The sequence below is a fragment of the Mus caroli genome, unplaced genomic scaffold, assembly GCF_978045245.1.
Source record: "Mus caroli unplaced genomic scaffold, Mus_caroli_1 scaffold_11, whole genome shotgun sequence".
NCBI lineage: Eukaryota > Metazoa > Chordata > Mammalia > Rodentia > Muridae > Mus > Mus caroli.
The window spans coordinates 55,859,585-55,996,650 of NW_028227266.1; the positions used below are offsets into that span (position 1 = coordinate 55,859,585).

At 49.1% G+C, this 137,066-nt stretch overlaps 10 protein-coding genes across 15 annotated transcripts in view; 5 read left to right on the forward strand and 5 right to left on the reverse strand.

Moving 5' to 3' along the window:
* The first annotated feature begins 3,677 nt into the window (after nt 1–3,677).
* Rpp25 (ribonuclease P/MRP subunit p25) lies at nt 3,678–5,237 on the forward strand. The gene has a single exon (XM_021171682.3). It carries the CDS (start codon nt 4,046–4,048, stop codon nt 4,643–4,645), a length of 600 nt encoding a protein of 199 aa, XP_021027341.1. The 5' UTR covers nt 3,678–4,045; the 3' UTR covers nt 4,646–5,237.
* Nucleotides 5,238–5,257: 20 nt separating this feature from the next.
* LOC147002033 (uncharacterized) lies at nt 5,258–19,375 on the reverse strand. Its single transcript, XM_085844656.1, has 2 exons — nt 19,093–19,375; nt 5,258–5,923 (listed from the first exon to the last, which is right to left on the reverse strand). Exons 1-2 carry the CDS (start codon nt 19,373–19,375, stop codon nt 5,901–5,903), a joined length of 306 nt encoding a protein of 101 aa, XP_085700782.1. The 3' UTR covers nt 5,258–5,900.
* Nucleotides 19,298–29,779, forward strand: Cox5a (cytochrome c oxidase subunit 5A). Its single transcript, XM_021171687.3, has 5 exons — nt 19,298–19,461; nt 26,723–26,839; nt 28,010–28,131; nt 29,022–29,145; nt 29,634–29,779. Exons 1-4 carry the CDS (start codon nt 19,374–19,376, stop codon nt 29,133–29,135), a joined length of 441 nt encoding a protein of 146 aa, XP_021027346.1. The 5' UTR covers nt 19,298–19,373; the 3' UTR covers nt 29,136–29,145; nt 29,634–29,779.
* Nucleotides 29,780–35,407: 5,628 nt separating this feature from the next.
* Nucleotides 35,408–41,017, forward strand: Fam219b (family with sequence similarity 219 member B). Its single transcript, XM_021171683.2, has 5 exons — nt 35,408–35,664; nt 35,849–35,936; nt 36,638–36,715; nt 37,073–37,121; nt 38,471–41,017. The coding sequence occupies exons 1-5, from the start codon at nt 35,451–35,453 to the stop codon at nt 38,633–38,635; spliced, it is 594 nt and encodes a 197-aa protein (XP_021027342.1). The 5' UTR covers nt 35,408–35,450; the 3' UTR covers nt 38,636–41,017.
* A 1,053-nt stretch (nt 41,018–42,070) lies between these two features.
* Mpi (mannose phosphate isomerase) lies at nt 42,071–50,355 on the reverse strand. Its single transcript, XM_021171674.2, has 8 exons — nt 50,304–50,355; nt 49,747–49,874; nt 48,393–48,593; nt 46,825–46,966; nt 46,315–46,497; nt 44,179–44,352; nt 42,991–43,199; nt 42,071–42,735 (listed from the first exon to the last, which is right to left on the reverse strand). The coding sequence occupies exons 1-8, from the start codon at nt 50,317–50,319 to the stop codon at nt 42,517–42,519; spliced, it is 1,272 nt and encodes a 423-aa protein (XP_021027333.1). The 5' UTR covers nt 50,320–50,355; the 3' UTR covers nt 42,071–42,516.
* Nucleotides 50,356–58,033: 7,678 nt separating this feature from the next.
* Nucleotides 58,034–83,723, forward strand: Scamp2 (secretory carrier membrane protein 2). 2 transcript variants are annotated; one of them, XM_021171675.3, is made up of 10 exons: nt 58,034–58,203; nt 72,948–73,016; nt 73,394–73,492; nt 74,031–74,159; nt 75,201–75,318; nt 76,550–76,678; nt 77,257–77,416; nt 78,658–78,759; nt 83,097–83,217; nt 83,429–83,723. In XM_021171675.3, exons 1-10 carry the CDS (start codon nt 58,147–58,149, stop codon nt 83,561–83,563), a joined length of 1,119 nt encoding a protein of 372 aa, XP_021027334.1. In that variant the 5' UTR covers nt 58,034–58,146; the 3' UTR covers nt 83,564–83,723. The 2 variants fall into 2 exon arrangements, with proteins under 2 accessions (XP_021027334.1, XP_021027335.1); XM_021171676.3 differs by lacking the exon at nt 74,031–74,159.
* Nucleotides 83,724–85,342: 1,619 nt separating this feature from the next.
* Nucleotides 85,343–92,403, forward strand: Ulk3 (unc-51 like kinase 3). Of its 3 annotated transcripts, none has more exons than XM_085844657.1 (16): nt 85,343–85,712; nt 86,333–86,473; nt 86,670–86,785; nt 87,223–87,327; nt 87,971–88,114; nt 88,308–88,390; nt 88,805–88,960; nt 89,146–89,251; nt 89,441–89,481; nt 89,712–89,814; nt 89,944–90,008; nt 90,095–90,173; nt 90,245–90,285; nt 90,783–90,830; nt 90,959–91,025; nt 91,119–92,403. In XM_085844657.1, the coding sequence occupies exons 3-16, from the start codon at nt 86,677–86,679 to the stop codon at nt 91,133–91,135; spliced, it is 1,164 nt and encodes a 387-aa protein (XP_085700783.1). In that variant the 5' UTR covers nt 85,343–85,712; nt 86,333–86,473; nt 86,670–86,676; the 3' UTR covers nt 91,136–92,403. The 3 variants fall into 3 exon arrangements, 2 of the variants coding, with proteins under 2 accessions (XP_085700783.1, XP_021027328.1); XM_021171669.3 differs by having other exon boundaries at nt 85,346–85,712; nt 86,670–86,790; XR_015048960.1 differs by lacking the exons at nt 90,959–91,025; nt 91,119–92,403 and having other exon boundaries at nt 85,346–85,712; nt 86,670–86,790; nt 89,907–90,008.
* Nucleotides 92,404–97,906: 5,503 nt separating this feature from the next.
* Nucleotides 97,907–102,756, reverse strand: Cplx3 (complexin 3). Its single transcript, XM_021171685.2, has 3 exons — nt 102,518–102,756; nt 101,261–101,348; nt 97,907–98,983 (listed from the first exon to the last, which is right to left on the reverse strand). The coding sequence occupies exons 1-3, from the start codon at nt 102,679–102,681 to the stop codon at nt 98,759–98,761; spliced, it is 477 nt and encodes a 158-aa protein (XP_021027344.1). The 5' UTR covers nt 102,682–102,756; the 3' UTR covers nt 97,907–98,758.
* A 932-nt stretch (nt 102,757–103,688) lies between these two features.
* Nucleotides 103,689–117,226, reverse strand: Lman1l (lectin, mannose binding 1 like). 2 transcript variants are annotated; one of them, XM_085828265.1, is made up of 14 exons: nt 117,154–117,226; nt 116,885–117,121; nt 112,235–112,389; nt 112,029–112,136; nt 111,877–111,935; nt 110,390–110,489; nt 109,900–110,023; nt 108,880–108,935; nt 108,069–108,201; nt 107,376–107,527; nt 106,307–106,374; nt 105,481–105,604; nt 104,749–104,876; nt 103,689–103,821 (listed from the first exon to the last, which is right to left on the reverse strand). In XM_085828265.1, the coding sequence occupies exons 1-14, from the start codon at nt 117,224–117,226 to the stop codon at nt 103,689–103,691; spliced, it is 1,650 nt and encodes a 549-aa protein (XP_085684391.1). The 2 variants fall into 2 exon arrangements, with proteins under 2 accessions (XP_085684391.1, XP_085684392.1); XM_085828266.1 differs by lacking the exon at nt 117,154–117,226 and having other exon boundaries at nt 103,689–103,818; nt 116,885–117,062.
* A 5,907-nt stretch (nt 117,227–123,133) lies between these two features.
* The window catches only part of Csk (C-terminal Src kinase), a 20,574-nt gene continuing 6,641 nt past the window's right edge, over nt 123,134–137,066 (reverse strand). Inside the window, exons 2-14 of one of the 2 annotated variants that reach the window (XM_021171672.3) lie at nt 131,725–131,775; nt 128,903–128,979; nt 128,437–128,550; nt 128,212–128,324; nt 127,691–127,910; nt 126,785–126,878; nt 126,532–126,597; nt 126,353–126,452; nt 126,185–126,275; nt 124,662–124,735; nt 124,367–124,562; nt 124,206–124,292; nt 123,134–123,990 (exon numbers count right to left, since the gene is read on the reverse strand). In XM_021171672.3, the coding sequence (XP_021027331.1) occupies nt 123,808–123,990; nt 124,206–124,292; nt 124,367–124,562; nt 124,662–124,735; nt 126,185–126,275; nt 126,353–126,452; nt 126,532–126,597; nt 126,785–126,878; nt 127,691–127,910; nt 128,212–128,324; nt 128,437–128,550; nt 128,903–128,917 (1,353 nt within the window). In that variant the 5' untranslated portion in view covers nt 128,918–128,979; nt 131,725–131,775 and the 3' untranslated portion in view covers nt 123,134–123,807. The remainder of the gene's footprint in view (nt 123,991–124,205; nt 124,293–124,366; nt 124,563–124,661; nt 124,736–126,184; nt 126,276–126,352; nt 126,453–126,531; nt 126,598–126,784; nt 126,879–127,690; nt 127,911–128,211; nt 128,325–128,436; nt 128,551–128,902; nt 128,980–131,724; nt 131,776–137,066) is intronic. The other variant, XM_021171671.3, reaches the window with a different exon arrangement.

The following is a 137,066-nucleotide window of genomic DNA, read 5'->3' on the forward strand; positions in this document are numbered from 1 at the left end:
CAGGACAGCCAGAATTACATAAAAAGATCCTGTCTCAAAGAAATTATTTTATTTTTAATTACGTGTGTGTGTGTGTGTGTGTGTGTGTGTGTGTGTGTGTATGTGTGTGTGTGTGTGTGTGTGTGTGTGTGTGTGTGTGTGCGCGCACATGCAGGTAAGTGTTCACAGAGGCTTTAGATCCTCTGAAGCTAGCGTCACAGGTAGTATGAGCCCCTTGACACGGATGCTGGGATCCAAACTCAAATCTTCCGGAAGAGCATCAAGTGCTCTTAACCGAGCCATCTTTCCAGCACCCACTCTTGCTTGTTTTGAGACTGGGTCTGGTGTACCCCAGATTTCCAAGCCTGGCCTCCCCACTGCCGGTTCTCTGGCCTTCTCTCCAGAATTACAGGCATGGGTGGCTCAAGTCATGTAAGTCTTGGAGGGGGCAAGCAATGGCTCAGTGGGTAAAGGGCTTGCCAGCAAGCCTGTTGATCTGTAAGAGTTCGATCCACATAGCAGGAAGAGAGAGTCAAATCCTGCAGATGTATTTACCCATGGAAGAAGAGCTTCAGGAGGTATGGACAGCATATTCTGGTGATTGCAGCCATCGATCTGGAGGCTAAAAGGAGGGTTTTGAGTTTCAGGCCAGTGAGGACTTCAAAAATGAGACCTTTTTTAAAAATAAATATTCCTTTTCTTCTTTTTTTTTTTTTTCTGAAGATAGGTTTTTCACTGGTTAGACCTGGCTAGACCTGGCTGGCCAGCCAAGCTGGCCTTGAACTCACAGAGATCTACCTGCCTCTGCTTCACTAGTGTCTCCTTTCCTTCCTGCTCCAGGAGGCTGCTGGTAAGAGCCTTTGCAGAGCACAGGCAGGTTCTCTGTAAACTGATGCATCTAAGGCTCTCCCCACCTCTGTCTCTCTCCACCCATCATCATTGTCGCTTTGTTTCCTCTCATCAGCCTTTACTCTTTTTTTTTTTTTAATCTGATGTCTCACGTAGCCCAGGATAGCTGTGCTGCTAAGGAAGACCTTGAACTTCTGATCCTCCCACCTCTCACCCCTCCTTTTGCAATCTTACATTTTTATTTTAATCACAACTTAGGAAAAGAAATAACAGCTACTGTGTCCCAGGAACTCAGGGGCACAGTGAGCAGGTTACTATAATTACCCTCCTTTTACAGGTGACAAACTAGGGCACAAGGGTTAAGTCAATTGTCCAAGGTCACAAGAAGCAGAAAGAGGCTAATGAAGCCGGGACTGCCGGGTCAGTACCTCAATTACACAGGCTCCTCCAAGACTTTACGCTCACTTAATTCCCTATCCGTATTCTGTAATCCTTGCCTTAAAGAGAGCAACAAAATCTGGATGTGGCTACAGAGGTAACAGATGCCAGTGTGCAGTTTTCTTGTAAGTATTTAAAAATACATTTACATATGCAAACGTATCCGCAGGGTTTGGCGGGCAACCAGCTTTTTCAGCATACAGTCCTAGCTGCCTTTCTAACCGTGATGTTGTGTGCAGCAAAGATAGTAAGTACCTTTGCTTACCCACTTTCCCCACGTTGAACCTTCTTCCTCCTCCCGCTATCATCTGTCCCCTTTCGGAAGGTTCCTACCTATCTCGCACGATTTCTCCTCTGGCCTTCTTCCCATCCTGGTATCGCTTCTCATATACCCTTCCTCTTCATCCTCCTCACTTAATCTCCTTCCTTCCAGCCTCCTGCCTTTCTCCCCTCTCTGACACCACGGCTTCTTCACGGTCCAACCGGTTTCTTCGGCTCACCGCCTCTCTGCCAGTTCTGGGCTTTCAGGCTGCCAGCATCGTGCTGTCCCCACATCCTTTCCCCCATCACCTCCCCACTGCCACCCCTCCCGGGCCGGGAGGGAGCGCACAGCCGGCGGGCGATGGAGAGAGCTGACAGCGTAATGAATGGCTTCAGCTGTAATTAGCGACCCCGCGGCTAATCACGATGTGCATTTACATTTTAAGTGCTGCTGAGGGAGCGGGAAAGGAAGCGACGCGCGGGCGGGGAACCGGGCCTTTTCTGCGTTCTCCCTCCACAGGAAAATAAAATGAATGGGAGAGTCTCTGGCAGAGGGTAGTGGTACTGGGAGAGGGTGGCGGTGTCCTTGAGGGCCAGCTTGGGTAGAGGCACAACCATCCACTCCTTATGGAACAAACCTGCTGCCCCAGATCTTCCAAATTGTAGTGTACGGCCTACATGATTTCCAAGTTGTTTAGCCCAGGCTTGCATACTCCGGGGAACGCAGAGCTCCCTTCTTTTCCAACCAGCACATTCCTACATAGCTTCTAGTCTTTCTGGAACTTTTTCTCAGGTCAATCCAAAACTGCCGACTTTAAGTCCACCACTTGCCTGAGTACACTCAGTCGTGGTGTCTTCCCAAGGTTGGGCCTCCAGAGCCTGCTTCTCCCTGTGAAATCTACAAGAATTAGATCCAGGGCAGAGTCTCAGTTCGGGGCACACTCCTGGAGTGTGAGCAGGAGATTGGAGCCAGTCACTCACACTTGAGGTAAAAATAAAAAATAAAAAGTCCAGGTGCTGCAGTCACACTCCAAGAAGAGATGAGATATAAGCTCGGTGTTCTGAGCTGAGGGGCTGAGAATTGTCACCAATAGCAAAGAGGAAGAGGAGGGCCGGGCAGCTCTACCCTTAGATTGAAGCTATGCTCATCCAAACACCATCTTGCTGATACTTTGAGAACACTGTTCCTTACAGTCCTCAGTCTTCCTTCCCTGTGCTTCCCAGGTCTGTCTGGCTCCCTCCCTACCTTTCCACGGAAGCGGGATTGAATACTGAGGATGTGGCCCCAGGCCAGGGTCACTCCTTATTAAACAGTCTTGCTTTGATCAGACCTCATCTTTCTACTGCCCACCTCACCTCACATTAGAGCCCGAGTCTCTGCTCAGATTCAGTGGAGTTCCCAGAGTTTGCAAGTACCCCCACACACACATTCTGCCAAGACACTCCACCCTGCCTCCCACCTCTTAAAACCTGTCTTCTCTCAGTCTCCTTTTAACAAAAACAACCCTCTGAATTTCTAGAGGCCAAGGCTGACTGGCAAGGAATTCCACCTGGAATTGGAAGTCAGGAATCCGCGTTAGCTCGAGCTGAGCCACGCGCATAAAAATGTATGCAGCTCCAGTAAAGGACTTTCAGGCATGAATATAAGAATTTAACGCCTTGGAAGAAATGGTCTCCTGCTCCCCATTCACTTTAGGCTGGCCCAACGGATCACTTCCTGCATTTCAGAGGTGCATAGGTGCCGGGAGCCTGGAGGTATGGTCAGGAGGAGCAAAGCTTAAAGTCTCTCTAAGCAGCTACGCAAGGACCAGGCCACGATGTAGCGGTCCCAGCCCAGGGAAGGCGCTGCGTGCAGCCGCAGCCAACGCCTCCCACACTCTGCTGACCATGCACTAGTTGCCCTTGACGCAAAAATATAGGAAGAGGACGGGAGGGAGGTCCCTGGAGGGGTGGAGTAGCGAAGCCCCAAAAGGTGGCTTGGAGATCTCTTACCTAGGAGGGGTCTAGGGATGCCCTTGCGCTGGAACCCCGCAGGGCTCAGGGACCAGGCTTGAGTCGGCTTTGTACCTTAAGCATAGTATTTATTTAGGTTGTTCCTGCATAAGGTCTGGTTCATGGAGAACAGATGGTGACTTCGGAGAACTTCGCCTCTCAAATCACCCCTGGCTCTGTGACCCCAGCCGTTGAGCTCCAGCGCTGGATCCCAAAGGCTGGAGGGGCTGGGACAAGTCTCGCAGAGTTGGGGCGGGGCCTGGGCGAAGGGGCGGGTCCTATCTGGCTCCCAGGCGGAGCTTCTGCTAAAGGCGCGGAGCACAAGGTGCTGAGGGCGCAGAGTAGAACAGCTCTACCCTGTAGAAGTCTGGGCTGAAGACTGCACGTTCCCAGCCCACCCTCCAACCTTCACTTGGCGCCGGCACCCCTATCCCTGTCAGCTCTCGCCCAGCACGACCCGCGGCCATGCAGCCCCGGGCTTGAGGCGGCCCCATGGCAAAACCTGCGATCCCAGCGACGACGGCGCATGGAGAACTTCCGTAAGGTGCGCTCGGAGGAGGCGCCGGCGGGGGACGGTGATGAGGGTGGCAGCCCGAACTCTGGCCCTTTTGCAGATCTGGCACCCGGTGCTGTACACATGCGGGTCAAGGAGGGCAGCAAGATCCGCAACCTACTGGCCTTCGCCACCGCCAGCATGGCGCAGCCAGCCACGCGCGCCATCGTTTTCAGTGGCTGCGGCCGGGCCACCACCAAGACCGTCACGTGCGCCGAGATTCTCAAGCGCCGCCTGGCGGGCTTACACCAGGTCACGCGGCTGCGCTACCGGAGCGTGCGCGAGGTGTGGCAGAGCCTCCCGCCTGGGCCCACACCGGGTCAGACGCCCAGCGATCCGGCCGCCAGTCTCAGTGTACTTAAGAATGTACCCAGCCTCGCCATCCTACTTTCAAAGGACGCACTGGATCCACGACAACTTGGCTACCAGCCTCCGAACCTCAGTCCTGGTCCTTCGTCCCCTCCTACGGTGTCGACGTCCAAGAGGAGCCTGGGGGAATCTGCTGCTGAAGAAGGCACCGCTAAGCGGTCTCAGCTTGAGCCAGAGGCTGAGAATGAGGACAGGACTGCCTGAGAATTCTCGCCTCTGAGCCACCTAGACCGACTGAATCTTATATCTTCAACACTCCTGCATCCACACGCACCTTTCATACCTGTGTTTTAAGGGGCCCATGTTCCTGGACACCGGTCCTCAGAATGACAGCGCGGATCCCAAGGCAACAGGAGGGGGAGCTCAGGAATGAGAAGAGAGGATCCTTGAAGTCCAAGGAAACTTTGTGGGTCATGTTGCCAGAAGCCACAGAACACCACCCACACCTTTGCTAGGCCGTCTTTTTTAGGGAAGCATGGTGGGTAGTGGGACTCTTGAGCTTTCTTGGGGACCCAGACGTTAAAAGCACCCAGTATGCATGGATGCTGACAGTTGAGGCTTTAAAAATCATCTTTGCTGTTAACTGAGAGCGGAAGCTACGGAGCTGATTCCTTGAGGGTGGCCAAGTTGAAAATGTCCGGACCCTATTCTGCCCCCCACCCCAGCAATTCCCTTTTAGCATCCCTCCCCACCCCCCTTGCATGGTGGCTGAGAGGGGACTCAGGACAAAACCTGCCATGCTTCCTCCCCGAGTCCTGCTGGAGTCTTGCTTCCAATAAAACAAACGTGAAAATGGCTCTGTCCCCAGTTTTGTTCTTTTTTTCTTTTTCCTTACCCACTCGCCTGTGCAGAGACCACTTTGGCATGCTTGCCTTCAGCCCTTTTGGCCTTTGGAGTCTTCAAGGTCAGACACAGAGACTGGGGCAGTGTCAAAATGTTGAAAGAGGGACTTGTGGTGGAGGGGGCCGGGGGTCTATGTCACTGTTGTATCACCACAAGGGAAAGGAAGCAGTTTTGCTGCTTCTCTGGGAGGAGAAGGAGGGGGAGCATTGATGAGCTGGAGGCGGCAGCCTGCCAAGGCCGGCGGACCATGCTAAGGTTCTAACCTTGCCCGCTCCGCGCAGTAGACATTCTTACCCAGAGGCAGGCACAAAGCCCCAAGAGTAGGAGCTCCCCTTCACTGCCCTCTCTCTGCAAAAGGACAGCACACCCTTGGGAGAGGGGGAGGAGAGAGACAGCACAAATCCACTGCTGGAAATTACTATTCAGCAGAGAAGCTTGGGCTGTGAATCACTGCGGGCTCCCTGATAAGCCGCTGCCTCCAGCCCTGCACAGCTGTGTGTGGAGAGATAACAGCCTCAGATGCCTCTCAGCCCAAGTCCAAATCTGGAGGGGGCGGGGGTGTTGCTGTGTGCTGGGGAGCTGTGCAGCGTACAGCTCAGAATCTTCAGAGCAGATGCTACCCCATGGAACTCAGCACTTCTGGAAAGGAGATGGGAGAGAATAAATGTGTAAGTCACTTTGCCTGTAGAACCTTGAAATAAATCCTACTGGTGAGGATGTGGGTTTCTGCAGCTGATGGAGGGGCGCCTTGAGGGAAGCCTCTTCTCTCTTCCCAACATCTCTGCTTATGTTTTGGATCAGTGACTCTTGTCATCCCGACACCTTTCACCTCCCACCCCACCTTCCTGACTTAATTATTTATTTTTAGGGGAGGTCTTGCCATGTAGTGCAGGCTGGACAAGAACTGATCCTCCTGCCCCAGCCTCCCAAATGCTGGGATTACAGGTGTGTAATTTGTCCAGCTCTATTTCTTGTTCTTGAGGAATCCCTAGGGAGAGCCAGGGGATCTAGATGTGTTTGTTGGCCTGATGTGGAGTAAGTAAGATGCATGGAAGGACTGAAGACTCACCCAGGGATATAACTCAGCAGGGAGAACATTTGCCCAGCATGTATAAACTCTGGTTTTTGACTCCCAGCACCAAGTAAACTTGTCATGGTGGTGCATCCCTGTACTACCTAAATCTAGAGGCAGAAACAGGAATACAAGAAATTAAAGATCGGGCTGGAGAGATGGCGGTTAAGAGCACTGACTGCTCTTCCGAAGGTCCTGAGTTCAAATCCCAGCAACCATATGGTGGCTCACAACCATCTGCAATGGGCTCTGATGCCCTCTTCTGGTGTGTCTGAAGATAGCTACAGTGTACTTACATATAAATAAAATAAATCTAAAAAAAAAAAAAAAAAAAAAAAAAAGATCATCCTTGGCTACACATGGAGAAGTGTACAAAGTGTCACCACTGGCCAGCCTGGACAAAGTGTCTTAGGAAACAGTAAACTATCCAGACAACTGAGGTACCCTGGACTACTGGGCTTCTGAAACTAAAGGGAAAGATAAGATTTAGAAGTCATGCTGGGCAGTGGTGGCGCACACCTTTGATCCCAGCACTAGGGAGGCAGAGGCAGGTGGATTTCTGAGTTCGAGGCCAGCCTGGTCTACAGAGTGAGTTCCAGGACAGCCAGGGCTACACAGAAAAACCCTGTCTTGAAAAAAAAAATTTAGAAGTCATGAACGCTAGAGACTTGTCTAGATGACTGCCCTGATTCTAGGACTATGCAAGCAGAGCCTGCTTTGGTATCTCAGGAAGGCAAGGCTATGGAGGCTCCTTTGATGGGCCAGGCAAGTCTCCTTCCAGCCTAGAAATATGTCCTAGGGTGAGGAAAAAGGATATGCCTCCCGTAGCTTCAAAGCTAACCTTCTCCCTTGAGAGACAACAAGCCACACATGGCTTTCTTTACTGTATCCCCACCCAAGCCAGCAGGTTTGATGCCCAGGCTTTTCATGGGTGCGTTAACTTACAGTAGACTCACATCCATGAGGACGCCATCTCTGCCTTACTGATCCTCTGGCCCTGCTGTCCCTTGAGCAGTTTCTAACGGAAGGGCACATGTCCCTCCTGTATCTTCTCCCTCCCCATCTCAGAGACTGAAGTGGGAACTTGAGGAAGTCCTAACTGAAGGAGAGGGCGTGGATGGAACACCCTCAGAGGAGGGAGTCTCTTGTGAGTCTCCATCTTTTCGGTATTGGCCTGTTTTGTAAACTTGCCCTAGTGGGTGGGAAGAAGCACTACTCACCCCACACAGGGTACCAGCAACGACCAGAGATGACTGCGCCCAAGCCTACCGTGGAGAACCAACGAGTTTATTGGTTTAACTTACAGAGCATGATTGAGGGGTTACTTAGAGGAGTGTGGGTGACCCTAAGCCGACGACACACCACTAAAAAGTTTCACCCCGGCCGGGCGTGGTGGCGCACGCCTTTAATCCCAGCACTTGGGAGGCAGAGGCAGGCGGATTTCTGAGTTCGAGGCCAGCCTGGTCTACAAAGTGAGCTCCAGGACAGCCAGAGCTATAAAGAGAAACCCTGTCTCGAAAAACCAAAAAAAAAAAAAAGTTTCACCCCAGCATGGATGATAGCTTCCCCGTAGCTGCACACGTGGCACCGCCCCCCCCCCCCTGTTAACCTACAGTCTATATACTCTAGCACCTGCTGAGACCACGAGACCACACGCAGCAACTGCATACCTGGAAGGGAAGTGCAAGGTGTCTCAAGTGAGGGACTGTCAACAAACCTAATCTGACATCACTAATATGTAGCCGCTTCTGATGATGCTTGCAGTTATCCTTAGAGATGGTGTCCCCACAGCCTGGTGCTTGCCTCTATCCCTATGACACTCAGGTCACAAAACCAAAATCCACTGAGAACATAAACGTACGTGTGCATTGTCAGATGGGTTGTGGGTTCTGATCAGGCTTTTATCCACTCAACTCAGTTTCATTGTTGTGTTAATTTCCAGTCTAGGCACAGGGTGGGGGTAGAAGTTAGAATCACAGAATAACTCAATATTGCTTCAGAACCCACCCCCAGCCCCCTCCAGACAACAGTCTATTGTAGAGAAAGAGAAGTAACGTACATATGACCTGACTCGTGTACGCATGCCTCTAATGACAGCTCCCAGGAGACAGAAGCAGAAGTTTGGAGAGTTCAGGGATAGCCAAGCTACAAAGCATGAAGCCAGCCTGAGCTATGTGGTAGGACTCTGCCTCATGGCATCTGCTTCTGTCCCTCATTCCTAGAATTACCACTACCAAAGAGATTATTCTTGGGGCCTTCTGAGCTGATTATTAAGCAGAAAACCATCTGATTTAACCAAATTTGAAAACAGGATTAATGAGCCCCCATTTTATTTTATTTTATTCTATTTTTATTAAATACAGTGTTGGGTTTTTCTAAACTTGTATAACTGAATGCCAAAGGCAGTGTTAGAAATATCCCTTTCGGGGTCTAGAAAGATGGCTCAGCGGTTTAGAGCACTGACTGTTTTTCCAGAGGTCCTGAGTTCAATTCCCAGCAACCACATGGTGGCTCACAACTGTAATAGGATCTGGTGCCCTCTTCTGGTGTGTCTGGAGACAGCTACAGTACATTCATATACAAAAATAAATAAATAAATCTAAAAGAAAAAAGAACCAGGCGTGGTGGAAAACACCTGTAATCCCAGCACTTGGGAGGCAAAGGCAGGTGGATTTCTGAGTTCAAGGCCAGCCTGGTCTGCAGAGTGAGTTCCAGGACAGCCAGGGCTACACAGAGAAACCCTACCTTGAAAAACCAAAAAAACTAAAACTAAAACAAAACCAAGAAATATCAGGGCCAGGTAGTGGTGACTCACACCTGTAACCCAGCACTTGGGAGGCAGAAGCAGGCAGATCTCTGTGAGTTGGAGATCAGCCTAGTTCACAGAATGAGTTCTAGGACAGCCAGTGCTACACAGAAAAACCTTGGTTTAAAAAACAAAACAAACAAACAAACGAAAATGGGTTGAAAAGAGCAATTGGGGTGGCTGGCGAGATGGCTCAGTGGTTAAGAGCGCCGACTGCTCTTCCAAAGGTTGAGAGTTCAAATCCCAGCAACCACATGGTGGCTCACAACCATCCATAACGAAATCTGATGCCCTATTCTGGAGTGTCTGAAGACAGCTACAGTGTACTTACATATAATAAATAAATAAATTTAAAAAAAAAAAGAAAAGAAAAGAGCAATTGGAGCTTGAAAGCTACAGGGAGAGAAGAGCTGAGATGGTCGTGGGATGGAGATAAGGAAGATCTTAATGCTATTAGGGCTAAGCATCACTGCCATTCCAGGCAGCAAAAAAAAAAAAAAAAAGGCCTTCTGAGCATTCATCCTAGCTGGGCCAGTTCTGCCAGGTCCTGGTCTGCTTTTCTGATATTCCAAGAGTGACATCTTTTAAGGATCAAATGGGGGTTGGGGGGTAGGTTGCATAAGCCTCAGGAGCTGCCATACATTGGCCATGAATCTGCAAAAGTATATTCTTTATCTAGGGAAGATGATATGCCAGACACATACTTTCAACCTCTGCCCTCGGTTTTCCTAACCTCATTATTTGGCCCAGTTTTTGTCATTATTCTAATCAAAGAGGGACAATCTAATCCCCTTTATTTAACCTAGATATTAGAATACATACAGGTATCAGATGGTTAATTGAAGGAAGTGGGGGCAGAAGGCAGAGTAGGAAAGGTGGGTCATCATGATAAATAAGTTAGTAGAGGTGTGTGGTTAGGCTTGTATCCTTTAAAAGACATGGTTTTTGTTATTTATTTGTTTGTTTGTTTATTTAATGTGCATGTATGCAGGTCTGGTGTCCACAGAGGGCAGAAGAGGGTGTTGGATTCCCTGGAACTAGGATTCTAGATCACTGTGAACCACAATGTAGGTGCTGGCAATTGAACCCAGGTCCTCCAGCAAGAGCAGCAAATTCTCTTAAGCAGTGAGCCATCTCTCTAATGAAAGACATGTTAAATGGCTAACCCATGATATCTGTTACTATGAGCTAATCTGGAAATTCATTATTTTATGTTAAGGGTCTTTGGATGGCTCTTTGACATCCCTTGCTGTCAACCCTCACTACCTGAGTTTGATTCCTGATGTCTACATGGTGGGAGGAGAAACTGCCCTCCTTCAAATTAGTAAATGTAAGATATGTTCTTAAAGATGTAAAGTAAGGAAGTGTGCTAGAGCTGCAACTGGTGGTAGAGGTCTGGAGTCCCTGAAACTCCTGAGGCGGGGCATCACAAAGTTAAGGTTAGCCTGTGCCAGAATGAGTTCAAGGCCAGCCAAGACAACTTAGTGAGAACTGCTCAGAGGTAAGAGGTAGAACACTAACCTGTCTGGGCTTAGTGTCAAGTATAGAAAGACGGAAAGGAAAGAAAGAGAGAAAGAGAGAAAGAGAGAAAGAGAGAAAGAAAGGAAGAAAGGAAGAAAGGAAGAAAGGAAGAAAGGAAGAAAGAAAGAAAGAAAGAAAGAAAGAAAGAAAGAAAGAAAGAAAGAAGCCGGGTGTGGTGGCGCACGCCTTTAATCCCAGCACTCGGGAGGCAGAGGCAGGCGGATTTCTGAGTTCGAGGCCAGCCTGGTCTACAGAGTGAGTTCCAGGACAGCCAGGACTACACAGAGAAACCCTGTCTCGAAAAACCAAAAAAAGAAAAAAAAGATAGAGATAGAGATAGAGATAGAGATAGAGATAGAGAGAGAGAGAGAGAGAGGAAGGAAGGAAGGAAGGAAGGAAGGAAGGAAGGAAGGAAGGAAGAAAGAAAGAAAGAAAGAAAGAAAGAAAGAAAGAAAGAAAGAAAGAAAGAAGAAAGAAAGAAGAGAGAGAGAGAGAGAGAAAGAAGATAGAATTGACTTAGAGATAGTGCTCCATCGTAGAGGTCTTGCCCAGACTGTACAAGATGTTGTCAGGTCTTGTGGTGGTTTGGAAGAGAATGGCCTCTATAGGCTCATATATTTGAATGCTTTGTCTCCAGTTAGTGGAACTATTTGGTAGGATTAGGTGTGACCTTGTTGGAGGAGGTGTGTCACTGGGAATGGGCTTTGAGTTTTTAAAAGCCCATTTCTTTTCTGAGTTTCTCTCTCTGGCCTGAGATTGTGGATCAAATGAACGTTTTCAGCTAGTGCTGGAGTGCCATGCCTGCCTGCCATGCCTGCCTGCTTGCTTGCCTGCCTGCCTGCTTGCCTGCCTGCCTGCCATGCCATGCCTGCCTGTGGCCATGCTCTCAGCCACATAAACTCACACTGAAACTGTAAGAAAATCCCAATTAAATGCTTAGTTTTATAAGTTGCCTTAGCCACCCGGTCTCTTCACAGCAGTAGAAAAGTTATGGAGAGAGATCCTATCTACAGCACAACAGTAAGTTAATTAATTAATTTTTTTTTTAAAGTCATACTAAAGTAGGGCAAGCTCTTCATCTAAAATGGGATCCTGGGGCTGGAGAAATAGCTCAGCAGTTAAGAGTGTGCTCTGCTCTTGCCAAGGACCCAAGTTCAGCTCACAACTGCCTCTAACTCCAGCTCTAGAGGGATCCAATCCCTCTGACATCCAAGGGCACACTCATGTGCACAAACACTTACTCAGACGTGCACAAACACCTACTCAGACGTGCACAAACACCTACTCAGACGTGCACAAACACCTACTCAGACGTGCATAATTAAAAATAATAAAATCTTTAAGCTGCAGTCTTGAAAGAGGATATACAAACATACACAGAGGGAAGAAAAAAGATAATCTAGCCATGGGGGCAGAGATTACAGTGAGTTATATTTATCAACAAGTCAAGGAGTTCAGAAGACCACCAGCAAAGAACAGAAGCTGAGAAAGACCAGGGCAAGATTCTCCCCTAAAGGATCAGAGTACACAGCACATGCTGCTTTCAGCCTAACTGCAGACCAGGCTGGCCCCAAACTGGAAGAGATCCCCCTGCCTCTGCTTCCCTAGTGCTGGGATCAAAGGCATTTTCCATTATGCTCAGCTTCTTTGAGTTTGAACTGTAGGGGATTTTGTTGCTGAAGCTGTAGGCAATGGACACAGTAAGTTTTCTCACGACCTCTAGTGAAAGCTATGATGAAAGAACAAGGAGTATTTGTCAAGGTATCTGCTATCAAAATGCCCATCCCTACACGGAGGGTTTATTTTCTGGGTTGTGTTAGCAGGTATTTCTGGAGTGTCAATCAGAGAGGCTTTAGAAAAATTTAGCCTGTGATTTGAAGCAAGTTACTTCTTCTCTGGGCTTCAGCCTTCTTAGCTGCAAAATAAATCCCAGATCATTGAAGGAAGAAAGCAGGTGATAACACTAGGCTATCTTGGCTCTTTTAAAAGTTTGCCTGAGCCGGGCGTGGTGGCGCACGCCTTTAATCCCAGCACTCGGGAGGCAGAGGCAGGCGGATTTCTGAGTTCGAGGCCAGCCTGGTCTACAAAGTGAGTGCCAGGACAGCCAGGGCTATACAGAGAAACCCTGTCTCGAAAAACCTAAAAAAAAAAAAAAGTTTGCCTGAGGACTTGGCAAGATGGCTCATTGGGGGATGGTGTTAGCATCCAAGCCTAATGACCTCGCCCTGGACCCTGATGGTGGGAAGAGAACTGATTACCTCCTTCTGTGCTCTGACCTCCATTCACTCCACAGCACGCACATGCCCACCCCAATACAAAGCAAATGGAATTTTTAAAAATTGAGGGGGCTGGAGAGGTGGCTCAGAGGTTAAGAGCACTGACTGCTTTTCCAGAGGTCCTGAGCTCAATTCCCAGCAACCACATGGTGGCTCACAACCATCTGTAATGGGATCTGATGCCCTCTTCTGGTATGTCTGAAGACAGCTACAGTGTACTCATAAAAATAAAATAAAAAATAAATCTTTTTTTAAAAAATGAAACATGTCTTGCTATATAGCCATAGCTCTCCTGTAACTCAATATATAGAGCAGGCTGTCCTTGAATTCACAGATTTCCACCTGTCTCTGGCTCCCAAGTGCTGGGATTAAAGGCATAATCCACCATTCTTATCTTAATTTTAAAATAAGTATCAGGGGCTGGAGAAATGGCTCAGTGCTTAAGAGCACCAATTGCTTTTCCAAATCTCAGCAACCACATGGTGGCTCACAACCATCCATAACGAAATCTGATGCCCTCTTCTGGAGTGTCTGAAGACAGCTACGGTGTACTTACATATAATAAATAAATATTTAAAAAAAAAAAAGCCAGGCGTGGTGGCACACGCCTTTAATCCCAGCACTTGGGAGGCAGAGGCAGGCGGATTTCTGAGTTCGAGGCCAGCCTGGTCTACAAAGTGAGTTCCAGGACAGCCAGGGCTACACAGAGAAACCCTGTCTCGAAAAACCCAAAAATAAATAAATAAATAAATAAACAAATATAAAAATAAAATAATAAGTATCAGATAAGAAGTATCATATGAGGCGTTGTTTAAAAATACAAGTAGCCTTGGTTGAATCCAAACCACTGGGATTTAGTTCTCTCAGGAGTAGGGATAAGGTGTAGTTTAGTGGCAAAGTACTCACTTAGATGTGAGGTCCTGAAGTTTGGTTCCCACTATTGAAAAAACAACAACAACAAAACTAAGTCTACTCAGAAAGACCTGGGACTATGCATGTTAACAAAACCTCAGTTGATTATTCTCTGAATAATAGAGTTGTGTTTACATTGGCAAGAGAGATAGCATTAAATCACCTTTCAACCAAACTCAGCAGTTCACATTTGAAATATAAACATTTAAAACATTTATTGTGTGGGTAGGAGAATGTGAGTTCAGGTCCCCTAGGGGGCCAGGGGCATCAGATCCCCAGGAGCTGGAATTATATATAGTTTTGTGAGCTGCCTGGCCTGGGTGCTGGGAACTGAGCCCAGGTCTTCTATAAGAGTAGTGCATGCCCTTAAACATGTCTTCAGCCCTGAGTTTTTCTTTTAAACATTAAAAAAACATATATTTGAGTATGTATGTATGTGCACCTGTATTCAGGTGCCTACAGAGACCAGAAGATAGCATCTGAGGCCCTGAAGCTGAAGCTGCAGGTGGTTGTAAACCATGCGATGTGGGTGCACAGAGCCAAACTCAGCGTCTCTGCAAGAGCAGCCAGCTCTCTTCTCTGCAGAACTGTGTCTTTTCAAATCCTAATAACATTGTTCTCTAGCTTAAAACAAGTTTTCTTTTTTCTTTTCTTTTTCTTTCTTTCTTTTTTTTTTTTTTTTTTTCCCCAGACAGGGTTTCCTGGCTGTCCTGGAACTCACTCTGTAGACCAGGCTGGCCTTGAACTCAGAAATCCGCCTGCCTCTGCCTCCCAAGTGCTGGGATTAAAGGCCTGCGCCACCACCGCCCGGCTAAAACAAGTTTTCTTGTCAGGGATGGGACAGACCTGTCTGTATACCTCCAATTTCACCACTAAAGTGACTATAAAGCAGGAGGATTGGGAGTTCAAAGCCAGTCTAGGCAACAGAGCAATACCCTGTTTTTAAAAGCAAATGAAATGGGGCCAGCAAGATGGTTCATCGGGTAAAGGCACTTGCCACCATACTGACAACCAGAATTCAATCCTTGCAGTTCACATAGTGGATGGAGTGAGAAAGCCACCTCCTCCAAGTTGCCTCTCATCTCCCCACTCTTGCCATGGTACACACATGCCCAAATACACATGTTCACACACGTGCACGCACACGCGCGTGCGCACACACACACACACGTTTTTAAAACCCCACAATCTATAAGGATAATTTTTTTAAATCCCTTTTCTTCACTTCTAGCTCTTTTTGTTCGTTTTTTCAGTCTGGTGGTGGTGGTTGGTGGTAGGTTTGGTGGTTTTATTTTGTTTGCTGTTCTGGGATTGGACCTAGGGCCTCATATCTGCTAAGCAGCCTTTTCATGGAAGACACCACCTGCCCTCACAATTTGATACACATTTCCGGAGAAAAATTCATTGTTGCAGAACAGCTCTGAGCTGCCCTCTACAGGTCATTTTGGGAGAGACGGGCTCTGAGCTCAAGGAGAGGGAAGAAAAACCTTGTGCGTTTGCGGATGTGTGTGTGTGTGTGTGTGTGTGTGTGTGTGTGTGTGTGTGTCCGCGCGCGCGCGCGCGCGCGCACTAAAGAACCTCAAAGCTAAGTGCTCCAAGTCCTGTGTCTGAGTGGAAGCTGAGGGAGTAGAATTGGTTCAGACAGCACATCACTACAGAGACCCGGCTTTCATGTAAACGTGCCTCTATATACTTTATGGATAGTGCAACCTTCACACTAGAGCAGCTGTCTTGGTAAGCAGTCTCTCAGAAAGTTAAACGCTTGCTGCACGGCTCATACAATGTTTTAGATGTATGTTCAGAAGAACTGAAAACGTGTCCCCCCACACACAAAAAATGTGTACATGACTGCTTCCAAATGTGCTGGTGGACCATCCAGAATAATGTTAAGTGACAGCGGTAATATATTCTTGTCTTGCCTCTGGCTTTCAAGCTAAAAGCTCTCAGGATCTGTAACCATGAAAATTATGCTGACAGACAGAATTGAAATAGATCAGAGAATATTAAAGCGTAAGCGTGAATATTCAGAACACTCTATTCATAAGAGCTCCACAATGGAAATAGCCAGCTGACCATCAGAGGAGGGAAGTTTTGGGCCAGCAAGACAACTCAGTGGAAAAGGTAATTGCTTCCCGGTCTAATGATCTGGGTTTGATCCTACCCCCAGCCCCTCCACCTAGCCCCACCCTCACCCCCTCATCTACCCACTCTCCACGAATGGAAGAAGAGGGCTGACTGAAAGTTGTCCTATGGCCTCCATGCATGCTATGACACCCCTCCCCTTTATAAATAAATGTAATTAAATTTTTTTCAGCTGGTAAGGTGATATAATACCAAGGGGAGGAATTAGTACAGATTGATTTTATGTTATGGGCTAAATAGTGTTCCTCCAAAATTCCTATGTAGAAATCCTACTTAGTACCATAGTATGTGGCAGCATCTATAGATAGGACTTTAAAGAGGTAGAGGTAGTTAAGACTGGGTGTAGTGATACATGTCTTCAATCCCAGCCCTTAGAGAGACTGAGAAGAACTGAAGTTGGAGATCTCCCTGGGTGATACAGGGAGACCCCGGATCAAAGGGAGAGAAAAAATAAGACCAAAAAAAAAAAAAGCCAAAGACCACATTATATGAATTCCTTTATGTGAAATATCCACAGAAGGCAAGCCTTTTGCTATATGTGGTAGCACAGGCCTGGAATCCCACCTTACTTGGGAAGGTGAGAGGCAGGTGAAAAGTCTGACAGGGCTACAGAGTAAGTTCAAGGCCAGCTTGGACAACGTAGTGAGACCCTGTCTCAGTAAAAATAAGTGTACAGAGCTGGAGGTACAGCTTAGAGTCGACATGCTTGCCTAGTATATGAGAGACCCAGTTTCAATCCCCAAGACTCAGGGAGGGATAAAAGGAAACATAAGAGCAATCAAAGGGCCGGAGAGATGACTTAGCTGATCTTGAAATGGACCAGAGTTCTGTTCCCAGTGCCCACCTGGTGGCTCACAACCATCTGCTTGCCCAGTCCTGGGGATCTGATGCCTTCTTTTGACATGTTGGATGTGCGTGTGGTACATATGTATAAGACTGACAAAACACTCCTACACATCAAATCGTTTCTTGTTTTGTTTGGGTTTGGAATAGTTTTTCAAGACAGGTTTTCTCTGTGTAGCCACAGTGTCCGGGAACTCTCTCAGACTCAGAGATCTGCCTGCCTCTGCCTCCCAAGTGCTAGGATTAAAGGCCTGCACTGTCCACCCTCAAGCCCAGAAAAATAAAAAACTCTATAAAACTTAGTAGCAGAAAGGAAGTCAGAAGTTCCTTCAATGGGTGGGGGTGGGGATAACCATTCTTGGACTGATATTTCTGGGGTGATGAAAGTTCTAGAACTAGAAAGTTGTGATGATTACACCCATGGCTATAATAAACATCAACTGAGTCTGTATCTTTAAAAGGGCAAGTGTTGCAGTTTGTGAGTTAAATCATTCTAAACAAGCCCCTGAGCTACATCCCTGGCCTTTTAAAAAAATATTATTAGATATTTTCTTCATTTACATTTCAAATGCTATCCCCAAAGTCCCCTATACCCTCCCCCTACCCTGCTCCCCAACCCACCCACTCCCTCTTCCTGGCCCTGGCATTCCCCTGTACTGGGGCATATGATCTTTGCAAGACCAAGGGCCTCTCCTCCCATTGATGGCCGACAAGACCATCTTCTGCTACATATGCAACTAGAGACATAGCTCTGGGGGTATTGGTTAGTTCATATTGTTGTTCCACGTATAGGGTTGCAGACACCTTTAGCTCCTTGGGTACTTTCTCTAGCTCTTCCATTGGGGGCCCTGTGATCCATCCAATAGCTGACTGTGAGCATCCACTCCTGTGTTTGCCAGGCACTGACATAGCCTGGCCCTTTTGTAAAAAACAAACAAGCAACAACAAACCAACAAACTCACTTTCTTCCTTAAATTGATTCTGTCACATATTTTGTTGTATCAATTTAAAAAGTAACTAAGGGCTGGTGAGCCAGCTCCTTTAATCCCAGCATTCAGGAGGCAGAAGCAGACAGGCCTCTGTAAGTTCAAGGCCTGGCAGGGCTACCATGAAACCTTAGTGTTCTATTGCTGTGAAGAGACCACAGCAACTCTTATAAAAGTAAGCATTTAACTGGGGCTGGCTTACAGTTTTAGAGATCAGTGTCCATTATCATCCAGGCAGAAAGCACGGCAGGATGGTACTGGAGAAGTAACTGAGAGTTCTACATTTGAAGGTAGCAGGAAGAGAGAGACTCTGAACCTTGCATGGGCTTTTGAAACCCCAAAGCCCACCTCCAATGACATACTTCTTCCAACAAGGCCACACCTTCTAATCCCTCTCAAATAGCGCCACTCCCTGATGACCAAGCATTCAAATATAAGAGACCATGGGAGCCATCCTTATTCAATAACTACCACACCTTGTATCAAAAAATAAAATTAAGGTAACTAGCATATGTCCCATACTTGGCGCAGAGAAGTCAAGAATTAGGAAAGCCAATTCATGGATTCATACTCGTTCAATCAAGGTACATTTTTTCTTTTTTTTTTTTCTTTTCTCGTTTACTTATTCATCCATGCCTTCATTTCATTTGTAAAGTTTATTTATATGTATGTGTGTGAGTATATAGCACAACACAATGTGGGTACCTGTGGTGTCCAGAAGAGGGTATCAGATTCCCTTGGAGCTGGAGTTACAAGACAGTTGGGAGTCACCTGATGTGAAGTAAACTTGAGTCCTCTGATAGCGCAGAAAGTTAATAAACTATTAACTACTGAGCCACAGAAAGCACTTTATCCACTAAACCGTCTATCTTCCTAGACCCTAAACAACGTAATTTTTGAGTCGGTTTCCTAATGGGTAAAATTAAATAATTGGGCTTTAGGGGGTGGGGGGAGGATCATGTGACCCATGCTGTCCTTGAATCCCCTTTCCCTCTGCCTCCAAAGTGTTGATTATTGTCTTGAGTCACTACTCCCAGTATGATTTTTTTTTTTTTTTTGAGACTCGGGTTGCATAAGAGAGTCTAAAATTCCTAATACTTAGCCTGTAGAGGGCTGGAATTATAGCATATACCAACGCGCGGGGGCAAAGCGGTTATTCTTATTAAAGTTTGCCGTTATTATCGCCACAATTCCAAATTGTGATAGTCTCCTCTGTTGGCGATTCCAAATCCACACTGTCCATTGCTCACCCTGCCTTTTTTCCCACGTAAGAATGTTCACTACGGTTACCCGGGTTATCGGACCAGCTTTGGCGCGGCGCCGGCGTGGTTTGTCCTCGACGGCCGCCGTAGCCGCCGGCGACCGCATGGCGCCCCACCCGCTTCCGTAGGCGCGAGCTCCGCAGTGGGCCGGCCTTATGCTCCGCCCAGCGTGCGTCGCTGCGTGAGTCCGGCCCCCGCGAACTGCTGTACGGCCCGCGAGCTCACACCGGCTTCTCGTCAGCCTCAGCCAGTGCGCTGTGGTCGCCGTCATGCTCGCCGCTGCCCTCCGTCGCTGTACCGCAGCCGCGGCTGCCCGAGGCCTCCTGCACCCCGCCTCGGCTCCCAGCCCCGCCGCCGGTAAGGCCCGCGCCCGCCACAGCCCTCGCTCGCGTGTCCTTGCTGTGACCTGGGCTCCCGCCGCCACTCGAGGGCAGGCTCCCTGGCGGCCTAGCCTTTGCCCTGCGAGCCGGCAGTGGAGCCCGGTGACCGCAGTGCGTCCGCGGCCGTCTGGAGTCGTGTAGGAGACTCCTCCGGGCCTCCCTCCCGCCACTTCCTGATGCCGGACCCGCGGCCGGTCAGGTGTGTGGACCTGCCGGGGTCGCCGAGGACGAGCTCAGCACTTCCTTTCAGTCTCTGGGCCGTGACCGTTCCCTGCGCTGACCCCGCAGCCACCTGACCGGGAGTGGCCCCCGCCGGCCTGCGGCATCTTGGCGAAGGTGACATTGAGCCTCCGGGCGCGCCGCCCGCCTCTGCGTTTCCTAGAACACAATTTGATTCCCCAGTGGGACACAATACCCTTTTAGCCCTGATCAGGCAATTCTCTGCTGGCATTTTGTGTGTCACCTTCATAACTGGGTAACGGCCACGTTTGAGGACTGTTGAGCCACGTTTTAGCCCCGCGTTTCAAATAGATAATTTAAAGTGTGGTTTCTTGCGGCTTGTAAGAGAGCCTGAACATTGATAAATATTAATGGAAAGAATGTTAACGTTTACAAGATTGGGTACCAAATACTGAGGAATACTGGGTGTACAAACACGGGAAAGCTTCGTGGATTCCCCTCCACCCGTTTAAAATTAGAAGCTTCAGTGCTGAATTATGAAGTATTAAGTTTGGTTGCTTGTTTCCCCTTCTGTGTGATCTGGAGATTTTGTGTCCCAGTGCTGAGGGGGAACCAAGGGACCTGTATTGCTAGATAATTGCTCTTGCCACTTGGTGTGTTCTCAGACCCTCTCCACTTAGCACAGTACATCTATCTTACTTTTGGTTTTGTTTGGTTGTGGTATGTGTCAGCTGTGTAGCCTGGCTGTCCTGGAACTCTTTGTAAACCAGGCCAGCGTCGGCCTAAAATAAATAGGAGTATTTTATTTTAGAGACAGGGCCTCTATAGCCTAGACTAGACTAGAACTCAGAATGGTACTAAAAGGGCTATCGAGGAACTTACTGCATTCCTCCTAAGTGCAGGGATTAACCTTGGGAGCCACCACACCCGGCACAGGCGTTATACTTTATTCACAGTAGTTGTGCTTGGATCCTGGTCTGGGATACGTTAGTGTTTTATGAAATTTAGTTCATGTGTGTAGATATAAAAATAACTTAGCCAGGTATGTTGGGACCAACACTCACAGGGAGGTTGAAAAAGATAAAGAAAAAGGTGGATCTCTTTGTGTTCCAGTCTAGCCATGGCTACATAGTGAGACCCTGTCTCACACACAAAGAAGGGCCTCAGACACTCCAAAATTGTTTCCTTGATTACTTGAACCTAAAGAATATTTTTTGGCTTCATTTAGTCTTTTATAAGGCATTGTATTATATTAGCAACAAGAGAGTCGACTGTAGGGAGTTCAGGAGTTTTTGGTGGGAAGAGGTTAGATAGCGTCTTAGATAGTCAAGGGTGGACTCAAAAGTAGCTGTGTAGTCATGATCGTCCTCCTGCATCCACCTCTGGAATGACTAGGATCACGGGTGTGTGCCACCACACTCAGCTTTGGAATGCATTTAGGAAACCTAGGGAGTGCAAGGGCTCATAGGTTAAGAGTACTTGTCATTGCAAAGAACCCAGGTTCGATTCCCAGCACCCTCTTCTGACTTCCTTATGCACCCCATCAGATGTACATACACACATGCAGGCAAAACATACATAAAAAGTAAAATCAAAAAGAGAAACCAAGGAGATGATCATATTTTACAGAAGAAACTGATGCCTACCTTGGGAAACTGACCTTTTTGTTAGTGATGGAGCTATTTTCTCTTTCTCAGTTAAATTTGAGTTATCCTGATGCTTTTTTGTGTCTTATTTGCTAAGGCAACAAATGCTTTTTTTTTTTTTTCATATAGATAAATACCTTGAGATGTTTTTATTTCTGACTTTTGAGTTGGGGTACTGTCTGGAATTGACTGTGTGATTCATGCTAGCCTCAAATTTGTAGTAGCCCTTCTGCTTCTGCCTCCTGAGTCCTGGGATTATAGGTGTAGCACCATACACACTTAGCTGAGATTATACGTGTACACACACACATGGTTTCTCTGTGTACCCCTGGCTGTCCTGGAACTCACTCTGTAGACCAAGCTGGCTTCAAACTCATAGAGATCTGCCTGCCTCTGCCTCCCAAGAACTGGGATTAAAGGCATGGACCACCACCCAACTGAAATATTTTTAAAGGAAATTTTCTGCTTTTTCTTTTATTTCTCTTTTTTTGGGGAGAAGGAGCATTGAACTTTGGGAGTTTCTTATGAAACAGGGAAATTTTCTTCCTTTTTTTTTCTTTTAAGGAGGTTGAGAAAAGGACTATAGTTTATTGTTATTTAAGTTCTTGTCTAGGTTTCTCTCTGAGGCTTTCTATTCACCCCCTGGTGTGCAATTCAGAAACAAAGGCTTTTAGGTGATTCTCCTTTATTCCTAAATACTTCCACAAGGGGGCAGTATTGGTTGTAAATGGTGTCTCTTTTTAGCTGTGTGACCTTGTATACTAATTGATCTTAAGCCTTTCTAAAGTTAAAATAATGTTTTTGGTAGCTCTGAGGTTTACATTTGATAATGCAACTCTTGCCTGGCGCAAAGGCTTAATATGGTTATGCCTTGCTAAATAATAAAATGGAGACTGCTAGGTACCTCTTGCACATTAATCAATTTTGTCACTGGATGTCTTATAGCCTATTCCATACCTAGGCTTTGAAGTCAGGTCCACGTGTCCATTTGGTTCATGGTTGGCAGAAAATTTCCAAACATATTTGGTTTATTGTGATGCGCTTCATTTTTAGGTTGAGACTTGTTATTGGTGTGAGATCGTTTTTGTAATGGACAGTGAAAAAGGCAAGCAGTGTGTGGTGGCACATGTGCCCTCAGTCCCAGTGCTTAAAACGTGGGCAGATTTTTGAGTTCCAGTCTAGCCTGGACTAACAGCACAGCCAAGGGAGATGTGGGGAGCAGGAGGAGGGAGAGGAGGAGGAGGAGGAGGAGGAAGCTGGACATGGTGGCTTACAGCTAGGGCGGCTGAAGAAGCCAGGAAGAAGAGCAGGTTAGTGTGGTGTACAGAGTTGAAACCCTGTTCCAATAAAAGGAAGAGATGTGGGGGGCGGTTGTGGTGGTTTTGGGGTGCATCCTCTGTCAGCAGTTTCTCAACCTTCCTAGTGCTGCAACCCTTTAACACAGTTCCTCATGTTGTGGTGACCCCCACATACAGTTATTTCATTGCTACTTCATAGCTGTATTTTTGCTACTGTTATGAACTGTAATGTATATATCTGTTGTGCAAGATATCTGATACAGGACCAGTGGGGGTCCAGACCCATAGGTTGAGCTACTCTGTGGCTCTCTTAAGCTAGGCTTGTAGGAATAGTTTCCCTAGCCAGTTTGCTCTGGGAATCCTCTGCCTTCTGGGAGCAGAATTACAGTTGGGACGGCATGCACACCTAGCATTTTATGTGGGCCTAGGTAGCCAAACTCTGCTGAGCCATCTTCCCAGCTCCTGATTTCTTTTCTTTTCTTTTCTTTTCTTTTCTTTCATTCATTCATGGGCAGGGTCTCATGAGCTCAGGCTAGCCCTTGAATCTCAGGATGCCCTTAAACTCCTAAGTTAATGTTTTAAATAAAACTCTAGTCAACCCTTGAAATTATAAAATCCTGGCATCCTTACCCTGAGAGCTTGAAAGACCCTGAAGGGTGGAAGATAGGTGTTTGTTTGTTTGTTTGTTTTCTTCTTCTCTTGGTAAAATGCTGAGTTTAAGTAGCATAGCACTTTGTATTGCTTGCTAGTGCTTAACCTTATGTCCTCAATCAAGGTCCGTGTCTGGCCTTAAGCTTTGCGTCCTCAATAACCCTGGTGTCTAACTTGTTAATGCAACTTGTATATGATTTGCTTCTGTCCCTCATTCCTAGAATTCTCAGTGCCAAAAGGGACTATTCTTGGGACCTTTTGGCCTGATTATCAAGCAGAAAACTATCTGTTTTAACCAAATGTGAACACAAAAGATTAATGAGCCCCTTATTTTATTTATTTTTCTAAATTCATAGTGTTGGCTTTTTCTAGGCGAATGCCATATCTTTTTGGGTGGCTGAGTAGGAGGAGCCTGGGCTGGCCTAGTTATATAGCAGAAGATGAATAAATTTCTGAGCTGTTCCTGCTTCTCAAGTGCTGGTTATAGATCTGAGTCATTATGCCCTGGGACTCTGCAGTCTAGGTAAGCATTTAGCCAAGCGAACTACAGCACAGCCCAGAGGGTAGTAGCTGTTTTGAAATATTCACATTTTCACACTTCCTTTTTCCTTCTCTTCCTCCTCTAATGCCTTTAGGTTATATTAAAGCATTGAATAATTGCCAGAAATTTTTAGTGACAGCCAGGCAGAGTAGTGCACTTTCCAGTAATTTGGGAGGTGGAGGCAGGAAAGCTCAGGGTCATCCTGAACATACACAGCAAGTTTCAAGCCATAGGACCCTGTCTCAAAACACTTACATGCATGCATGTGCCGTTATGCAAAGCCATTAGGAAGTGAAGTAGTGGTGTTGGGGGATTATTATCTGTATGATTTCTCTACAAATAAAGTATTAGTTATGTGTGGGAGAAAGAGCTGACATGATACAATTCCAGCTTTTGGAAGGTTGAGGGGTGTAGGGAGGATGGAGCCTCAGGGCACTGGGAGATGCTGTCTTGAGAACAGTAAAACCTATTATCTATGTAAACAAATAAAACATTGTGCCTTATTTGTGGGAGGGGTGACTAAGGACAGGTCATTAACTAATAGAGGAAGTTCTACCCATTACTACCCATATATAATTTAAACTTTGTGGAACATAGGATAGTCTAGTTTTTGCTGTTGTGGAACAGGTGTGTATGTGTACACCCAGTAGGGGTTTTTCTTTTGTTTGTTTGCTTTGGTTTTGTTTGTTATTGTTGTTTTTGAAACTAGGTATTTCTGTGTAGCCTTGGCAGGTCTGGAACCATGGAGTTCCTTGCCTTTGCTTCCTGAGTGCTAGGATTAAAGTGCAACTGGGCTTGACCCTAAGGATTGTTTTACTTGGTTTTTGTTGTTTTGTTTGTTATATTTTCTGAGCTTGGCTCTTACTCTGTAGCCCAGGCTGACCTCAACTTTCAAAGTGTTAGTATTACAAACATGAGTCACTATACCTTGCATTTCCTTATTTTTCCTCCCCTTCATGTAAGTGTGTGTGATTTGGCTTCTAGGAATGGATAATCAAGACACTGTAGGGCATGATCATCTTTCCTTGAATTTGCAGTTGCTGGTTGTGTGTTCTTACAATTGGAAAGCAAAGCTAGCACTCAAATCCACACCTAGGAGTACAAAAGGACTTGACTACCATAAACACTTTTCTAGGTTGCAGGTGAACCTAACAGTTAACCAGAGTTAAAGAACAAGGCAAACAAGGTCCTGGGATCCCAGGCACTGGGGGCTGGGGAAGCAAACAACTTACCTCTAGGAGGAAATGTATATACTTTGATTCTCTTGAGTAAATATTTAGGAGGAAAGTTACTGATTTTATGGTAGCTCTGTATTAACTTGATAAGAAATCACTAAGCAGCCGGGCGGTGGTGGCACACTCCTTTAGTCCCAGCACTTGGGGGGCAGAGGCAGGCGGATTTCTGAGTTGGAGGCCAGCCTGGTCTACAAAGTGAGTTCCAAGACAACCAGGGCTTTACAGAGAAACCCTGTCTTGGGAAAAAAAAAAAAGAAAAAGAAATCACTAAGCAGCCTTTGAAAGTAGTTAACCATTTTATATAGTTAACCATTTTATATTTGCACTTTGGTACTCTGGTCCTTACTCTGGATAACTGCAGTTTGTGAAAATGGCAGCATAGGACTTCTAAGTATCACGAGATAGGGCGTTATTGCCATCTTTGCTTTGTGGTGTATAAAATGTGTTAGTCTTCTGAGATACTGAATATACATGAAATTTTGATTAAGTTTAAATATGAGATACATTTAGGCCTATAGACCTTTTTCCTTGTCAGAGAAGTTCAGACACGTTCATCACATTCATATACGTGTTCCAGTTTGTTTGGACCTAGGGTTGTGGAAAAAATTTATCTCTGAAAATTGGGACTTAGGCTATGATCTTCTGGGACTCATGGCTGGTATTTTGTTCATGGTGTAAATGGTGTTAGTCAAGGGAGAATTCTTTCATTTGATCTTACATTCACTAAAATGCATATTGGTTAAGAGAACTTAATGCTCTTTGGAGTACTACTTGAATTCAGTTCCCAGCATTCAGATCAGAAGACTCAACAAGGCCTCTAACTCCAGCTCTGAGACATCCAGTACCTCTGACTTCCAAGGGTACCTGCATTCATGTGAATATACCCATGCACAAACATTGCACAAACACATAATTAAAACTTACTGTTGAGTGTGGCTGCAGATGTGTGCGTGCCATAATGTGCATATGGCATCAGAGGACAGCTTCATTGGCTCTTACCTTTCTGCCTTTATGTGGGTTCTAGGAATCACTTAGGTCTTTAGATTTATGTGGCAATTGCTTTTATTCACTGAGGAATCTCGCTGGCCTGAGACAGGGTTTTTGCTAAGCAGCCCAGGCTGAGCTCACTTTTCTTGCTTAAATTTCCAGAATGTTGGAATTATAGGAATGTGCCATCACACCTAGATATATAATACTATATGTTTTACTCTGGCTAGTATTTAAGATTTGTTTTCTTTTTGAGGCAGTCTTACTCTACAACCCAGATTGTGCTTAGAATTCACTTACAGAGCCGGGCACACGCCTTTAATCCCAGCACTTGGGAGGCAGAGGCAGGCAGATTTCTGAGTTCAAGGCCAGCCTGGTCTACAAAGTGAGTTCCAGGACAGCGAGGGCTATACAGAGAAAACACTGTCTCAAAAAACAAAACAAAAAAAAAAAAAAGAATTCACTTACAGTGCAGGCTGACCTTGAAATCAGCACAGGCAACACAGCAAAATCTTTCTCAAAAATGAACAAAAAGACAAGTTACTGCACTAGAAAACATGTGTCAAACAGTCTGTACATTTTGCCCCCTTCTGCTGTTTTCTACTCTTCTTTCTGCCAATGACTGCATTAAGGACAGGATAATAGCATTCACAGTTGAGTGGTCTTCCACTATTGACGTCATTGCTCTTTTCCTTTGTAGCTGTCTGTTCCATTCGCTGCTATTCTCATGGGTCACACGAGACAGATGAGGAGTTTGATGCTCGCTGGGTGACATACTTCAACAAGCCAGACATTGATGCCTGGGAATTGCGTAAAGGTAACTGGAACATAGATGTATCATATTTGCATGTGTAAACATGAACTATTCTTGAAAGCAAACACAATGTATGCTTGAAAACATGTTGTGTGAGTTGGTGACTGTCACGGCTTGTAGTTAGAAAAGCCTGCAGCTTCTATAACGTTTCCTATAAAGTGCGAGTTTTAAACTAGACAGCAGGTCTGGAGTATGCTTGTCGGTGATAGAGCTCCTTCCTAGCATGCATAGGTTTTGGGTCTGATCCCCAGGACTGGGAAGAAAGAGGGAACACATGCCCTATTGACATGTGAGCCAGAGAGCTCTGTTGTGAGGAGCTGTTCTCTGCGCTGCTTTAACAGCAGAGTTACTACAACTGTGCCTTTCAGATCATTTAGATGAGCAGTCATTTGAGCAGGAACAAATCGCACTAATGTGAACCAGTCATTAATTGTAAGTGTACTATATAAGTAATCTCGGATCAAGAATCTGTGGCAATGTGGCTGTGCGTATGGTTGGTTCTCTCATGTATTTTTAAATATTTTACAATAATAAAAGCAAGCATCCCAAGTGCTTTTAACTTCTCTGCCAGAATGTAATGGTCCTATCTTGCTGCAGCTGGGGAATTTCTTATTTAAAACCTAAAGATCTTACTGATGTATGAAAAGAACAGCAATTCTGCATTTTCATCAAGACTTCAATTTTCTTGATGTGCCGTTTTGTGCAGACACAAAAGTAATCATGCCCAGTCATTTTCTGGTTGAATGTTTATGTGTCTTTACACTAATGTTTCTCTATAATATCTTCTTAATGTCGTCATTTGGGCCTCATTATCTCTCCTTAGGCATTCTTCTGGTTGTTTTTAGATGATTTTTCAATACCGTTTAAAGAATTCAAAATTCCTGTATTGTATTAACAGTTAAGTAAGTAAGCTAACACTCCAGGACTTTTCCTTTAATCTCAGCACTGTTGCATAATTGTGCTAATTCTTTGTGGTGTGTTCTTACTAGTTTGTTACAGGTAGATTCTCATTTTACAGATAACAGTGGCCTGAACAGATGAGGTCACGTGTCCATGATTCAGTGAGACTAGAGAGAGCTGAGCCATGGACAGTAAGCAGACAGATAACTAAATTTGAGTGTATGAAGAAGGATATCACAGGGTAATGTGAACTTTTTTTTTTTAACTTGACAGGGATGAATACACTTGTTGGCTATGATCTGGTTCCTGAGCCCAAAATCATTGATGCTGCATTGCGAGCATGTAGACGGTTAAATGATTTTGCTAGTGCTGTTCGCATCTTGGAGGTTGTTAAGGTCAGTAAAATAATGATGCTAAGGTTGTTCCAGAATAGGTGGGCCATATCACTTATTGACACTGGTGATATGGCCTAGTACACAATATCCTTTTAAGTGTGGTTGTCCATGATTTATTTTATTTATTTATTATATGTAAGTACACTGTAGCTGTCTTCAGACACTCCAGAAGAGGGCATCAGATCTCCTTATGGATGGTTGTGAGCCACCATGTGGTTGCTGGGATTTGAACTCAGGACCTTCAGAAGAGCAATCAGTGCTCTTACCTGCTGAGCCATCACCAGCCCGCCCCCCCCCCTTTTTTTTTTTAATGTTAGAGAGATGGCTCAATTGCTAAGAGCTGCTGGTGCTCTTAACTGGCTGCTCTTTAAGAGGATCCAGGGTTCCGACAGCTCACAACTGTAACTCCAGTTCCAGGTTATCTGCATCCTCACACAGACATGCATGCAGGCAAAACACCAATGCACATAAAAACAAATAAATATGTATACATAGATAGATAGATATAATTTTTTTTAGGTTTGTAAGGGGAAAGTGACAATACTTTATCTGTACTAAGGTAATTAAGGGTTCTGTGAGCTATCAGTCCACTCAGCACTGGTAGTTAAGTCAGTCCTTTAAATTGGAAGCAAGTTAAGAAACTTCCCTTGTGTTAATTTAATTCTCTGATGCCTGATGGACATGTTTAATTACCTTTTCAAAATTGTCATCACCACCTTGAGCTTCTCGTCCTTGAGTTGTCTCTACTACATTACAGGAGTCCACAGCTGGGTCGTGGTTCTGAGGCCCAACTGAAAGGCCTCCTGAACAGCTGGTGGGCGTCTATCAACTGAGGTCTAGCCCCAGCCCTGCAGTTTCATTTGTTAACAGACTATTCTCATTGCCAACAGGACAAAGCAGGACCTCATAAGGAAATCTACCCCTATGTCATCCAGGAACTTAGACCAACTTTAAATGAATTGGGAATCTCCACTCCAGAGGAGCTGGGCCTTGACAAAGTGTAAACTCCCTTCGGTAAGTAGCAGTTCAAAGAGTGGTGGGCTGATGGCAGCGCTGTCCTGTGGTTTTTTTGTGTGTGTTTGTGCCACAGCAACCTTGTGAAATTCAGAAGACATTTTTTTCTAGTCAGTTTTCTCCTACCACGTGGGTCTGAGGGCTTCATCTCAGGCTGTCTGGTTCTGCAGCAAGTGTCTTTACCTGCTCAGCCATCTTGATCAGCTCTGAAATTACTATCCTGTCTATGTTGTTCTGACTGCTAGGGTTACCTGGCTTTAAACTTTTCTGATTAGGAGAAAAAGGCTAAGTACCAGTGGTGTAAATGATGAAGAGGCTACAAAGTCAAGCCCTTGTAAATTGATGGGGGCAGTATTAAAGCAGGAAGTGCTCCGGGGTGGAGGCTGTTTCCTGGGGCTGTAGTTCCAAAGGTCATTTTAAATAAAATGTCTTCATTTTAGCACTTTACTGGCTAATTGTGTGCTTTTTTTTTCTCTCCCTCTCTGCAGATGGGCTTCCTAAGGACTTAACTGCTGTTGCTACTTGATTGAAACAGTTGCCTGGAAATGTTTTATTTGAACAAATTTTCCTTTGAGTATCAAACCATGTAATAGTAACTTGGACTTTAATAAAGGGAAATGAGTTTGAACTGAAATTAGGTCTTGTGATGTTGTCTTCATTGAGAAGCAGGGGCTGAGCTGGGCATGGGGCATAGTCTTAGTCCCAGCTCATGGGTGGCAGAGAGAGACAGGTGGATCTCTTGAGTTTGAGGTCAGCCAGGGGTACATAGAGGAAGTCAGCAAGGTGATGTGGAGAAAAGTGCTGTGCAGCAGCCAGCTCTTCTGTGCCTGCTCTCGGCAGCTCCTTGTTAGCTTAGACATCAGAGTATTTGTCTCTGCTGTGATTGGTTTGCAGGCATTGTGGTTAAAGACTAGAGAAATAGGTTTACTCCTTCCTTGAAAGTACTAAGGGAACAGCCCTATTTAACTTCAGGAGCTCCATAATCCTAGCAAGCTTCTCACTGCTTCCTGCTTACAGGTCTGTGGGACAGCATGACAGCTGTGTTACTTCAACAGGAAAACAGTATTAAGTTAAATGTAGATGCTGCTGGGAATTTTCGTAAGTTTGATTTTTGTTGTTTTAAAGATGTGCATCGGGCTGGTGAAATGGCTCAGTGGGTAAGAGCACCCGACTGCTCTTCCGAAGGTCCGGAGTTCAAATCCCAGCAACCACATGGTGGCTCACAACCATCTGCAAAGAGATCTGACTCCCTCTTCTGGAGTGTCTGAAAACAGCTACAGTGTACTTACATATAATAAATAAATCTTTAAAAAAAAAAAAAAGAGCCGGGCGTGGTGGCGCACGCCTTTAATCCCAGCACTCGGGGAGGCAGAGGCAGGCGGATTTCTGAGTTCGAGGCCAGCCTGGTCTACAAAGTGAGTTCCAGGACAGCCAGGGCTACACAGAGAAACCCTGTCTCGAAAAACCAAAAAAAAAAAAAAAGATGTGCATCAAGCTTGTTGAGTGTGAACATCAGCATGTTCAACACTTGTTCAACCATGAAACCTACGATGCTCTAGTTTTACTCTCACCTTTAATAAAATTTGATTCCCTACCAGAAGACCTCTCATAACATCCCTGGTTAAGAACTAGAATTGGGGAACTGGTGAGATGGCTTAGCAGTTCAGAGCACTGATTGTTTTTCCAGAGGTCCTGAGTTCAATTCCCAGCAACCACATGGTGGCTTACAACCATCTGTAATGGGGTCCGATGATGCCCTCTTCTGATGCATCTGAAGACAGCTACAGTGTACTCATATACATAAAATAAATAAGTAAAAAAAAGAATTGGCCAGGGGGTGATGGCACACACTTTTAGTCCAAGCACTTGGGAAGCAGAGGCAGGTGGATTTCTGAGTTCGAGGCCAGCCTGGTCTACAGAGTGAGTTCCAGGACAGCCAGGGCTACGCAGAGAAACCTTGTCTCAAAAAAAAAAAAAAAGGAGGAGCAAGAAGAAAAACTACTGTAAAAAAAAAACCCATGCTGTTGCTTTTTTGTTTCCTCCAGACACTCTTCATGTTCCTCCAGATATTATTTAGATGACTCATCCCAGGGCCTCATGCTGATGTCCTGTTCTTAGAGAATTCTGTGTTTGTAGGAAGAAACATTAAGAAATATTAAAAACTCCTCCCTAATATAGCAAATTTAAAAGTTCTGTGAGGGGGCTGGTGAGATGGCTCAGTGGGTAAGAGCACCCGACTGCTCTTCTGAAGGTCTGGAGTTCAAATCCCAGCAACCACATGGTGGCTCACAACCATCCGTAACGAGATCTGACTCCCTCTTCTGGAGTGTCTGAAGACAGCTACAGTGTACTTACATATAATAAATAAATAAATCTTTAAAAAAAAAAAAAAAAAAAAAAGTTCTGTGAATGAAAAGTTCATTCAGGTAGTATGAACATAAAAGGCATTAAAGGAAGTGCCATTTTAGTTAAAGCCTTAAGAATTAGGGTAGGGTGTTAATGCTGGACCCCAAAGGTTACCTAACTGTCATATGTTTGGTCTTTTTACCACTGGAGCAGGAAGAAAGGATTTTTGTTTCCTCGAAGCTCTCCTAATCCTCATGCCTCTACTTCCCAGTGCTAGAATTATAGGTGTGTACCCCGCACCCATCCAGGCTCTTAACACAGAATACAGACTTACTAAAATAGTCTGTTTCCTCATGGCCATGGATGGAACCAAGGAGAAAACAGTTCCTGTCTCTCTACCAGGTGTATAATATACTTGTGTATAAGGTGATGCTGTAATGGTCTTCATGCTACAGACATTGAATGCCTCCTGTACCAGACATGCCAACGCTGACAACAGAGCAATAAACAGGAAGGAAAGCAGGGAGGGAGGCCGAGCCGTTGGACCATAACAAGAGTGAAACTAATGGGAAGGGTTTCCCAGGGAAGGTCCTTGGAGTATAAAATAGGCTGAAGGTTGACTTGTTTAGAAGAGCATCTTTAGACTATAGAGCAGTATTCTAGACCTTCCTGATGCAGGAATCCCTACCCCCAACTATGAAGTTAATTTCATTGCTACTTAATAACTGCAGTGTTGCTGCTGTTATGAATTGTAATGTAAATACCTGCTTTTGGATGGTCTTAGGCAACCCACATGAAAGGGTCTTTTGACATACACCCCCTCCCTCAGGGGTTGTGAGCCACAGGTTGAGCACTGCTGCTGCAGACCATTAACTGAGGTAGAGTAGTTTTATACATTCCCACCTACCACCAGCTCCTGACTTTTTCCCTCCCAACTCCACATTATTTTGAATCAACTTTGAAGAATATATGCTTTCAGGCCAGCAAGATGGCTCAGTGGGTGAGGGTGCTCGCTCTGAAGCATGATGGATGACCTGAGTTCAGTCTCCACAGCTACAACAGGAGAGCCCAAATCATGAAAGTTACTCTGACTTTCACACCTGTGCACACAAGTTATCTAGCAAAAAAAAAAAAAAAAAAAAAGGTATAAAATACAGTTCATATTTTCGCAGAGTCCAGCCCATCCTATAATCTGCGTGTCTTGCAGTTCACTCATGGTGGCACTTGTGTTTAGCTCCACACTCAAGAAACAGCCATGTGGACCACTGAGTCCAAAGCCAGCCTGGTCTACATAGTTCCAGGCCAGACAGCAACAAAAAAACCCCCCTCTGTGCCATGTGGAATTTTAATTATATCCCTCTCAGGAGACATGATCCTGGCTTTTTGTTTTGTATTTCAAGACAGGGTTTCTCTGTGTGGCCCTGGCTGTTCTAGACCAGGCTGGTCTCAAACTCAGATCTGCCTGCTCTGCTTCCTGAGGGCTGGAATTGAAGGTGTTTGCCACCCTACCAGCCATATTGTAGCTCCTCCCCCCCTCCCCTCCAAGTTTTTTTATTTCATTTAAATGAGTGTGTGGAGTTCAGGGGAACAACTTATAAGATTCAGTTCTCTCCACTGGGTAAATCAAACTCAGGTTTGGTTTGTCTGGCATAGTGGCAAATGCCTCTGGCTGAGACATCTTGTTCTAGCTTTTCATATCTTGCTACCAGATTAAGGCAAACAGTAGAATGTAGCAGTAAGGTAGGAAATGGGGTTTAGATTCAGACCTGTGTTAAACTCTTATCTACCAAATATCACTTTTCTTGAGACAAAATTACAATTTAACAGTGAGGGTGAGGATTGTCTGTCTCCAAGGCAAAAATGTTTTACTGCTAAGTACGCCCTGGGTCCTCCACCCCCACCCCTTAAATTAGGCAACTTCGTTTTCATTGTTTCCAAAGAGCAGAGTTGTAAGGTGTGTTTATAGACCACACAGGGGCAGAAACAAAAGGATGGATTGGGTGATTACTTTGCTCTGCTTAGAAGCCTAGGGCAGGGAGACAAAGGAAACAAAACTGACCAATACAGGTAACTTCTGGTTATTTTTTCTAAGAAAGAATTGAGGCAGTTGAGGCAGCCCGCCAGTGGTGCCCCACACCTTTAATCCTTGCACTTGGGAGACAGAGGCAGGCGGATTCCTGGGTTCGAGGCCAGCCTGGTCTACAGAGTGAGTTCCAGAACAACACAGGCTACTCAGAGAAACCCTGTCTTGGGGAAGAAAAAAAAAAAAAAAAGAAGAAGAAGAAGAATTGAGGCATAGAAAGCTATGCTGTCACACAAATGAAACTGGTTTGGCCTATCTGATTATTTCTTTCACCTTGATTTCTCAGGTCAGTTTCAGTCTGGTGACTTGGAGTTTTGTGGATTAGCCAGATCTTGTGGATAGTGATCTTACTCCAACGAAATTGTCTCACTTATTTTGGAAATGAACTCGGCTTCATGTGTGTTAGGCAACATTCCACAACTGAGCTGTATTCCCCGGCTGAACAATAAACTGAGTTGTGTGTTTCTGGAAGTAAACAATCCCAACAGCTGGGAATGGCGTGTAAACCTGCAATTCCAGTACCTGGGAAACCAAAGCAGGGGGATTGTGAGTTTAAGGCCAGACTAAGCTACATAGCGAGATTCTGCCTAAAAATAAAAGAAGTCCAGCAGATAGTTTGGGGCAGAATTCACAAGATAGCATAGGTTTTATCAAATCTGATTTTTTTTTTTCAAAAGCTCTGATCCCAAATGCTTCTTTTTCTCCTATGCAGCATTTTTTGTTCTTTTGTCCCTGGGGGTTTTGGCTGTACAATATTGACCTACCCTTCGACAATGTGTTAGCCATGGAACAGTCTCGCGATATTTGGCAGTTTCTACAAGGATCTGGAGCTTATTTCCAGCCAGACACAAGCACATCCCTTGGGGGGCCAGAGTCAAGAGTCTTGACACAGCCTTGTACCCTGCCACACAGACTCAAGAGTGCACTTTCACCCTGCTTGCTGGCGTCCAATTTATTTTTGTTACTGCAGGACCTTCGTTCTTTTTTTTTTTTTAAAGACAAGGATTTATAGCCCAGGTTTGTCATGAACTCGGCCTCCACCTCCCTTGTCCTGAGCTTACAGGTGTGCACCATCATTCTTAGCTTCCCATTTTACCACCAAAAGAGAGAGGGAGGGAGGCCTATTTGCATGCCAGGCAAGGAGTCTATCTCTGGGCTATATAATTCCAGCCCCAAAATTGTATTTAAATGTGAAAATATGCCTAAAGAGAGCCAGCTGTGGTGCATGCCTTTAATCCCAGCACTTTAATCCCAGGCAGAGGCAGGCGGATTTCTGAGTTCGAGGCCAGCCTGGTCTACAGAGTGAGTTCTAGGACAGCCAGGGCAGAGAAATCCTGCCTCGGGAAAAAAACAAAAAACAAAGAAAAACAAAACAAACAAACAAAGAGCCAGCTGTTGCCAAGGTCTCGAGCAGGCAAGAAATCAAAAACCGGTGGCATTTGATTTGTGTAGGATGCCGTGGGTAAATCCTGACCCTCCCAGGCCTGTTTTCTAGAGAAGGGCCCTGTAGCCCCTTCATATGAGCAGCCCCGGCTGCGGTGAAAGAGGCCCGCGACGCGACTTGGGTCGGCACAACCCGCTAGCCTACCATGTGTCATTTTACTTGACTATAGATTGAACTGACGTCTTGCACATCAACAGGCTCAGACAGACTTCGGGTCTCAGAGTACCTGAAAGGCAAGACCTGGGCTGGCCAGTTCCTGACGGGAAGGGCGGAACCTTGATGCTCTCTCCGCAGCAGGCCGCCGGAAAGCGCCAAGGCAAACCCGCGCCTGCGCGTCGCCATCTTTCTAAAGGAGTGTACGTCTTGTCATTCGTTCTTCCCCGAGCCGGTCTGGCCACTGGCGGAGCGGGGCGGGGCGGGGCGGGACGGGTCATGGCGACCGACGAGCTCCGCGGGCATGCGGTGCGGATGTCCACCCAGGGGTCTCAGCTTGGCGCGGCTCCCGACAGCGTGGCAGGAACTGCGGGGCTGCCCTCCGGACAGAGCGGCGGCGCGGCCCTCCGGCTCGGGGAACGCCCGCCCCCCGCCATGGAGAAGCGGGGACCCTACTTGGTGACACGCGCACCTTCCATTCAGGCTAAGCTGAGTGAGTGCAGTGGGCTGCATGAAGGTCTCTGCCCTCGCGGGCTGCTGTGGCCTGGGGTTGATCCCTAGAGCCCCGTGATCCCCAGAGGGGAGGGGGTTTAGGTGCAGCCCTCTCCTGTCCCCGACAGCCCGGAAAGCAGCGGAATGGGGAAGACCTGGCTGACATAAGACCCTTTGACTTCCAGAGAAGCACCGGGACCATGCCAAGGCCGTTCTGCGGAGAAAGGGCATGCTGGGTGCCTTGACGAACCGCCCCGATTCTTCAGGGAAAAGGTCTCACTGGGCTTTACTTCCTCTGTGTCAGCAGCGTTCAAAGGCCTTATCCCTTCCTGCTTGGGAATCAGGGCACTGTTGAGCTAGCTAGCTTATTTGCTGGTATCTTAAGAATGGGAACTAGGAGGGATGGGGATGGGTGGGAGTGTGAGAACTGGAACTACCTCTACTCCTTTTTTTTTAAGACTGTGCAAAATAGAAAAGTCACAAAATAGACTTTGTAAAAGGGGAGTTGCATCAGTGCACAGATAGGATATTCATTAAAGGACGAGATGGTTGCTGGAGTCCCAGGAGTGAAGATGGAGAGCCCATGCAGTATTTTTGGAGTTTTTTTTGTTTGTTTTTTAAAAGCAGAATGATACCCTCTTAGAGTTGAATAGGACCTCACATAGCTGATTATAGCTGAAACTCAAATGTGACTTGCCTGGGATCCTCAGGCTAAGGTGGACAGATGCTTTTTACCTGGTTCCTGAAATGGGGAGGTGGGCCTTTCCTAGGAGCTTTCAGTGCAGTAGAGTGGGCCAGAAAAGAATCCGAGGAGCCGGGGCCAACTGCATAGAGCAGCAGGTTGTGGTGACTGACCGGGCTGTGACCGGGTAGAAGGAAAGTCTGGAATAGTCCACTCAGTTCTTTCTGCATAGGGACCAGGGCTCTGGCCTTCCCTGTGAAATGCCTCTGCTTTCTTCCCCGCCCCATCTCAGGTCAGTGAAGTTTAACAAGGGCTACACTGCTCTTAGCCAGAGTCCAGATGAAAACCTGGTGTCCCTTGACTCTGACAGGTGAGTGCTTTCCTTGGAAACAGTCGGCAGTGACTTGAATAGCTCAGCAGAGTGCTTGACGCCCTTGCCTGCTGCCTATCTCCCCCAAGGCCCTTCATGTACACTCCAGAGCTGCTCTCTTTTGACTGCTGTCCCTTCCAGGGATGGCATGGCTGGAAGAGTTCCTGTCCTATTGGGCTTGCACTTTTAGCGAGAATCACCTCTGGGAGCCATTGGTGCTCACTGGGACTCTGGGCTTGAGTTCTCTGGTGTGCAGTCTTTGCTTCACAAGTCCTTCAGACCCCCTTGCATGCCCTCGCCATTTGCAGCTGTGCCACAGAGATGTCCCCTGAACTGATTGTCTTCCTCTTCTCCTAGTGATGGGGAGCTGGAATCCAGATATTCCTCCGGGTATTCCTCTGCAGAGGCAAGTCCAGAGCGCCTATCTGTGCAGGGTCAGGCTGCAGGCAGGTCACCACCCACCACTGCCAAAATGTTTGTGCTGCCTCTGTTTGCACAGCACGGTGCTAGATTCCACTCTGCTCTCTAGTCTTCCACTATGCCCTCTTCCCTAAGCAAAGACAGACAGGCATCTTAGGATGGCTGTTGAAATTCAGGAGACTATATATCCTCAGAGCTAGAAGTGATGTCAAGTCCATAATCTTGGAATCCTCTTTCTAAGTTCCGGCTAAGTGTCCATAAACTGTGCTGGAATGCTTCTTGTGATTGGTCACTCATTACATCTAAGCATTGCTTGCTGCCCTCTTTGGGTAGTTTCCAGGTCTTCTGTTTCTTGCAGCCTGGACCCACTGGTCATAGGTTTGCCTTCCAGTGTTGAAAGGTAACTCAAGGCTTCCCTTTTTTTCTCTGAGTCAGCATTCAACCCTCCCCCACCCATCTTCACTGAGCTTGCTTTCTTCAGTTCCATCTCTGGCAATAGTCTGAGCACACCTCCTAGGCTGGTCTTTAGGACATCTTTCTAGAGTGATTGTCCCAGTGAGAACCAAAGAGACAGAAAATTCTCAACCAGGCATGGTACCATGTGCCAGTACAAGTACAAAGGAGCTGCAGTTAGGGACATGGCTGCACTGGGTAGCTCTTCTTTATTCTACTAGGAGTCATTGGTTAATCTCAGTTTTGCAAAGGAGAAAACAGCTTGCACATTGTACCCTCCTTATATGTCTAAGACATTAAGATTGTCAAAAACTAAGGAAATTCTGTCAAGAATCACAAGTCTTAAAATTTCCTAGCATCATTGATGTCCTGCCTACCAGCACCCTGGTGAAAGCAGGCTGGCTTTGCAGGAACCTAGCCCTGCCAGCACAGAAGGAACTAGCAGACAAAGCTGTCCCCTACCAGGTTCCACATATACCTCTAATACTCCAGCCTAGTTTTCTGTTGTCAACCTTCCTCTCTCTACATAGCCCTGGCTGTCCTGGAACTCGCTCTATAGACCGGGCTTGCCTTGAACTCAGAACTGCCTGCCTGTCTCCCAAGTGCTGGGATCAAAGGCATGCACCACCACAGAGGACAGCCCCATATTCTTCAATCTTGACATGGATATCTGGGTGACAGATTTTTAAAGAGAAGCCTGGCTGGTTCTCAGTGAGCCTCTGGGGAGTTCCTCACTGCTGGAAAGACACTGCAGAGAAAGGGCGATCCTTCTGTAATGCAGGATGTGCAGCGGCCTGGGGCTAGGTAGAGGAGGGACCTGCCTTTAGGCAGCAGCTCTGTATGCCTCGCATCCTGTTTTACACTTCTGTCCTCTTCCTTTAGCAGGTGAACCAGGATGTGAGCCGGCAGCTGCTGCAGGATGGATATCACCTGGATGAGATTCCAGATGATGAGGACCTGGACCTCATTCCTCCTAAGCCTATTGCTTCTTCCGCGTGTTCTTGCTGCTGGTGCTGTCTTGGGGATTCTTCCTGTACCCTCCAGTAGCCATAGCCCTCCAGGATGGGCTGATGGCCCCGATGGCCCTTCACAGTGATACTCAGTGCACTGGGTATCACCGCCAGCCTAGAACCGCTGGAGGCATTGACCTCTGGTCAGGCCAGTGGCCTACAGGGAGCCCTCGCCTGGTGCTTCTCATGTCAGAGGCCCCCGTCTGGGTCATAGGTGATAGGTGAAAGTCGGCAGGTTCCCATTGGCAGTTTCAGGAAACCACTTTAATAAGGGAGAGAGGAGAAACTTCCGGAGGTTCTTATGCTGATTGCTAAGAAAACCATTTACAGAGGTTCTGACTTGTCCTGAGGAGGGCGAAGAAAGAACGAACTCTGCTTCACTCAGGCTGTGCTGGGGAGTATGGTGAGAGGCAGAGAGCAGCACTTTATGGCTTGCAGGAGGAATCTCAAAGAATACAACTGGGAAGCGCCAAGTGGGTTGTTCCTTAGGTTACAGCAAGGAATCTAACTTAATGATGGAGTGGGACTGTGGCTTTCAGAACCTCTGAACTTGGGCCATTCTGCTGGTCCTGCTGTCTGGATGGGCTTAGTAACTCTGTTGGCCCTTCCCCCGTTAGAAGAGAACCGCTCTGTCGTATATGTTTATTTATCTGTAGTTCCTAGGCATTGGAGAGTTTTTCCGAATTTTTTTTTTGTTGTTGTTGTTTTGAGGTAAAAATTGGATTGGCAGAAACCTGCAGTTTTGTGATTACCAGCAGAGGGAGCTGCTGGGAAGTTAGTGCCTTCCTATGGTTAGCTGTGTAAGCTTTTGAGAAGTATTGATGGATGAGAGCCAATGTCCTGGTGTAGCTGTGTGACTCTGGCCTACATGGAAATGTTTAGACAGGATGGGAAGGGGAGACTTAAGCCAGCTCCTGGACCCTACTTGAGTTGATGAATCTGCAGTGCAAGGGGGCCTTCCCTCTAACAAGGCACATTCCTCTCCCCAGCACAGGGCTGGTAGAGCACTTGCCTAGCCTGTGCAAGGCTAGGGCTGGTGATGCACAGAACAAAAATGCCTCTGAGAGAACACAGCTAAACCCCAAGCCTGAGACTCAGTACTAAGCGTCTTCTTGGAATTTAGTTTTCCCAGTCCCCTCCTCCTGGGTCCTCTTCTTTGGTTTTTTTTTTGTTTGTTTGTTTGTTTTTTGGTTTTGGTTTTGGTTTTTCAAGACAGGGTTTCTCTGTGTAGCCTCGGCTGTCCTGGAACTTACTCTGTAGACCAGGCTGGCCTTGAACTCAGAAATCCACCTGCCCCTGCCTCCCAAGTGCTGGGATTAAAGGCGTGCGCCACCACCGCCTGGCCTCTTTGTTTTATCTTACCCAGGTGTGTGGTGAGGCTTGGGGTAGATAGGGTTCCCAGTATAAGGGGCGGCAATAGTCAGAGTTAGGGGTTGGGCACTACATGTGACTGTCCTGTTCAGTGATTACTGGAGGCTTAGGAGGAATGATATGCCTGCTACGTCCTTTCATAGGTAGTAGCAAAAAAGGTAAGATCAAAAGATAAGGCTTTCCCTATTACTTGGCCACAAACCTGTCCTCATGATTGTTGCCAGTGCCTAGCAGGGGGTTTTGTTGTTGCTCTCAGGCTGTGGAAGGCTGAAAAGATGTCTAGGGGCTTTTTACTCGACTGCTTGGCAGCATCACAGGAGGGAAGATGGGACAGAAGCCAGAGGCACATCTACTTGGTTCTTGGGTTGGGTCATAGATGCTGCCTGTGCTCTGCAGTGGGAGTCTGCAACTCTGTGCAAGGATCTCACATTCTGTATGGCCTGCAGGGAAGGAATACAGACCATATCCAGGCTTCTAGGACTCCGCAGAGGTGGAGTCCTCATGTGCAAAGGGAATAGAGATAGGACAGAGTAGAGAAAGACGGTGGTAGGGCTCAGTGAGGCCACAAGTGCTTGTGGAACTTAAGTGTGGAGTTCTATTTCTATTTGGTTAAAACAGAGTAGCCTGGACATTTGGCAGCTCCTGGGGGTGGGCAGTGCCCCTGAAACCACACTCTCTGGGGTAGTTGTTGCTGTAGTTAACATTGAGGTGCTTGGCTAGAACTGTCCCCGGAAGGAAAGTTCTCGAGCTAGGTGGCCTCGTGTGGAAAAGCATTACTTGTGGAAAAGCTCAGTAGTGCCCAGCTAGGAGGGGTAGAAGTGGGCAGCTGTTAGGGGTCAGACAAAAATAACACCAATAAAGGCACAGAGGTGCCCACACCCTAACTGCCTTAATTCCGAGGGCTGGGTGTTCTGCGGGAGGCTGTCCTGGGAAGGAGGGCATCTGAGCCTCCTCAGGAGTGCCTCCCCCACGTTTACACTGCTCCTCAGTCCTCTTTCTTGGCTTGCACTTTCACAGTCTGTTATAATAAATTCAGTCCTGGTAGTGAGCTGTATTGTGCTGCACTGTTTGGTTTGGTTGGTTTGATACAGTTTTTCTGTGTAACCTTAGCTATCCTGGAACTCACTCAAACTTAGACCAGGCTGACCTCAAATTTAAGAGATCCACCTACCTCTGCCTCCCAAGTGCTGGGATTAAAAGCCAGCTTTGGTTTTAAATCTTATGTGTGTATGGGGCGGAGGTGGGGGGGTACACTTAAGTGTGTGTATGGGGGTGGGGGTACACTTAAGTGTGTGTGTACTACGTGTATGCAGGTGCAAGAGTCCACAGAAGTCAGAAGAGGCGTCAAATCTCTTAGGACTGGAATTACAATTGTGAGCACCACATGGGAACTGGGAATGAGACCTGGGCTCTCTGCAAAGACAGCAAGCACTTTTTAACCGCTGAGTTGTCTCCCAGCCCCGTACATGGCACTAGCCTGAGCTGTATGATAACCTCAACAACACATAAAGGGGCTAGGAGGATGGCTCAGTGGTTAGAGTACTTACCATGCAAGTATGAGGACCCGAGTTCAAATCCCTGAGCCCTCACCCCAAGCACCCAAATAAGAAGCCAAAAGTAGTGGCACACACCTGTAATCCCAGTTCTGAGGAGGTCAAGATGAAGGACCACTGAGACCTGCTAGTTAGTAGTCTAGCTGAACTGGTGAATTCCAAACCAGTGAGAGACCCTGTCTCAAAAAAAGGTAGACGGTTCTTGAGGAGTAACACGCAGGTGCATGTATGTGCACATACATAACCATGTGCAAACACCAGGAGCCATTAGGAAGCAGAAGCTGAACTCCAAAGCCAACCTTTGGAACATGAAGGCAGTCTCAGAAAAAGTCAACTACAGGAGCAGAAGGTCTCCCTGCAAGCTGTCCAACTGAGGCTGGAGCTGGCTTCCTCTCCCACCCCTTCCTGTAAAAGCATTCTGGAATCCAGCCTGCCCACCCCCACGAAGCTGTATGAAGAATTCAAACCAAACCTGGACATCATCAGAGAGCTCTTTCCTCCCACATCAGGGACAGGCATACCAAAGGCTGACTGCTCTTCACTCTGTATCCTCAACACAAGTGATCTTTAATTACTTTGACGACGGAGCTAGAGGGAATGCGCTTCATTAATCCACTGGCCTACCCCTTCCCTTCCCTCCCCTTCCCTTCTCTGCAGCTGAGAGCATGCTGAGCTAATGCTGGGGGATGCATGCTTTGTTAGCCTAGCACCTCAGCTAGAGCAGAGTGGTTGCCGCTTTGGTGGACACACCTGGCTCAGAGGTAACAGAGTGTTGAGAGGGTACAGAGGAGTGGCAGGCCTCAGGCTTCATACAGAAACCTTGTCCTGAAGATGGTCCAGCCTGGGCATGCTCCTGGAGTTACTAATGCCAAACTTACTACTTCTAATCCAGTATACATTCAAAGAGTGCACAACAGGGACAGGGATTGGGCTAGACCTGAAATATGGAGCTGGCCAGGATCCAGTAGTAGGCAGAGAGACTAAGAACTAGTCTCTACAGCAGACAGCAGGCCCGGAATATCAGCAGATCCTTGGGCACAATAATCTTCAGTAAGACACTCTCATTGGCTGCAATGAAGAGGACTCTACCACGATACAGAGGGATTTCTGCATGGGTGGAACGTATGATAGCTGTCACTGTCCCTTGGACCATCAGAAGGATGCTGGCAGAGTCTAGTGTCGAGACTTTGTATTCAACGACAGAGCTAGGGACCTGTCAGAAAGAAGTGATAGAATAGTATAATTTGCACTCTGCTCCTGGGTTCTAGACCACCTCAGGGGCTTGGCTGCCTCCTTTCCCATTATTCAGGCTCTTGGCACTACGAGGGCCCACATCTGGTGCCTGGCAGAGAGACAGATGGGCTCTGTGGCTGCCCCGACTGAGTGGGCTTGACAGGAAATCCAGCCCCAGGTCTACCCATGTAAGCTTCACATGCTATTCAGGACCCTTCCTGGCCCACCTACTCACCTCCATCTTCATAACAGTGAAGTCTGGCACAGGGGGGTCATAGATCGAGAGATAGGGGTCATCCTGACTCTGTGCTGGGGCAAACAGCCTGTCATTGCTGGGGCTAGGCGTGTAGTTGAGCATTTCACACAGGGTTGGCACATCAATGAATTTGGGTGTCAGGCCAGCACGCACAGTATTGTCCGAACATGCCATGCATTCCACGCAGTCTAGAGACAGAGAAATGTCATGTAATAAGATGGTGAAGTACGCCATGGAAGTTGGCTCTCCAGGGCTGGGCCTCCTAGCTTAGGCCATGTGAATGCCTATGAATTGGGTTAAAATGTGTGAATAGCATTGTAAGAAAATATGTGAAGGTATCAGGCCCCAAATTATGTTAGCCCCTGCATTAGCAAGAATTCTGCAACAGAATCCTGCAAACAGTCAAACGGGACATCCAGTCAGACATGGTGGTTCACGCCTATAATCACAGCACTCACAGGCTGAAGGGGGGAGAGGGTGCCACACGTTTGAGGCCAGCCTGGGCTACAGAGTGGAGACCCTGTCTTAAAACAAGAACAGCAATAAAAAGGGAGGCTCACTGGGCAAAAATGCAAGCATGAGCACCTGAGGTCAAATGCCAAGACCCCACATTAATGCCAGTGTGTAGCACAATGGTGGTAATCTCAGCAGTCCTTCGGGGAGACAAGAGAATCTCTGCAAGTTCACTGCCAGCTAGATAGGAGTATGTGGTTAAAAAACCAGAAAAAGAAACAAAATCAAAACAAAAGAGACCCTCAAACCAAGTAGAATGAGGATGAACCTCCAACCCCCAGGTTCCTGAGCTCCTTGCACATCCTTTGGTCCATGTGCACCTGCATTCACACACAAAGAGCATCCTTTTGTTGCATCACCCATATTTTAGTGTAAAAATCTCTCCAGGCAGGTAGCGTTGGTTTGCAGTCACAAGTGAGAACAGCAGCTTTGTCCAGTGTGGCTTGTCTCAGATTTCCACACTCATCAAAGGGGCTTAACATCAGAACTTGTAGCTAGTGGCAGATTGTGAGCAGTATCTACCGCCCAGCTGGCAGCTACTACCATCCATACTGGCTCAGTCACCCTGAGGTCACCAACCTCTCTCTTTCAGCCATATGAACAAACAAGGTCCAAGGTGGGTGGCCCTGGGGCTTACTACTGAAATGGGCTCACCTCCCTTTAGGTAGGCATGGGGCACGTTGGCATCCAGAAACATGGCTTCTCCAGGCTTCAAGGTGAGCAGGTTCAGGAAGTAGATGGCGAAACATCCGATATCACCCGGGTGCTGTTGGTGCAGCTGCAGTAAGAGCTTCCCATAAATGTCGTCCGTGCTGTTTCCGTCAAATACTGAGGGTCACAGAGCATCCCAAGGCCACTAAGACACACATGGTATCCACAGCTTTACCCTGACGAGGGAGCCTTGGTGAACAGTCCCTGCCTGACAAATGCAGCTCTTAGGCTGGGCCTCTCCTAAACATCCCTCATCTTTGCACAAAAATATCATCTCTCACCTCAACCATGCACAGGTCTGGCCTGGCTACAACAGCTGGGCATTGTGGTACACAGCTATAATCCTAGCACCAAGACAGAAGGCTCACCGTGAGGGGTAGACAGACTGGACTGCAGAGTATGACCCTGTCTCAAATGATACAGGCTAGGGACGTACCTTAGTTGGTAGAGTGCTTGCCCAACATGCATGAAACCCTAGGTTTGATCCTCTGCCCCACAAAGAAACAGGGATGGTGGCACATGGCTGCAATCCCAGCACCCGGAAGATGGAGGGAGGAGTGTCAGAACAGTAAGACCATTCTTGCCTATATAACACGTTTGAGGCCAGCCTTCGGTACAGGAAACTTCGTCTCAAAGGGAGGTATGGGGGAAAATTATATGAAAAATATTTAAAACACATATACCACTAGCATCTCCAGTTTACATTTTGACAAAAAACATTGTCTCCAGACAATTACCCAGAAACAGTCTCCCAATTAGGGACCACTTATTGCTCTTAAGCTCAAAATCTATTACAGACAGGGAGGTAACCCGAAAGCTTCATGGAGAGTGTCAAATTCCCTACTAACCAAGGACTTCGCCTTTGTTAGCACTTCAGCTCCCTTCCATGTCTCAGGAAGTCTGTCCATCTTAGCAAACTGGGATGGTTGCCTACCTCAGAAAGCATAGGGCACAATGTGCTATGGGCCAAAATGTGCCCTGGTAACTGACCAAGAGAAGAGGCTCTCAGCCTGGGCCAGAGGGAGGAGGGAGGTGTCTTGGGAGGGCAGGGGCAGGAGCAGGGTGAGCTGAGTTTCCTGGAACACGCAGATAAAGGAGGAGTGTATTCAGAATGTGCAGGACTCACAATAAAGAAAGCAATGTTCAAGTGGGAGGGTGGTTTCCGTCTTCTATAGATACTTGCTCAGTGCCTACTCAGCTAAACACTGGGAGGAACATGAAGTCTCTGGCCTGGAGATTCCCCAGTTTGAGCAAGTGAACACATGGTGGTAAGGAGTCCCTGCATACTTGGATGTCAGAACAGAGCGCAGGCCAAGGTTCTCTAAGAGTATGCAAGCAGGTAAGATACTCCAAACCACGACACAGAACAAGGGGGCATGCACAGGTGAGAGAAAACGGCTGTGACACCCAAGTCACACAGCCGACTTAGGCAAAGACTGAACCGCAAGAGGGGTCTAGGGCTGCCTGGAGAAGGAGCTGGCCAGTCGGGCAAGGAGCTAAGGTTACATTGAGGAGCTGCCAGGTAAGCTCCTGGCTGAGACTCTGCCAGCCTCGTTTCTCACTGTGTGTGTTGACTCTGCAGGACAACAGAGACATGACCACACCCGCCTTGGTCATTTCCTGAACTCTGTTAGCCCAAGGTCAGACATCTCGGAGGGTTTTAAGGAAGAGGCTGATGGTTCAGAGCACAAGGCTTGAGTCCTCTAGCAAAGGATGTGCTTTCTGCTCCCTAGCCCCCTAAATGCAAGTCTGCCCCACAGCAAGCAGCTGGAGAATTGGGAAGAATCTGGGAACGCCTGGAGAGAGGGCCCTGATAGGATCCTCTAGGCCAGTCTGCTTCCAACCACCTCAAGGAAACCAGTCTAGAAGCACTCACCCTGGGGCCTCAACTCCACCAAGACTGGGAAAGAGACGGTAGCAGCCGATCTTAGGACCATCTAAATTTGGCCCCTTTTCGTGTCCTGCTTGGTGAAAAGGGCCAGCAATCCTGTCTCCATGCCTCATCCCAGCCTTGGGCAGTGAACCCAGCCAGGCCCCTGCCACACCCACCCAGGCCACACCCACCCAGGCCACACCCACCTTGCTGGGAGATCCTTTTCACCAACAGGTTAAGCTGCTCCACCACCACCTTCTTCTCACTCTTCATCAGCTGGGAAAAGCAGTTCCTCAGAGCGGAAGCCATGGCCTCAGTATCCCCACCCACGCTCTCCTTCAGCTGTGCTGTGGCATCGTCTCCAATCAGCAACTGGAACTCAGGCACCTCTGCAGGGTGGCCAGGGCAAGGAGATGTCAAGAATGGGGAGACAGGACACGAAGAAGTGAGGTCCTCCCACTGCACCCCTAACCAAAGACCCAGTAGCGCTACCCAAACCTTGCTGTATAGACATGGCTCACCACCAGCCCTCAGCAACCACACCTGAGCCTGGTCTCACTCTCTGGCCCACTGGTCCCTAAGACTGCCTCATGAGGCCAAGATCCCTTTAGTCCCTACGATATTAAGCCTCACTGTCTCTATTTCCCCTCTGGCCCAGGCTCCTCCTATGTTCCAGGCCCAGTACATGTACCCTCAGCATTCCCACCCAACCTTACTCTTCATAAAGGTCACAATCTCCTCCACTGGCCGGAAACCACACAAGCCCTGGAAGGAGGTAAGGGCAATGGCCATTTCTGGCTTGTGGTTGGCATCAGGGTAGTGCTCTGGAGCCTGGAGATGCAGCTTCTCTGCCAGCTCCTGTGGATGGGCAGTGGAGGAGAACAATTGGGGTACAGCTACCATCATTAGGAGTACCAGCCTCTGCAGTCGCTGCTGCCCACTGCTCCATTTACCAGAAAACAGTGGCTTCTTACCTCTGGCAATGATCGCAGTCAAGGCATCATGCAGAAACTTGGGGTTCAGCCTACCCAGGGCAGAAACATGGGCCAGGGAAGAGCTTGGACAGACTTAATTAAGAGGCATTAAGAGGCCTGGCCTGGGGCCAGGAACCCTAAACAGCAGGCACATAAGTTGTGTGATGTGGGTAAATGATTTAGGGGGAGGTAGAGTTAGAAATATCTGGAGTCTCAGGTCATCCTCAGCTACATAATGCATTTGAGGCCAGCTTGGGCTTTGTAAGATCTTTAAAAATCCCCAAATTACGGGTTGGAGAAATGGCTCAGTGGTTAAGAGCACTTGCGGCTCTGGCAGAGGGCTCAGGTTCTTTTCCCAGCATCCACATGGTGGCTCACAACCATCTGTATCTCCAGTTCTAGTGGCTCTGATGGCCTCTTCTTTCTTCCAAAGGCACCAAGCATGCATGTGATGTACACACATACATGGAGGCAAACATTCAAACACATAAAATAATCTTTTTAAAAAGGTCCTGGAAGCCAGGCGTGGTAACACACGCCTTTAGTCCCAGCACTTGGGAGGCAGAGGCAGGCAGATTTCTGAGTTTGAGGCCAGCCTGATCTACAAAGTGAGTTCCAGGACAGCCAGGGCTATACAGAGAAACCATGTCTCGAAAAACCAAAAAAAAAAAAAAAAAAAAAGGTCCTGGAGCTATAGCTCTGTGATTAAGAGCACCGATTGCTCTTGCAGAGGACCTGGGTTCAGCTCCTTGCACCCACACAGCAGCTCATGACTATCTGTATCTCCAATCTGAGGGAACTCAAAGCCCTCTTCTGGCCTCCCCACACACTCTACTCCTGGAGTGCACAGGCCTACACATGAAGGCAAAACACTCATACACATAAAATAAAAATAAGTATTTTAAAAAGAGTTTAGTCAGACTGTGTAAGCCAGGCTGTGAGAAGCTTCCACGATGGGGTGCAGCTGAGGCAGCAGCTGGGGTGCCTGCCCTGTCCTGGAATTCCGGAATTGAACTCTCCAAGAGAGCCAGGCGGGGCAATGGCAGATAAGAATAGACCTAGGCTGGGGGGAGGGGAAGCCAAGGACAAACTTAGAGACTCTGTCTTGGCATAGGCCAGTCAGTTGTCCACTTGCACTTAGCTTCTGTATGTGTCACCAGCATGTGCGCCCGAGCAGCCAAGCTGCTGTTAGTAAGACTTGAATTTCGCTAGAGCCTAGTATGGGTGGAGGGAAGCAGCACTAGTATCTGTGGGGAGGTCCCCCCAAAAGCCCTTCCCTACCCTGACCTCTGCACCCTCTGACCCCGTACCTTGTTAGGGTGTGCCTGGATAGACAGGGCCGTGTCCACCGACAGCACTTTGAAGAGGAAGGGCAGCTTCCCATTAAAGGTGTTCTTGACCTTTGAGCCTAAGCAGTCCGGGTTTTCAGCAATCCACTGGCCTAAGGTCTTCTGGGAAATACGGTTGTCAAGGATCTTGGCATCTCCCCGGGGGTGTGTCCCCATCCACAGCTGGAAGAACAGGAAAGTTGAGAAAAAAAGGAAGCAGCTGACAGCCCTGGAAGTATGAAGCATGTATCGGTATCCGCTTATGAGGTGCTCTTGGGGATCAAACCCAGGGCCTCACGTACAGAAAGGAGGTGCTCTACTGTCCAATCGTCTGTCCAGACACTCCAACGTCTCCGAAAGCACGACTCTCAACAACAGATCTGTGAGGGGCTAGTGCTCATTTATTTTAGTCTCAAAAGACATAACTTTCCTGTTTTGATTGTTCTCTCCCCATAAGAAGGAATAAATTTGGGATTGATATTAAATAAAACATTAGGGAACTGGAGAAATGGCTCATTGGTTAAGAGATCTTACTGCTCTTCCAAAGCACTACCAGTCAGTTTCCAGCACCCACATCAAGAGGCTCACAACCTTCTATGACTCCAGCTCCAGGAGACCCAAGGTTTCTGACCTCCACAGGCACCTGCATTCACACGCACATAACCGCATGTCCACAAACACACCTATACGCAATATAAAATAATTAAAAATAAATTTTAAAGAAAAAAATTAATGAAAGTCAAACACTTGTTTATGACTAGGACTGCTGTTACATATCTTTAGTCCTAGCACTCAGAACACAGAGGCCAAGAGATTGGACATTCGAGGTCATTCTCAATTGTACAGCAAGTTTGAAGCCAGCCTGGGCACTCTGAGACAAGTTCTCAAAAAATCAAAACAAAGCCGGGTGTGGTGGTGCACGCCTTTGATCCCAGCACTTGGGAGGCAGAGGCAGCCAGATCTCTTGAGTTAAAGGCCAGCCTAGTCTACAGAACAAGTTTCAAGACAGAGAAACACATAGAGAAACAAACTCACTCTCTCTCTCTCTCTCCCCCACCCCTCTGTGTGTGCGTGTGGTGGGCTGTCCCAGATATTTTATCCTCCCTTATATGAGACAGGATCTTGGAGGAGAGATCAGACAGATTCTCCTCCTTCAACCTCCCTAGTTCTGTGATTGCAGTGCTGATTATGCTTCCTTTGTGCATGTATTTGCACGGATCCCAGAACCAAGAGAACATCTACAGGCTACAGAGATCCCTCCCAACTGATCCATATGGCTTGTGTCAGATCCTTTGGTCTCACGGTAAAGTGGACTGATGTGCAGTCAGGGTCTTACCTCTGCATATGGCTTGTCCTCTGAGATCTGGGCCAGTGGATCACTGCTAGCCAGCAGGCATGCCACTTCACTTTTGGAGCCCACCTTCCCCCAGGCATACTGCTGCACCACACAGGAAAGTGGGAACACTGGGGACACAGACAGAAGGTTAGCTGCCATTCCACTCTTCAGACCTGGCCCTAGTGCTGGGGAACCAGGAATGGGGGAGGGGAATCTAAGGCCATAGACACAGAGTCTATGACTTGTGGAAGGTCACTCCTCTCTTTCACAATCGTCGATATTCCTATCTGTGAGATTGGCAGATACGGATCTTCTCTGCCACGGAGAAGAATTGAGTTGGGGTGATGGGGAAGGAAAAGGAACTAACGACTCATCTCTCTGCAAGCGGTCAGTCCCGAAGTGATTCGAGTGATACGACCCCCGGCTGTACTACCCACCCCAGATCCTATCCTTGTGCTCAGCGACCACAGGAATGGTCACGATCCGCTACGTCTTGCCAGTATAGGTCCCCAGGACGCGACCACCACCAAGATAGCTAACACGGGTCAACGGCTCACCTCTCGGACTCGCCATCCCAGTTGCCTGAAACCCGGCTTCAGGAACGTAAGTTCTTCCCAGCAGCCTCCGCTTTTTCTGCGCGCGGAGCTTCACGGGAAATGTAGTTTGCAGAGCCCACCGCCTCCTACCTGAGCAGTCAGGAGAGTCTGTTGCCTAAAAGCATTGTCCCTTACTCTTGGTTTCAACAGTCCTGTCTCAGCCTTCTTTTATCCGTATGTAAGTACTGAGAACTCGCTAAGTATCACAGATTGTTCCAAGCATACATCAGAGAACAAAATAGCACTACTTTTGTGCTTTTTCGGGGCCTTTAGTCTAGAGAAGGGAAGTAATTCAATAAATCTTATTAGTGTGTTAAAAGGCAATAAATAGCGAAGCATAGTGGCACACTCCTATTATTCCTGTAGTTAGGGAGCCAAAGCAGAAAGCTTGTCTTGAGTTTGAGACCAGCCCTGTTACAACGGTCATCTGGGTAAAAAGGAGAGATTTGAGGAAGAGTGTTCCTGGCAGAAGAAAGAGCTAGCAAGAATCTCTAGTGCTGGAACTTGGGAATGTGCCTATACTGTACACAATTAAATAACAAAGAGTTCAACACTATCTGGGCAAAGGGACACACAAAGGCAGGGAGGGAGGCACGCAGGCAGGCAGGCACGCACGTACAAGTATGCGTGCAAGTACAGCGAAGAAAAGGGGGTCAGCAAAACAGGCGATGTATAGGGTCATGTGCTGTCATGAGGATTTTAGGGTTTCCCCTGAGTGCCAGTGGTTAGAAGGTTATTGGTGTGATGTAACTATGATAGTGGTCGCAGATGTCACTACCCCCTCCCACCCCCTATGAACTTCTGTTTCTTGCTCTGTAGAATGGGGATAGTAATTTATAGATCTACCAGATTTATTGCAGGACCTAAGAGAACTGTAAAGCAGTCAGTGCTGTGTTCCTCTGACCCTCCCATCCTAGGTGATTCCAGAACCCAGCACTTCTCCAGTCTGAGCTGCTCACAAGCTGTGCATAGGACGGAGAGGAGGCGTCACCAGGAACCCTGCACAGGGAAGGCAGGGGATGGACTTCTGTTGTGGAGTAATCTTGTTGTATCCTCTGTAGAAAGTCTCCGCCATCCGGACCTCCACAACAGCCTACAGGGAGAGAACCCAGCTGGAGACCCAGACTCTCAGCTGCCAAAGCTCCTGGGAACTGGAGAGAGAGCGGAGAGGGAGGGGGGAGGAGAGAGGGGGAGGGGGAGGGGAGAGAGGAGAGGGGGGAGGGGAGAAGGGGAGGGAGGGAGGGAGGGAGAGAGAGAGAGAGAGAGAGAGAGAGAGAGAGAGAGAGAGAGAGAGAGAGAGAGAGAGAGAAAGAGATTAGACGCTGGAGATAGAGAGATGGTTTTGCAATAACACTGCTCTTCCAAAGAACCCAGGCTCCATTCCCAGCACCCACATGGCAGCTCATGACCAACTGTAGCTCCAGTTCCAGGGAGTCTGATATCACCAGGCACACACATGGTGTACAGACATACATACAGGCAAAACCAGGTACACATAAAATTTTTAAAAAAGCTGGACCCAGGAGTTCAAGAGGCACTTTCATTGAAGCCATCACAGACACCAGAATTAGGATCACTTCCACAGAGTATCTTTTGCATAAGAAAAATATATACTTTAAATTGTTGAGACAGAATGTTCCCATCCCATGCTACCCACTCCCACACAGGAAAAATTATCTGCAAAGGAAACCAGGGTGCCTAGAGGACCTAGAGTCTTCCACTACTCCCTCTTGCTGGTCTGGGTTCTCTTCTTCCTTGTCTCAAACCCCCCCCACACACACACACACACTTCTCCTTTCTAGGCCAAGTCTAACTCCTCTTCACATTCCTTTGTGGGAGCTTTGTTATTGTTTTGAGACAGGGTCTCACTAGCGCTGGCTGGCCTGAAACTCTCAGAAATCTGTCTGCCTCTGTCTCCTGGGTACCACTACAGCCAACTCGGCTTTACATTGCTGCCAGTGCCCTGCTGAGAGTTCAAGCTGAGATAGCAGCTGGCTCTCATTCTTGTTAAGCCACATACTGGCGCTTTCTAAGAACCCTCTCCCTTTATGATTGAGATACTGTAGTCAATAAACCTTTTAGCTTCACTTGCTTTTAATTTTTTTTATTATGTGTGTATTTGTGCCTGTGGGTAGGATACACATGAGTGCAGGTGTCCACAGGAGACCAAAGGCATCAGATCTCCATGGGCCTGGAGTTACGCTATTACAAGCATCCAACATGAGCTCTCTGCAAGAGCAGTACTTGCTTTTAACTAATGAGCCATCACTTGCTTTTAAATAACCTTAACAATCACTAATTTGAAAGCCCAGCTTGTTTGCACAGACCTGTAATCTTAACTCAGGAGGTTTATGCAGGAAGATTAAAAGTTTAAGGCCAATCTGAAAAACATATATTAAGTTCTAGACCAACCTAGGCTACAATGAGACCTTATCTTTAAAGACAGAGAAGTAAAGACTGGGGATGCCAGGCAGTAGTGGCACACACCTTTAATCCCAGTACTGTGGGCGGGGGAGGGGGGGCAGAGGGAGGCAGATTTCTGAGTTTGAAGCCAGCCTAGTCTAACAGAGTGAGTTCCAGGACAGCCAGGACTGCACAGAGAAACCCTGTCTCGAAAAACCAAAAAAAGAAAAGAAAGAGGGCTGGTGAGATGGCTCAGTGGGTAAGAGCACCCGACTGCTCTTCTGAAGGTCCAGAGTTCAAATCCCAGCAACCACATGGTGGCTCACAACCACCCAAAACGAGATCTGACGCCCTCTTCTGGTGTGTCTACAGTGTACTTACATATAATAAATAAATAAATCTTAAAAAAAAAAGAAAAGAAAAGAAAAGAAAGAAAGAAAGAAGACTGGGAGGGGGTGTACAGTTCAGAAGCAGAGCACTTGCCTAGCGTGTTTAATGTCCTAGACAATCCCTGGTAGGTCAAGAAATAAACAAAACAATTACTGATTTGAGCTGTGTTTAGCAGTACATACCTATAGAATAGGTAGCATTCTGCAGGTAGAGGTGTTGTGGGGTAGCCACCAGAGAAGACTACTCAGACATGGTTTTAAGCCCTCATGAGTTTATTCACCCACACTGGATGTTGGGAATCCCAGTGTAGCCCTGAGCCTTTCTCAGTGACCTTTTAAGCACAAAAACCATATTCTGGTTTGACATAGTTCAGCTAACAAGAACAGTTAGCCAGAAGCAGAACTACAGAAGCCAAAAAGCAAGGTTAGCACATTTAGAGACTTTCTCAGAACTATGGCCTTTGATGGATTAAGCCTTTATTTTACTTTTGGCAGATGATGCCATCTATGAGCTGAGTTTTACAGCCTGAATGGTTCTTCCATCATGGAGTCAGTTATGCTAAGGTCTGGGGCCCTGCTACAGAGGCAAGAGGATCAGGTCCTCAGAGTCATCCTGGGCTACATACTGAGCTGGAGGCCAACTGGTGCTGTAGAAGGCCTGAAAGAAAGAAAGGGGGAGGGAGGGAGGGAGGGAGAGGGAGAGGGAGAGGGAGAGGGAGAGGGAGAGGGAGAGAGAGAGAGAGAGAGAGAGAGAGAGAGAGAGAGAGAGAGAAAAGAAAGAAAGAAAGAAAGAAAGAAGAAAGAAAGAAAGGAAGAAAGAAAGAAAGAAAGAAAGAAAGAAAGAAAGAAAGAAAGAAAGAAAGAAAGAAAGGAAAAGAAAAGAAAAGAAAAAAAGGAAGAAAGGAAAGAAGGAAAGAAAGAAAGGAAAGGAAGAAAGAGAGAGAGAGAGAGAGAGAGAGAGAGAGAAAGAAAACTGTTCAAAAGGCAGGAGGCTGTGAGTTCAAGGCCAGCCCCAGCAACTTAGTGAGACTCTTGATTCTAAATAATTGTTTTTTCTCCCTCCCCCAACACTTGTTCCTTCCTTCCTTCTCTCCTTCCTTTCAACAAAGTCTGACTCTGTAACTCCTCAGGCTGGCCTTGAGCTAGCACTTCTGCCTTAGCTTATGAAGTGCTGGGATTACAGGTATAAGCCACCATACTCTATGAAATAAAACTTTTTAAAATATTGGTTAGCAATGTAACTTAACGGTCACTCCCTTGTCAACATTCCCAAAGCTCTGGGTTCCATTCCCACTGCTGAAAAAATATGTAATTAATTTGGAAGGCATACAACTCAGCAATGTATTATTAGTCTCCCACCAGTTTTGTGGTACACTTTACCATCACCTCGGACTAAAACCCCCACGATGGGTTAAGACTGTGCCCTGACAAGAGCTGCTTTCAGTTCTCTTTCCCCATCTTAAACAGCAAGGTTAGCTATTCCTAAGAAAAGGAACTAAGAAGACAAACTCTAAGACTTCTAAAAGTTCAGTAAGTCTAATTTAGATTTTTAGAACACGAGACAGCTGATGGCCAAAGATTTGCTGATCTTGTTCTTTGATTGCAAATTCAGCCATTGTGGGAGGGGAAGTGGCACATACCTCTAATCCCAGCCCTTGAAAGGTAGGGACAGGAATATCAGACACTGAAGGGCATTCTCAGCATAATAGCCAGTTTGAGACCAGCCTGGGTTCTGTGAAACCCTGGATCAATTTTTTTTTTTGGGTGGATCAATTTTTTTTTAATTAAATTAAATATGAAATAATGATTAACCTACAGAGAAAGAGTATGCTTGTCTAAGAATCTCACAAGGGCTGGTACATCAGTAAGAGAGGGCTTGTTCACTTGTGCAATGTCATAGTTTTCTTGTTTTATTTATCATATTTTTTTCTTTATTGAATGTAAGCATATGTGTGTGCAGAGGCTCATGCCAGTTCACGCAAGTGTGGAGGGCAGAGGCTGATGTTGGGAATGAGATATTCTTCACCTTATTTTTTTTCTCTTGCTCTTCTTTATTTCTCTTGTGGAACCTGGAGCTTACCAGTTACCTAGATTAGCTGGCCAATGAGCTCCCAGAAGCCTCCTGTTTCTACTTTCTCAGCACGAGGATTACAGGTATACCTCCATGACCAACTTTTTACATGGTTTCTGGGTCTCTGAATTCAAGTCTTCATGTGTATAGAAAACACTTTACCAACAGGGCTTCCTCCTCAGCCTCTTTTCTCTCTCTCTCTCTCTCTCTCTCTCTCTCTCTCTCTCTGAGACAGAGTCTCATGTAACCCAGATTGGCCTTGAACTCCATATGTAGCTGAATATGATCTTGAACTTCTGATCATACATACATACCTCCTATGTATGGGTGTTTTGTTTGCATGTATGTCTGTGAACCACAAGTGTGTCAGAGAAAACCCAAAGAGGACATTGGATCATTCCCTAGTACTGGAGTCACAGATGATTGACAGCTGTCCCGTGGGTGCTGGGAATGAAATCAATATCTTCTGGATCAGTAGCCCCATGCTCGCAGCAACTAAGTCATCACTCCAACCCCACAAATATTGGCTTTTAATTGACAAGCAAATGGACCAGAGTCTGGTAGCAATATTGAAAAACATATGTCTTCCTTTCTTAGCCCAAAGCTCTTTGGAATTTGTGGGGGCAGTCTCCATATTGGATATTACCAAGTTTCATTGCTTCTTCACCAACTCAGCATGCTGCTGAGCCTTGGCACTGTGATGGGGAAGTGGGAGAACCACACTCTAGAGACCAGTCTTCTCTCAGGATACAGACAGCTAAGAGTTCTGCCCTTGGAGGGTATCTGGAGGGCTTAGGGACAGAGGACAACACACGAGTCCCTTTTTCATTCTCTCAACTTTAGGATGTTTTCTGGTGGCCCTGAGCCCAGCATGAATGAATAACTAGAACATACATGGGGGAGAAGGGTAAGGGAAATTGTTCAGTGGCAACGTGTTTTACTTCCCAAGGCTGCTTACCTGTGTGGTGTATCTTACTTAGCTGAAGGGCAGAACCAGTCTCTGACAAAAGTCTCTGATTTGAGGGTCAGAGTCTGAGGGAGACTCTCCAGCTGCAGGGCAGATGAAGATGATGTCTCTCCAGATGTGGAGAGCAGAGTCTGGCTCTTGGTCTCCACTCACATTCTGTCCAGTGGGTGTCAAGTTCTAGGACTGCGTCTAGTTATCTTGAGTGGGTGATATCACACTGGGTTCTGGTAGGTATCTGCTTTGGGTGTATGGGATTCCTAACTAAGCAGTTTTTACATGTCAAAAGGCTTTTTTGTCTTTACTATTCTCATTGTACATTGGTACTAGTTAGAAGAGACAGCATGTACAAAGGCCATGAGACAAGAGAGAATAGGGAAGTTCCAGGAACTGAAAAGCCACTAAAGAGTTGAATGAAGAAGTGTAGGCAAAAGAAGGGGTGAGAAGAGATGGGGAATACACATTCAAAAAGACTCTGAGGGCAAACTAAACAAGTGGACTTCTCACAGCAGAATGGTTTAGGGGGTGAGGGTGCTTGCTGCTGGGCCTGGTGACCTGAGCTCAGTCCCTGAAAAATCACATAAATGTGGAAGGAGAGAACCAACTCCACATTAGCCTCTAACACATGTGCTTCCATCCACCCCTCATGTGCACACAGCATCACTACTACCACTATAAGAATGACCACTACTACCACCATGACTATTAAAAAAAAAAAAAAAAGCTTAAATGAGATCACTGGGTAGTTCTGAAGTGGACCTGTCAGATTACTGTTGATAAGCTCTCCAGGATGTAGAAAGATGATGTCTTCATTGTAAATAGTTTTGTTTGAGATTCTTAGGAAATATCTTGGAAAAGGACATAAACATTCAAGCTTTAAGCCTGATTCATTTTACTCTAACATAAAATATCTATATAGTAAAGGAATATTAACTTTATGTCAACAGCCTTTAACAGTAAATGTTAATTATGCTGGAATTTTTTTTTCTTAGCTGGTGAGAAGGGTATCAATCAGACTCTAGGATGAGAGATCCCTCAAACCTACAAACAATAAAAAGGCAACAAAACCAAGAAAAGCAAACCAACCAGCCAAAAACCCTGGAAAAAAACAATAACCAAACAATCAAAAGCAACAAAACAAAACAAACAAACAACCTCCACAAATAAAAACAAAACAAACAAACAAAAACCCCAAAAATAAAACAAAACAAAACAAAGCAAAAAACCCATCTGGTTGCAACACAAGAACAGACCAATCAGTAGCGCTGTTCTATTCCAGGGTAAGAAACGATTCAAGCTAGATTTCACAGCGGCCCGAAAGACATGGATAAATAAGTCGAGTTTGTGAGTGAATCAACTACCACCTCTAGGATATCCATGAAATCACAGCAGGGTGGAGCCTAAAAGAAGTCCTGCTTATCTAGGGCAGGGGTTGATGCAAGGTCTTCCAGCTTTATCCTGGAGCACAGTTCTTCAGACAACTCCTGTTTGACATGTCACCCCTGTCCTTTTGGTCCGGGACTTGCTCGAACGCCCCAATTTTGCCCTCTAGGAATGAATGCATGATCCTTTCCTGCCAGTCATTTATTTAGAAGCTCAAAATAAATACACATAGGAAGGAAGGCATCAGAAGAGATTCTGCACCGGAGGACTAAGTTGATAGAAAGTTTGGGTATGTAGCTCAAGATTACACCTCTGTCTATTATTCGTGAGACCCTGGATTCTATCCTCAGCATCTCTGGAGATAAAAAGAAAGTGGATGGAGACAGAATGAATAACCTTCGCTTTCTAATAGGCTGGGCAGGGGCGGAACGGACCTTTGTGACGTCCAGGGCCACGCCCCCACAGAGGGCGCTACGCCTGCGCCAGAACGGCTGCCTTGCTCCCGGAAGTGGAGGGTTTACACTGTGTGCCGCTGGGTCTGAGTGACCAAAGGCAGTAGCGCTCGCGGAGATCACCCGCTGGCCCTCGATCACCATGTCGGCCTTCGACACTAACCCCTTCGCGGACCCAGTGGACGTAAACCCCTTCCAGGTAGAACCCCCAATTCTCAGATTTCTCTAGGGCCAAGGGCTGCGGCCTGGGCCTCTTTCGCCAGAGCCGGGAGACGTGGCGTAGGAGGGACGGATCACCTGCCCAATGGGAGAGCGGTATCTGAAGGCTGGCCTATCATAGTTTGTATGGAGGCGGGACTTTGCAACAGGTGGAACTGCGGCAAGGGGGCGGGGCGCTGTAAAGAAGTGGGCACTTAGAGCACCCCGGGTTGTAGGCCATCGGACCGGCCTCTGCTGGAGAAAAGGGCCAAGCACGCGCTTATCCTGGGGAGGTGTCTTAGAGTCAGAAAGGGAAGCAAAATGTTGCTGTGCCATTTCTACAGTCTTGGGGGAATCTACCTGTATTGAGTCATCCTAGGAGAAAGGCTCATTGAAACATAATGAGGAAGTAGAAGTCTGTTGGGGTGGAGAAATGTGGAGATAACCCAACACCCTAATAGCAACAGCAGTAGCGAAGCAAGCATCTAAAGTACAGGAGAGTCCCTAGTGTTTATCAAGAAGGCTGAGAGAGGGTAGGAAGAGAGGCCAAGCCAGAAAATTACTTGTTGGCCAAGAGCTTTGTTTGGATTGAGTTTGGGCCACACAGACTTTCAGGAGAGGGAGGTGAAGGAGCTTGGAGCCCAAGGTACAGGGGCCTGACAAATCTGCATGGGTGGTTACCGGCTTGACCTTTGGAACTTTGAAAGAATACAACAGTCTTCGGACTTAAGCCAAAACCTTCGCGTGGAGAACGCAGAGATGCCCAGTTGTCTATGTTGAAGAACTGGAACTCCTTTTAGTGCCAAGATGCGTTCTACTTCTTCTTTCATGTCTGCCCGAAACCAGTTTGAGGGACGCGTGCTTGTGATGACTGGGGATTTATGAGCGCAGCTGTTCCTCCTGTGTTAGTATGTCACCAAGCTCATGAACTCGTCTTGCTGGTGCTTTATGTTGGTCCTCTACAGCTTCAGCATTTCCTGAAAGTGTTGGAGAAGTCCTCTGAGCTTTTCCAGGGTGGGTCCTTCCAAGGGCGGGAGCAAAGCACAGGCGCCTTGAACTAGATGGTTATACACTCAGGGAGTAGAATATGACCATGTTCTCTTTTGAAGTTTTGCAGTAGTGGGATTGAACCAGAGCTTTGTACGTTCTAGGCAAATCCTCCACCGCTGTGCAGATTGGGTAACACGGAGCCCTTGGTTTATTTATAACAGGATCTCTTCATCTAACACAGCCTGGCTGTGAACCCCCTATGTGTCACATGCTGGGTCTTGAACTTGGGGTCCTTCCTCTACCTCCCAAGTGCAGCCATAACTAGCTCGAGCCACCACACCCAGCCAGGCCGAGAGTGGAAATTTTATGCTTCTTTCCCAAGGTGACCTAGCTGATAGGAACCCTCGGGCAGCTTTTGGTAGTTGATTCCTTGCTACACTGGGGAGTTTAGAATATATTCTTGTAGCTTAATGCTTCCTGACAGAGCCTTTGCAGGGAACTTGTCTCTTACACAAACATTTGCCTCTATTAGTTTAGTGAGGAGAACAGTATTTGCATTTTTCCTGTTACTGTCTTCTGCTAACTCCTTTGATTTAATGATAGATTGTTCTATAGTACCGGGGTTCTGTTATGTATCGCAAAAATCCAGCAGTCTCTGGCAGTATGTGGTATATAATGATGTTCCTTTGTCCAGTTATAGTCTGTCAGAATTATAAATGTTTTGCTGCTCTCAGGGTCAGCCAGCTGTCCAACTTTGCGGCAGATCTTCTCCAGGGATAACAGAGGACAGGATTGTGCTGCCCTGGATTAGGAGTAGCTCCTTGGAAGTCTTAAAGTTCATCTCTGGCCTCGGAAATGATTGGGCAAAGTGTGAGTAACTTTAGAAGTAAAGCAATGTCTGCATGGCAGTCAGACAGTTTGTCCAGGCAGCCTCAGGAGATGGCAGGACAGGAAGCAGCTTTTGGCTTGCAAACCGGCAACATCTGGAGGGGAATCCTGTGTGGGAAGAAGAGGGCTTGGCTGATGGTGATACACTCCCCCTCAGACTGGAATGACTGTTCATCCTTGGCAGGAAGCTGTGTGAGGAGAGGCAGCCTTGTATCTGATGCTGGAGCCCCTTCTGGTCAGAGCTGCCCTCCCTTCCTTTAGGAGAGTGTGAGCTGCTTCCCTATTGCCAGGGCTGGGACACTGGGAGGGCGTAGGCCTTGGGTGACTAGGTGTGAGTCCTCAGCTTCATTTACTCAGGGTGTTGGCTCAGCGCTCAGGAGAGAGCAGGTGGGGAGGTGACAGACTCAAACTGTCACACCTAGTGAGTCTGGAGAACAGCTTTTCTTTTTTTTTTTTCCTTTTCCTTTTCTGTCATACCATATCATGGTGGATTACAAACTATACTTACTATTTGGAGTCTGCGGCTGACAGTTAGGGACTGTAAATGTTCTTAGAAGTCTATCCTAGCGTCTTCAGTTCAGCTTTACAAAAGGCAAGATTCCAGTGAGACTGGGACATGCTAGAGTCAACAGAAGCATGCCAGAATTACCCTCACTCAGAATTTAGACCTGGGTGTGGTTGCGGGGATGGCGCTGTTTTAAAGATTCTCAATGTGTTAAACTGTCCTGGGGTTATTTTAGGTCAGCTAAGGAAAGACTGTAGCACTGACACTCTTGTCGCCTTTTACTGTTTTTTGTAGCCATGGTCTCACTGTCATGCCTGGGTCGTGCAGTCCTCTTGCCCCTGGCACCTGAGTGCTGGGAGACCTTGCCAGCGTAGCCTTTCCTCCTTCAAGCAAGAGTTCTGGCAGTGGTCATTAAATCAGCATCCACTAAGCTTTTAAACTTTTAAAAGTGTTTAACATTTATTTAACATGTTCCTGCTGTGTTGCATGATAGAGGTCAGAGGACAACTTGCAGGAGTCAGTCCTTTGCTCCCACCATGAGTCTCAGGAATCGAACTCAGGGCTTAGTGAGCTATCTTGTCCTGAGCCATCTTATCATCCCTTAGTGTGAAGGGATGGAGTAGGACAGATTTTATCTTTTGTTTTGTTTTATTGTTACTGAGAATTGAACTGTCTTGAGTATGCTACACAAGTACTCTACCTTGAGGCAGTCCCAGAGAGAGAGAGAGAGAGAGAGAGAGAGAGAGAGAGAGAGAAGTATGTGTGTGTGTGTTGACTGCTTTTGTTTTGAGATGGGATCTTTCTGTGTAGCCCTGGCTGTCCTGGAATTCACTATGTAGACCAGGCCGGCCTTGAACTCAGAGATCTGCCTGCCTCTGCCTCCCCAGTACTGGGACTAAAGGTGTGTACCATCACTCCTGGCCTCAGTATAGGGTTTTTAAGGCAGTATGTTTAGGCAGTATATTTTGAACTTTTTTTTTTTGATTGATTGATTTATTATATGTAAGTACACTGTAGCTGTCTTCAGACACTCCAGAAGAGGGAGTCAGATCTCATTATGGATGGTTGTGAGCCACCATGTGGTTGCTGGGATTTGAACTCCAGACCTTCGGAAGAGAAGTGGGGTGCTCTTACCCACTGAACCATCTCACCAGCCCTATTTTGAACTTTTAAGGTACTCTGTTCTATGGTCAAGTGGGTTTGAGAATCCTCCCCCATCACATTTTTCATGAACATTGACAGGCCTTGCCAGTTTTGTTAAAGCCCGGAGAAACTCCTCAGTTTGACCCAGCATTTCTCAGAGTCGCTCCACCAAGGCACCTATTTCTGCTGACACTCAAAAAAGCCAGGGAAATTCCCGTGCGTCTTTGATGTTGATTTCCTTACCCGAGTTATTTTTCTTTCTCTGTGTGTTCATGTGTATGCAGGTATGTAGAGGTCAGAGAACTTTTTTTTTCAATTGCTTTTCCTTTTTTTTTTTTTTTTTTTTTTTTTTGATTGTCTCTTTTAATGATCTGGAACATGGCTGGCCAGTGAGCTCAGGAATCTACCTGTCTTGGGACTACACAGTGCTGGGATTACAGAAGTGTTTGGCTTAGTGTACATACGTGATGTGTGTATGTGTACATGTAGGCCACATATATGCTGGTGGCCAGGGAAGGAGGACACATAAGAAGGAGGCATCAGATCCTTGGAGCTAGAGTTACATACAGGTTGTTGTGAGCCATCTGATGTGGGTGCTAGAAACTGGAAGACCAGCAGGCACTCTTAACCACTCCAGTCCCTACTTCTGGCTTTTTGTTTTGTTTTTAAATGTGAGTTCTAGTCAGGCATGTGGTAACATGCCTTTAATCCTAGAATTATAGAGGCAAAGGCAAGCAGTCTCTGTGAGTTTGGGACCAGCCTTGGCTACATAGTGAGTGTCAGACCAGCCAGGGATATTCAGTGAGGCCCTCTCTCAAAAAGTTTTTAAAAAGGGAGTTCTGGGTATCCAGCTCAGGTTTTCACACCTGCAAAGGCAGCCATTTCCTGATAGCTAACTGTCTCCCAGCCCCTTATCCCAGTTTGTTATGATGCCCCTGTTCCCTGCGACCCCCAACTTCTGCAGTCCATGAACCCCTTCCTTGTGAATAGGTATAGTTGAGATTAATAGAAAGTGTCCTTCCAAGAAAGATCCCTGAGTGGAAAGTGAAGTCCCCGGAGAGTGTCAGAGGCTTACCAAACTCCTAGGAGGAAGCAGGAAGCTGCAAGCCAAGCCTTAGCGCTTTCTCAACCTCCTGTGCACACCCTGGTTCCTCTGTTAATTGTGGCACATCTGCTCCTCGCCCTCTGGATGTTTGGGTCCCTCGGTTGGAATGATTCCAGGCTGTCTGCTCACAGATGTTTCTCACGAGTCTTGTCAAGTGATGCATAGGTGGAAAACTAAAAAGAGGAGGCATTGTACTGTCCTTTTCTTCCCCCTGCCTCCCTCCAGCAGTCCACTAAAAATCAGACCACCCAAGCAAACGCCAGGGCTGCTTTTCTCTGAGCATTCTGCCAGATTACAGCAGAGCAGGCTGGGTCCCGGGAGGGGGTGTGGAAGGGGGTGCTGGCGCTGAACAGAGGAAGGCTTTCAGAGCCTGGACTTGCCAAGTCTCACAGTCTCGCTTTCACACATTGCTTCTCAATCTTGGTGCTGTGGCTGCCTCCCCGGGATGCAGAACATTTCCCTCCTGTGTGAAGGATGACGATGACAGCAAGGTGATTTGTGCATACAGTGACCTGAGGTTCCCTCCATAGACACTAAGGCCTGTGCCACTTCCCAGAAAGGGTCGCCTCCAGCATGACTGAGATTTGGGAATTCTCAGAATCACAAAGATACACTTTGAGTTAGGGCATCATTTATCCCAGGCTGGTCTCTAATTTGCTGTGTAACCGAGGCTGTCCTTGAACTCCTAATTCTTCTGCCTCCATTTCCAGAGTGCTGGAATGTGCATCCCACCACATCCAGTTTGAGGACCTGGTAGAACTTACTGTAGGACAGGAACATTGTCTTAAGTTTGAAAGTGGGTCTGGAGCCATGACTCAGTGGTGCAAGAGCACTGGCTGTTCTTCCAGACAACCTTGGTTTGATTCCTAGCACCCACAGACTGTGACTCACAACTGTTTGTAACTGCAGTTCCAGGGAATTCAACATCCTCTTCTGGCCTCCAAAGGGATCAAGCATACGCGTGGTATACAGACATAGAGGCAAAATACCTATACACATAAAATCTTTAAAAATTTTTAAGGGAAAAAAACAAAGAAATTTGAAACTAGCAAGAGTGTCACAGCTTAATGCCAACTCCAGACAGCGACCCGGATGGAGGTGCTCCTGCCTTTATGCTTGGCACCTGGAGCCAGGCGGGGGTTAGAACTTGGCTAGAGGTCCAGATGAACTTGGACTCTACACTTCTGTTAAATTTTCTTAGGAGTCGCTGTGCATAGGATTGTTATGGATTGTTCAGAGGATGCTAATATTTAACCAGGATACTCACTTGGGGAGTCCTGACCACAGTGCAAGGCGAGCCTTGGGCCATCAGGCACCCCCTAGAGTTGTTCACACCTTTATGCACACCAGAAACCCTGTCGTTCCCCCTGCTGGTCCCAGAGAGAAGAAGGTACATGAGCTTGTGGTCTGCGGTTGGCAGAGCTGAGCACTAAGGCTCCTGGAGAAGGATAGGTGAGGTGAGGAGGTTGTGGGGGATCTCAGGGACAGCAGAGCCCTGAGCCAAAAAGGGGCTGGGGTGGAAGGCAGAAAGGCTGGCAGACAAGCTAATGAGGGATTTTGGATGAACAGCGAGAACCAAAAGTCACTTCTTTAAGAAGTCATCTCTGTATTTCGTCCGTCACCCAGGGGCTTCTTCAGTCTTAGATCTTGTACTCTGTCTCTGAAAATCAGAGTTTGGGGATCTCTAGAGTTTGAGAGAAAAATGACAGGGCAAGCAAGCTGTAAACCTTGGCAACCACCAGCAAGAGGGTCATGGAGAAGAGGAAGACTGCCACGCCTTTTTAGTTAAGCTGGCATCCGCATCAGTGGAGGTCAGCAGGCAGCCTGTGGTAAAAGCCGGTGGCTTCAGCGAAAGTCTGAGAAAGCCTAAAGTGGGCTTTATGCATAAAGGCAGGGACACCTCCATCTGCACAGCTGTCTGGGGATGGCATTAGTCTGTGAGATGACATGCTTAGGTTTTGGCCAGTATTTGAAAGAGAGAAAGAGAAGAAGAAAGAGAGTATTAGGATTTAGTGGGCAGATGTAACAGCTTCATGGCCGTGGTTCCATTGCAGCTGTTGCTTGCTTGTTTGTTTGTTTGTTTGGAGACAGGATCTCACTATGTAGCCCTGGCTGGCCTGGAACTCACTGTGTACACCAGGCTGTCCTAGAACCTACCACCTGCTTGCCTCCCATGAGCTAATACATATACCACCATGCCTGGCTTTTTTTGTTTACTTTTTCCATAAGACAGTGTCTCACTTAGACCAAGCTGGCCTGGAACTCAACTTGGAGCCAAAGATAAACATGAAGTCCTGATCCTTCCGTCTCCACCTCTTGAGTACCGAGATTGCAGGCAGCACAACCATGCCCAGTCCCTGTCCTCTCTGTGAGCCTGTGGAGTCATCTGCTGCTTGGGTGACACACCTGCCTGGCCTGACTCTTGAGGATGTCTCTGCCTGGTACCTCTGACTTACCTCAGGCTGTTTCCATTTCCTATCTCTTCCACTTAAGCCTGGTCCTCAGTCTTCTATCTCTTCCACTTAGGCCTGGTCCTTAGTCTTCTATCTCTTCCACTTAGGCCTGGTCCTCAGTCTTCTGCCTCTACTTCTGTGGCCTCAGAATAGCATCCTCAGCTCACTCTAGGCTCTGGCAAATATCTCCAGCAGCTCTCATCCACACCTTTCTAGACATGCCAGCCAGATATACTGCACAGACACCTCCTATGTGATCCAGAATCTACAGAGGTCCTCTCCCTTCCCACACAGCCTGAAAAACCAGTCTCCTGGCAGCCTTTCCATTTTTAACTAGTTTTGAGTTGCTGAGCCGGTGACATCTACCCCAAGTCTCTAGAGTCCCTAACTCTTCCATACCAAGCTGCTATTCCTTAATTTAACCCTGTTACTCAGCAGTCATGACCAGCCGTGTCCTTCTTGCACATTGCATGCTCCTCATGATAACCAGAGTGGTCATGGTGTGCTCTGCTCCAACTCCTGTGGCTGTTTTCCTCTTGTCACTGAGGTCAAGTCAAAACTGCTCCAGTCTGGCTCTGCGCCTCTCAGGCTGGTTTCCTGATACTTCTGGCTGTTCTCTCTTTACACTCTCACCTCTAAGCCTCCTTGACCTTCTTCTAGGCTGGAGGTGATGGCATAAGCTTATAATTCAGCGCTTGAGTAGTAGAGCAAGAGAATCAGGGGATCAGGGTCATCCTCAAGTAGAAAGAAAGGAAGGAAGAGAGAGAAGGAAAAAGGGAGGAATGAAAAAGATAAAAGGAAACAAACTAACGAGTCAACGATGTTGTCTTAGGGTTTCCATTGCTGTGAACAGACACCATGACCAAGGCAACCCTTAGGACATTTAAATGGGTTTGGCTTACAGGTTCAGAGGTTCAGTCTGTTATCGTCATAGCAGGAAGCATGGCAGCATCCAGGCAGACGTGGCACTGGAGGAGTTGAGAGTTCTCCATCTCGTTCTGAAGGCAAACAAGAGAAGACTGACTCTCAGGCATCTAGAGGAGGGTCTCAAAGCTCACCCCCCGCCGGGCGTGGTGGCGCACGCCTTTAATCCCAGCACTCGGGAGGCAGAGACAGGCGGATTTCTGAGTTCGAGGCCAGTCTGGTCTACAAAGTGAGTTCCAGGACAGCCAGAGCTACACAGAGAAACCCTGTCTCGAAAAAAACCAAAAAAAAAAAAAAAAAAAAAAAGCTCACCCCCACAGTGACACACCTCCTCCAACAAGGCCACACCTCCTAATAGTGCCACTCCCTGGGCCATCCATATTCAAACCACTACAGATGCAAAACTGGAAACTAAGCCAGATGTGGTGGTGTACACATGTTTATATCAGCAATCAAGAGGCAGAGGCAGTCAAATCCTGTGATTTGGAAGCAAGCAGAACTACACAGTGAGATTCTGTCTCTAAAAAAGAAAACTAAGCAAATTACCCAAGCACACCCTTCTCATTTCGCTGAACGCAAGCACATTCTTTTTAGAGCATAGGTAGTCTGACACAGTTAAGGAACACCTGTCTTGACGGTCCTGGCTCCCGTGTGACACTGCTGTCTTCACGGTTACTGGGCTCAGTGTTGATCAGGTTTGATGCTCTGCACTGTTTCTTCTCAGTGGCAAGAATGAGGCTGCTTCTTGGTGGTCCTCACTCAGCGTTTTTGGATTGGTTTGTGTAGGGAATGGACAGGTGGAAGGAGGAGAAAGGGGGTGGTATAAACTGAAGATAGACCGTCCACAGGAGGGGTTCAGGGCCCAAAAGGCGTGAAGCCGAGAACAGTTCCTGTCACCTCTAGAGCACTCGACATCACTGCCTGTGGCAGGGAGGAGCCCAGAGTATGCTTTGTCCTCAGACAGGCTCTCAAGTGCCTGCTCCCCCATTCCCCGTTTTTGAGATGGGGTTTAGTTACCATCATGTAGCCAAAGCTAGCCTCAAATCCGAGGCAAATCTCCCTGCTTCAGTCTCCTAGGCAAATCTCCCTGTTTCAGTCTCCTAGGCAAATCTCCCTGCTTCAGTCTCCTAAATGCTGGGGATCACAGGTATGGATACCCTGGTGGACCTGTGTGTTTATTTTTTGAGACAGGGTCTCACTGTGTGGTATAATTGGCCTAGATCTTACTGTATAAACTAGGCTGGCAGGCTGGCAAGATGGCTCAGCCGGTATCCCATTACTCTAGTCTTATTTCTGTTATGATAAAATACCCAGACAAAGAGCAACTTAGGGAAGAATGGGGTTTATTTCAGCTTATAAAGCCATGTTACAGTCCAGCATTATGGAGAAGTTGACATAAGAATTTCAAACAGCTAGGTATCGCATCTACAGTTAAGAGCAAAGAGAAACTAACATACATATGCTTTCTTGTTTGCTTGTGCTCAGCTTCATTTCTCTACTCTTATATAGTTCAGGATCCCCCTGCCTACCTAAGGAATGGTGCCACCCACAGTGGCTTCCCACATCAATTAACTTAAAATAACCCTCCCACAGACAAACCCACAAACCAACTCAAGTAGACAATATCTAATTGAGACTCTCTTCCCAGATGATTATAAGGTTGAAACAAATTTACAGTTAAAGCTAACCATCTCTCCCATCTCCCTCCCAGCCCTCTGAGGTATCTCCTGTCCCTCCTGTCAAACACACTGAACCCCACCCAACACACTCTTGGCATTTTGTCTCAGCTACTAGTCCACCAGACCATGAACTCTTCAGAGGGAAAGAGCTGTGTCCTGCTTCTCTTAGCATGTACCTTCTTCATCCTGTAACTGTTCACACAAGGTAAAGAGCTAACTTTAGGAGCTTTTCTTCCCCCTCTTATACATTCAGTAGATGGTGGTGTTCCAGTCTGAGCAGCTAAAGAGGTTTTAGATTACATCTTTGTAGGTGAAACTTAGACCTCACCATCCTTTTAAATAACTGCCTGACCCACTTACGAGCTAACTGGTGCTCCATGACTAGGAACAGTCCATGCTGGTAACGTGAGTTTTGTGAGTTGGAGAGAAAGCCCATGGTCCTCACTGGGCTCACCAGTGTGATCCTTCCATGAATGACTCTGCGTGTGTCCTACTAAAGATGCCCCCAGGCTCCAGCTCTTCCAGGCTTAGTAAGGAAGCATAGCTCACGCCTTTTGGCAATAGGATTCATTCACACTTCAGCCACATAGTGATCAATCACCTTCTATTTGTCCCACAGCCTTGCAGTCCCAGGCTTACTGTCCTGTCCCTAGAGTCAGACCTGGATTCGGAGTCTAGCTCAGACACTGCTCTGAGATGTTTTTGTATGTGCGTGGGTGTATGCCTATGTGTATGCCTATGTACCGTGTGTGTGTGTGTGTGTGTGTGTGTGTGTGTGTGTGTGTGTCCCCTTCTGTCCATCTGTCCTTCCTTAGGATTCAAAGGGGCATCGAATCTCCTGGACCTGGAGTTACAGGTGGCTGTGGGTCACCACATGGGTGCCGGGTATGGAGTGTGATTCCTTGATTCCTCTGGAAGAACATCAAGTGCACCATCTCCCCATCCCCTACTCCAGAGATCTTGAGTAGTTACTGTCTCTACACTGAGCTTAGGCTTCTCCATCTACATCAGGGGCACTGGTCTCTTACATGGCTGTGGTAAAGGTTAAATGAGGAAATCTATGGTCCCCTTTCTTGGCAGAGCCATAAAACACACAAACTGACCAGAGTCTTTATAGAGTGGAACACAATGACTGTTTCTTCTCTCTTCCCTCCTTTCTTCTGTCATTCCTTTCTTTCCTTTTATGTGTGGCATGTGTGGAATTCAAAGGACTTCATTCTCTCCTTCCACTATGTAGGTTTCAAGGATCAAACTCAGACTTGGTGACAAGCTCCTTTAGCCACTGAGCCACCTTGTCAGCCCATCAGTACATTATAGACACAAAGGGGAGAAGCTCAGCCCTGGGTTGAGCTGGAGTTGGGGCATGGTTGCACGTACCTGTAATCTCATCTCTGGAGAGGACATAGCAGAAGGTTTGAGTTCACAATCAGACTGGGAAAAATACTGAGTTCCAGGATAGCCTGAGCAGCACAGGCTTGTCTAAGGGTGGGGTTGTGGGGGGGGGGGGATCTGTAGATAGTGGAATCTTGTGATAAGGAGTGTCTCAAAAATAAATAAATAAAAAGAAATCAAAGCAAGTTGAGAAAGGCTGACAGAACCTGCTGTTGATAAGACACAGTGATCAAGTTTGGGTGAATAAAATTCACAGTAATGTCAGTATGTGCTGAACCTAGCACATAGTAGGTACTCAAAAAATGTCACCTTCCCTTGGTCCTTCCTCCTACCCTTTCTACCTCCCTCCCTCCCTCCCTCCCTCCCTCCTTGTCCTCATCTAGTCTCAGCCTCTCTTGAAGCTGTCTACAGCTTCCAGGGAGAGTCCAACTTTCCTTAAGGAGGACCCATGTGTCACAGTGTTTTAGCTTATCTGGTCCCAGGCAAGGCGCCGCCAAGTTCTTAGGCTACTGTTGATCTATGCACACTAAGAGAAAGAAGCGCTAGTGTGGCTTTTGCTCTCAAACCTTTCCTGTGATGATGCTCTGCCCTAGGCCCCTCACCAAGCCCCAAGGAGCCTGAAGGATGGCCAGGCCTAGACACCCCCAGCTGCAGAGCACTCTCACGAGGAGGAACAGGCCACTTAAGATGAGCCTGGTTAGGGTTCCAAGTCCAGACTTTGCAGACAGCAGAAAAGAAGGGGAATAGGGAGAATCATCCAGACAGGATAGCCACATCTCTGTCATCTCCATCCTTCCTCAAGAATCTGCCACCTGACTGTTTTGGGTTTTTTTGTTTTGTTTTGTTTTGTTTTGTTTTGTTTTTAAGATTTATTTATCTTATGTATATGAATGAGTACACTGTCACTTTGTTCAGACACACCAAAAGAGGGCATCGAATCCCAATTACAGATGGTTGTGAGCCACCATGTGGTTGTTGGGAATTGAACTCAGAACCTCTGGAAGACCAGTCAGTGCTCTCCCGTTGAGCCATCTCTCCAGCCCCTCACCTGACTGCTGTTGTCATAGAAATGGCATCTTGCCTTGAACTTTAAGCTGCTTATTATGTGCCAGCTCCTGAAACTGCTACCTGAGCTGTCTCTTGGGTCCTATGCCCTGTGGTGACAGACTAGTAGCCAGTTCCTTGGCTGGTGGGTCTGATTTCAGTGACTTGGGCTTGCTTCCACTGGCAGGTATCTGCTGCCTTTGAAAGGAGGCAGACCCAGACCCAGAACCCCCCAGCAGGCCAGCTGGTTCTGTGAGAAAACTGTTAGGACCAATCCCCATGTCTTGGGTGACTTCCACTTTGCCACTTTGCCTGAGTTGCAGGAAGCACCAAAACAGAGGTAGATGTCCTGCAGTCAGGACACAGTCTGATGGCCAAGGCTGGAAGGAGGTGCAGTATTCTCAAGATGAGACTGTTGAGAGACCCAGTGAATTGCAGTAGCTGCTCTACTCTGGGTGTGGCCCTGGGGGCAGTCAGGCACAGACTTACTCTAGGAGCTGGTGGTCCCAGTGGGAAGATAGAACTGCTGTATAGAAAAGCCAGAGAACACATGGGGAACTGATACTTAGCTCTGATACGTTTCAGAATAGGAAGCCAGCTCCTACCTTCCAGTCCTCAGATAAGTTACTTCATCATGACCAGGGTCTTTTCTACCTGGGAACGAAGCAGTTTGTTCTCTGAGCATCTGTGACACTGACACAGTCTTTAAGAATCAGGTCTGCAGAGCAAGGTGTGGCAGTGCACACTTGGAATCCCAGCATTTGGGAAGTGGAATCATGAGGATCATGATTAAGGCCATCCTGGTCTTTATAATTTGAGGCTGACCTGAAGTATATTAACTCTGTCAGGAAAAACAAAACAAAAAAAATGTATGTCTGGGAATGAACCATAGAGACTCAGCCAAGGACAGTCTGTCCTCTCCCAGCTGTTTCTCCAGAGTTCCCGCATGACTCTGCAGTACGACCTGAAGCCCTTAACCGTGATCGAGAAACGGGGAGGTTGCCTGTATGAACTGCCCTCAACATCAAAGGGCCACTTAAGCAAAGAGGGGGGTGGAAGCAGAAGGCTAAAAACACAAGACAGACAGTATTCTGCTGATGTCGTCTGTTTCTATTTTTTTGAGACAAGATCTCTTTATCTTATTTTATACCCTAATCTGGCCAGGAATTCATATGTAAGCTGAGGATGGCCTACAACTCTTTGGATCCTGATCCTTCTGCCTCAGCCTTCAGACTGCTAAGACTACAGACAAGCTGCCACACTAACTATAAGGGATTTTGTTGTATTCTCTCCCTCCTTCTCTCTCAGGGTTTCTCTGTGTAGTCCTCTGTCCTGGAACTCTCTTTGTAGACCAGGCCAGCATGGAATTTGGAGACCCACCTGCCTCTACCTCCCAAGTACAGGGATTAAAGGTGTGCACCACTATGCCAGGTTTAGAATTTCTTTTTTTTTCTTTTTTCTTTTTTTTTTTTGGTTTTTTGAGACAGAGTTTCTGTCTGGCTCTGGACAGCTCTGGCTGTCCTGGAACTCACTTTGTAGACCAGGCTGGCTTCGAACTCAGAAATCCACCTGCCTCTGCCTCCCGAGTGCTGGGGTTAAAGGTATGCACCACCACACCTGGCTTTAGAATTTATTTTATTTTATTTTTTAAAATATTTATTTATTTATTATATGTAAGTACACTGTAGCTGTCTTCAGACACTCCAGAAGAGAGCATCAGATTTTGTTACGGATGGTTGTGAGCCACCATGTGGTTGCTGGGATTTGAACTCAGGACCTTTGGAAGAGCAGTCGACACTCTTAGCCACTGAGCCATCTCACCAGCCCCTTATTTTATTTTTTAAGAAAAAAAAAAAAAAAAAAAAAAAAAAAAGAGGAACTGGAGAGATAGCTCAGCAGTTAAGAACACCAACTGCTTTTCCAGAGGCCCTGAGTTCAATTCCCAGCAACCACATGGTGGCTCACAGCCATCTGTAATGGGATCCTGTGCCCTCTTCTGGTGTATCTGAAGACAGCTATAATGTGCTCATATATATATATAAACTAAGTAACTAATTTTTTAAAAAGAAAAGAAAAGAAAGAAAAGGAAAGGAAACATTTTTCTGGCTTTTCATCTGAGACTTTCTCCCTCCTAGCAAGTGTGCCTGATTTAATAGTTGGTGTTGGCAGCCAGTAGCATGTTTCCATCCCAGAACCTTTATCCATCCTCTAAACAGCTAAGGGAATAAAATGCTTTCTGTAGACTAAGAAATAAAACGGGTTTGGGGGCTTAGACCAGTGACTGAACCTCACAAGTACAAGTCCCATCTCCAGCACCAGAAAACAGAACAATAAAGAATAAATAGTACAGGAAGGTCTCTACATCCACCCATTTTAGCCTTCTCCACCCAAGTGGGAAAAAAACCTACCCAGGTTAAACACTGTGGTCCCCTCCAAATCTGGCACTGAGAAAACCTGTGTTGAGCTAACCGTTTCCAGAAAAGGTGAAGGGATTCGGATGAGGAGACTTTACTGCAGGGCAGACCAGAACCCCAGATACATGGGAGTCTGGATTGCTTGCCGGCCCCTGGTCAGGGCTGTTTCCTCTTGTCAGGATCTAATGTCTTCTTTTCTTCTTTCCAGGATCCCTCTGTGACCCAGCTGACCAAGGCTCCTCAGAGTGGCCTGGCTGAGTTCAATCCCTTCTCAGAGGTTGGTGACTATGTCCTTTCTGAGTCCTGTAGTCTTCTGGGAGATGGTGCCATGTGTATCAGTGGGAGGTGCCAGGGTGCCTGTGGCTGGGAAAGATCAGCTCTGGAAAGTTACTGTCCTCATAGGGACAGTCCTAAAGTAGACTTGGGGTAAGGTAAAAGTGGAGACGTCTCCAATGTGGCTGAAGTTTTTTGGGTTCTGAGACATGGGCCTCTCTCTTACAGGGTGGTGCAGGGCAATGCTGGAGAGCCTGGTACCTAGTAAGGCCACAGGGGTGTGGGTTAGAGGCCATGTTGCAGAGGAGAGTCCAGGTCAGATCCTCACCACGGGTTTGCCACAAGTGGAACCCACTCATTTCCTTCCTTTGCCCCACTCAGACAAATGCAGCGACAACAGTTCCTGCCACACAAGCTTCTGGGCCCTCCCAGCCAGCAGTTCTCCAGCCCTCAGTGGAACCAGCACAGCCAACGCCCCAGGTACTGCTCAGGAGTCCTTTGGCCTCTCCTGTGCAGGAGGGAATCACCCAGGTCCATAGTTGAACCTGGGTTGGGGGCAGGGAAAGGGCCTTCATCCCCCAGGCTTCTTGTAAGATTCTTTGGAGCCACACTACAGCCCCACTCCTCCTACCCAACCCCCAACCCCCGGAATAAGCTCTACTCACCAGGCTGGGACCCCTGGTGTCTGCAGGAACCCCTGTCCTGTTGCACCACTCCAGGTCCTTCTTGGGGCACAGAATCTGTCTGGGGTTTGTTTGTTTGTTTGTTTGTGGTGCTGCAAATGAAGTCCAAGGCCTTACAAATGCTCTGTCACCAAGCTACATCCCTGGCCCCTCTCTTTTTTAACCTCATTTATTCCTGCCTTCTATCCTATTTGCTTTAGTCCCTTCACTGAGTCTAGTGAACCTTGTCTGCTTGTGCCTAACGCTGACCTCTGTCACCCTCCCTACCCACCCCCTGACCCCAGGCTTCTCACTGTCTTGGTGAGCATGGCCCACAGTGGAGTTGTGTATTACAGCTCCCGGTTAGACAGGCCAGCAAGTTTCTGCCTGCCCGATTCCTGGCAGCGGGTGAGCCCTCAGAGAGGCAGACGCTACTAGGAGGAGATAGTATTTCCAGGGACAGCCACAAGCGCAAGCCTTCGAAGGTATGCCCAGTGTAGATGAGCAAGATGAGGGTGGGCTGGGCACCTGGAGCCTACCCAGGCTGGGTCCTAGAACCCTGCGAGGTGAGACACTCCCTGTGTGTGGGGTAACTTTATGTTCAGCAGGTGTGATGGGATGCAGGGACCCTGCCTCTGTTCCAGCGACAGCATAGGGAGATGAGGCTAGGACCAGTTCTAATCCCAGTGTCTGAAGTTCATCTCCCAGGGAGGCAAACTTCACTCTCTGGAGAACTGCTTTGCTGAAATGTGTGCATATGTATACACATGCCTAGTTGTCATCCTGTGAGATGGCCACTCCTGCTCCCCAAAAGAGGACCATAGTCTTGTTCTTCAGGAGGAAGATGGGGTCAAACAGGGGTGACAGCCCAGCTCTGCTCAGCCTCACCCAAGAATCCCTGAACTGCCATTGACAGGCTCTGCCCTTCTGCAGAGGTGACAAAGCTTGGCTTCTTTGTGCCATGAAGGTCAGGCAGGGAAGGGCCACACATCACGGACTGTCCCCAAACATTGTTCAGGAGGGCCTGGGAGGCAACTCCTGGCAGAGTGGGGAGGGAGATTGCTTTGCTGTGGCTCCCTGAGGCTCTGGTGCTGTGGCCTGCCTTGCATCTCCTCTGTGCTTTCTGCTGGCAGCCTAGCTTTTTTTCTACTTTGCACACATGCTCAGTTCTTCCCCCTAGCTTCAAGTCTCTGGCTTTCCGGCTTCAGGTTGGGCTCCTGTGCTTTTACCAAAGGACAATACAATTCAGTAGCCTGGACTTCGCCATGGCTGAGCCATGGGAGGTTGGGGAGGGAGTGGAGAGCCCTGCAAGGACTGAGGGGTCAAAGGTGGTATAAGGGTAGTGGGCAGTGGGTCACCTAGGCACTCCCATGGTATTCCTTAATGCTCAAGACACTTTCTTGGGCAGGACTGCCTCGGACCATCTGCTAGGTCTTCCTGCCTGGGTGAAGTGCCTGTGTTGGCCTGCCTGGGCTCACACTGTCTCTTTCTCATTGCTGGCTGTGCCCTGCTCCTGTTCTCTCCAGGCTGTTGCAGCTGCAGCCCAGGCAGGCTTGCTTCGGCAGCAGGAAGAACTAGACAGGAAAGCTGCTGAGCTGGAACGCAAGGAGCGAGAGTTGCAGAGCACTGCGGCAAATTTGCATGGTAACAGAGACTTTTGGGGTCTAGCCTGCTCTACCTGGCACAAGGGGTACTCTGAACCATGTTCATGGGGGATCTTGCAAAGCTTTTGATTTTGTAAGCATGTTGGTTTGGGGAGCTCAGCATAGTGACAATAACTGTAACCCCAGCAGCACACTGGAGGCAGAGGCAGAAGGATCACTCCGAGTGCCAGGCCAGCCGAGGTTATAATAGTAAGACTACATCGGAAAAAAAGAAAGGAAGGAAGGGAGAGTGCTGGTTCTGGGGTAGAGAGAAGGAAGGCAGAAGTTAAAAGATTAGCAGAGTAGGCCTGACAGATATAAGTTATGTCTGCATTCTTTCCCAGCTCAGAAATTCTCTGATTCTCTGGGCCCACAGTCCCATGGTGTTGCTAAAACTCCTTACCAGAGGGAGACCTAAACAAGCTCCCAGTGACAAGATGAGGCACAGTTCCACCAAAGTTTACTCTGTGGAACTGGTTCCTTACAGAGCGTGCGTGGCAGGTTACTACAAGAGGGTGGATGGATGCTCCTCCCCCAACGTCCTGTCCCTGGAAAGTCTTATCCAGCAGGGAGGAGGACTTCCCTGTGGTGGCATACATGGGGCCCTCTTCCCTGTATGGTCTAGCTGCTCCCCAAGGCCATGTACAACAAACCAGAATTACATAGAACTTAGAGTAGGGAGTGGCTGGATGTTTAGATGAGAGTCTCCCGCTCCTCGACACAAGCCCAGCCGGGACTGTACTTTTGCAAGAGTGTGCAGTTGAACTCCCCAAGATGGTGCTTGCCTGACTTTCACCTGGTTATGATGACAACTCTGGTTATCCTGCTTAAGAGCTGGTCATTAATAAAATACCTTTTTATTTTGGCTGGTGTCCCATATAGAAGCAGGCAGATCTCTGTGAGTTTAAGGACAGTCTGGTCTACATTCAATAATAGCCAGGGCTACCTCATAGTCTTGAAAGAAACAAACACGTCATTTAGTACATTTGGTTCCCTCTATAACCCAGTGTAGTTGGGACTCATTATCTTGGAGCAGACCTGTGGGTATCTGGATTCCTCGTGTTCTTGTCCTATCTAGGAACCTGCTCAAAAGGGCCATGTTCCTTGAAGGCCCCTGAAACTTCTGAACTCTGCTTCTAGGGACTTCTCTGCAAGCTCTGTTTTGCCTATGAACTGGGTGGCTGTGTGCTTGCTTCCGTGCCACTGATGAGGCTGAACCCTTTTTTACACAGTGCGAGACAACAACTGGCCGCCACTCCCCTCATGGTGCCCTGTGAAACCCTGCTTCTATCAGGACATCTCCACGGAGATCCCTGCTGACTACCAGCGGATTTGCAAGATGCTATACTATCTCTGGATGTGTGAGTTCCAGGGTGCATTGGCAATGTCTTAAGATCCCTGGGTTTCTTTTGGGCTTTGCTTGCTAGGGTCAAGACCTCACAGACTCCATCCTTCCCAGTGTTTGGGCTAGCATGGGGAGGTTCTTTATGTCCTATCTAGGAACCTGCTCAAAAGGGCCAGCTTTTGAAAAGGAAAGGGGATTTCTGTGTTCCTGAAGAGTCCACCTCCGGAAAGGCTCAACGTGGCTCCTCACAGACCTTTAGGTTCTTAGCAGTGAGGAAAGACTGCAGCTTCATTGTGTGCCTTTAAGAAAGAGCTATTTCATTCCACAAGAATTAGCCCAGGGTCTGCACCTCATTATGCCTATTCCTGAAACCTCGGTGTTCTGGTCTTCTCTAAAGAAAACTTGGCCCCTGGTATGCGGTCCCAGAGAAACAGGATCTGGAAGCTGACTTTCCCTTCATAGAGACTGAAGTCCCTATTATTTTTGCAGCCTCCTTCACAACGTGGCCTTTCCTAGGGAGTAGCTTGCTCTGTGGGCAGCCAATCCTCCAGCTGCCTTGGGTCAAGCCACTTGTCTCTCCTTGCTCCTTCCTAGTGCATTCAGTGACTCTGTTTCTAAACCTGCTTGCGTGCCTGGCCTGGTTCACAAGTGACGCAGCCAATGGAACGGCCTTTGGCCTCTCCATCCTTTGGTTTCTGATCTTCACTCCCTGTGCCTTCCTTTGTTGGTACCGACCCATCTACAAGGCTTTCAGGTGAGTGGAGCTAGCACAGGGGTGAGGGTCTGGCTGGTGTCCCAGGTGTAGCTGATAGACCCGCCTTCTGGGCCCATCATAGTCATAGCTCAGACTAGAGTAGGAGGGAATTGCCTTCCTCTTCTCAACTCGGAGCAGACAAATTAAGGGCCGTTTGCCTCAGCCTAGCCTGTGCATCCATGGATGAACATGGGAATAAGATGGGACTGGGAACCTCACCTGCTGTTGCACTGTTCTTAGGCAGGTCAGTCTACCTGGCAGGCAGGAATTCAGTTGCTGTGAAGAGGGAGTACCCTGCTGAGGGGTGAGGGGTGAGGTGATGCCCTGTGGGTGTCAGATACTGTGGCTCATCTTTATGATCTCAGGCATCTGTGGCCAATATGTAAGCTTGCTCCTGTGTGCAGGAACAATGTATTTCTAAGACCCCCACCCCCACCCCCGGGGGATTTGGAATTACACTTCATTCTTGATGCTTTTAGGGAAGAAGAGCCAGGAGTATCCAAGAAGGCAGATCCTAGGTTCTGTATTGTTGTTCTTAAAGATGCAGTATTCAAAGCCAGGGATGTAGCTCAGTTGGTAGAGTGTCTGCCTAGCACATTGCAAAGCCTGGATTCTATTAAAGCTCCACATAAAACTGGGTGTGGTGCCACAGGCCTACAGTCCCAGCATTTGGGAGAAACAGACAAAGGGGGTCAGAAATTCAAGGTTACATAGGGAATTAAGAGGCCAACCTGGGCTACATGAGACCCTTGTATGTAATTAAGGAAACAGCACAGTGGTGGTGAGGAGTCTTAACCAGTTTGTTCCTCCACAGGTATCTTTTCTCCCACCCAAGTTTACACGGTTTGTGTGTGTGTGTCTGTGTGTCTGTGTCTGTGTCTGTGTCTGTGTCTGTGTCTAGAGGCCAAAAGAGGGTGTCAGATCCCTTGAGACTGGAGTTAGAGACAGTTGTGACATCTACCGTGTGGATGCTGGGATGCCAACCCAAGCCCTCTGGAAGAGAGCAACTCATGCTCTAAACTGCTGAGCCATTTCTCATTTCTCCATCCTCAGCATGTGTGTGTGTGTGTGTGTGTGTGTGTGTGTGTGTGTGTGTGTGTACATGGCACCACAGGGCACATAAGTATGTCAGAAGAGAGTTCTCTCCCTCCATCCTGTGGGTTCCAGGATTAGACATAGAGCATCAGTTCCTTCTCATTGGCCCCAGGCCCTCTATGATTTACCTCCTTCTCTCTCCACAGGTCTGACAACTCTTTCAGCTTCTTCGTGTTCTTTTTTGTATTTTTTTGTCAAATAGGGATCTACTTCATCCAGTTGATTGGCTTGCCTAACTTGGGGACCAGGTAAGACCTGAGCCGAGGCTCGGTTTCCTCGCCATTTCCTAGCTCCCAGCAAGCCTGTTTGGACCATGGTGGACAATTAGTGGTGGGTTGTGTGATGAAACGTTTCCTGCAACACACACATCCACTCAGCTCAGATAGGGAACCCAAGTCAGACCAAAGTAGTGGTGCCACCAAAGTCCAGCTTGGTGAACCAACGAGTTTTATTGGGGTTACTTAGAAGGATATGGGTGAAGGGTAACTTGCAGGAGCAGAAGTAACTCAAAGACAGCTGTATCATCAAAGTCCACCGCAGCATGGGTGACAGCTTACAAAGCTGGGGACTTGGCGCACACCGCACAGCCTGAAGGTAGCTCAGCAGCTTAGAGAAGTGTCCTTTTCAAATGACTCTCTGGTCCATGCTCTCGGGCAACTGGTCTGGTCTCAAGAGTCCTCCTAGCAGGTCAGCTTGCCTGAGAGCATTCTTCCAGTTTAGTCTCTCTCGTCAGAGGGGAACACTCAGCTTTTATTACCTTCTTTGGCAGGAGGAGGTAATCCCCTTCCTGGTCAACTGAATCTGGTCAACTTCAGGGACTTCCTGAAGCTATTTTGAGTTGTTAGTACACTAGGACAGAGTGGGTTTTTGTTTGTTTATTTGTTAGTTTTTGGTTTTTTGAGACAAGGTTTCTCTGTGCAGTCCTGGAACTCACTCTGTAGTCCAGGCTGGCCTCGAACTCAGAAATCCACCTGCCTCTGCCTCCCAAGTGCTGGGATTAAAGGCATGTGCCACCACTGCCCGGCTAGGACAGAGTGTTTTAATCTCCATGGAAACTCTATGCAATGCCTCTTTCCTGGTCCTTTTCTCTTTTGGGGATCCAAGGGGTCAGACCCAGAACCTTGCACATGCTAGAAAGTACTCTGTCCCTGAGCCACAGCCCAGCTTTCTGTTATTTTACCAAAGTAGATGTCTTTCCTTGTACTCTTCATTCCAGAGTGTGTAGATGAGAGAGTCTCACTCTGGCCTGGAACTTGCTATAGGCCAGAGTGGCTTCCAATTCATGGTGATCCTCCTGCCTGTCTCCAGAGAACTGAGAGTTCAGGTTTGAGCACCTTGCCAGTTTGGGCTAGGCCTTTAGGGCTGTGTCTGCCACTGTCTGGCAAGTTCTTGCTTTACTCTTAGTGCATCCTCAGAGAGGCTGACGGACCCCTGGCCTTTGAAGCCCCTGACTTACACATTAGCTCTCTCAAACTCACTATGTAGCCCAAAAATGACCTTGAACTTCTTGTCATTCTGCATCTAGGCGGTACCTGTTGTTTTATGTGGAACTTGGGATGGAATCCAAGTTCTCATTCGTGCTAGGCAAGTACTCTGTCAGTGGGGCTACGGCCTCAGCTCCCATCTTACTTTTTCTCTCAGGGCCTTGTGACTGCAGAAGGTGGTGCCTGCCTCCCTGGAGAGGTGTCTTGCTATTCTGGAGCATATAGCTGGTTTGAGTTTCTTGGCACCTCGGTCCTCAGTTCAGAGTTAATTGCCAAAAGAAAAGCTGATGGCTGGCGTTTTCTTTTCTATACCAGTGCACAGGGAACATTACAAAATGATGGGGCTGCGAGCAGGAGCCTGGGAGGGTGGCACTATTTTAGTTGCTTGTCACAGCAGGGAGCAAGTGCAGAGTGTGAGGAGAGGACTGGCCATCCATCGCACTGGCACCCTGAGCCTAAGCACACTGCCATCCTGCCACCCTGTGACCTTATTCTGTGTTCTAATCCTGACCCTTTTGGTGGATAGTCCAGCTTCATTATTATTTTAAGATGTTGTTAGGAAAGGTAGGTGGGCCAAGTGTGGGTGGCCCATATCTCCCAGCACTTGGGAGATGATGCAGAATGATTGGAAGTTTAAGGTTAGCCTGGGCTATGTAATAAGTTCTGGGCCAGCCTGGAGAACCAGAGTCTCAAAAAACAAATAAGCTGAACATGGTAGCACACCCATTTAATCCCAGCACTCAGGAGAGCAGAGGTAAGTGGATCTCTTAGTTTGAGGCGACCCTGGTCTATATGAAAAGATCTAGGATAGCTAGGGTTACATAGTAAGACAGTGGCTCAAAGCAAACAAACAAACAAACAAATAAATGGGGTGGGGTGGGGTGGGGCATGCTACAATTAATATTTGCACTCTCAACAGAGTCTGAGGTTTGTGGTCTGATCCTGACCCTGCCTTCACTGCCTTGAACTCAGTAAGCTCAGCTGGCTCCTGCCTGTTCTTGCCTTCCCTTAGACCTTCTGTGATCATTTTCTTTCCTCTCTGTGTTTATGTGTATGCCCATGTGTCCATGCGTGCTCATGTGGGGTCACATGTGTACACCTCTATGTGGAACCAGAGGTTGAGATTTGTGAGAGTCAGCTCTCTTCTTCCATGTGTGTTCTGTGGATCAAACTCAGGCTGTCAGACGCAGTGTGGACTCCTTCACCTGAGGAGCTGCTTCCTGCCTCTGTGGTGGTCTTTGCTGCTTTTGCTTTTAGTGTTACACTTCAGCGCCATGAAACTCACTTCCTGTTTTCTTCTACAAGTTCATTTGTTTGTTTTTTTGAGACAGAATCTCTCTATGGTCCTTGTTGTCCTGGTTACTATGTAGATAGACTTGGCTGTCCTAGAATGTATATTCTTCTGCCTCTGCCTCCCAGTACTGGGGACTAAATGCATGTGCCACCATGCCTAGCCTTTCCAAGAGTTTTATAGGTCTTACAATTAAATCTTTGTCCTACTTTGAGTTAATTTTCATGTATGGTTGAAGGAAGGATCAGTTGTTCCGATACCATTTACAAAGACCATCAGTTTCCCTTTAGGGTGTTAACAATTTTTTTTAAAGATTTATTTATTATTATATATAAGTACACCGTAGCTGTCTTCAGACACACCAGAAGAGGGTGTCAGATCTCATTGGGCATGGTTGTGAGCCACCATGTTGGTTGCTGGGAATTGAACTCAGGACCTTTGGAAGAGCAGTCAGTGCTTTTAACTGCTGAGCCATCTCTCCAGCCCCAACAATTTTTTTTTTTTATTTCTTGTATTTATCAGGGGGTTGGGGAGGGGGGCATGCACACCAGGACACATATGTGAAGGTCCAAGGATAAGTTCTTCTCTTCCACCATGTGGGTCCTGAGTATCAAACTCTACTACCAAGCTTGGCATCAAGTACCTTCACCCACTGAGCCACCTCTCTATCCCCTTGGTTTTAGGACCCTAAAAATAGATTTGGGGTTCTGGAGAGATGGCTTGATGGTTAAGAGCACTGGCTGCTATACCAGGGGATCCAGGCTCAATTCTTAGTACCCACATGGCAGCTCACAACTGTGTGTGGCTCTGGTTACAGGGGATCTGACACCTTCACACAGACACAATAACAATGCACAGAAAAAAAATGAAAAACAATTTTTTTTTAGAATTATTTATTTATGTATATGAGTACACTGTAGCTGTCTTCAAACACACCAGAAGAGGGCACTGGATCCCATTACAGATGGTTGTGAGCCACCATGTAGTAGCCAGGAATTGAACTCGGGACTTCTGGAAGAGCAGTCAGTGTTCTTTTTTCTCTTTTTTCTTTTCTTTTTTTTTTTTTTAAGATTTATTTATTATTATATCTAAGTACACTCTAGCTGTCTTTAGACGCACCAGAAAAGGGAGTCAGATCTCATTACAGATGGTTGTGAGCTACCATGTGGTTGCTGGGATTTGAACTCGGGATCTTCAGAAGAGCAGTCAATGTTCTTAACCGCTGAGCCATCTTGCCAATCCCCGGATATAATTCTTAAAATATGTACATCTGGTCGCTGAAGCCTATGGCATTGCTCTTCCTGCTATTCTGACACTGCTTTGACCCCTGTAGCTTTGTTGTAAGTCTTGACATCAGGTAGTGTGAGAATAATCCCTTTACAGCTAAGGACACTGAGGCTCTGGGGGTGACAACCACTAACAACTGAGGTGACAGGGTAGAGGCAACAGGCTGGCCAGTGCTCCTCTCCCCAGAGTCCTCTGTGAAAGCCAAGTCTTCCCAGTCCCCACCCTCAGTCAGCAGCACTGAGCTTTGGGCTGCTCCTGGCAAGGGGCTTGCCATATCTCCTTTCCAAACCTCACTGGGCAGGAAGACACTCTGAGACCTCAGGAGAGCCCCTGCTGGACCAGTGTGGGCCTGTCAGCACTCACAGCCTGGTCACTCACAGAGGAAGGTCACTGAACCACAAGGCTCCCTGTGCGGTTGGCAAATGTCCAGGTGGTGGTCAGGACACAGCCATTTGGGAGAAGTGCTCCTCTTGGGGACTTCTGAGTCTCAATCTTACCTCACCTCTGCTTTCTCCTTTTGTAGTGGTTGGCTTGCAGCCCTAACTACAGTGAAAAATGGGCCCTTAGCTGTGACCATCATCATGATGGTAGTGGCTGGCTTCTTTACCCTCTGTGCTGGGCTTTCACTCTTCCTCCTGCAGCGGGTAAGTAGGGCAGAGCCAACAGTGAACCCCAGTAAAATGCCCATCTCTCCTGGGCAGGCACACATCTAAATATGCCTTGCTCCTGAAGCTCTCAGGGGCTCAGCAAGGCTCTGGGTAAGCAGCCAGGCAGGGTTGCCCCTCCGGTGGCTGCCACCATACCCTGATGGCTAGGTTTGCTCAGGGCTCTTCTCACCCCAGCCTCCTTCCCTAGGTACACGCCTTCTACCGCCGAACAGGAGCCAGCTTCCAGCAGGCCCAGGAAGAGTTCTCCCAGGGTATCTTCAGCAGCAGAACCTTCCGTGGGGCTGCCTCATCTGCTGCCCGAGGAGCCTTTCAGGGGAATTAGGCTTCCCGACTTTCCTTCCCTCAGCCCTGGCCTCTGTCAACTGTCTTCTGAGCTGCACTTTCCGCGGGTGCCTTATGCAGTGACTACACCAGCACAGACCTGGCAGGGATTTGTCTTGTCCCTGCTCCTTCCTCAGTAGTCAGCTTTCTCCTCTACAAGAGGGAAGGAGAGGAAGGGACAAGGACTTTATAAAAAAAAAAAAAAAAAAAAAAAAAAACACATGGGAAAAGAAGAAATAACAAAGCTGTCTTTCCTTTTCTAATGGTGGCTTGGTATGATTTTGTCTGGAAGCAATGGGACTGTTTTCCCTGAAAACAAATGGACTCGTGCTTGGGATCATGGGCCAACCTGGGCTCACTGTACTGGGGACTTTCCACAGGCACCCTGCACTCCACTCCTCCCTTTACAGGGTCCATCTGTATTGGGTCTCCACACCTTGCCTTTCATGCTTGGGCTTCATAAGTCCCCCAGTGGCTCCACTCTAGGTGAGCTGTGTTCTGGGTGGGAGCACAGAAATCTCCCAGGTCATCTTCCGGTGAGCGCCTGGTGTTCTTCACAATCGAGTCATGACCCTGTGCCTGCTATGACTCATGTGTGATAGCACCTTGTGCCCTCTGGGGGGCCCTCCCTAGCCCCTCTCTTCAGACTTCTGAATGTGTAGTAAATGGAGTTGGTTGAGACTTGGGGGATGAGGAGGGACCGAAGACAAGTCAAGTCCTGCCCCGCCTCTGCCAGTCTTGTGAGAGGGTAGATGTCTGCTTGTTTTGGCTTCTCTCCTCCCAGGGGACTCTGCCCCTCTGCCTCAGCCTGGCCCCGCCCATCTTCAGCAGCATTCGCCTCTTACAAAGCTTAGGGTCGTTTGGAAGACATCAGTCCTGAACTATGTCCTGCAGGCAGGACTGCTGAGCCTTCTTTCTGAGGGTTCTTCTCACAGTGGAGTCTACGTCCCTTTCCACTTGTCCTGGGGGCTCCACAGGTGTGTCACTGCAGTGGCACCTAAGAAGCCGCTGTGGAAACCTAGACCCCGTGTTTTGTCAGTACTGCAAGAGCTCACCAAGCTGGCCAGTCTCCTGCCCCTGAGAACTGGGGCCCTCCTGAGGCTACCCTCATGCTGTCAGCCCTAGAGCCACCAAGTGGTAATGTCAGCCACCGGGGTTTTGTAAACTTCCTGGTATTATTTTCCTCCATGTACAGATGTATATGTCATGTCTCAATTTTTGTGCTTAAATAAAAAGATTTTCGGACAGCGCTGGTCCTGTTGTCAATGGTGGACTTGGGAGGGCTCTAGCCTACTGAAGTACAGACTAAGGGCCTACTAAGATAGGTGAGGTGACAGATAAGGTTGTTGGTGGCTGAGCTGTGCTGGACGACAGACCACTCAACTCTAGGGGAAGAACCCTTTCCAAGAGTGAAAGGCAGAATCGAGGACCCTGGCAATGGCAACTTGGTCTCTTCCAAAGGCATTTAAATTGTTTTTAGCCAAGCATAGTGGCACATACCGTTAGTCCCAGCACTCTGAGGCCAGACTGCTCTACAAAGTAAGTTCTAGGAGAGCCAGGGCTACTCAGAGGAACCTTGTCTTCCAAAACCAAATAAACGAATGAATAAGGGCCAGAGCACGTGTGATGATCAGAGAAGAACTTGCTGGAGTCCGTTCTCCCTTGTCACCCTGTGGGGCCCTGGGATTTTCATATCCACTGCTTCTGGTCTTGAAGGGCAGGGAGAGAGCCAGGCTCTTCCTCCCGCCCCCTACGTTGGTGGTCTCTAGGATGTCATTCCCATGTGATCGTGTCCGCAGTCCTCGACACAACTCTACACCCATTAAAGCCTCAGTGTCTGAAACCTGCCTGGCAATCCTTGGCAGAGGGTGTCACCCAGCCCGCGGCCGGCGGGGAGGAGCCTGGGAGGGGAGGTGTCGAGCCGCGCTTCCGGCGGGCAGCGCCGGGGCCCTGCGGAGTCCCGCCTCGCCGCCCCTCGAGCGCCCCCAGCTTCTTCGCTGGCCGGAACCTGCACCCCGAACCAGGAAGCACCTGGCGGCGGGCGCGGGATGGCTGGGCCCAGCTGGGGTCTCCCTCGGCTGGACGGTTTCATCCTTACCGAGCGCCTGGGCAGTGGCACGTACGCCACGGTGTACAAGGCCTACGCCAAGGTGGGTGTGGGCGGGTCGTACCGGAGGTGTCCTGGCGCCGGGCACCTAACTCCTGTGCCAGCCAACTCCCTGCAAGCCCGGCAGGGTCACGGCCAAGCTGAGCAGGAAAGGCGACCGCCTTGAGAGCAGTAAGGCCACAGTGGCTGCCCAAGCTGGTAGAGGAGACTGGAGCTAACCGCCCCGTTTAGGTTTTAAAAACAGCCACGCCAGTTAGGTCTGGAGGTGCGTGCGATGACCTAAGGGAATCTCTGTGTCAGTGGCTGAAGAACCGGCTCTGAAACGGAAGTTGCCTTAGGGGCTGGGAGGAGTCTGGGGTCAGACTCCCAGGCAGCACCAGTTAGAATGCAGAGTGGATAGCTCTTTAAATAGTGACATGCCCCGCCCCCTTCTCCCCCACCCCCCTCTAGAAAGTGATGCCCTGGGTTAGAAGGCGTTGGAGAACACTTGCTTGGGTGGGGTTCCCGAATCCGGATGCCTCGTTGATTTGAGACGTGGAAGCTGGGAAACTTGGAGGACCATGGAGAGTGGACAGACCCCAGACAGGGGAAAGTTTGCAGACTCAGAGCCCACTCCAGCCCGTGGGGTCGGCCCCTTCAAAACAAAAATTTCCTGTACCACAGAAGGATACTCGGGAAGTGGTAGCCATAAAATGCGTGGCCAAGAAGAGTCTCAACAAGGCGTCAGTGGAAAACCTCCTGACTGAGATTGAGATCCTCAAGGGCATTCGGCACCCCCATATCGTGCAGCTGAAAGACTTCCAGGTCTGAGCCCAGGACGGGGTGCCTCCAAAGGAGGCTGGAGAAGGGACAGCACCTAAAGCTCTCTCTCTCTCTCTCTCTCTCTCTCTCTCTCTCTCTCTCTCTCTCTCTCTCTCTCTCTGTTTTTCAAGACAGGGTTTCTCTGTATAGCCCTGGCTGTCCTGGAGCTCATACCGTCTCTCTTTACTTCCAACCACAGTGGGACAATGACAATATCTACCTCATCATGGAGTTCTGTGCAGGGGGTGACCTGTCTCGCTTCATCCATACCCGCAGGATCCTGCCTGAGAAGGTGGCCCGTGTTTTCATGCAGCAGTTGGGTAAAAAGCCTGTGACACACCCCATGTCTTCTTCTCCCCTATCCCAATGCTTTGCAGTCTGCCATGTTGTGTCCCTAGCATCTGTAGGGAATTCAGGCTTCCACATGGAGAACAGGATGTAAGAACCTTGTGGCATCTTCCAGGGCCCAGTAGGTGGAACCCAAGTGCTTTAGTGAGGGAGAATGCAAAGTCCTTAAGGGCTGGGGCTTTTCTGGAGGCTCCTTGAAGGGAGGGTGGTTTTATGAAGGGTACAGAGAACAGGCACTTGGGGACTCTTAGAAGTAGCCAGAGTCTGTTGCTTCTGTATATTCTGTAGCTCAGCCAGAACAGCACTGCAGTAATAGAGTTGTACGGGGATAGGTGGAGGCCTGGGGAGGGGAGAGGCAGGTGGGAAAGAGGCTCTGACTTATTTTCTGGTGGCTGACTCCTCAGCTAGTGCCCTGCAGTTCCTGCATGAAAGAAACATCTCCCACTTGGATCTGAAACCGCAGAACATCCTGCTGAGCTCTTTGGAGAAGCCCCACCTGAAACTGGCAGGTCTGTGTCTGGAGCAGCAGGGTGGCAGTTCATTTAGAGTGGGTGAACAGTGAGCTCCTGGCTGTGCTGGTTCCCAGGGGTCCCTCTGTTAAATCATTAGTGATAGATCAGGAGGTGTAGAGCTGAGCCTGTCACCAAAAGGTAGCACCCATTCCCAGGCTGCCCACACTTTCTGTCCTGCAGTGTGGTGGGTGGAGCTAGGGATCAAGTCTGAATCAGAGTTGGGGTTCAGTCTGGAACTCGTGCCAATATGTGACCAGCATCCAGGATCAGTCTGTGAGCTGAGACCCAACTTAATCCGTTCTTAGGGTTAGGGCTCAGTCTGGACGGCTGAGGAGAATACTTAACAGTGGACAGGTGTTTGTGGTTCTGGTAAGATTTAAAGAATGGACTTGAGTTTGGAGGCCAGGGCTGGGGTGGGGCTTTCTGTGGAATTGAATTTGAGATAGGTTTAAGGAAAAGGTGCTTAAGAGGCTGTGTGCCATGCAGAGGGTTTCCCCCCCCTCCCCCGAGGGGGATATAGGAGTGTTGCACAGGGGAGGAGGCGGGAGTAGTCCAGGTGAGTCTAAGGTGGGGAGGAGCCCTGACTGGCGTCATAGGAACAGCTGGGATTTGAACCCTGGGCCTGCCCTCTTGCCTGCAGACTTTGGCTTTGCCCAGCACATGTCTCCGTGGGACGAAAAACACGTGCTCCGTGGCTCCCCGCTCTATATGGCTCCTGAGATGGTGTGTCGGCGGCAGTATGACGCGCGTGTGGACCTCTGGTCTGTGGGGGTGATCCTGTACGGTGAGACTTCTCTTCCCTTGTTGTCCACCCTGAGAGTTACTCTGTATTTGGGCCAGGCTTTTCTGGGCCTCTCCTGGGTTCAAATGAGAATTAAGGGCTCTACTCTGAGGGATTTTTGGTCCCCTTTCTGTGGGCAGGCTAGGCCAGACTTAACCCTGTTCCCTTCCGGCCCCTCCTCTGCCTTCTTCCACAGAAGCCCTCTTTGGGCAGCCCCCCTTTGCCTCCAGATCGTTCTCAGAGCTAGAAGAAAAGATTCGCAGCAATCGGGTGATTGAGGTGCGTCTGGCAGGGTCTAGGCATCCAACCGGGGATTGAGGGACTCAAGGCCCAGAAGTTTGTTCAGCACTGCAGTGCAGGCTCTGGGCCTTTCATGGCAGTGGGGCATGCTCTGTGGTGGAAGCCTAGAGTCTGGTCCGTTCCTGAGGATCCATTTCAGCCATGACAAGCAACAAATGACCAGGCCCAATCTTCCCATAGTCCGGGGCTGGAGGCAAATACCCATTTGATAGGAGACTGATAAAGGATGCTTGGCTTTCTTCCTGCACATCACCTGGACTTGCCATGATCCACTCAGATCTCAGATTACCCACAGCAAACACGTATCCCTTATGAGAGTTCCTAACAGGCCTTAGGCTTTGGGCTCAGATGTTGGAGCCTTCTGTGATGTGTCTCTGCTCTATGCCTCTGTAGCTCCCTCTTCGGCCCCAACTCTCCCTAGACTGCCGGGACCTGTTGCAGCGACTTCTAGAGCGGGATCCGGCCCGTCGAATCTCCTTCAAGGACTTCTTTGCCCATCCCTGGGTGGACCTGGAGCACATGCCCAGTGGGGAGAGCCTGGTGCAGGCAGTAAGCAGACTGATGGGGAGAGGGTGGGCTGGGTCTCATTTGCCTGGTCTTGGTGGTGAATAGGTGACCGGCTCACAGAATTAGAGCAGGTTGCCACAGGGCACAGGGGTGGGATTGCTGACTGATGCTACTTGCTGTGGCATTAGGATGGTAGGTCTGATTGCTGATCCTCCAATCCCCCCCAGAGGGCCCTTGTGGTGGAGGCTGTGAAGAAGGACCAGGAGGGGGATGCTGCCACTGCCCTGTCGCTCTACTGCAAGGCTCTGGACTTCTTTGTACCTGCGCTACACTGTGAGGACCAGGCCATTCCTATAACCTGTGTGCAGAGGGGGCAGGAGTTGGGTCAGGGTCCCCATTCGGAGCTTAGGGGAGATGGTGCAGAAGATCAACCTGGAACTGAGTATCTGAAGATTACAGCGGGCTTACTGTGGGGTAGGCTTTCAGGACAGCATCCTCATATGAACCCTTCACCTTCCGCAGACGAAGTGGATGCCCAGAGGAAGGAGGCAATTAAGGCGAAGGTGGGTGAACTCCCCAGGAGAAAATGGGTGGACATGAAAGGAGAGACCAGAGATGATGCCAGAGCCTCTGGCAAATGGCATTCTTAGATTTGAAACCTCTCCCACGAGATAGAGCTAGGGGAAGTGGGTGGCTGCCATGGTTAGTGTGAGGCAGTCACTAAGGAGCAGAGGCAAACTTGGAGGTGGGTGCAGGATAGGGGGATAGCCCTCAGCCCCTCATTCTCTTACAGGTGGGACAGTATGTGTCCCGGGCGGAGGAGCTCAAAGCCATTGTCTCCTCCTCCAATCAGGCCCTGCTAAGACAGGGCACAACTGTCCAGGAGCTGCTTCAAGGTAGGTTTCCGTCCCCGGTCTGTGCGCAAGTCCTGGCCACCCTGCTCCATCACAGCAGGGACTGACAGGGCCTTCCTATGCGAAAACAACAGGCTGCTCCCTCACCATGAGCCTTTACTCTCACATCAGAGATGGCCCGTGACAAGCCACGCCTCCTCGCTGCCCTGGAAGTGGCCTCAGCTGCCCTGGCCAAGGTTCGTGCTCACTGGGAGGAGTCCGGGTGGGACAGAAAGGACACCAAGGCACAATATAGAATGGTGTGTCGCCCCTCTGGCTGTAGGAGGAGGAAGCTGGCAAAGAACAGGATGCCCTGGACCTGTACCAGCACAGCCTCGGGGAGCTGCTAGTGCTGTTGGCAGGTAAGGCCCCAGCACCGTTATGGGCCCTGCCTCTGGTTACCCTGTCCTCACCATCTCCACTCTCCTTACAGCAGAGGCCCCAGGCCGAAGGCGGGAGCTTCTTCACACCGAGGTAGGGGTGGGAGTCGAGAAGTGCTCCTTTCCCTCCTCCTACTCAGGTCTGTGGGACATAAATAGATCGCATATGGACTTTCCTTGCCTCAGAATTGTGAGGTCAGTGACCCAGGACTTCTGTGCCTAGATTAAACCAAAAGTCTGGGGCTGGTGAGATGGCTCAGTGGGTAAGAGCACCCGACTGCTCTTCCAAAGGTCCAGAGTTCAAATCCCAGCATCCACATGGTGGCTAACAACCATCCGTAATGAGATCTGGTGCCCTCTTCTGGAGTGTCTGAAGACAGCTACAGTGTACTTACATATAATAAATAAATAAATCTTTAAAAAAAAAAAAAAAACAAAAACAAAAGTCTGCTGGGCTCCTACAACAGGGAACAGATAGTGTTATCAGAGACAAGGCCATTCTAATGAGACAGAGGGTTCTGGGGCGCATCAGGGGTGAGGAGGCACTTGACTTGAACCCTCCTCACGTCTGCCCATGTTGTCTCTTGGCAGGTTCAGAACCTTATGGCTCGAGCTGAATACCTGAAGGAACAGATCAAGGTGGGCACGAACAGGCCTCACTGGGCAGTGGCTTGTGGGTTCCTCCTCTCTGTGGTTGTATGTGGGCTCTGACTTCTGATGTCTAGCTGTCTTCATCTTACCCCTCACTTTGCTTTGACATCCCACAGATAAGGGAGTCTCACTGGGAAGCGGAGAATCTGGACAAAGAGGGGCTGTCGGAGTCTGTTCGTAGTTGTGAGTCCTGCTCTGGGGTCTGACAGCCTATAACAGGGTTTTGCCTCTCCTGTAAGAGACCCAAGCTTGATCTTCCTCTTTCACCTCTGTTAGCTTGCACACTGCAGTGACACCGGAAGGACCAGCGGATGGAGCACAACCCTAGAGAGAAGCTGTATTACCAACTCAGGTTGACACCTGCACACCTAGGACCTTCCTGGACGAGCAGCTCCCATATCCTGGTTCCCAGCATTCCTCTGAGTGTTCTCCACCCTTGGGGTATCTGGTGGCAGGTGTACTAAGCTCTGGGAGAATTACTTGAATGTGAGCTTGTCATTAGGTGACTTCTGGTCTAAGCCTGTCTGGCTTCAGGACATCATCACCCGTTGTGTTTTGTTCTGCAAAGAGGACGTCATGCCTCTTCAGGACACTCGCTACCAGACAGCTGCTGTACCTGGGCCACCCCTCCCTGGGAGCCTTTATTCCAACCCTACTTTCTTCTTGCACTGGAATGGGACACTCGGATACCCTCAGGGACTACCTACCTGACAATATGTTCTCGGCTCTCAGACCTCTCCAGTCTTCCTGCAAGCTCAGAGCTGCCATCCTTTTCAGTTCTTTAAGACAATCATGCATGAAAGTCGTGCCCTTTGTAAAGGTGGAATACATGTGAGAACCCTAGACCTTCCCTGCCTTGGCATGGAGGAGGGGTCCTCATATCCCCACTTACAGCTCTCTTTGAGGGGATATGCCACACTAATCACATGGTGGACCCTGAGCTAGAGCTGGGTCTTGGCTGGGTCTTCCCTTCTGTCCTATTAAGCTACGGATACATCCACAGCTTATACCCTGTGTGAGCTGGAGAAGAACTTACATAACTGGAGTTACTGGAAGATTGCTTTTTTTTTTTTAACATCCCCTCCCCCAAGTCATCATCTTGTTTCAGATTTTTATTCAAATTCTTATTGAAGGCTGATTTTTGAATAAGGAGCAGAGGAGCTGTTCTGCCACAAATGACCCCCAAATGACAGGCACTGAGAGTTTGTCTCTTTCTTTCTTTCTTTCTTTCTTTCTTTCTTTCTTTCTTTCTTTCTTTCTTTCTTTCTTTCTTTCTCTCTCTCTCTCTTTCTTTCTTTCTTTCTTTCTTTCTCTCTTTCTTTTTCTTTCTTTCTTTCTCTCTCTCTCTCTCTCTCTCTCTCTCTCTCTCTCTCTCTCTCTCTCTGTGTGTGTGTGTGTGTGTGTGTGTGTGAAGGGTTATTTCTAAAGTTAGAGAATACTGGTGATTTTCAATCATTTTGCCCTTAGCCACCTCCTTGCAAAATGGAACACCCTCCTTGCTAGAGGCTGGATGTATGTAAAGATTATAGTTCATTGTTTCTCTATTAAATTATTTTCCATACTTAAGCATTTCTTCTTGCCTTGGAAAAATGGGTGAAGTGGTCCTGCTCATAACCAAGAGAAGCTGGGGAGCCTGACTAGTATGGCCCAGAGGGAAGTGACTGTACACCTGCCTCTTGCCTTTAGTCTCTGGGGATCCAGAAGTCCTGCTGACTGCCACTATTCCTGCTAACCACCTAGTGTGTGTTGTTGGGAACAGGGGGTCAGGATGGATAGATAGACCTGGGAGCCCAGTGAGGCCTTATTTCTGCATACCGCAGCATAGTGACAGGTGGTAGCCCTCTAGAACACTCTAGAACAGTCCTCTCTAGACCATCCTACCCTGCACACTCCCAGGAGCCTCCTGACTCTGGGCCAACAGTGAATGAGCAAGCTGGGTTTTAGAAAAAGAGAATCTTTTAGGGTTCCTTCTTATATCTAGTCCCCCAAAGATCCCCAGATCTTCCTGGGTCTGATAGAGGAGGGACCAAGACAGAATGAATTCCCCTGATGCCTTTGGCCTAGCCATTGGGGGGCAGTGTACAGCAGTGTCCTATAGGGTGAGGGAGCTGCTGAAGTCTCTGTTAGTTCTGTTCCTTGGCCCAACACTTGGATTGTACAATTGGGCTATTGGTGAACGTGCCCAGTAAGACTCACAGGGCAGTGTGTGTAGGCCTGGTATATAGCACAAGTACAATAAAATGTTATTTTCAACTGTAGGGAGAAACACATACTTGAGATTTTCTCTGGAAATGAAGCAGATGAAAAGTTTCAGGAAGGAAAAATAAGGAAAGAAAGAGGAGGGGATGACTGGAGAGGGCTGGCTGGGAAGGGACAGGATGACAGGATGGGTGACCCTCACAAGACAGGAAGGGAGAGAGGCAAATGTCTCCAGGCCACTGTTTACTGTGATGGCCGTACCGGCCAGCTGGCTGGGAACAAGGACCAGAGATTCTTACACAGGGTGTCTGAGCAATGGGCCCATGTGGGACACCCAGTGCAGGAGGTAGAGCGTGGGAATCTGAGGCTCTCCCGAGCATTGAATTGATGTCCTCCAGGCAGCTCTCGTCGAGCCACCCGTGAAGCAGGGAGGCAGGCAGCCTGGGAGCTGAAACAAACAGGGAGCGGGCTCCGGAGAGCTTTCCGAGTGGCACGGGCCTAGAGGAGACTTCACGTTTGTGTTTCAAATATTTTCCTTATGAGAGGTGAAGAATTGCTGTCACTTCTCTTCAAGGCTTTCAAAAATGTCTGTCTAGGAGCTGCACCCCCTTGCCTTCCCATCTCTACTCTCCCACTACCAGACCAAGCCAAGGTCAGCACCCGACCTCAACCTCCTATTTTCCCATGGACCTACCCTAGAAGGAGGAGATGAGCCTTTGGAATAGACCACAGGACCCAGGTGTCTCTGGGCCCAGCCTGCACCTCCCCCACCTTCCTTAGTTTTTGGTTTGGTTTGGTTTGGTTTGGTTTGGATTGGTTTGGTTTGGTTTGGTTTGGTTTCCCCCAACTGGGGATATAGGAAAGGATATAAGATGGTCTGGAAGGAAGGAGCCCATCCCTAGAGGCCAAGTTGCTGTCCCAGCCCTCCCTAAGAGGACAATGGCCCCAACTATGAGGCCGAGGAGGCAGGAGGCATGAGGCACATCATCTGGCCAGCCCCCACCCCCACGTCAGCCCCCCCCCTCCCACACACACACAGAGTAATTCACACTATCAAACACACAGAGACACAGAAACAAAACTGTGTCCAACCTACATTCCTGGCTACAGAAATGCAGGCACAGGTCTTGCTGAGGCAGAGGCAGCCTCAGCATTACTGTGCCCTGGACCCAGGCCAGTGGGCTCCCCATGCCTCATACAAACTGGTACTAGCAACGTCCGGCAGTCACAGGGTTAGAGGCAGGACAGTGAGCTCCACAGCTCCCCAACCCTGCTGAAACCTCAGCTCTGTGGAACAGAGGACAGAAGCTCCTGCCTGCCCAGTGCTGAGCCAGAGCCTCAGCTGGGTCAATAGGCACTGTCAGACGCTCAGCTGGATAAGGGAACATGCCCCAGATGTCCCCAGTGCCTGCCTAGGGCTTCCAGTGTCTGAAGAGGGACCATCTGGCTGTTGGGGGGAAAAGGGAGATCCTGTACATTCCAAACCCTGGCCACCCTCCCTGCCTCCACCCTGGGAAACAACTGGCCTTAGGAAGCCACTTGTTATCTCTGCACTCCTCTTTCCACTGGGAACTGGGCCTGAGCTGCCTGGGTGGGTGGGAAGCAGGAAGAGTGGACTGGAGGCTCCTTAGGTCGGTCCCGGGGTTGCCACTGAGTTCTCTGGAATCCTGAATGTCGTGGAGTCAGACACCTTTATTTGTAGGCTGTGGAGTAGGAGGATCAGGCAGGCTGTGTGTTTTTGATTTCCCCTGTCCTGGGATAGCCTTCGGAATCCCTCACCCATCTTGGGAATTCTTTCTCATTTTTCCTTAAGAAGAAATCTATGCTTGCTATGGATGGGGGGGGGGGGTGGGGAGGGCAGATTAAAAAGAATTTGGGTCAGAAACTGACTCTTTTTTTTTTCATCACGACTGGACATTTCCAGTGTCCCACAAGGGGAAAGAAGGAAAGAGGAAGGGAGAAAGCAAAAGGATGGGAGGAGAGAGGCCTGAAGCATCAGGACCTATTTGGTAGAGGAAGGGTTTAGGTGCTGTTAAAGGGGGACTCTTGGGGGTCAATGGCTTCCTTTGTGGCCTTCACTTCATACCAGATAGTCCTGGAACATACAACTATAAAACAAGAGCGTGGAACCAGGATGGGGAGAGCTGGGACTTGGGTGGCCCTGTGCAGAAGACAGCTCCAGCTTGGCTGGGTTAGCTGCTCCCTGTAAAGGGCGTGGAATCAAGAGTGTGCATGGTATTGGGAGGTGCAGATGAACACATGGATAGGGAGACAAATCCTTAGCACTGCTGATGCAGATGGACAGGGTCGCCTCAGCCTGCTCACTTTATTCATCTTTGCCTGCACTTCAGACTGGCTCTTTTGCCCCAGAGCCTGCTCTGCTCCATTCCAGGGACACTGAAGACAGCTCAGGGCCTCTTGGGGTTCCTGCGATGTGAGTGGAGGATCAGTGAGGAGACAGAGTCCCCTCCCGCCTCCTGACCCCAGGCGCCAAACAGCCCTGCTTTGACAGGGTTCATTGAGTGTCCCCATGCACCCTTACCACCTGACCTGCCATGCTGGCCTCCTTCTCAGCCAGCAAAGCACTGAGGGGGAGGGGGCTGTCCAATCCCATTAGGTGGAAGGCCCCTGAGGGTGGAGGGCCTGCTGTTGATGCTGGCCTAGGCAGCCCATGCTCCCCCACCCCCAGCTTGGGGCTCCTTTGGGAAGGTCAGAAAAGGGTTTTTGTCCAGTGGCTGCTAATCCCTTCCTCAGGGGGTGGACTAGGAGCATATGAGAGATGCAGGTGCCTCCCCCAGGATGCTCAAAGGATGCTCAGTAGGAGAGCCTCAGGCAGCCCTCCTCAGGGCATGGATCCCTTCTGTCCTCACCCTTTCAATGCTTCCTTCCCTTTTCAGCTTTCCCACTCCAGATTACCTACCCTTCCGTGCTCTTATTTTATAGAGAAACCTAATAGGAACTTTGCCCTTGAAAACAAACTGCTTTTCCTGCCTGTAATACTGATGGCTTCCCCACAGGCTGGCACTTATTCTGTGAGGCCAAGAGGCACCAGGTGCCTGTAGCACTTTCCTTCTGCCCTGCAAGCCCCGGAGATGACCACTGGAGCAGCTACTTGGGACTTCCAGAATGCTATCCCTACCCTGCCTGCCAGGCATCAGCAAGTATGATGACATTTGGAGTCTTCATTTAAGAATTTTCTTGGGCTGGTGAGATGGCTCAGTGGGTAAGAGCACCCGACTGCTCTTCCGAAGGTCCAGAGTTCAAATCCCAGCAACCCCATGGTGGCTCACAACCATCTGCAACGAGATCTGGCGCCCTCTTCTGGAATGTCTGAAGACAGCTACAGTGTACTTACATATAATAAATAAATAAATCTTTAAAAAAAAATGTTTAAAAAAAAAAAAAAAGAATTTTCTTTTTCCCTTTGTATTCCTCATTAAAGTCATACATAGTGTTGCTGCACATCTGTAATCCTAGCACTTGGGAGGCTAGCTTGGGCTACATAGTGAGATCCCATCTCTAAGACACAGGGGCTGGAGAGAGGGCTCAGTGCTTTTCCAGACACAGATTCAATTCTCAGCACCCACGTGACAACTCAAAACCATCTGTAACTCCAGGCACAGGGCATCGGACGCCTTCTTCTGACCTCCTTGGTCACCAAGCACACATGAGCAAAGGCGTATGTGCAGACAAATATTCATACTCATAGAATAATTAAATTTAATTTTAAAACACCACCAAACACAGGAGAAGGATGCAGCCTGTTGGTGCATGCCTACCATGTGCAAAGGCCTTGGTTAGGTTCAAAGCACAGCAGAGGCTACATGTGATAGCCTGTTCCTGTAAGCAGGGTACTTGGGAAGGCAAGATGATCGGAAGCCCGAGATCATTCCTGCCTACCTAGGAGTTTGAGGCTAGCCTGAGCTACGTGAGATTCTGTCTGAAAGAAAACAAAATGGCAATAATACCAACTAACACACATACAGAGAGAGAAAGGAAGAAGGAGAGGGGGAGGGGGAAGGGGGAGGGGGAGGGGGAGGGGGAGGGGGAGGGGGGACACAGAGAGAAGAAAACCCGGCAGAAACTGAAACACACTGCCTAAACATAAACTTTGAGGACACCAGCTTGCCACCTCAGGTCACCTCCCTGCGAGATGGGACTAACACTGTCTTCACCACCAGGTCTCACTCAGTATAGCATGACTGCTGGCTCCTCAGCCTCTGTTACTTTAAAGAATGTGTTACCACAGCTGATAGATAAGCAGCATTTGGGGGCGGGGGGGGGGCTGTGGGTGTGGCTGAGTGGCAGACCATTTGCCTTAGTATGTAGTGTGTGAGGCCCTGGGTCCCCCAGCACTACCAAGGAGGTGGGGGTGGGGGACAAATGGCCACTCTTTAAAACACGTATTATTCTTGGGGAGGAGAACTCTTCATTTTACCAGAAGGAACACAGGCTCAGGAATGCAAAGCAGAGCCAGGTTGGAGCACAATGATGCTTTTTTCTCTGTTTCATTATCCATCTCTTAGGTGAGGGGAAAGTACAGGACAGGTGTCAGAGACAGCCCTTTCTCTAGTCTCAGGAAACACCCTAAGGCTCCATCTTCCCGTGTACCGTGTACCTCTCCATCCAGATGGCTGCCACACCTTCCTCACTCTTAGTGCTTAGACTTAACTTCATCTGGCCCAAAGGGCATCTGCTCCCTCAGTGAGGCCCCACCCTCACCTGCAGCCCTGAGAGGGCATTCTCTCCTAGGATCCTCTGAAGCTGCAGGTGAAGAAGCAGATGAGATCCCTCAAAAGGGCAGGCCTGGGGCCTGTGAACCCCAAGTCAGCAGGAAGTGGGAAGATAGCCACGTCATTTGGAATTTTTATTTTTCACTGAACGAGAAGAGGAAATTCCAGCTATGGAATCCAGAGAATTCTACAGGAACAGAACACAGTTTGGCTCAGCCCTGGGCCCAGAGGAGGCCTGGAGCTACTGTTCAGTGCCAGCTCCATCCCTGGCACTCTGCCCCTCACACAGCATTGCTCAGCTCCCAGAACCCACAGTGGCAGCTGTGTGATGCTGGGACTGCAGCTGCTGCCCTGCCCAAGAAGGGATGTGGGCTCTGTTCTGAGTGGCCAGGAATGCCAATCAGGAGAGAATTTTAGAAATCACTCAGTCCATTCCCATTTTACAGATGGTAAAACCCAGAAAGAAGAAAAGCTTCTAGGATCATAAAAGAAGGGATAAGAGCAGATCTTCTGTGTGCCTAGAGGTTCTCCTAAGAGTCTCTGGGTGCTGGTATCTGGAGGGGCTGGAAGCCCAGGAGACGTGTGTCTGTGTGTGCCAGGATGCATCTGTGGCAAATGAGCCAGGGCTTCTGTGTCCTCTTGTGATTGCTCTTGTGTGAAGAACAGGAGGCTGTACCCAGAGAGGGTTGGGCTAATTCTATCAACTCGGGGAAACTTTCCAGGAAGCGGAGGGAGAGAGGGAAGAATGAGAACTTTGCTGATGAGAGAGAGAGAGAGAGAGAGAGAGAGAGAGAGAGAGAGAGAGAGAGAGAGAGAGATCAGAGCTAGAGCTGGACATGGACGAGAAGGCTCAGGCTAGTCTGGGGCAGGGAAAGCAGAGTCCAAAATGGACTGGAGGCATCCGGAAGTTGAGACACTCACTCTCTTAGCCCTCATGTGGACCAGCCCTCTGGCCATCTGAGAGGAGAATCCAGGGGGAAGTGGTCACATGATATGGCACTTCTCAGCTGATTGCTTGAGGTCCCCTAGTGTAGTCTGGGCTTTGTCCTTGAGTGAGCTGAGGTCTAGGCCAGGGAGGCTGGCCAGCTGCCCGAGCACAGAGGCCTTATCCTCCTCTTCCTCCGTATCCTCCTCGATCATCTTGGCTAGCTCCCGAGGCAGCTCCACATCTCCGCCTGCCAGCTGGATCTGGCTTTCATCTGTCTCGTTCTGAAGGGAAGAGAGATGAGACAAGGATGGAGGTCTGTGAGGACCTAGCAGTACAGGGCACGGAGGCTTCCCAGGCTGGGTTCTGGGACTCTTGGTTCCAGAGGGCCATATTCCAAGGGAGCTCAGCGTCTGCTCCCACCTCTGAGTTAAGCCTTTCATGGGTGGACCTGGAGACTTTGCAGAGAGGAAAGGACTAGCAGAGAGACTAAACCCAAAGAAAAATGCCACTTTGTGGCAATTAGCCGAGTCAAGGCTAAGTCTAGAACAAAAACAGTGGTGGGTACCATTTGTCAAGACCTAGCCCATGACTAACAGTGAGGTGGGTGCTTTTAATGAGTTTTTTAGATTAATTTTATTGTTCTTGTGTGTGTGTGTGTGTGTGTACACATGTGTGTTGGTGCCCATGGAGACTTGGAGATGGCATCAGACCCCTGGAGCTGGAATTTCAGGGAGTTGTGAGCCTCTGATGTGCATTCTGGGAACTAAATGTCCAGTCTTCTGCAAGAGCAACACGTGATGTTAACCACTGAGCCATCTCTCTAGCACCAAGAATGCTTTTACTTTTAGCGATTAAAAAAATACCTAGGAAAATGCTGGGTGTGGAGGTGTACACGTGTACACATTTAATCAGAGGCAAGAGGATCTCTGTGAGTTTGAGGCCAGCCTGGTCTACAGAGCTACAAAATGAGTTCCAGAGCAGCCAGAACTACACAAAAAAAAACTTTTTCTCAAAGAAAACAAAGAAAAAACAACAACAATGCTAGAAAGAGCCAGGAATGGTAGTGCATGCCTTTAATCCCAGCCCTTGGAGGGCAGAGGTCAGTGGATCTCTAGAAGTTCAAAGCCAGCTTGGTCTACCATGACAAGATCCAGGTCAGCCAGAGATACATACTGAGACCTGTCTCAAAACAAACAACAAACAAACAAACAAACAACAGGAAAAACACAGCACGTGGCTCGCATCTATAATCTCAGCACTCAGGAGGTGGAAGCAGAAAGGTTAGGAATTCAAGGCCATCTTCAGCAACATGGGACCTGACATCTCTGTTTTACGTTACAAATAAAAGAGAGAGAGAGAGAGAGAGAGAGAGACTCAGAAAACTAAGTAATTTGCCTAAGATCATAAAGCCAGGAAGGGAAGAGGGGGTCGAGATTTAAACCTATATCACTTCTTCCAATATCTGTACTTTTGTACCTACTGAGAGCCACCCTTCTCCCCTGGGCATCTGGGGCGCTGTTCGGGGATCTTGTCCTGTGTCCTACACAGTTGCACTCATGTCTTCCCTTCTCTTCTAGACTCAGAATTTTCTCACAGTGGAGTAATGTCTCTTATGTGATTTGTATAAGCATTTGAGCCATGGCCCTATTGCTATCTGAACTTGCAGTAATGCAAACTTTCCTTTGAGAGACTTCCAAAAGACTCGTGGGAAGTCCGTGACAGCCAGGGGCTCAGTGAGCACTTGGTTGGAGGAGTAAACCTGACTCCACATAGCTGATCTCTATACTGAAGTAGGAAGCCAAGGCCTGGCCTATGACACCCTACTCCTCAGAGTAGCCCAGCTCTGGGCACACAAAGGTTACTCTGGGAAGTGGCTTGTCCCATGTAGGTGTAGCAAGCTTGTGTGTCAGCCTAGTGCTGCAGCATCTTGGGAAGCATGGGGGAGGAGCTTCCTGAGACAAAGACAGGCGTAATAAAGGGTAGTTGGTTCCTTATGGGCAGACCCAGGTAACCTGAAGAGTAGCCTGAGGGCTGGAGTAAGCAAGGGCGCAGTATTCACAGGCTTGAGTGCTCCCACCCACTGGCTAAGTCCTTTCGTCTCCCTGAGCTCGGTTTCACAAGCAGTGTCTAGCAGCTCTCTTGAGAGAGTCAGGGGAGAGCATGGCTGAGTAGCTAGTGCATAGGAGGGAGGAGTCATGGCCTCTCCTCCCGCCAGCTCTGCAAATGTAATCAGCAGCCCCTTGAGAGCTTACTCCCTTATAGAGTCTGCTTCCACACTTCTCTGCATCTCCATGGGCCAGGCTTGACCCAACTCAGAGAGGTGGAAGTGAAGGAAAAAAAGGACTGTCCCCAGAAACACAAACTTGTAAACGTCCAAAGGCCTGGGGTTTGTCTCAGCTCTTGTGAGCATGTGGGTGAATGAATGAATGAATGAATGAAGAAAAGAAATCAAGCACCTTGTGTGATTCTTAGGGGCTGAGAGTTGAGGGGTCCTGAGGGAGTCTGAGCTCCCGGTGTTCAGGATCCCAGTAATACCTCACAGTTTAGGCCCTGGATACCTTGGGCAGACGGTATTTGTCTCTGAAGTGACTTCGCAGTGTGGCCCGCTCTGCCTTCCTCTGTGTGAACTGTGCATCTCGCTCCATCCTGTGTGGGAAGAGGATACCAGTTGTGATGTCATCTCGGGGGTTGAGAGAAGGTGTGGGGCCTGCAAAGGAGGGGCTAAAATGGTCTGGAAGGAGGCTGTATGGACCTTCCAAACCCCTAGCTGGCCTGTGCCTAGTTAGTCCCCTCAGACTAGCAGGCTTAGCTTTTGCCACAACCCACCACAGTGTCCTTCCTCTGTGTTCTCCACTCCTGCCAATAGAGAGAGCTGACTGGGTGGGAGTCTTGTTCTGTCTGAGTCTCTCTCTCTCTCTCTCTGAAGATCCTTCGCAATCTCTGACTCAAGTCTGCCTTTGCTTCTCTGACAAGCTGTGTGGAAGGGACAGTGGGGTTATGTGTGCAAGGGTGTGTGTGGGACAGTCAGAACTTGATTCTAACCTGCTACTTTTGGTATGCCACTTTCCTTCCACTTCTGTAAAGTGAGAAAACTTGCAACTCATAAAACAACCGGTACTAAGCTGAGTGACAATAGCTGACATGTCATGAGGATTTGCCACGGGCCAGGTGCTGCACTAAAGGGTTAACATGCATTAAGTCATTCAGTCCTCACAGACATATAGAGCACGTATTGTGATTACCACTTCCAATTTTCCAGAAGGGGAAAGGAATCACAGAAATGTTAAATGACTTTTCTAAAGTTACTCAGCTAATAAGCAAAGTGAGGATCGAAACCAAGCAACCTCCCCGCAATGTTCAGATCCTCGCTCACTCTATCTCCATTCTGCCCTAGAACTCTTGCATAGAGTAGGCTCAGGATCTGTCCCCATGATGCTGAGCCCTGCCAGATGAAAAGTACTTTTCTTACAGCCTCAGGCCTGATCAGAGGAGCCCCAGTTGGAATACATGCGGTTAAGACCAGATCGGATTAAGGGATTACCTATTTCATCAGAGATGCACGTGCACCCTCCCCCACTGCACCCCTACCCCTGCCACACTCTTCACCCTTCCCCCAACCCCCTCTAAGCCAGAGGATGAAGCTGGAACAGGGTCCTGGATTTGAAATGGGATGGCTATAAAATCTGCCCAGAGAGCACCTCTTGCTCTCTTACTATGTTTAGGAAAAGTAGAGGGGCTCCTGAGGCAGAGGTGGGTATAGCAGCGTGAGGGTATTTGAGTGAGGGTCACATGAGCAAAGAAGAAATTCCACTTACTTCTCCTCCACCAGTTGCTTCTGATACTCCTCGTACTCTTCTCGGCTCATGCCCTGTGCTTCGGCTGCAGACTTGTCTCCGTCCCCCTTGTCCTCGCCGCCCCCCAGGCTCCCTGTGAGGTTCTTCAGCTGGCCACCCACCATGGACTTCACCATGAACGCCATGGTCTTCTCTGGCCACCGCACCAGGAGCCTGGTTCGTCAGCGCCTACTTCAGCACTAAGTCCCGGGGACAGCTCCGGTTGCGAGCTCGCGCCCCACGCTTTGAGCACGAGCACTGGTCCCTACCTTCCCAAAACCCTCCTCACGGAGGGGGGGCGGGGGGGCATGCACGGGGCTGAGAAGCCTGGACCACGTGCCTGCTCCTCACTCCCGCCTTTCCCACGTGCCTTCTTTAGCGCCAGCAAAGCACTGCTGGCTACTGCTGACAGCTGATTAGGGCTTGCGGTGGCGGGGTCCCTGCCCTGGGAGAAGGGGCTGCGCTGAAGTGTGCCTTGGTTCCTGCTTCCTACCCTCCAATGCCCTCTTCTCCTGGGTCATTAAGAACCAGGACTTCATCTCGGAGCACCCGGTAGCAGCAAGGGGCAAACACCCCCACCCTTATGTACCATTCCATCCTCCTCCTCCCCCCACCTCCACTCTACTGACCCTAGCATCTACCTCAAAGTGCTCAAGGCCAGGAAGTGGGGGAGACCTCAGAAGCACAAGCAGGAATCCCAGTTATATGGTTCGGTGAGTTTGTGCTCAGTTCCTTTGTCACGTGTCTGCCCTGCTGTCCCTAGAGCCTCAGGGAAGGGGAGTATTGTTTGGGGGCGCTGAAAAGATGAGCCAGAAGGAAACACAGGGACTTGTCCTTGTCCTTGGTGAGTTTAGGGACAGAATTTTGCACAGTTATCTCCCTTTGCTTCATTAGTTCAGAGGGAAAGGGTGTGGGGGTATCTGGCTCTTGGCCTCCTTGACTGCTTGCCTGTTTGCTTTCCTGATGCCCACACAGAGAAGGTAGAAGCTATCAGAGACTATGTGAGGCTGGGAGATAAGTAAGGGTATCAAAGCAGCAAGAGGAAAGTCACCTTTAATATGATGGACTTGCCAAAAACTGAGATGTGGCCACTGGCTAAATCCTCTAGCCCCCATTTTTTTTTATTCCCAGTAAGACATGGCTTTGAGCTGGGTCAGGCTTGCATGCTGGGGGAGATGGGCTGTCTCCTCAGAACCCCTATTGTCCTGGTGATGGGTAATGCAGGCTCTAGAGAAAGGCTTCCTGTGGACAGGTACTCCTGAAGCCTCTTGTCCAGCTCCTGCCTGCTGTGAGAGAGAAAAGGTTACCTGAGTCTCCCTTCTGAGAGAGACCAAGAATCACACTTGTCTCACAAGACCCAGTGTATGACAGGCTGCCACATTCTGGGACCTTCCGTGGCTCCCTTGGCATCCCATGAAGTCCCCATTTCACCCAGGCATTTGAAGTCTACCTGGGTGGTTTAGTGCCCGAGTTGCACTTCTAGGTATAGGTTTTCTTCTTTTGTTTTTGTTTTAGACAAGATCTCATTGTGTAGCCAGCCCAGGTTGGTCCAGATTTCAGCATCCCTCTACCTCAGCCTTCCAAGAGTTGAGATTAGAGACATTCATTTCTAATCCAGAGCATCCAGATTCCTTGCCCAATCTTGTAAATTGGCCCTGCCCTTTACTTCAACAGTACTCGATGACTGTCTTTTTCCCCTCTAAAGATGTTGTTTTGTTTTGTTTAATGTCTCCATGCTTTTTCTGATGCTGTTTCCTCTGCATCAGTGCCTCTTACCTATCTTGTCAGGCTGAAAAACTCTTAGTCACTTTAATGATCCAAATCAAATATCTTTTCCAGGTCAATTCCTTGATTCCCCATCCACTCCCTCAACCCAACCCTAACTAAAGATGAATGAATTGCTTTCCCCCCAAGTCTCCAAGCTTCCAGTCATAGCACTGGCGGCATAAGGTCTGACTATCAGTTTTCAGATGCTCACTCTAGAGTGAGCTCTGTGGGGCAGGGCCAGATGGGACTGGGGCTTGAGAAGGTATCTGTGCTTTGTAAATGATGTGTCCCTGGTCTACGTTCTGCTCCCAGCCCTCTAGTAAAGTGGGTAGCTCCCGTCTGAGCCTCAGAGTCCCCACTTTCAAGTTCGACAGTTGTAGATGTTCAAGTTCAACAGAAACACTTGATACAGGTAGAATGGGAGTCCTGCCCGTCGGAGGGCCCACCTGAAGTTCATGTAGCAGAAGAACCCTACAGTCTGGAGTAGGAGGAAGAACAGGAAGATGCTGGTGTGCAGACATGTGGAGGATCCTGGAAGCCAGCCAGATGGGCGAGAGGCCTTGGCTGTCTTCTTCTGAAAGGGAAGTATGAGACCCTGCCTCAGCTTCTAACCCAGGTGAGGGGAGGGGACTTGGAATCTATGCCTCACATGGTCCCTATTTATCTCCCTCAGGCTTGAGCCATCTTGGCTGTCATCTAGGGAACATGGAGAAAGGGCAGTGTCCAAAGCTGCATCTTCCAGTCTCACGTGGATCCATTTGTGGGAATAGTTCGTAAGACATGGGTCCTCAAGTCAACAACAGACTAAAAGCTTAAGAGACGAGAGGGAAGGAGAAGTGGATGCTGAAAGTGAGGGCAAGGGAAAGAGCAAGGAGGGACAGGGACCCAGGAAACCATGGTGCCAACACTGAATCTGAGTGGCCCTTGGCATGGTCTACCACTTGCTTTCTGGTCATCAAGGTGGGCTGACCAAGGGGTCTCTGGGTAGTGCTGAGTGGTGGGCCTTCCTCCTGAGCAAGAGAGTGCAGAGATGAGATCTGGGTCCCTTCACACCCATGTACGGGCACACATAGGTGCCTGTCAGGCACAGATGCATCGGAGCTGCAGGAGTGTTGGGAGAAGAGCAGGAGAGACCAGATCTCAAGGGTGAGCCCCTTGTGCTACTCACTACTTCTTACCACCAGACCCCGGAGGTCCTTCTGCAGGAGGCTGAGGATATGGTCCAGTTCAAAAAAGTGATGCTTAGTGCCCACAGGCAGGTAGAAGACTTGTGCTCCTAAAGCCATCCGGGCAGCTGCTTCCCTGGTGGTGTGATGGGGCACGGAAATCAAGAAAGATGATCCATTACTCTTTGATTGTACCCAAATTACCTAATCTTTCTCTATAATCCCCGATGCTCAGTACATGGTAAAGAATATGTATCATCCATAGAGTCCTGCCTTGGGAGTTGGTGTTTTTACTCTAAAACTTCTCCCCAAAATCTGAGACAACTTTAGCTTATAAAAAGAAGTCTCTATAAGTGTCTGTCTGTGTTTCAGGCTCTCTGGACTCTGCCTTTCAACTCTATTCCAGGGGAATTAACATGCCATGCACTAGGATGGAGGATGTACACCCACAGAACCCAAAATGAGCATGGGTTCTCCCCTCCCCCAGAGCTCTATGGGGCACTCCGCAGGCATGGGTGTGCCAGAGTGAGATTCAGGAACACGGGAGGCAAAATGAACTCAGACCACTTCCTCCAAAGAGCCTCATCTTGGCTGTGAGCTTCTTCCAAGAACCTCTATCAAAATATATGCCCTCGGGGGCTGGGGCGATGTTTCAGTGGGTGAGAATGCTTGCTTTGCAAGCACAAGAACCTGAGTTCATATTCCCACCACACACGTAAAAAGCCAGGTATGGCTGTACGTGTCTGTAGCTCCAGCATTGGAGGCAGAAATTTCTGATAGAGACAGGATGATAATGGATATTTTCTTCCCTCTCTCAATACCCCTCCTCATCTCTTACCTCATCTCTTGCAGGGCCTGGATCAGGGTCCGCTGTCCATAGAGCAGGGTGCTGACCTTTGCAGTGTTCTATGGGAGGGCCAGCTCTTATCTAGTATCCAGAGGACAGTGGCCCTCTCCTCAGAGTCACCTTTACCATAGATACCTCATACTTCTTCCAGAAACCTTATTAAATAGCCATGGTGCCCTTCTTTTTGGACACACTGAATACCCCTGGCACTTGTCCATCTGGACTTACAGAGGACCCTCCTTCTGCAACAAAGCTGAGATGTTTCCCCGCAAAGGGCCCTCTAGGCTTTCCACAAATCCTTCTCCTTTTAAAACATGTCCCTGTCTCCTCAGGGAGGCAGAAGCCCAACCCAATCCTCTCTGTGCCTTTCTCCTAGGCTGTGGGCCAGCACTAGTTAAAATCCAGTACATGGGCCCAAGTCTGGCAGAAGGACCTGGAGAGGTAGCTGACATTTCTGAGGGTAAGTGCAATCAAGCAAGAGGGGTCCAAGGCCTGAAGGAGGATCAGAAATAGCTGGAGAATGGATCTCTCTCTTCTGTGCCATTCCAGTTTCTAGCCTAGGCTGTCTTGACTGAGGACAAAGGATTAAAGCCCGGGCTGGCAGAGCCCTGCAACGCCTGCAAGAGCAACTGGCTCCCTCTGACCACTACCCAGCACTTTGGCTGGGTTTAGCTTTCACTCCCCGAGTTGGAGCACATCCTAGGGAATGACACCTGGGGGAGGAGCCAGGGTGGCAGTAGAGATGAAATGAGGATTCTGGTGCAACTGAGCATTTAAGCAAGTCTTATGCAAATCACACGTGAAGCCACATGCAAATTAGCGCCTAGTCTATTTCTGCCATTTGTCTATAGACCAGACTCCAAATACCTGGCATCTCTTCTTTGCAGCTCAGTCTGTGGCTCCAGGGCAATTGCCATATAGCAGTATCCTCTTACACACTACCGTGTTGCATCCTGTGACCTACCCACCTTTACCCCCAAGCTTGGGTGAGGTTAGAGCTAGACTGTCATTATTCTTTCAAGCCCTTGGGTGGAATTCAGCGTGGCCCAGGGTAACTCACCCAGCCTCCCTCAGGCCGGACTTGGAAGGTAGACCCCAGCTGCTGTTTCCAGTGCCTCTCAGCCTGGGCCATCTGCCTGGAGAGAGCCTGGAGGGCCTGTAGGATCTGGCTTTGTCTGCCCAGCGTATCCTCCAGGTTAAAGAACCTTTCACCTGGGGGTTGGGGCAAAAGGTTGCTTGGGTGGGGCAGAAAATCCTGTTTTGTGGTGAAGCAGGGGGAGCCGAGGATCCTTCTTCTAAGACCTCCCCTGGAAAATGGGTCTCAGGGGACCAGCAAGCAGGGTGGGTGACAGAAAAGTGTTTGTCAGGGAAACCTGACAATGTAAGCTTGATCCTCAAGTCCCCAGATCCCACACCATATAAAGGTGGAAGGAGAGAATAGATTTCACAGTCATCCTCTCACTGCCACACAAATGCTGTGGCACACACACACACACACACACACACACACACACAGAGAGAGAGAGAGAGAGAGAGAGAGAGAGAGAGAGAGAGAGAGAGAGAGAGAGAGAATGTATCTGGGGTGAGGGTGTCAGAAGGGAATGGGTCAGAAGGCTCAGCCCAGGTTTTGCTTAGAGACAGCCTCCTTGGGTCTTTACTTCTCTGCTGGCTACTGTGTTTCTGGTTCGAAGGACGGTGTTCTACAGCCCTACAATGTCCTATGGTCCTAACTGCCTGTTCCCTGGGTACTTACCTTCTTCCTGGGCTTTGGGATTCAGTGGTGGTATGCTAGCCTCTCTGGTGCCCAGGGCCAGCCTTGCCTTCAGTTCTTCCAGCTTCCTGGCCAGGTGCAACTGATCCTTCTCCATGAATGGCTGGGGGGGTTCCTGGAAGAGGAAGACAAAAACCCAAAGGCAAATGCATGGGAGTACTGTGAGGGGCAGCCTCCCCGCAGACCCTGGGAGCCCAGTCTTCCTCCTCAGCCATATACTCACCGGGACTAAGGAGGAACCCCCAGCTCAACCATCAGGTCCCAACAGAGCCTGCAGCTGTGTCTGCCACATCCTTTTATCTTTTCCTATTCCCTGTGTGCTCAGGCCCTCACATTTTAAGCCTTTAGGTATGGTGTTGCTTGAAGCTCATCTCCTCCAGGCATCCTTCTCTCCCCTCCTGCTCACTCAGACCAGTGTTTCTTCTCTTCCCCTCCAACCCACTCCTCACCTCCCCACCTTCCAGCATACTCCCTACCCCCAACCCCTGCCCCGGGCTTTCTTGGTTTCCTTTTGTTGTTGAGACAAGGTCCTAACTGTGCAGTCCTGGCCTGGGTACTCACAGAAATCCACCCACCTCTGCCTCCTGAGTGCTGGGATTAATGGTGTATGCCACCTGGGAAGCTTAGAAGACAAACCCTGGCCCTACACTGTCCAGCCCAAGGTCTGACTTGAGTAGAACTCAGAGAGTTAGCTGGGATTAGAACCAGGATAGTAGGTCTGCCATGAGTGGAGGCAGCTGAGGAGGGCAGGGTCTCTGAGCTACCTCTACCAGGCAGACATGGCTGGCATTACCTCTGGACCTGGTTCCCTCAAACTGAAGGTCAGGAAGGACAGGACATCATGGTCATCTGGAAGAGGGACAGATGAAGTGGGGGTGAGGAGGTTTTTACTCAGCAGCTCATCCATCCAGACTATTATTTGCCAGGAGAACAAGAGGCTTGCACGAACCTGGGCAACTCTGACTTTTGTCTCGCTTACTTCATTGGAAAGGTATGAAGGTCAAATACACAAGTGTGTGGGACTTGAGGGTTGAACCACACACAGCCAGAGTGGGGCCCAAGGGCCATGCAGCAGACCAGAGGACACAGAAGAGAGCTACTACCGCAATTACGAGCACACAGCGGCTGCTTCCCAATCACAGTTGTAACCATGTCACTTCTCAGAAACCTGTGACTCCCCAGTACCAGAGTCCAAAGATAGAGGTCCTGGCACCCACAGACTCCCACACTCTGGTTGCAGCCTGATTTTCAGCTGTGGGGCCCTCCATGGGCTTTCTACCGCAAGATAGCCTGCTGCTCCAGTTCTGTACGCAGCTTGTGATATCCCTCCTTTTACTAGCCTACAGCATCCAGTAAAGTGAGCTTTTGGATATTGATATTAGACTATAAAATTCCTCATATGTCATCTCACTTGAGGCTTTTTCTTTTTTGAGACAGGGTCTAGTATAGACCAGGCTGCCCTTTGAATTTGCTATGTAGCAGAGGATAATGTTAAACTCCTGACCCGTCCCATCCCCCCACCTCTCTGTCCCAAGTGTTGTGGTCACAGGTATGCACCACCACACCTGGTACCCTGAACGCTGCTTAAGGACTCACCCACAGAGCTACACTCCCAGACTCCCTCTGAGACTTCAATAGCTTTTCAAAGTCAATGTGGCCTCCTGATGGAGAAGCCAGAGAGGGAGTGTGACCAGTTCAGGCCCCTCGTTGAGGAGGTGGTTAATGCCGTACAAAGGCACCTTAGAAGCTGCAACCAGGTCTTGTCATCACCAAACACAGCCCTCTATTCTTACCTACCTGGTAGGGGTCTCACCTGCTGCTAAGGTGCCAGTGGCTGCCGAGACCCCAAAGAAGCCTCCAGGGGCTAAAAGCAGGGGCTCCACATCAACACAGACCTCTTCAGGGTCCTTAGGAGTAAGGCCTCCACTCAAAGATACCTGAGGGACATGGAGGGAGGGAGCTCCTGCTTCTTCCTGGTCCCAGGGTAAGGGACTATCCCCTACCCACCTAACCGGCTCCCCAGACCTGAGGTAGGGTAGAAACTACAGAGCTAGGGATCATAATGGCATGAAAGGGATGCAGGTGTTGGCGTCACGGGAGCCTTGTGGTTCTTTGTATTGGTGGGAGATCATGTGTGGGTACTGGTCTGGGAGTACCAGGGACCTCACATGGGTGTGAGGACAAGTGTGTGAGTGACACATGGGTCTCAGTCCTGGGGCTGTTGGGACACCAGGTATCCTCCACTCACACCGCAGCTCTTCGTCCCACCGCAGGCACCCATAGGAACAGCAAGGGTGACTCACACGCAGCCTCTGCCTCCAGTAGGTGACCCGAGCTCGGAAGGGGAACGGCCGGTTCCTGAAGTCCCTGTGACAGGAGCCAAGCTCCCGGACACTTCCATCCCTGTGGACAATTGGAATGCAGCCAGCCACATGGGACCAAAGGACTAGTCCATGGGGGATAGTCTCAAGAGCAACTCTGTCCAAGCCTGCAGTGTCACTGTCCCCATGGGGTGACCTGGCTTGGGATAACTCCCTGTTGTCTACCTTGAGGCTCCTTTGCCATAGTTTGCTTTCATGACGGGAGAAGGAGGAATAAGAACATAAGTTCTGCCTGGAACTGTCAGCCGGGACTTGAGAGCTCACAGGAGCCGGAGGCTCTGCACAGAGCCAGAGGCCCAGGCTAACCACAGGATTTCCAAATCTATCCCCTAGCTCACCTCCTAATCCCACTGCCCCTCCCTCTCTCTCTCTCCCTCCCTCCCTCCCTCCCTCCTCCCTCTATTTCCCTTAATAAGCTCCAAGGCCTGTCTGTCCCTTTCCCAACCTACCAAGGTTCAGACTATGTGAGGCAGACACTAAGGGACCTGTCCTAAAGGCCAAGGAGAGTTTGTCTAGTTCACCTCCCCCCCAGCGAGGCTCAGCAGGTTCAGGGAATTGGGAGCAGAGTTGAGCCTGAGTTTCTCTGACTCCGTGGGTGCATACTATGATACCTATGCTATCACCTTCAACCAAGAGCTGGGCAGAAGAGAACAGGGAGAAGCCAGATTGGAGGCAGTGACTGCATGGCTGTATAACCTTGGGCAAGTTCTCGCACCTTCCCAAACCCCAGCACTGTTGTCTTTAAAATGAGGATAATAATTGCAACTACCTCATAACAGTGTTATGAGGGTTCACAAGACAATGTCAAATGTCTGGGCACTGTGCCTGGTATACAGTCAGCCCAACTCCATAAATGTCAGCAATTATCTTAATTGTGATGGGCCGAAGGATGTTTGCTGAGACACACTGACAAACCAGTCCAGCCGCTATAGGCAGCCAGCAGGGGAAGGACAGGAGTCTACCTCATCTGGGAGAAAAAGACAACACAACAATGTGTCTAGCGCCCAGATCCTTGCTGGGCACTGTATGTAGCCAATCAGGTTATCCAGCCTTCCTGGGTGGCCTCAATGTCCTCACCTAGCAGCCCGTGCTTAATAAAGGTGTCTGGAGTGAGTGAGACCCTCTTGATCGTTCCAGCCTCTGTCACTTCACCTAGGGCTCGTGAGCTAAATGACAGGAGAAAGATGGGGCTATCACCCAGAAAAGCAAGCACACTGTGGTCTGGTTTCTGAGGCACAGCTCAGACCAGTGGGAAAGAGTTCCCATGGGCAGCAGAGGTCAGAATAAGACATCAGCAAGGGTCTCAGGTCTAGGAGGGGTAGATTTTCTAGGGAAAGAAGTACAAGTGGTTGATAAGCCCAAGAACGGGGTGGAGTGGGGTGGGGTGCTCAGTTCTCTCAGGCCCTTACCCAGACTGCTCCTGGAGGTCACGCCCATCACTGGCCAGCACTCGGATGACAGGGCTGTTCTGTGTGGGAGGTGACAATCAGTCTGAGCCTCAGGCAGAGTGAAGATGGTGAGGGTTAAGGCAGGCAGGCAGGAGGATGAGATGGCTACCCACCTGGACATCACTGGTGGAGGAATCAAAGTAGATCCCGATGCCATCCCATGAGGCTAGCTCCTCCAGAACAGAGCCGACTTGAGCCCTGTCCTTGGTGTACCACATGGCCTGCAAGTTTGCACCCCACAGGTCAGGGTCTCTGTAAGACACTGGTATCTGGGGCCTATCACCTGCTTCCCCAACAGATATGAGTAAGGACCACTCACCACACCCTGGGCTCCCCGGCGCCCTGGTCCAGTCACTCTCATCTGCATCTCTACCTCCCAGGAAGGGAAGGAGACAGAGATGTTGCTCCACACGGCACCGCTCCGGTTCTTCATGGATGGAACCAGCCGCACTTCCTCTAAGCCTAGGATGGCGTCTGTGGAGCAGGGCAGTAGAGGATGACTGGACTCTATTCTACATCTCTATCTCATTGTCAAAAGTCAAGCCCTGGGAAAGAGCTCACACCAAAACTTTGTCATTTGACATGTGGCTGGCTGCTGATATGTAAGAGTCCACTGGGGAAATGGGACCAGAACCCAGCTGGGTGATACCCAGGAAAGGCAACAAGAGACAGTAATTTACTGTGTTCCACTTGGGCCACACTGAATGTCTGTGCCATCCATTTTTATAAGATACCATTTTATGGGACATGGGATGGAGCTCACTTGGTAGACTACTTGCCTAGTACACACATAGCTCTGGGCTCCATCCCCAGTACCCCATAAAACCGAGTGTGGTGGTACACACCTGCAATCCTAGCTCTCAGGAGCTGGAGGCAGGAGGATCAGTAATTCAAGGCCATCCTTGGCTATGTATGTAGTCAGCTTGAGGCCATCCTTGGCTACATCAGACTGTGCTGGGGCTGGGGGATGGCTCAGTGGGTAAAGAGCTTGCAGTGTAAGTGTGAGGACCTGAGTTCAGATCCCAGCATCTACATAAAAGCTGGGCATGAGACGGGTGGTGATGGCGCACGCCTTTAATCCCAGCACTCAGGAGGCAGAGGCAGAGTGGATCTTGGTGAGTTGGAGGCCAGCCTGGTGTGCAGATTGAGTTCTAGGAGCTGGGCATGGCAGTGCGAGCCAGGCTTGTAACCCCAGACCCAGAAAGAGACAGGTGCATCCTGGGGGCTTGCTGGACAGCCAGTTCAATTGGAATAGTGAGCTCTGGGTTCTGTGAATGACCTTGTCTTTTGTCTTTCTTTCTCCTTCCTTCCTTCCTTCCTTCCTTCCTTCCTTCCTTCCTTCCTTCCTTCCTTCCTTCCTTCCTTCCTTCCTCCCTCCCTCCCTCCCTCCCTCCCTCCCTCCCTCCCTTCCTTTTGCACTGGCTGATCTTCCAGAGGACCTGATTCCCAATATCCACATGACTGCTCACAACTGTCTGTAATTCTGGTTCCAGGGGATCTGATACTCTCATACAGACAAAACACCAATGCACAAAAAATAAAAAATAAATAAATCACCTTTTAAAAAAGGTATCAAGTCTTCTATCTTGAAAAACCAAACCAAATAAATATGAACAACAAAAGACAGCCAGGCAGTGTTGACACATATCTCAGGAGGCAGAGGCAAATGGATGTCTGAGTTCAAGGCTAGCCTGGTCTACAGAGTGAGTTCCAGGACAGCCAGGGGTACATAAAACCACCACTACCACCAACAACAAAAGTGAAAAGCAATTGAGGAATTTTTGCCCTAATGTCAACTCTGGCTTTCACATGTGTAGGCATGGGTTAATGCATATGTACACACACACACACACACACCATCTCACCATCACCGACACCGTCACCACCACCACCACCACCACCATCACCATCACCACCATCATCATCATCATCGTTGTCATCATGGTCAATTCTGTCTCCAAAAAAGCAGATACCATTTTACAGAAGCTCAAACACATCTCTTTCCACTAAGGCTTCCTTCCTGCCATGAGACAACAGTTCTGGGAAAGTAAGAAGCACAAGCTGGGGAAGGCCCCTGAGGGACCAAGGGCAGCCCGAGAAGAGGAAGGTCTGTGGCAGAGGGTCTGAGGCAGGCTCTGGCCTGGAGGGAGGGTGGTGAGGAAAGGGTGCAGGCTAGGAGAGCTCGAGGATTACCCTGGCCCTGGGGGCGTGTCTGAGGTTGACTCTGGCACTGGGGGGCATGTGGGAGGAACTTCCTGTGGTGGGGAAAATAGTGAGTAAAACTGAGGTAGACGCGGCAGGAACTGGAGGCGGGAATCAAAGGCTCCGTTCCAATTGGCTCCCCAACACTCTGGTCTACCAACCTGGAACCTGGTCCAAGGCCTGCCCTGCCAAGACTTTCCGGAGCTTGCTAATCCAGCTTGTTTGCTCTGCAAAGGGCAGTGGTGGGTGGGGAAGCACAGCAGTTCCCGAGTCCCTGGAAGCCACCACTGCTTGAAGTGAGTTGTATTTTTTGAGTTTTAGTTTTAGAATGTAAACGAGGCTGGCCTAGAACTCTCTGGATAGCCAAAGGTGACCCCAGCTCCTGATCCTCCTGCTGTCATTTCTTTTCTTTTTTTTTTTTTTAAAGATTTATTTATTATTTATATGTAAGTACATTGTAGCTGTCTTCAGACACACCAGTAGAAGGCATCAAATGTCATTATGGATGGTTGTGAGCAACCATGTGGTTGCTGGGATTTGAACTCAGGACCTTCAAAAGAACAGTCAGCGCTCTTAACCGCTGAGCCATCTCTCCAGCCCCCTGCCTTCATTTCTACCGAGTGCTGGGATAACAGGTTATAATCCCATCTAGTTTTATACAGATTTTGGATTTAACCTAGGACCTTGTGCATGTCAAACAAGCACTCGCCAGCTAAGCAGCATTGCTAGCCCAACACTGAGCAGATTGCTAGCCCAGCATGTTTGTTTGTTTGTTTTTTGGTTTTTCGAGACAGGGTTTCTCTGTATAGCCCTGGCTGTCCTGGAACTCACTTTGTAGACCAGGCTGGCCTTGAACTCAGAAATCTGCCTGCCTCTGCCTCCCAAGTGCTGGGATTAAAGGTGTGCGCCACCACACCCGGCTTGTTTGCTTTTGTTTTTACACTTTAAAACTTGTGTGTGTGTGTGTGTGTGTGTGTTTAAGCTCACATGCAGGCTCATATATTGAGGATGGAGGACAGCTTCCAATCGTTTTTCAATAGCTGACTGTCTCCTTCCACTGTGGGCTCTCAGAATCAAATGCAGGCTGTCAGGCTTGCATGGCAAATGCTTTTACTAGCTGAGCCATCTCTGCTCTTTTTATAAAAAAGAATGGGCCTTGACAAGCAGCTCAGGCTAGCCTCATGCTCTTGATTCTCCTGCCTCAGCCTCCTAAGTGCTGGGATCACAGGCCTACACCACCACACCCAGACCAAGGAGACTTGTGGGAGGCAAGTTTATCTGACTAAGCTTACGTTCTCATCATTATGTGGAGTGTCTGGGACCTCACCCCAGACTGAGCCTGACTCAGTCCTGGGTATCTGGGCTGGGCAGAGAGGAGCATTGGGTGGGGCTCTGACCAACGAGGAGATGATCGGATAGACATTAATCATAGCTGGTGATCTGAGAGGACATACCTCTGCTCTCCCTCAGGATCTGTGACACCTTACTTTGGTGAGGCTCTGAGCAGAGCACTGGCTCTGCCATCCTGTCCCTAAGGCAGCACATGCCTGTGAGACAGCCCACTCCCTCGTTTATCCCCTGGCCTTCTGTGGAGGAGGTTCAAAGTTCCTGTCATCTTAGAGCATCTTAGTCAGGAATTGTGCCATTGTTTGAAACTTACGTCTAAGAAAAAAAAATATACCCAATCTACTCCTCTTTGCCTTTCCAGCTAGGAGGCTCTGAACAAAATCCATGGTTGAGTAAACTTCACCATATATCCGTAAATGAGCCATGTTCCTGGACTCAGTTCCTGCTCCACTCTAACTCAGAGTCTTTGATGCTTTTCTCTTCTTACTCTAATGTAAGATCCTGCGCATTATATAGTTTTGGTTTTCATTTTTTTTTTGTTGCTGTTGTGTGTGTGTTTTTTTTTTTTTTTCCCGAGACAGGGTTTCTCTGTATAGCCCTGGCTGTCCTGGAACTCATTTTGTAGACCAGGCTAGCCTTGAACTCAGAAATCTGCCTGCCTCTGCCTCCCGAGTGCTGGGACTAAAGGCGTGCGCAACCACGCCCGGCTATTATATGGTTTTTGATAAGTCATCACAGACCCTTGGTGAACAGGATCGGACAAGTCAGGATTTGGAAGTCCCAGAGCACAGACCTGTGGGCTAAGATCCTCTCATGTCCACTTCCATCTCCACTCAACAGGCAAGGGGAGAGCCTGGTACTGGAGGTAACAAAACAGGGGGACACACAGTGCTGCCCTTCCAGCAGACCTCTAGTCCCATGGGATGGAGCCAGCAGAAAAGAGGCTTATCTGGGACACATCAGGTGTGTGCATGAATGTACGTGTGCACGCGTGTGTGTTTACAGTCCAAAGCAAAGGAAGAGGGGGGCTGCAAATAGAAGCAAGGAAAAAAAAGTCCTGGGGCAAAGAAAAACTGAAGCTGGTACCTGAGGTAGAGCTAGGATGTATAGCCTGGTCTATATCCATCTGGCCCCTCTCCCCTGAGCCTTGAGTCCCTTTGTCCTTCTCTTTAGCTGTGACCCTGTGCTGTCCTATCTACCCAACAGCTTGTTCTGCCGGTGCCTCTGAGTCCTTCACAAATAGGCAAATCAGCAGGGCCTGGGGGAGCAGGAGACAGGTTTGGGAAGGGTCCTGGGCCAGGCACTGTCACCCCTGTGTTACCTCTCGAAGAGAGCCCCTCACATCCACTGTCCCTTGGACTACAGGCCCGCCAGCACTCTGGAGGACCCTGGACATGGCGAGTCCTCCTTTGCTCCTCACCTCCATGGTGGCTCCAGAAGGGTATCCCAGCCCCAGGAACTGCCAGTCTTGGTCCCTTGAAGCTGAGCTTGTACTCAAACCTGCGTCGAGGAGGGGGCTGGCTCCTTTCAGCACCGTGCAGAACCAGCAACAGGGAAAGGAGGCAGAGGGAAGGTGAGAGGCCTCTGGTCTCCAGCATTGCAAAGGAGCTGGTTTCTGGGCACCTGGACGGATCCTGGCTGTGAGGCCAACGATGGGCTATAGGACGCCACGCAGTCAGGCCGGGAGACACCAGGACCTTCCAGGACCAGGATCTAGATTTTTGACTCTATGCTCTCCACCCCCACCCCCCAAAACACACATCCTGTTTCTCTTGCAGGTCTGATCTCAGGCCCCACCCTTCCTCACCTCCACTTGAAGCCTTGGCTATCCCCTGGGCTCCTAGCCAACTTGAGCTTTGCCCCTGTTCTTTGGCTTAGGCCATCTTCCTGTTCTTCCTCTGCTCCTTCAGCTGGTGAGAGGATGGTGTGCTCAGGAATGCTCGGTGCCAGGCCCTGCTCTTCCCAGCCCTGGCCTTCCCTCCTTGTTTGTTTGTTTGTTTGTTTGGGGGGGGCAGTCCTTTGCATCCTGCTCCTTTAAGAGCACATGCATAGCCTGCTCTCTGGTCACTCATCTGACCCCTCTCCCCTGAGCCTTGTGTCCCTTCACCCTTCTCTTTAGCTGTGGCCCTTTGTTGTCCTGCATACCCAATAACTCCTTCTGCCAGTGCCTCTGGGCCCTCCACAAACAAAGGGTGTCTTGAAAGACAAAACTGCTGGGCACAGTAGCACATGCCTGTCTCTCAACACGCAGAAGGCTGAGGCAGGAGGGCTAGGTTACCAGTCCAGCCAGGGCAACATAATAAAGCTCTTAAAAACCAAAAGAAGCTGGGTACTTAGTTGTTTGGTTGTTTGTTTGGTTTGGTTTTTCAAGACAGACTTTCTCTGTGTAGCCCTGACTGTCCTGGAACTCCCTCTGTAGACCAGGCTGGCCTTGATCTGCCTGCCTCTGCCTCCAGAGTGCTGGGATTAAAGATGGATAAGGCAGTGGGAGGAAAAGGCTGTAGGGAGAACAAGTACAAATACAAGTTATAAATATCTTGTTTGGAGTCTTTTTTTTTTTTTTTTTTTTTCGAGACAGGGTTTCTCTGTATAGCCCTGGCTGTCCTGGAACTCACTCTGTAGACCAGGCTGGCCTTGAACTCAGAAATCTGCCTGCCTCTGCCTCCCGAGTGCTGGGATTAAAGGCGTGCGCCACCACTGCTCGGCTGGAGTCTAATTTTAACCCAACTAGAAAAATAAGATGACTGGGGAAACTGGAGCAATGGGTCGATGACAGCAAAGAATTATGGTTTAATTTTTAGGTGTGATATGGTACTTGAGTTATGTTTTTTTTTTTTTTTAAAGATTTATTTATTATATGTAAGTACACTGTAGCTGTCTTCAGACACTCCAGAAGAGGGCGCCAGATCTCGTTGCGGATGGTTGTGAGCCACCATGTGGTTGCTGGGATTTGAACTCTGGACCTTCGGAAGAGCAGTTGGGTGCTCTTACCCACTGAGCCATCTCACCAGCCCGAGTTATGTTTTTAAGTACTTAGGAGAAACACATTAAAGCTTTATGGATGAATTCATATGTCTGGGATTTGTTCTCAACTGTCCCAGAGCCTAGGACAAGCTGGTGGTACAGACAATGCAGGCCAGACCTGGGATGGTCACTGTCCAAATGGACAGTTGAGGGTTCATTACATCTTCTGCTTTTTTAAAGCAAGGTCTCATGTCACCCAAATAGGCCTAGGACTTCCTATGGTGCTACTGATGACCTTCAAGGTCTTACCTTGTTTGTGCCAAGGTCTAAATTACAGCATTTGTCAACTTGGGGTTTTTTTTTTTTTTAATTTATGTTTTGAAACAGTATTTTGTGTAGCCCTGTCTATCCTAGAACTCACTCTATAGACCAGGCTAGCCTGGAATTCAGAAGTCTGCCTACCTCTCCCTCCTGAGTGCTGGAATTAAAGGTGTTCACACCACCAGGCCCAGCTTACAGCTGTTAAAAAAACTATTGTTTTCAAACAAGATGTCACTTTGTAGCCCTGGCTGGCCTGGCATGTGGTACCTACACCAGACTGGTCTCAAACTTAAAGACCCACCTGTCTCTTCGTTCTGTCTCTCCTGCCTGGTTCTTCATCAGTTTTATGTGGTGTGGAGGATCAAGCCTAGGACTTCATTCTAGGCACTCTCCGACTGAGCTACATCCTCAGCTTGTCTGCGGCTTTCTATTCTTTCATGCTGGAGATCCAACCCAGGGAGCCCTACCACTGGGCTACAATCCATTCTATTCTTTACACAGCGGAGATGGGGTGGGGGTGGGATGGTTGGGGTTCTCCTACACCTGTTTCCTGACTTGGGCCTCTATCCAAGCAAGGTATTGTGAATCATCTCCTTCATCTCCTTGGAGTTTAACAAACCACCCTGATGGAAGGTCATTGAAACTTAGTAAAGAATTCTGAAGACTCAGGAAATTCTGAGGGAAGGCTCTTTAAGTTGCCAGTTCTAGAGGTAGGCTCATTGAGAAGCAGGAAATACACAATCCAGGGAACTCAGGAAGTCCCTGAAACTGACCAGATAGATAAGAGCCCTCAAGGTTATAAGGATTAACTGTTGGGAAGGTTCAGACTGGTGAAGCTCCCTGGAAGACACTGATTTGGTGGAGTTTCTTTCAAGATGTGCAGCAAGCTCCAGGGCTCAGGCTTTTGTGAGCCATCATCCGTGTGTTGATACAGCCACGTGTTGATAGAGCAGCATTTGAGTCGTTCTTCCTCCTGTCAATGACCCCTTACCCATACTCCTGAAAGTGGATAGAAGTTTCTCTGTAGCATTTATGGATACCTGAATCACACCACCTCCTGGCTTCACGGAAGATTGGCTGGAGGGAACTTTAACTCCTCCCCAGCTACTCCCAGCCATCCTCTGTTAGAAGCCAGCAATAAAGCCTCATGGAGAAGCAGGCCCAGCTCCCAGGACCCTGAGGCAAAGCGGGCACAGGTAGCTGAGCCCTCCAGTCTCCTTTCACCTGAGACTGTCCTTCAGTTTCTCTCCCGTCTCTTTGTCTCCAGCCTCTAGCTCCCATCTCTTCCTTTCCTTTTTGTTTTTTGTTTGCTTTGTTTTTTTTGAAGTGTTTTTGTATCTGGATCAAGTCCTGGAGACTGAACCCAGGACCTCACATATGCTAGGCAAGAGCTCTTAACAACGGTAGAACTGAGCTCTAACCCACCAGCCCAGTTTTTCACTCCCTGCCCCCTTTCTTAGACAGGGCTTCATTTAGCCAGCCCAGCCCAGCCCAGCCTCTGATCAATTTGCAGCTGAGGATGAGCTTACACTGCAGTCTCCTATGCCCATTTTTCAGGTGCCTGTGACTCCATGCCCAGACTCTGCACAAGGAATCAACCCCAGAGCTTCATGCATGATAGGCAAACACTGTCAGCTATGCTACAGCCCTTTTACTTCTCTTTGTGCGTGCATTTCTCCTCTCCTCCAACCATCTGTGCGGCTGCTGGGTTGTTGTAAATGAGTATGACATAATTCCTAACCTAGAAGGTACCCCTAATACGGTACTACTTGGTACCCAGAAGTCCTGCTGGGTGTCACCTTCTGCCAGCAGCAGCCAGCCAATAATGCAAAGGCAGCAGGATGTGCCACTTACCAGGCACTCAGGAAAAGGGACAGAGATGGGGTATGCGTGTGTGTGGGGTGTCCCTTGTCAAAAGAAGGGCCCATGGGCGGCGAGGTTGTGAGATTCCTAAGGCTGATGTGTTCAAAGCTGAGAGGTATGGTTTGGGAGCAGGAAAATCTGAGAAAGCGGGCCCTGGGCCTCGCATGGTTTAACAGACTCAAGGAGCCCAACCTGAAGCTATTATGACACTTTTCTTTAAAGGGTCTCACCTTGTAGTCCTGGCTGGCCTAGAACTCTGTATGTAGCCAAGATGGCCCGTGTGCCTTCCCACCTGAAAGGTGCTAGGGTTTCAGTGGTGTCTATCTGGTTTCAATTTGGTCATCAAACATTCACCAAGGCTCCAGTGTGTGCCTCCCTCTGTTGCAGTGTCAGAGGTCAACTCCAAGGCTGGCTCTATCACCCATCCCTACCACGCCTGTTCAGTAGAGCTTGTTTTCCCCTCAGGACCTGGACATGATCCATGGGTCAGTGTCCTTCCCTCGGACAGTGGAATCTGCACGAGCCTCTGACCATCTACTCCCTCTACTCCCGTCTTCCAGTTACAGACCCATTTTCCTGGAATGGGCCTGGCGAAACACAGATGCTACCCTGAGGCCAGTTTCCTCAGACTGGGGATGAAACCAACAACAGTCTCGTCCCGGTGCCTTCTTCAAGGCAGGCCCCCATGGCTTTCCCACAGGGGTCTCTGGGCCTCGGTGGCACTGGCTCTCTCTCTGCTCCACCTCAGGCTTCTCCTCTATGTCTTGCACAAGCAGTTTTGATTATTTAAAGACAGGCTGTCAGTAAGTAACCCAGGTTGGCCTCTAACTCATAGCCTTACCTGCTTCAGCTTCCTAAGGGCTGGCTTTGCAGGGGCTTCCTCTTCCTGATGTCCTAAGACGCCCTCAGGGTTCATCCTGTGCCCCTTACCATAGGATGCTCACCCATCAGGTTCAATCCACTCACTGGCATCTCTCAACTTCCTTCTCCAGCCTGGGTTCCAAAAATTCCCTACCTCTCGGCAGTTCCCAAGACACACAACTCAGTGTGCCCTCAGCAGTTCCTGTGCCGGTCTCTCCTCGGCAGGTGACCAGCTGTCGTTTTCCTCACACACAACCCATCAGGGAAGTCAGAGGTGTCTGGTTCCTCCCTTTCCTTCATGTGGTGCACGCTGACCCCATGACTAAGTTCCGATGTTACCCCTTTGATTTCCCTAGAGTCCATCTGCCCCTACCATCCTTATTCTCTTTGCCTCACACACACCCAGGGGGAATCACTTTAAAACTCTATAACCTGGCATGTCTCTGCTGCTTCAAACCTGTTCCTGGATTCCAAGAGCTCCTGGCCTGATAAAAACCACATGCAGGCTACAGCCTTCCTTCCCCAGCCCCATCTCATATCTCTCAGCAATGTCCATTGGTAAAGAGTCATCTTCACCCATTTTCTCAGAGCTCTTTGACAAGTTTCCCTGCCTAGGTCTCCTGTCCCCGGGGGCGGGGGCTACAAGCCCCACCTGTGCTCACACCCATCCTGAACTCAGCCCAAATGCTGCTTCTTGATCTATAGACAATACTCTTGTGTTAGGCATTCCTTCACAACATGAGAGCCTGTCATTGTGTGACTGTCCCCTTAACCATGGATTCCAGTCTGCTCCGCTCCCTGTCTGAATCATCCAGTAGAGTCTACACACAGCAGGTATTTGACCATTTGCAGTTGAGTGACTCATAACAATTAGTCTGAAGTATGTGCAGAGGGTGGCTTTGTGGGGAGGCATTGCTTTGGGAGGGGCTGGGGCACAGTGGGCCTGTGGAGGTAGACAGAAGACGAGCTTCAGGCCAGAACACAACAGGACAAGGGGAACCTCCCCACTCATCTCAATGAATCAAGGCTCTCCTACCCACTGTGGCTCTGCAGGCCCTGGACAACCTGGGGGAGAAAAGCCCATGACTGGTCCTCATTCTCCATCTGTGTATCCCAGTTGGGACAGACAAAAGATGCCTCGCTCCATGCAAAGCCCAAGAGGGCACAGGGCTTGGCACACAGTAGGGTGGGGAAAAGCAAAGCTGTCACATGTTAGATGAGACGTGAGAAGCCCCAAAGGCTCCCCTTCCCATCACCCTTGAGGTCAGTATGGCCTGAGGCATGTTTATCTGGGCTCTCACCCCAGAGCCACATCCCATCTGGCCAGGCCAGGACTTCACTTCTTTGTGCTTCAGGCCTGGACAACACGGCAGAAGAAGCAGCCAGAATCCCCAGCAGCATCCCAAGGACCGGTCCCAGAGCCCGAGGCAGCCCAGGAGCTCAGGCTCAGGTAGTAGCTGGCAGAGATGGACAGCGGTGAGCACTTCCCCACGGGCAGACACAGGACACTGGCTCGTGCAGCTGACACAAAGAGGCGGTTACATCTCCTGGCCATGCTTCCCTCTCAGCCCCACTCACAGAGACAGGGGGATGGACAAGATGGCATGGGAAGACGACTGGGCAGACAGGCAGGCTCGGCGGAGGAAGCGCCGAGGCCGGGTGGCGGTGTCCTCATGGAGCGGTTTATTGATTCCATCTCACAAGGCGGTGTGGGTGAGCGGCCACAGCACATGAAATCCAAGCCCCCGACAGACGCCTGCCTTGGGCACATGCAAACAGCGCAACATGGTCAAGCGCAAACACAGGCGACCGAGGCAACACTGGACATGGAACACGGGATGGGGGACAGGCTGGGGTGATGGGTCCCTAGAGAGAGGCTGATTCCTCCCCACCCCCAGGGGCAGGACAGGAAAAATAAGATTCGTACTTCTTGTAAAATGCCCATTTGCTGGGTACTTTCTTTCTCCTTATGTTGAAAAATAATAAAAAATAAACACACGGAAAAAAATCTCAAAAAAGGAAAGGAATAAAACTCTAAGAAGGCGAATGGTGGAGCCTTGAGGAGGCCAGCGCGGGGCGCTCCTCCTGCTCCTTGGCCTCCTTTCCTCAGCCCCTTCAGTGGGCACCCCAAGCCCTACAGGTGGGTCCATGAGAGAAGATGCCAGGCCTAGGTGGGGTCCCTGGGGGCCAGAAGGGACAGGCAGGTCAGAGGCAAGAGGCCTACCAGCCGGCTGGGGCTCAGTTCAAGTTCAGGCCCAGCAAGCAGCAGGGCACCGGATCTGTGATCTCCGAGGCCCTGTCCCTGCCGGCCCATGGCCTAGGTGGAGGCAGAGGTCACAGGTGCAGCTCATGGGTCTTGATGTGCTCGAGCTGTTCCCGAAGCTGCAGAAAGGTGGGCCGTGTGGCAGCATCCAGGTGCCAGCAGTTCTTCATCACCTCGTAGACTGCGGGCGGGCAGCCATCCGGAGCGTCCATCTTATAGCCCTTTTCCACCCGAGGGACGACGTCCTTCAGGGGCTGTGAGCAGATGGTGTGTGAGTCAGCTCAGCGTCTTACAGAAGGGAGCCCTACCCAGAAGCCCCTCTCTAAGAAGTCAGGGAATGGCCTGGATGGCTACTCAGGACAGACCAGAGGCCCAGGCTCCAGCCAGACAGGCGGTTCCCATGGGTTGCTCTTGCTGCCCAACCCTCCCTCGGCTTCAGCCACACACTGGCCTCCAGACCCATACTCACAATTCTTGGGTAAGGCACTCGCCCGAAGGAATAGATTTCCCAGAGAAGGATTCCGAAACTCCACACATCAGACTTGGTGGAAAATTTCTGCCGTGTGGAGAAGAGAATCAGCATTGGGTCCTAGGGAGCTCTAGAGGGGTGGCTCCAGGACCCTCGCTCACCTTCTCTCTCAAGGCTTCAGGCGCTGTCCATTTGACTGGCAGCTTGCCTGTGTCCTGAGTGCTGGAGGCTTCCTTAGTGAGGCCAAAGTCACTGACTTTGGCCACGTTGTCTTCAGACACCAGCACATTCCGGGCAGCCAAGTCCCGGTGCACAAAATTGTTACCCTCCAGGTACTCCATGGCTTCACAGACGTCTCTGAGGGCAGGACAGCCACATGTCCCTCAGACGGGGGCTCCCATAGCAGGGCAGGGGGCTCCTTCAAGTTCTTACCCCCACCCAGGTTGCACTACTCACAGTGAGAATTTGAGGAGACAGTCTCCACCTAGCACCGAACGACCACGTGATCGAAGATAGTCCACCAAACTACCCTGCAGGTGGGACAGAAAGGGACGGGAGGGGGGTGAGCAGGGAGGGAGCAGAACACTAGTGATAGAGTGTTCACACTATTCAACCCCACAGAACACTAGTGAAAGTGTTCACACTATTCAACCCCACAGAACACTAGTGAAAGTGTTCACACTATTCAACCCCACAGAACACTAGTGAAAGTGTTCACACTATTCAACCCCACAGAACACTAGTGATAGAGTGTTCACACTATTCAACCCCACAGAACACTAGTGAAAGTGTTCACACTATTCAACCCCACAGAACACTAGTGAAAGTGTTCACACTATTCAACCCCACAGAACACTAGTGAAAGTGTTCACACTATTCAACCCACAGAACACTAGTGAAAGTGTTCACACTATTCAACCCCACAGAACACTAGTGATAGAGTGTTCACACTATTCAACCCCACAGAACACTAGTGAAAGTGTTCACACTATTCAACCCCACAGAACACTAGTGAAAGTGTTCACACTATTCAACCCCACAGAACACTAGTGAAAGAGTGTTCATACTATTCAACCCCACAGAACACTAGTGAAAGTGTTCACACTATTCAACCCCACAGAACACTAGTGAAAGTGTTCACACTATTCAACCCCACAGAACACTAGTGAGTGTTCACACTATTCAACCCCACAGAACACTAGTGAAAGTGTTCACACTATTCAACCCCACAGAACACTAGTGATAGAGTGTTCACACTATTCAACCCCACAGAACACTAGTGAAAGTGTTCACACTATTCAACCCCACAGAACACTAGTGAAAGTGTTCACACTATTCAACCCCACAGAACACTAGTGAAAGTGTTCACACTATTCAACCCACAGAACACTAGTGAAAGTGTTCACACTATTCAACCCCACAGAACACTAGTGATAGAGTGTTCACACTATTCAACCCCACAGAACACTAGTGAAAGTGTTCACACTATTCAACCCCACAGAACACTAGTGATAGAGTGTTCACACTATTCAACCCCACAGAACACTAGTGAAAGAGTGTTCATACTATTCAACCCCACAGAACACTAGTGAGTGTTCACACTATTCAACCCCACAGAACACTAGTGAAAGAGTGTTCATACTATTCAACCCCACAATCTTTGGGAGGCTTATGGGTGGGAAAACGGAGGTCTGAAAAGGTTGGCATGACTTGTGTTTTGTTTTTTGTTTTTGTTTTTTTCCGAGACAGAGTTTCTCTGAATAGCCCTGGTTATCCTGGAACTCACTTTGTAGACCAGGCTGGCCTCGAACTCAGAAATCCGCCTGCCTCTGCCTCCCGAGTGCTGGGATTAAAGGCGTGCACCACCACGCCCGGCTAGCATGACTTGTTTAAAGTTGGCCAATAAACGACTGGCCAGGCCAGGCCAGGCAGAGTGGAGGGGCTGTGGGAGGAACAGGGTGAGGCTGAGGAGAACCTACCTTGGCCATGTACTCTGTGACGATGTAGAGCCCGCCCTTCTCCTCCACAATCACACCCAGTAGCTGGACGAGGTTGCTGTGCCGAAGTTGCCTGTGGCAGGTTAGGGTGATCAGGAGTTCGGTCTGCCAACCCCCCACCCGGTGCTCCACCCAGGCAGTCCAGCTCACGTCATGACGGAGGCTTCAGCCAGGAAGGCCTGGGCAGTGGCGTCATTCTTGATGCACTTGACTGCAACTTTGTTGCCCCGGTAATCCCCCAGCATCACATCTGCAGGAGAGGCAGGGGCTAGTTCCTGCTCTCATGGGGCTCCCCCCACCTCCCCCCCTCCCGGGCTCCGTCAACTCACCTCCAAACTCCCCCTTCCCTATTGTCTGTAGCAGCTTCAGTTCCTTCATGTTCAGTGCCCAGCCACCTGGGGACAGGGAGGGAGGCAGAGTGTCAGTGAAGTGAACAGCTAATCTGAGGCACTTGAGATGACAGGCACAGACTAAACAGTTCTAGATGTGGGTGTCTGGGGTTTCCAAGCCTCTAGGGTAAGGGCAGAGGGCCCAGGTGAGGGGAAGTAGGCAGGTGGGAGGTCAGGTGAAGCGCGCACTCACTGCGGTAGAACTCATCCTGGGCCGCCACGGTGCCCTCCATGACCTTTGGTTTGATGAGGCGAGTGCAGAGTCCATCAGCATCTGTGGTGTAGTGCTGCAGAGGTGGGGCAGGCTCTCAGAACCAGACCCACTGGGCCCCATTTCTCACTGACTCACACACTGCTCATGTCTGACCACCAGAGGGCAGCAGAGGCTAGTCCACACAGCCTTGAGCTGCTTTGTGTGGAGAGGTTTCTTCATTTCCAGAAGGGTGGGAACGCATGTCCATTTCCCACATCACCCCAGCCACACTCAGCTACTGGACCCCCAGTTGTCACTACTGCTTTGGGCCTCACCAATATCTTAAAGTAGATAGCAAAACCTGCCCTGTTCCCTATACCAGCCTCTAGCAGGTGTATACTCAGGGACAGGGCGGGCCAGAGATGAGAGTGAGCTCAGAGGAACCTATGGGTCTTTGATGCCAGATATGGCCTGGTTGGAGCGGGTGGAGCCGGTGTTGGAAGCAGCAAGGACCTGTGTGCCTGCCTCCAGGACCCTGATGGCAATGTACACATCCCGACTTGAGGTTCTGAGTGCTGGAGGAAGTGAGGTCCGGATCAGACAGACACCTCCAATGCGTAGATGAGGGGATCTTCGCTGATCTGAACCTTTGTGTCCTGATCTATAAAATGGGGATACCACCCTATCTGTGGGCACTTGGGGGCACCTTGGGGACAGACCTAAGCTTTTTCATACAGCTGGTGCTCCACACATGTGAGGAACCAAAGACTCAAAGAAGCTTTCAATGTGTCCGGGTCACTGCCAGGTGAGCTGGGTCTGGGTCTGTACTAAATGTCCTCAGGTAGACTCAGGCGTGAGGGTATGAGAAAGGGGGGTCACCCCCAGGCAGGCATGTACCCCACTCACCTCCACCAGCTGCATGAGGTTCTCAAAGTACACCTCCTCATCAATGCTCAGCTTGCTCGCATGATACATGATGCGGTAGTGTTCCACCTTGCCTTCACAGCTCACACACAGTGTGTAGTCCCCAGGGTAGTTGGTGCTTTCCCGCACGAGGAACAGGCCTGTCTCTGGTGGGTAAAGAAGCCGCTCGGCCTGCTCCCGGGTGATCTTGCCGTGGAACCAGCTGTGGGTGGCAAGGTTGGGGGTCACAAGGGTACTGACCCGGGAGCCTCCTGCCAGCCTCCTGCCAGCCTCCTGCATACACCTTCCCAGAACTCCCAATCAGCCAAGCATCTTCCCGTACCCTTTTTCCTTCCATTAGGTTCCTATTCCCCGTCTGTGAGGTCCAACCTCTAGTCCCACCCCTAGAGCCCTCACCCACACTCGGGGCTGTTTTGCTCTGATGCCTTTCCAGAAGGACCACAGCCACTTCCTCTCTGTCCCCCAGACCAGGAGACTGAGCCCTCCATCATCTCGGTACTCACGGCATAAGGCTGAGTTTGGTGCCTGCCTTCACACCCTCACGCTTCTGGACATAGTTGGCTGGGATGATGCCCTCGCGGCCCACTTTGTTTTTGGCTTTGTACCAGTTGGGGTCCTAGAGAGAGGACAATACAGACACACTCTGAAGCCTGCCTCCTGAGGAGCCAAACCCAGAGGAAACCCCTGGAGGTGAGAGAATGGGACAAGCATCGTAAGTCCCCAAGTACCTTGGTGACGGCCACGATGGTGAGCACATCTCCTTTGCAGAAGGGAAGGTCTTGCTCAGCAGTGCCATGGAAGTTGTACTTGGCAATACATTCTGTACCGGATGGCCAGGCGGCCTGCAGGATAAGGGAAGGGTGTGTGGTTACAGCCTAGGGCCCTTCTCTACCAACCTGCCTGAATGCCCTTGAGACCAAAGCATCTTAGCTGACTTCCATGAACCTGGGGGAGATACCCTTTTCTAGAGAAGTCTCAGGCCCCTCCAGCTCAGATTCCTCTGTAGCCCTCTCTGGGGCCCCGTGCCCAACAGAGCACACTGGAGTTAGTGTTACGTCACAGTCTTGACTGGGAGGGCGGGTTGAGCATGGGTTGGAACAGGCTGCTCTACCTACTCTCTGTCCGGCCTGGGGAGGGCGGGACGTGGGACTGCTTCATCTGTTCCCTACTGTCCCCACTGCAGCCCCACGATACCTGTATTGCCGACATCTTCTGCGGTCTGGCGTCCCCGTGCTACAGGAAGGCCGATCTGTTACTTGGTACCATGAGAGCTGTGGGAGAAGAGCAGAGTTGAGGAGGAGTGAGAAGATGACCCCACCCTCTGCGTGTGATCATCAGCTTCTTCCTTAAAGCTGCAGGCCTTGGTGCCAAGGCTTCTACGTGTGAGTCCAGGGCTATTCACCCAGCCTCAGGGTAGAAACACGTAGACTTAAGAGTCCCATGGAGGTGGCTATCAGTCCTGTCTCTGATATGACCAAAGGACCAAAGAGGCCTGGAAGATTGGCAGGGAAGGGAATCCAGGGAAACTCTGAAATTGGGCAGGTGCTATGTGGTCCAGGAAAGCTTGTTTAGAGGCCTCTGTACAGACAATGTCTGGGCTTCCTTCTCAGTACACACCCAATAGGAAACAGCCCGTGTCTACCAGGAGAGGGGCAGGTGCTCTCCTGTGGTGTGCTCTGTAGGACCTGTCAGACAAGGAACTGCCCAAATGCTGAAAATGAAGTAGCCAAGGTAGGGAGGTGGCACAGAAGGGAGTGCGGTTCAGCAGTGGCTCGACCCACTCAGCCACTCATCAACCACGAAGCCAGGCCAGGAAAGCAGGAGCACTGGAGTCCCCTTTGTATCAAGCTCAAAATCGGTCAAACCAACCCAGGCTTGTACGGATGAACCTCGGGGAAGGACTGGACAGAGTGTGAGGGGACTTCAGGTATTGGTTATGGAGACTCTCTGAGCTCCCTCGCAGGGGTTGTTCAAAAGCAACTTGCTGGCTGTACCCTGAGAGCTGTCCTTGCACTTTAGTAAAAGCGACTCCCCAAGAGTAATAAGCACGCCTGCACATACGTGTGTTGTCACCACTATCAGTTCAAATACAGCCCCAGGCCTCAGATAACCCCAGAAAGATAGAGAGGCACTGGGCCTACTGTTCCCTTTCAGGTGAGAAAACAGACCCAAGGCCCTTCTGTGATCACAGGGTTAGGTGACAGACCTACCCGAGATGGGATAGGTGAGGATAGCCTTTGCATTTAGGGCTATGTATACTACCACTGGAAGAAGACTTTCAGTGTAAGTGCTGTGACATGTGTATGAGCATGTGCGTGCATGCTGCACATACACACACATGCAGGAAGCATGGGAACTGAGCCCTTAAGACTTCAAAGGTAGAGGGTGGGAGCTAGGGATCTTAGTAGACAGTAGTTGCCTAGAATGCTCAAGAGTCTGGGTTCAAACTCTAGGACGAGGTGCAGATCTCTATGTTTTAAGTCCATGACCTATCAAGCAAATACAATTTGGTATAGAAAGATACTTGTTAGAAAGGCAGAGGGGGGCTGGTGAGATGGCTCAGTGGGTAAGAGCACCCGACTGCTCTTCCAAAGGTCTGGAGTTCAAATCCCAGCACCACATGGTGGCTCACAACCATCCGTAACGAGATCTGACTGCCTTTTCTGAAGTGTCTGAAGACAGCTACAGTGTAATTACATATAATAAATAAATAAATAAATCTTTAAAAAAAAAAAAAAAAAAAAGAAAGGCAGAGGGAAGAGGGTGAGGCAGAGGGATGGCTAGTTGGAGGCCAGCCTAAGCTATGTGGTTAAAACCTTGTTTGAAAAGAAGATGACCAGAAAAGGTGACACAGAGAAGCTTAGTATATTAGCTGAGATGGTTAAGAGCACTGGCTGCTCTTCCTGAGCATCTGGGTTCACTTTCCAGCACCCACATGGAAGCTCAAACTGTCTGTAACTGTGCTTCCAGACACATGCACACAAAACTCCAACACACATAAAATGAATGAATGAATGAATGAATGAACGAATGAACTGGTCTGGGTAGAAGCTGATGAAATAAGGCAGAACCAATTACTCATCTGAGGCTCTGTGGCTCTCAGCTGCTGAGCCCATTCCAAGCACCCTTGTCTGTCTGCCGCATGAGAAGGGTCCTGGTGGCCCTGGCATGAACACTGCAGAGTAGCAAGGAGCTTCCCATGGCACTGAGGGTGATAAGCCTGGCGAACTTCAGGAAGCACACACTCCCGAGTCCAGCAGAAGCAAGGGTAGAGGGTGCGGGGAAAAGTAACTCCTAAGCAAGATCCCTGGTTCTGATCAGACCTGGGCCTTGAACCTGGCTTTATCAACAATGCCACCTCAGAGAGAATGAATGAGCCCCATGGGCCTCATATCCCCTCTCCCGGAAACGGAGGACAGTGAACCCCTGCAAGGAGACTGGAGGGAACAGAATGAGACTTCAGAGTTGGAAGTGCCTGACATGCTTCCTGTCCCCTTCACAACAGTCCTTCTTGCAGCCAGAAGCAAGCAAGGCTATCAAGCTATTGTCTAGACTGACGCCCAGAGAGAGTGGAATAGGCCCCACCCCCTCACACCCAGTATTTCCATGATGGAGCCAGCATGAGAATGAAAGCTACCTCCTGGGCCCTGTGGATGCCATGCAAGAGCTGTGAGCCTCCTTCCCTGTTTCATATAAGTGAAAACTAAGGTCCAAGCAGTTGCCCAAAGTCACCAAGCCTGACCTAGGGTCCCACTGCCATTGGTTGAGCCCCAACCTTAGGGTCCTTCTATGGAAATTCTATTAGCTCAACAGCTCGCCACACCTCCTCCTCCCTCCCCAAATTCAGAACTCACTGCTGCCACCACAGGAGGCAGCGGAGGCTGGGCACAGTTAGTCACCCTTCCAGCTGTCAGTTTGCAAACACTCCTTCCTGGCCTGCAGCTGCCGTGCCACCTCCCTGCTGCCTTGATGATAATAATAAAGATAATCACAGGCCCTGTTTTCTGAGTACTTACTCAGTGTCAGGCCTTATCCTTGGCACTTCATGGCTCGTCCAATCCTAATGACTGAGAAACAGAGGGGCTATTATTACCAACCCCATTTTACAGATGAAGGCCCCAAGTAAAGCCCAGAGTACTGTGAGGCCTTGCCTGAGGTCACAGCTCCAGTAAGATGTCATGTCCTGCCTCAGACTCCTGAGCTCCTTGGCCAGGACTCTCTGCCTACCTGGTGGCCTCTGCCTTCCATATCTCGCATACCCTCAGGGACCGTGGTCTATCTGGATGGACAGGGCAGAGAGCAGACATGTAGGTAAGGACATGGGGAGAGGATGGGACAAGGCAGCAGTGTGCTCAGCCACCAGATCCAGGAGAGTTGAACCTCCCGGATTCCATCCATAGCAGTGCCTTCTGAGGCTCTGATTCTTCATGTACACGACAGCTAGGTGAGAAGGCAGCTGCTGTGACCCTGGGTCACTACATGCCTTATCAGACATCCTCTAACCTGCCAGTCATGTGAGGTCACCAGGCCAGGATGGCTGAGCAAGATGCCTTGCCTTATGCTCTCTCCAGCAAAGTCTGAGGCTGATAGCCAGAGTGGCTTAAAGAGACTGCTTATTGAAAGCCACCTTCCAACTAGCCAGTGAGTAGACACAGAAGGTCCTTTGTGGGGTCACTTGAATGACCAAGGCGCTCTAGGAAGGCCATGCAGGACCACTGTTCTGGGAGTAACTCTGCATCCTGGCCCTGGCCCTATGACCTCTGGGGAATCCGGGAGCTCCCTATGTTTGTGACTTCAAGCACCGTGTCTGTCCCCCTTTCTCACACCTGCTCTCAGACACCTGCACTCTGACTACTGACCTGTCCTTTCCCTTCATCCAAGGCATTTTTATGCTGCCTAGCTAGGGTACAGCCTCCTATACAGGCAGAAAGCAAAATAGAACAGGTGGCAAGAGATTGGAGAGAGGCCACACTGAACTAACTACAATGTGAAACCACCAGGCGGTGGTGGCGCACTCCTTTAATTCCAGCACTTGGAAGGCAGAGGCAGGAGGATTTCTGAGTTCAAGGCCAACCTGGTCTACAGAGTGAGTTCCTAGACAGCCAGGGCTATGAGAAACCCTGTTTCAAAAAACCAAAATGAAACCAACCAACCAACCAACTGAAGAGCTAGATCAGCAGGTAAAATGTTTGCTGTGAAAACCCAAATTTGGTCCCAAGCACCCAAATGAATCTGAGTGTCGGTGGCATGTGCCTGTCATACAGTGCTGGAAGGCAGGGGCAGGGATTCTAGAACTTGTTAAGCTCACCTGCCTAACCTACCTATCAAGTCCCAGGTTGCAGTGAGAGACCCCATCCCAAGAACAAGGTGAACAGTTCCTAAGAAATGACACCCAAGGTTTCCCTCTGGCTTTTACACGCACGTGCACACAGGCATATTCACACACAAGTACACGTGGACACACACACACACACACTCACCAAACTTAAAGACCAAACTCTCCAGAGTAAGGCATCTGATGCCTGTGACTAGCAATCCAGCAAGCCTTGCATGCAGCCATGTACGTACGGATAACAGGTCAGTAAAGCAAACTGTGAGGCACATGAGGACCTCCGTTCTGATCCCCACCTCACGCCCGGCAATACAATGGCACTTGCGGTCAAGCCTAACAAACCCTGGAAGGAGAGACTCAACTCCTCATAGTTGTTCTCTGACCCCCAAATGACACACACTGTGTGTGATGTACACGAGCACACACGCGCACACACATTATAACAAAAATCAAAAGAGGCAATGTAAATGTGGCAAAATGTTAAGATCACATAAATATAGGCAAAGAATCTACAAGTGTCTAACAACTACTGCTTCTGCTGCTGCCTCCCGAGTGCTGGGACTAAAGACGCGTGCCACCATGCCCAGCTAGTTTTGGATTTTTTTTTAAAGATTTATTTATTAATTATATGTAAGTACATTGTAGCTGTCTTCAGACACTTTTTCTTTTTTTTTTTTTTTTGGTTTTTCGAGACAGGGTTTCTCTGTGTAGCCTTGGCTGTCCTGGAACTCACTTTGTAGACCAGGCTGGCCTCGAACTCAGAAATCCGGCTGCCTTTGCCTCCCGAGTGCTGGGATTAAAGGCGTGCGCCACCACGCCCGGCCCAGACACTTTTTCTTATTGCTCTGGTCCCGGCTTGCTCCCTGTAGCTGTCTTCAGACACTCCAGAAAAGAGCGCCAGTTCTCATTACAGATGGTTGTGAGCCATCATGTGGTTGCTGGGATTTGAACTCACAACCTTTGAAGAGCAGTCAGTGCTCTTAACCGCTGAGCCATCTCTCCAGCCCTGGTTTTGGATTTTTTTTTTGTTTTTTTTTTGTTTTTTTTTGTTTTTCGAGACAGGGTTTCTCTGTGTGGCCCTGGCTGTCCTGGAACTTACTTTGTAGATCAGGCTGGCCTCGAACTCAGAAATCCACCTGCCTCTGCCTCCCGAGTGCTGGGACTAAAGGCCACCACGCCTGGCTGGTTTTGGATTTTTGATACAGGTTCTGGTTATATAGTCCAGACTGATTTCAAATTCCATCCTCAGTCTCCAGGACAGGGTTACAGGCAAGCACCATAACACTCAGGTATAAATTGTGCGGTTTAACATCTTTTATTACATTTTATTTATTTTATATGCATGTGGATACGTGCCCCACAGTGTACATTTGAAAGCCAGAGGGTAACTTGTGGAAGTTGGTTCTCGCCTTCCATTCGTGGGTCCTAGTGAACAACCTGAGGTAGATAAGCTCAGTGACAGGCACCTTTGCCAGCAGAGCATCTTCCTAGCTCACAAGTTGTGTTTCAGAGAAAACAAATACACATCCCTGAGCTTAGAGATGTCTAGGGAGTCTTTGAGAGACACAGAGAGGGCTGGAGAGATGGCTCAGCAATTAAGAGCAACTGTTACTCTTATAGAGACCCTGGGTTCAGTTCTTAGCACACATATGACAGCTTGTAAATGTCTGGAACTTCACTTCCAGGGAATCAGACACCCTTTACTAAACACCACTGATACAGGGCATGTACATGGTGCACATACATATGCAAACAAAATACACATAAAATAAAATAAATACACCTTAAAAAAACAGATGAATAATAGAAGTTGCCTCTGGGATGGGATCAAATTAAAGGAAAACTCTGTTATTCTATATTTCCTATTTTGTCCTCTTTTGATATATTCATTGAGACTCGTGCAGTCCAGGCTAACCTCTAACTCACTATGTAGCAAAGGAAGGCTTCCAGTGAGTGACTCTGCTATCTGCCATCATACCCAGCTTATCTACTGCTGGAGACTGAACACTTCCAACACAGCGACATCCTCAGCTCTTGGCTTTCTTTTAAAGTTACAAACATCTGTATTACCTTCCCCTTAAAAATAAATGTGAAAATACACCACTTTTGGTTTTTTTTGTTTTGTTTTGTTTTTTGAGACAGGGTTTCTCTGTATAGCCCTGGCTGTCCTGGAACTCACTTTGTAGACCAGGCTGGCCTCGAACTCAGAAATCCGGCTGCCTCTGCCTCCCGAGTGCTGGGATTAAAGGTGTGCGCCACCACACCCGGCAATACACCACTTTTGAATGCCACTTCCACCAGGAATCTTTCCTTGGCTCTCCAGCTGTGCTGGCTGGCCCTGCCTCCAGGGTCTCTCACATCACAGTGCTCCACCGAAGGACCTCACTAGCAATGGCCTATGGCTGAGGTAGAAAGGGAGCTTTGTGTAGGTGGAAGAGGGGAGCTAGCCTGACTCATGTCTGCATCGCCGGCATGGACTGGGCTGAGAACTGCTGCTCAGTTATGAGGAATGAATGAATGAATGAATGAATGAATGACAAGGAAGGAAGGAAGGAAGGCAGGCAGGCAGGCAAAAGCATGTCTACAAGTATATTAGGTCCTGAAACCAATATTTATACGGACTATATTTAACCCCAGAGGGTCAGCAGCTGCTACCCACCCCCACAAGACTGGAGGACAGGGGCTTGGGATTGTGGTGGGGCCAATATTTCCATCTGACTTCCTGCCCTAAACTCTGCTCCCAGCAGCCCTTGTGCTGGGGTCCCGGGAACAGGCTGGGCATTGTGCCCAAGTGCTGAGGTCAGTGGCTGCAGCCTCAGGCAGGCCTTTCTTGGGAGCCCATGCTGTCCAGAAGGGGACATAAGTGTGAGGGGGTAGGAGCCCAGACACTCCCAGTCTGCCCTTTTCTTGCCCTGGAGGCAGCTGCAGACCCTCAGAACCAAGCACGTGCAGAGAGCTAGGGTAGGTCAGAAGATGGTAGCCCTGCCCCCTCACCAAAACTCCACTGCTTAGTGGGGCGTGGGAGCTTTCAGAAACTGTTTACATGCAGCTAAAAATACCCACTGAAAAGGGAAGTGTACCAGAGACCTGGGGGGACTGGCGCTATGGCCCACAGAGACTCTAGTCCTACTATAGGACCCAGCTGCACTGTCTGCGGGGACACACACACACACACACAAAGGCAAAACCACTTGTGGCAACAGGAAGGTCTTCTGTTCTTTCTCACTCTGTGCTGGTTTCTCCGTACCTCATGCCATGCCCAGTGGTCAGGTTGGGCAGGAGGAGGAAGGCCCACGAGACTTTTGTTGTAGAGATCTAAGAACCTGATTCAGCCTCTCCTCTGTGACCAGTCTGCTGAGGTACTGAGGATGCCAACAAAATACACTCCAAGCTCCTGACTTTCTCAGTACAGAATGGTCAGTGGGCCAGGTGTGCCCATGCCTCAACAAGCTGTGGTGTGCTGGTATAACTCAGTGGTCAAACCTGTGCAGAGCATGCGCCCCAACCCTGCCTTGTTCTATCCCCAGTGCCTTAAAACAACTGAGGAGAGACAGAGTAACCCAGCAGCTTGCAGGAAAGACACGAGGGGAGCTAAAAAGGATGAGACAAGGGGTACCTAGAACAGGCCACGGTTAAGACTTACATAGAATTACTGAGGGAGTCAATCAAGCCTGCCAAAGGAAGTTTCCTACAGGTCCAGGGCAGACAGGGGCAAAGGTGAAGTTGCAGTCTCGGGCACACCCCCTCACAGGGCAGAGTACCCGAGGAGGGCAGCCAGCCAGCAGCAGAGCTGGTTTGGTGGCTATAGTCAGCCCCACCCCTGGTCCTGCAGAGCTCTCAGGCTGATAGCACTGCCACCCAGCCACACACTGAGCATAAGGGCTGGGGGGTGGTTCCCACTAACCCAACAGTTCAGACAGGCCCTCAGCACCCCTCAACTGCACAGATGCCCCAGAAGGTCTGAAAGCACAAACCTGTGGAAAGCTCTGAGCTCTGGGCAAGCGGGGCTGGAAAGATGGCTGCCTT

Coding starts and splice junctions, on each gene's coding strand:
- Ulk3 (XM_021171669.3), top strand. CDS start 85,611: ATGGCTGGGCCCAGCTGGGGTCTCCCTCGGCTGGACGGTTTCATCCTT. Junction 86,474..86,669: donor TGCAGCTGAAAGACTTCCAG/GTCTGAGCCCAG, acceptor TTCCAACCACAG/TGGGACAATGACAATATCTA. Junction 90,174..90,244: donor GCTGCTAGTGCTGTTGGCAG/GTAAGGCCCCAG, acceptor CTCTCCTTACAG/CAGAGGCCCCAGGCCGAAGG.
- Fam219b (XM_021171683.2), top strand. CDS start 35,451: ATGGCGACCGACGAGCTCCGCGGGCATGCGGTGCGGATGTCCACCCAG. Junction 35,665..35,848: donor TTCCATTCAGGCTAAGCTGA/GTGAGTGCAGTG, acceptor TTTGACTTCCAG/AGAAGCACCGGGACCATGCC. Junction 37,122..38,470: donor CCGGGTATTCCTCTGCAGAG/GCAAGTCCAGAG, acceptor CTCTTCCTTTAG/CAGGTGAACCAGGATGTGAG.
- Cplx3 (XM_021171685.2), bottom strand. CDS start 102,681: ATGGCGTTCATGGTGAAGTCCATGGTGGGTGGCCAGCTGAAGAACCTC. Junction 101,349..102,517: donor AAGCAACTGGTGGAGGAGAA/GTAAGTGGAATT, acceptor CTTCCCACACAG/GATGGAGCGAGATGCACAGT. Junction 98,984..101,260: donor ACAAATACCGTCTGCCCAAG/GTATCCAGGGCC, acceptor TCTTCCCTTCAG/AACGAGACAGATGAAAGCCA.
- Cox5a (XM_021171687.3), top strand. CDS start 19,374: ATGCTCGCCGCTGCCCTCCGTCGCTGTACCGCAGCCGCGGCTGCCCGA. Junction 26,840..28,009: donor TGCCTGGGAATTGCGTAAAG/GTAACTGGAACA, acceptor TTAACTTGACAG/GGATGAATACACTTGTTGGC. Junction 28,132..29,021: donor GCATCTTGGAGGTTGTTAAG/GTCAGTAAAATA, acceptor CATTGCCAACAG/GACAAAGCAGGACCTCATAA.
- Mpi (XM_021171674.2), bottom strand. Junction 48,594..49,746: donor AGGACAAGCCATATGCAGAG/GTAAGACCCTGA, acceptor CTGTTCTTCCAG/CTGTGGATGGGGACACACCC. Junction 43,200..44,178: donor CCATGCCTACCTAAAGGGAG/GTGAGCCCATTT, acceptor CTCTGTCTCTAG/ACTGCGTGGAATGCATGGCA.
- LOC147002033 (XM_085844656.1), bottom strand. CDS start 19,375: ATGACGGCGACCACAGCGCACTGGCTGAGGCTGACGAGAAGCCGGTGT. Junction 5,924..19,092: donor TACGTGGGAAAAAAGGCAGG/GTGAGCAATGGA, acceptor TCTCCTTTCCAG/AAGTGCTGAGTTCCATGGGG.
- Scamp2 (XM_021171675.3), top strand. CDS start 58,147: ATGTCGGCCTTCGACACTAACCCCTTCGCGGACCCAGTGGACGTAAAC. Junction 77,417..78,657: donor CCCATCTACAAGGCTTTCAG/GTGAGTGGAGCT, acceptor CTCTCTCCACAG/GTCTGACAACTCTTTCAGCT. Junction 83,218..83,428: donor CACTCTTCCTCCTGCAGCGG/GTAAGTAGGGCA, acceptor CTCCTTCCCTAG/GTACACGCCTTCTACCGCCG.
- Lman1l (XM_085828265.1), bottom strand. CDS start 117,226: ATGTGTGTTTTGGGGGGTGGGGGTGGAGAGCATAGAGTCAAAAATCTA. Junction 112,390..116,884: donor CTTCTGGAGCCACCATGGAG/GTGAGGAGCAAA, acceptor CCTGCTCCACAG/ACGCCATCCTAGGCTTAGAG. Junction 105,605..106,306: donor CAGGCCCTGCAAGAGATGAG/GTAAGAGATGAG, acceptor TCACACCACCAG/GGAAGCAGCTGCCCGGATGG.
- Rpp25 (XM_021171682.3), top strand. CDS start 4,046: ATGGAGAACTTCCGTAAGGTGCGCTCGGAGGAGGCGCCGGCGGGGGAC.